General features: G+C 34.6%; 1 protein-coding gene and 6 pseudogenes across 1 annotated transcript; all 7 read left to right on the plus strand.

Moving 5' to 3' along the window:
• Positions 1 to 26,994: 26,994 nt before the first annotated feature.
• Positions 26,995 to 28,704, plus strand: LOC132044405 (phospholipase A1-IIgamma-like; annotated as a pseudogene).
• Positions 28,705 to 39,261: 10,557 nt separating this feature from the next.
• LOC132048183 (phospholipase A1-II 1-like) lies at positions 39,262 to 41,435 on the plus strand. The gene is made up of 2 exons (XM_059439093.1): positions 39,262 to 39,889; positions 40,767 to 41,435. Exons 1-2 carry the CDS (start codon positions 39,299 to 39,301, stop codon positions 41,385 to 41,387), a joined length of 1,212 nt encoding a protein of 403 aa, XP_059295076.1. The 5' UTR covers positions 39,262 to 39,298; the 3' UTR covers positions 41,388 to 41,435.
• Positions 41,436 to 59,311: 17,876 nt separating this feature from the next.
• Positions 59,312 to 61,139, plus strand: LOC132048184 (zingipain-2-like; annotated as a pseudogene).
• Positions 61,140 to 65,004: 3,865 nt separating this feature from the next.
• Positions 65,005 to 68,232, plus strand: LOC132047742 (senescence-specific cysteine protease SAG12-like; annotated as a pseudogene).
• Positions 68,233 to 88,719: 20,487 nt separating this feature from the next.
• LOC132044434 (zingipain-1-like) lies at positions 88,720 to 90,423 on the plus strand (annotated as a pseudogene).
• A 6,860-nt stretch (positions 90,424 to 97,283) lies between these two features.
• LOC132044424 (zingipain-1-like) lies at positions 97,284 to 98,981 on the plus strand (annotated as a pseudogene).
• Positions 98,982 to 130,849: 31,868 nt separating this feature from the next.
• On the plus strand, positions 130,850 to 132,695 carry LOC132044418 (zingipain-1-like; annotated as a pseudogene).
• Positions 132,696 to 141,289: the final 8,594 nt, after the last annotated feature.

Raw genomic sequence — 141,289 nt, forward strand, 5'->3', positions numbered from 1 at the left:
GTTCAACAAGAAGATGGATCTTGGCTTCTCTTGGATCGCGACGAGTATGACTTTTGAAAGAGCTAGAATGCTAGAGTTCCGAATGCGGTTTTATTTCCTTTCATGTAATGTTTGAATAAAGGTTTTCGTTAGCATGGGAAAACCAGTCATATATTATATATGTGCATTAGAGTTTAAGTTTTGTACACAATAGGTGTACAAGATTTTATACACTTACGTTGCACAAAAGTCTATGTATTATGGTTCCTCTTTATTACAGAGGATAAACTTGTATGTCTATCTATTGCTTTTACTCAATGTTTAAGATATCTGGCCATTAACTTGAATGCTCTATATCATTTAAAAGATGGACAATTTTCTTAGTCTATTAATTGCTGCAAAATATGGTGAAAGAATCACATGTATCTCTAGTTGATTAGGCGTGGTCTATATATGTAGAGTAGGGGTGTTCACGGTTTGGTTAAAAATTGATCCAAATCGAAAATTGAACCAAACCGATTAAATAAACCGATATTTACTTGGGTTGGGTTTGGTTTGGTTTGTAATTTTTAAAAATCGAGAATATTTGGTTTGGTTTGGTTTTGGTTTTACTACAAGCAAACGGAACCGAACCAACAAATTTTATAAATAATTTTTATAATTATATATATACAATATATTAATTTTATAAATACTTTTAAATATTTTGTATACTTTTTAAGCAAAATTTTATTTATCTCTAATAGGCTAGTGAACTTTATACATTTTTAAAAAGAGATCCATGAATGAGATTTACCTAGATTTAATTTTTGTATTTCTTAAAAACTTTATTCACTTAATTAAAACTTATAAATCCTAAGACATTTTTTCCATAATCCAAGGAAACTATAGCTACCACAATAAAAGGATAATAACGAATTAGTTATAAGTTGGAAAAGGATAGAAAATTCTCTCTTAATTGTAGGGAAAAATATGAAAGAGCGAAATACTATTAATTTTCTTAAAAATTGAAACAGCGATCCAAACCGACTCAATTGAACAAATGGATATTTATTATATTTGTTTTGATTTGGTTTTAATAATTTTAAAAACCGACTTAATTGGTTTGGTTTTGGTTTTAACCCAAAACCGACTTAAACCGACCCATGAACACCCCTAACACCCCTACTACTGTAGAGTATACTCAAAAGTATTTATATTGGTATATGCATCTGAATATCACACACATCATTCGAGGTAAGCTATTTCTTTCAATATCCTTATATATTGGATTATAAACGACCCTTAAAGTTGCCCAGCCCAATAACTTGAGCTTGTCACCCAAGTGGGCGCATCAAATGTGGTGGAATGTTGGGCTAATGTCTGGCCTGACTTGTCCAATCACAGAGTTGGGTCATGTGACCAATCGAAAGAATGGGCTGCTTGATCTCTAAATTGGGTCGGACCCCATGAGGCTTATGAACGAACAACATCTGTGGGCTGCTCCAAATGAAACCGCTCTTTTAATTTTCTTGCTTTAAATAAGAGACAACCATTAAAGCTTATAAACAAACTTATTTTCCCTTTTTATTAATCTTTATGTTTATTGCTAGCTAGTCAAGAGTGGCTCGACTATAAGGCCAATAGAGCAACGGCAAAGGCTCAAATATGCCCCCTACCTTTGCGAAATTGTACACATATGCCCGTCGTTAAAAGGTTGGCTCGAGTATGCCCCCAACGTTTTTTTATGCGCCATATCTACCCTTATGCTAACGGTGCCCACAAAAACTCGGATTCCCCTCTTTTTATGACCCGCACCGGCTGCCCTGCCCGAACCCAACAAATTTAATTCCCCCCCCCCCCCCCCCCCGTTATTATTTCTCTCATTTCACTCTCTCTCTTCACCTCTTCTTCAATGGAGTTTTTTTTCCAAAAAATTAGGGTTGTAAATTCCTCTTAGATTGAATGATATTTTAACTAGTTTAGCTCTATTGTTTGATTTTGCTCATTATTGCTCCTGCAATGTCTCAAAATTCGAGCTCGTCAACTAGCCATGGTCTGGTTTGTGGCTATGGAGTTGCTGCACTCCATTTGACTTCGTGGACTCCAAATAATCCCGGGAGACGCTTTTATCAGGTGCCATAATCCGATGTAAGCTAGCTCTTTTCTTTTTCATGGTGTGGCAAGCCGTCCTTCGGGATGTTGAAGCCCAGTCTTACTATGTAAGAAAACTATTGTGCTTGTAGTCTGGCTGTCTTGCTTGCTATTTACCCGCCTCTATCACACCTATGGTAATTTGTTTTGTGCTTGATTTTGATTTTTTTTTTTTTTTTTGCCGTTAATTTTCTGTTTGGTGAAGGCATTATCTTGTGGATACTGGGTATGGGAAGACCAAAAATTTTCAGCAAGAGCTATCCAAGTGATCAACAAATTGAAATGTGAAAAGGATGCTCTCATTAGTGAAAACAATATTTTGAGGAGTGAAAATGATGCGCTTATTAACGAAAACAAGTTTTTGAAGGATAAAGTTGAGTTTCTTCAACTTGAAGCTTTGAAGGAAATTGACGATGAACTTGAGGCGAACTCTTCAACAATTCATAATGATGATTTTAAGGAAATTGTTGATGAACTTGAGGCCAATTCTTCAACTATTGATAATGTGACTTTTAAGGACGTTGTGCATGAGCTTGAGGCTTCTTCTATCGATAATGAAGATTTTAAAGAAGTGGTGGATGTGGTTGATGCTTCTTGTATTGGTGGAAGTGTTTGGAATTTGTCGGTAAAAGTTTATCTTGTATTATTGTGTTGCTTTGTTTGGTTTGTGTTTAGTTACATGTTATGAGGGAAGATTTGAAAAATTGATCTAATGTAAGGGTTGGAACATTTGGTTTGTGGCTTTAGTAGTTCTGCTATTTAGATGCAATGCGATGTACTGGTTTCGTTGCTAGTGCTTTGATGTTAGCTAATGTTTTCGTTACAAGTGTTTTTGATGTTAGGTAATGTTATGTAATGGTTTCGTTGCAACTCTTTTGACGTTTGGAATGCAATGAAAGTTTGATCCCTAATGTTTTTGTGTCTTGTTCCTTTATGGTTTTGTTGCAAATTCTGATTGTAATTAGGATCTTTACTTCATATCAATGTCTAAAACACTTGCATCTTTACTTCATCTTTCAAATTTTGTTGCTAACATTTAAAGCGGAAAGAGATTACATAAATAAAACGGTTATTTAAATAGAAATACGGAGACCTAATCCTCTATTTCTATGATTTCCGTCTCAACATTAACCAAGAAGGTTATGCGCTCTTCAACTTCGCAAGCTTGAAAACGTAACACCATTCCTATTGTCAGGTCGTTAGCGTTGAATTTTTTTTCCAACCTTTACATAAGCACTTGTATCTGCAACCTTGTACTTCATGTAGTGCGGCACCACCGTCGTAAAGCACGACTGCTTCGCGGTTGTATCTTGGTAGAAATTGGAAAACATCAGGAGGAAAGATGAAATCATCATTTTCGACGTACGATTTAGTTAATTTTTTGTCAAACGTCACTAGAATGTCAGTCATTTTTGTTGGAGATAGGGTTGCCTAGAATAGGAGACAAGATGGATTTTGTGGGGTGTTTTAACAAATCTGAGCAAGGGCCACTAATTTATAGTGCATTGTGAGTTATTATCTTCATCAAATAAATGAGTAATTGCCAACCTCTAACCCCCCCCCCCCAAACCAACTATTTAATGGTTTGACCACATAAATGTCCCTATCTACACGGTCAAATACTTGAAACTGACAATGTTGAAACCAACATACATTCATAAAGGTTGAAACTACCAAGACGATAACACGTCTAAAACTGCTACTGAAATTCATATTCACATTCATAATCACATTCACATTCACACGTCAACAGTAACAGTCAATTGAAATTCATATTCACATTCACATTCACATTCAACCTGAAATTCATTATCACATTCACATGTCAACAGTCGACATGTCAAATGTGACAATGAATTCACAAAAAAACAATCTGCCCTCCACATCCATCATCTATAAATTCTAAGTTAAACTAAGATAAGCTAAGATAAGCTTAAAGGTTGTCCATCAACCATCATTAAACATTTGTCCAAAAAGGTAACCAAAAAGTTGCAACACATGTTATACTCCAGAATCTGCTACAGCAGCTTCATTCCCTTTTGATCCAATCTTCTTCCTTTTTCTTCCTGCTTGAGTTTCAAGCTGCCTGGGTGTAAGTACTGCATTGCCTCCCCAAGTTGTTTTAGTTGGTGAATAAGGCAAGTCTGTGGGCATTGACACTCCATCAGCACCTTCAGTAAACTGAATTCTTCTTGTACCAGTTGGTGGCCTCACTTGCAGCTTTCTTACCTTCAGTCTTGCCTGTGACTCAGAGATAATTAAGGGCCTCAACACTGGATCTTCCTCATGGCCAATATCTGGACCATAGCCTTATAATTGTTGTGTGGCGGCTTGAGAAAAATCTTGTGTTATATCTTCAGTTGCAGCATCAGTGTGGAGGAAATCTTCCAACCAGTCATCAAAGTCTTGAGCTTCAGGTTGTGTGGAGGATGATGCAATGTTTGAGGCACCCTTTTGCTTTCTTTTATCAACCTTCTGTTATTAACAAAGGATAAATGTTTAAGAATTTTACATGAATAAATTCTGAATGGAGAAATTAAAAGACTGTTTTACCTTGAAACAACCTCTAGCATTGTGGTTCTCTCCACCACATTTGCTACAGGTCATAACCATACCCCTTCTTGATAAACTCCACTCTCCCTTCCTTTTGCTTGCTTCATCAGGTTCTCTATTTCTTCTCTCTTTAGGCTTGCCCACAGTCTTGGCAACATCAGGTGGATCCATGGCTTGAGCTTCAGTAATCTTCCAGAACTGTTGTCCTCTAACAGGTTGCAACTTGTTCTTGTAAGTCAAGGAATATGCCTCCTTGCTGTAGAACCAGTGCATTTCATCCATAGGTTCACCCTTCAAAACAAATAAATACCACCAATTAGTTAACTAGATAAAACCTGTAAATCGAAAAAAAAAAAAAAAACTTGCATTACACTAATTTGATACCTTGTCATACATGATAGCTTTGATAGCATGGGGGCAAGGGATTCCAGATAATTGCCAAACTCTACATGTGCATCTTTTCTGTGAAAGATCAACAATATGCCTATCTTCACCTTCAGATATTTCATAGCCATAGTCACCATTATACTCAACCTTGCAGTAATGAGCAATTGCCCTGTAGTCATCATACAACTTCAGAGATTCTGGACTAAAGTCACCATCCCATTTCCTGTTAAAATAAAGTCAAATAATAGATTAATGTCGTAAACTCAATTCCCAGAAGGAATAACCTGATTTCATCTTCATTTTTAACCAACAACCTCATAACCTTTCTCCTAATTTCTTCCAGCATCCTGATGATTGGCATTTTTCTAGCTTGAAGAATCCATGAATTAAATGACTTAGTGAAATTATTGTCAACCATCATGTTTTTACACTTAGTGTCTAAATATGCTCTATACCAAGATTGTGGAGGATAGTGTAACAGATCCTTGGTAGCAGAAGAATTATCTTCCTTGGATAATTCACCCAACTTTTTGAGTTGGTCTGTGAGCTCTTCTTTATAAGTGCTCCAAGCACACCACCACATCAACTTCTTCATTTGTCCACTTCTCCACTTCTTCTGCCAATTGGCCTCAACGTGTCTCACACAGTATCTATGGTAAGAGTTAGGCAATGTATTCTTCACAGCATCAACCAATCCCTATGACAAAAACAGAAACACACAGTGAATAATTTGATACTAAATAAAAAAGAAAACACTCAAAAAATTGAAAATGTTACCTTTTGCATATCTGAGATGAAAGTCACCCCTAGTCCATCTTTTAGTTCCAAAGACATCTTCAAACACTCAAAAAACCAAGTCCAAGTCATGGTTGTTTCTTTGTCTACCACAGCCCAAGCAAGGGGGTAAAATTGGTTCATGGAGTCTTAAGCAAGGGCCACTAACATCTGAACCTTATATCTACCCTTCAGAAATGTACCATCAACTCCTATCAATGGTCTCAACCCACCTTTCCAACCCTTCTTTAATGCATTGAAGCATATGTACACCCTCAAAAAATTTCTTTTACCTTCTTCAAGAGCACTTCTTGATATATTTATCACAACATCAGTGCCAGGATTAGATTGTCTAACTTCTTGCCCATAAGCCTCAAGTTTCTTGTAATCATCAACAAAACGCCTTTCTCTAACTTCTGAAGAGCCAACACCTTGGCCCTTTTGAGCTTAGCCTTAGTCACATTTAAATCAAAATTATTCTCCAACTCCCCTCTCAAGTCTTTCACCTTGTACTTAGGATTGCATTGAACCTTTTTCTTAAACAACTGAGCTAAAGTATTCTGATCAGCCCTAGGATTCTTGAAAGCTGGTTGACATGTGTGTTTATCAATAAAGGTCTTGATGCTCAAGCAAGTACTATTCTTTTTGTTATCTGTTGAGATATACAACCTAAAGGGGCAACCCTCCTGACATTTGTAACTAGCCCTAGTTCTATCTGTTTTTTTTTTTTTAACCAACCCTCTCTTATTGACCAGTGCATAAAAGTTAACTGCAGATCTAGCTTCATAAACATCCTTGAAAGTCATACCTATCTCTAACTCTTGAAACTGTTCCAACTTATCAGTTACAACCCTCTTTTTTTCTTTCATTGACACTTCATTATCTGCAGAATCAGATTCAGAAGAATCATCTGATTTTTCTTCATCACATTCAGAGGCTACATCAAAGTCTATGGAAAAGGTTTCTATGTGGTGAGTGATATTTCGAGCAAAAACCTTTAGTTCAGATGCATCAACAGCAAAGAAGTTAATATCCTTGAATTCTTTAGAGAATAAGCATTGTAGAGTCCTTATACCATCATCATCAGTAACCAAGTAATACCTCCCGGAGGGGCCAATCACTAGAAGTTGTTTAACAACTCTAAACCCACAACGTTTTGTAAATTCTTCACAGATAGATTTATAAGTAATCATACAAGCTTCACAACCAGCCAAAGTGTGCATCAACTTCCTATTATAGACTATGTCATGTGAAAAGACCCAATTACCCCCATAGTGGAAGACCAAATCCACTTTCTCAATCATCTTCACGGACAACACATGAAAATAATAGAAAAAGTGGACACAAATGGGGGACCACATCAGTAAATAAAGCCATAAAACATCAAAACCGGACAAAGTGTTCCCAACTACCAAAACATCATCACTTTTAAAGGACTACAACAGCTAAGAAAACACACCTTTAATGACCAAATATTTGTTCTTTAGTATATAAAGGTACACAAACAACTAAAAGAGGAATACTTTACTTGATTATGAACCACAACAACCTAAAAAAATCAACTTTAATGACCAGATATGTGTCCTTTAGTATTTAAACGTACACAAACACCTATAAACAAGAATAAAATACTCGAATCTCACTTATTATATAAAACCCTAACTGAACCCACACACAAAACACTTGAAAAAAAAACACTAACGGGCATATTTAAATCAGAGATAGATGCCTAAAAACACAATAAAATACTGGAATCTCTCTTACTATATAAAACCCTAACTTAACCCACACACAAATAGTTCAAAAAAACTTTAACTAGCATACAAAATGATAAGTAGATGAAATAAAAACTCAGACCTTAGCTAATACGTCTGGAAAATGGCAAGACGACCCTTCTCCGATCAAAGTTAGCTGAAACAGTGCAAACCCTAATGAAATGGGTCGCCTAAACTAAGAGAAGAGAGAGAGAGTGAAATGAGAGAAATAATAACGCGCGGGGGGGGGGGGGGGGTGGTGGAAGGAATTAAATTTGTTGGGTTCGGGCGGGGCAGCGGGTATGGGTCATAAAAAGAGAGGGATCCGAGTTTTTGTGGGCACCGTTAGCATAAGGGCAGATATGGCGCATAAAAAAACTTTGGGGGCATACTCGAGCCAACCTTTTAACGACGGACATATGTGTACAATTTCGCAAAGGTTATAGGCATATTTGAGCCTTTGCCGCTTAAGCAATCGCTTGGGGCCCCAACTTTTTTGGGGCCCTATTTTTTCCTTAAAGATGTATTTTATATAGATAATAGTTGCCTTAGCCGAAAGAATTTTTTCAAAATTAAAATTGATAAAATCTTATCTAAGATCAACAATGTCTCAAGAGAGATTGAATGGATAAGCAATATTATCAATTGAAAAAAAATTGTTAGAACAAATCAATTATACAACAGTAATTAGTGACTTCGCATCTAAAAAAGCTAGAAAAGTAGCATTTAAATTTAAAAAAAAAAATAGGACGATCTTTCTTTTGAAAAAGAATAGGGTCTCTCTCTAAAGTTTGGCTTTAGGCCCCCAATATTGTTGAGACGGCCCTATAGCTAGTGTAATTATTTGATTACAAATCACAAGAAATTTGCCTGTTACTTTAGATTTAATTTCATGTGTTTAAGTACTTGTGTAATATAAGTTGCAACGAATTATCCGTTGTCACAAACTTTTTTCTTGAACTTAAAGTTTTCCAAAAATAGAATGTGATAAGTGACAAAAAATAATTTAATTACAGTACCACTAGGATTCAAACTGCCTTTAGTATATTTTAATTTCTAAATATAATTTTAAAAAAGATACTAATATGATTTTAAAAAAAGGTGATTACTTTTAAAATTTACCTGATGATGTAAAAAAGTCATACATTGACGATGCTGTACCAAACCTAAACTCTTAAAATAAAGAAGTCGTGAATTGATAGTGAGAGTTTGTATGCTAAGTTACCATTTGACACAAATACCTAGTGTATCTTAAAACAATTTTGACTTGATAACAACTAATTTGCCACAGAGAATCCGGATAATGAATTCTATAGATTGGAGGAAGATGTTACCCTGAGTTCTGTAATTCTAGTACGATCACTTTATTAATTTGTATTGACTTAAAATGAAACTCAATGAAATAAACTCAGAAATTTAAGCGTGCGCACAAAATAAGCTTAAGATTGTCCCTATTAATAAAGAAAAAAGAAAGATTGAAACTGCATTTATAATTCTATGCTCCTTCAATTGCTGTTCGTCTTGCTTTTTTACTAAAAGACAGCCCTATGCACAAAGTATTTGAGACACCCCAACAAAATCATTAGTATATGTTAAGGGACAACCTTTCACCTTTAAATCATACACAATTCAAGTGGAGCATAATTATTGTCTACCTTTCCTCAAGCCCCAAGAGCACATCCTCCCAAGTCCCACTTAACTGTGCGACGTCTTCTAGTGTATGGTTTAATCCACCATTTCCTTGTATTCCACTGTCAGATCGAAAAAATTTCTACATACAAAAGGAACATCAAATGCAAATATTTTTATATTTAATATGTTTTAATTATTATTGATAGTTTAATATGGTTATGACAAGCTGTAACTTTTTTTTCAAATAACTGACGTCGCTATGACTTGTCATTTTCATGTTTCTGAAATTGAACTTCCTTATAAGTTGTATTTTTTAATTAATTAACATAAAGTTCAGTAATTGTAATGATACAAGAAGTAATTTTGTGATTTCACTGACGCTATGAATGAAGTTCACAACTTTAATATTAAAAAAATATGGCATTAAACCCAACAAGGATCGTGGTGGGATAGATATGATCTATCCACTCTTAATCAGAAGTCTCGGGTATCTACTTTTGAAAAAAGCCATAATTATATTAATAAAAATAGATAAATTTTAACTTATGCTAATTGATATATGAGGATGAAGTCAGCCTTGGTTCTCTCGGTGCACGTTAGCTAAACTGCGCCATCCATGGGAAAGCGAACAAATCAGACGAATCCGCCGGAAAACAGTCAACAAAGGGACGGTATGAAGGGATCTACACAAAGCGAGAGTTCCATTAGTGGAACAGGACCGGTAACTACAAATATGAGAACGAGATCTATTTCTGAAGTCGCACAAGTAGGACCACTTAAGGGAGCAGATGCAAAGGGAATTCCGGTAGGGACTACAACGGAGAACACACCTAAGCAAGTAAACCCAGCAAAGAGTAAAGCTGTACAAATGAGGGAGCAAATTGGGGCTTGGATGACAGCAACACAGACTCCGGTGAGGGGGGGAAGCCAAACTTGGGCAGCAGAGGTGGAACAACACCACCAAGAAGAGAAGGAAGTCACAGATCTAGGCAAGATGACTGAGTGTAGGGCATCTGTATGGGATAATTTTGATATCTCAAAGGTTACCAATGCCGGATTCAAACTTGAGTATGTGAATCCGGAGACACAGGGAGACCAATTGATTGTCGAAATTGAGGAGGAGGACTTTGTTACTGAAATTGAGTTCTGGAAGCATGCGATTGCACTGCTATGTATTAGAGCCCACCCTCCATTTTCGTGCTCCATGGGTTTATCCGGAGAATGTGGGGAAACACGGCATTAACAAAGTGGTAATGATGCAAAATGGAATAATAATGGTGAGGTTTGATACGGCGAAGGAAAGAATGAAATTATTCAAGGGGTATCTACCACTTTGATAACAAGCCTCTAATTGTGAAGTCTCGGGAGTCCGGATATGGAATTCACCGGAGATGAATTATACTGTTCCAATTTGGATTAAAATGCCCGGATTAGACTTCAAATATTGGAGTGCGAAGGGCTTGAGCAAACTTGGGAGTTTGGTGGGGAAACCACTGATGGTTGATAGGAACACAGAACGGAAAATAGGGCTGAATTTCGCTAGATTCTTTGGTGGAAGTGCAGATTGATACCCCATTACCTGATGTGGTCTTGTTCAAAAACGAAAGAGGTAAGGTTATTGAGCAAAGAGTTACATACGACTGGAAACCATCAATATGCAAAGTGTGTCAAAAGTATGGACATACTGAGGATATATGTAGAAAGAATAAGAAAAATGTACCAGAAGGTAATGAGGGAAAAGTTCAAGAGGCAACACAAGTAGTAGAACAAGCACAAGACGAAGGGGGAAATAAGGTATAGGGGAAGATGTTACAGAAGAGGATCCTGCAGCAGGGAAGGGGGGTGGCTGGAGAAGATCATATAACCAAGGTGGAAGGGGTGGGGGCTGGAGACGACCACAGAATGGAGGTGCGTGGAAAGTTCAGAAATCAAATGCGGATGGCGGAGGGGGCCGTAGTACGTGTGGTAACGACGAAGTGCTACGGGGAAGCTAATATCCCAGTCACAAATACCTTCCAACCACTTGGGAGGGAGGGGGAAGTATCTAACAAGGAGCAAGATGAAGTTGGGAGGGGTAGTCAAGAGGCTCCTCCGGGGGATGGTTAAAATCATGAGCTGGAATGTGAGGGGCCTGAATGGCCTCAATAAGCAGAGGGAAGTCAAACTCCTCTGCAATGAATTAGAATTGGGAATAATGTGTTTTATTGAAACTAGAATAAAAGTACATAAGGTGGGATCGGTGGTGGAAGGCATGTTTAGAGGATGGGAGTACGGGAGCAACCGTCGCCCACTATAATGGGAGATTCTTTGTTAGTTTTGGAGGAAAGATTGGTTCGATGTGGTGATTGAGAGCGAAGCACCCTGTGCCATGACATGCCAAATTACATGTCTTTCAAGGCAACTTAGATTTAATGCAACTTTTGTATATGCTTTTAACCAAAAAAAAAGAAGAGAGGAAGGAATTGTGGAACTATATAATGCGATTCGAATCGAGGTCCGGCCCATGGGTGGTACTAGGGAATTTCAATGCGTGTTTGCGTCGAGAACGGAATTGGTGGTACCCTGTGTCACATATCCGAAATTGTGGATTTTCAACATTGCTTGATACTTGTGGACTAGTGGAGCTCCCAACTAATGGAGGCAAATACACATGGACGGATAACAAGATGAAAGAATTTTTCCCGAATCGATTGGGTGTTTGTAAACGGGGAGTGGATGGATGATATGCCGATTGTAGAGCAAATATCCTACCAGCAGGTGTAAGTGACCATTGTCCTATCGTGGTCCAAATGGTGAAGCAGATTAAAAAGAATAGAAGAGCGTTTAAGTTCTGTAATGTTTGGTGTCAACATCCAGATTTTCACAAGGTTGTTGAACATGGATGGTGCACAGATATTGCAAGTTATAAAATGTTTCAAGTCGTTCAAAAATTAAAGATGTTGAAATCGAATCTCAAACAGCTACATCGCCAACATTTCAGCAACATTGTTCAGGAGGCAAAAAATGATAGGATAGCCATGCTACAGTGCCAGGAGAGACTACTTCTAAGTCCTACTGATGCTAATCTACAGCAAGAGGAGACGAGCCTTCGACTGAAGTATAGGCAGTCTGCTAAACTTTCAGAAATGTTCTTGATCCAGAAGTAAAGCTACGATTAAGTTAGAGACGACAACACAAAATATTTTTTCGCAATAATCAAACAAAGGAAACTAGCACAATCAGTGTGCCAAATTCAAGATGAACAGAGCCAAGTCCAACATGAGCAAGACAAGATTGCAGCGGTATTTGTTAGATACTACCAGCAGCTACTAGGGAAGCATGGGGGGCCGAGAAAGAAAGCATATCCAGGTTTCTTTAATCAGGGGCCTAAGTTGTCTATGGAACAACAATGCAGGCTGCTGAGGGCTTTTACTGAGAAAGAGATAAAAGATGCTATGTTTAGCATTAATATTAATAAGAGCCCAGGCCCTGATGGCTATGGGAGTGGCTTTTTCAGAGCGTCATGGCATAAGGTGGGACATGATGTGTGTGATGCAGTATGGGAGTTTATGAGGACAGGTAAAATGCTAAAACAATTAAATACCACCTTGATCTCCCTCATTCCTAAGGTAAGCAATCCTGTCAATGCAAGCCAATTTCGACCCATATCCTGCTGTAATGTAATGTATAAATGCATCTCAAAATTATTATGTATGCGATCGTCGAGCGGTGTTACCAAATCTAGTAAATGCCACGACGGCTTTTGTTAAGGTAAGGTGTCAACGATACACAATGTGTTAATATGCCATGACTTACTCAGGCATTATAATAGGAAGACATCAGCCAGATGTTTGATGAAGATTGACCTGAGGAAAGTGTACGATATGGTGCAGTGGGAGTTTGTGCAGGAAATGCTGGAAGGGTATGGTTTCCCGCAAAAATTTACTCAACTAGTGATGTCTTGTGTCACTACGACTAGTTTTTCTGTGAAGGTAAATGGGAACAGTTGTGGGTATTTTGATGGGAAAAGGGGGTTGCGTCAAGGTGACCACTCTCACCTTTGTTATTTGTATTAGTCATGGAGTATCTGAGTCGAATTTTGAAACAAATGAGCCAGCTACCTGACTTTCGGTTCCATCCGATGTGTAAAGATATGAAGCTCACACATCTTACGTTTGCAGATGATCTCATGATCTTCTGTAAGGGTAATGAAGCATCAGTTCGAAGAATAATGGAGGCATTGCACCACTTCTCGGCTGTTACGGGTTTGAGCGCAAATTCTGACAAATCAAGTATCTACATGGCTGGTGTAGATGATGCGACAAGAACGAAGCTGCTGACAAGCACTGGTTTCAGGGAGGGGTCCTTCCCCATGAAGTACCTGGGCTTACCTCTGTCGCCAAAAAAGTGGACCAAACTTGATTGCCACCAACTTAGTGTGAAAGTTACTGAGAAAATCAGGTCTGTGGCATCACGGCATCTTTCTTATGCAGGAAAATTACAAGTTGTCAATTCAATTCTCTTTTCTCTTCACAACTTTTGGGCGAGTATTAAATCACCCCGCAGTGTGTTAAAGGATGTCGACAGGAAATGCCGAGAATATCTATGGGCGGTAAAGTTGAAAATGTTAAGAAAGTACCCCTGGTAGCATGGGAGAAGGTGTGTAAACCAAAGAAACATGGTGGGTTGAATATTAGAAGTTGTAGGAAGTGGAACTTGGCATCGGTTGGTAAGTTAATATGGCTACTTGTGACTGATAACGAGGCTCTGTGGGTTAAATGGGTTCATGGCATTTATATGAAATCTGATGTGGATTTTTGGAGTCATACTCCACCTAGTGATTGTAGCTGGTACCGGAAGAACCTAAACAAAATTAAACTAGGGATGCAACAATGGTTTAGTCAGAGAAGGTACATGCTCACTATGGAAGGTAAAACTACGTCACGATGAGCTACCTCAGAACTGGCTAATACGTAAAACACTTGAAACACATGATTTGATATGGAGTAAATTACTCCAACCTAGGCATAGGTTCGTACTAGTCGTTTAAAAGAAATTGCTAACAAAGGATAGGATGCTGGTAGGGCGTATGACGTGATAAAGCAACATGTGTACTGTGATCAAGATTTGAGGACCACACACATTTGTTTGTTGATTGCAAATGGTCTAAGGCAATATACATTGAAGGGTGGCCGGGGGTTGTGTGCCTCAATTAGAGATTAATATGGTGTTGCAGGTCATCCAAAACAAACACTGGTGCAGAATGAAGAAGGAAGTTATAGCTGCTATCCATGGTGCAAGAATATACTTCATTTGGCAAGCGAGGAATTGGAAGATATTCAAAGGAATTACTGTGAATACGAGCTCAATAGTGCAACAAATACAGTTTATAGTGCGAGGAAGAATAGAAATGTTTATAGACACAAAACAAATGGATATAGAGGCTCTATGTAATTGGTAGTATGAGACACGGTGGGCATAGGAATGTGATAAAGCAACATGTGTACAGTGGGACGGCCCGCAGCCCAGAGCCCACCGGCGGCCGAGGGTGATGGCCCTGATCAAGATCAAATTAAAAAAAAAAAAAAAAAAGAAGATAAGTACTACATTTATTACATAAGTATTTTAAAAACATTGTATCCCAATAAAATATTGCTATAATTGTGGTCTTAAAAGAAGCAAATATATGAAATATTTATTAATTATTCAAACCATAGTTAGAATCTTACTTTAGTTAATTAAAACTTAACCATTAAAACATGTAATGTGTCTCTTGGGGGTTGGGGAAAGTTTGTAAGCTTTAAAGTTTAAATTCGACTTTGCAATTATTGATTAATAAAACTGGTCACCGAGCCTTTGAATTTCTTTTCAAATTTGTGTTATAATTTTATTTATGATTTTATTTACAAGAATAATAATCCAATTAAAATAGAACTATAAATGTAATTGTGTAAAACTAATCTACACGCAAAAGAATCCAAGATAAATTTCTACAAGGAGGAGATCGGTGCCCAAAGGCAACAAGACATTATAATAGGCGACAAAATCGGTGAAATGACAAGCCTCTCCATGGATGCGTGAAATAAATCAAATACTTTTAAGTTACTATTTGTCATATTTACACAAGTTCAAAAATATTTCAATAGGTTATACGGATATAATAATATAAATTATTAGTTATATATATAATAATATATTAATAAAATCTTATTAGTTTCAAATATTTTATATATAATAATAATTAAATATTTTTTAGCTTATTGAAATGTCTCCGCCGATGATGGAGAGGTGACAATCGCACATGACATTAGGACTTAGGCTCGAGATAATTAATTAGTTTGGCAGTATCAAAGCTCATGTGCATTGTAACCATTTAGTTCCCATTTAGATGAGTAGGAAATTTAGAATAGAAATGATTTATAGACACAAATTGCTAAAATAAAGTTGACAAGGAAGATTTTGTATCAAACTTAATAAATTTTAGGATTTTTTTTTTAAAATAATTAGAGGCTCTATGTAATTGGTAGTGGCGTCGGGCCGGACATGGTGTTCTTGACAACCGCCCCGACCCGGCCCTTGTCTTGGCAAGGGCCCGGTTGACACCCTTAATCCAAGTGCTCTTTTTTAGTTGTTTTGTTGATTGTTGGTGGTAATAAAATGATTTACAGGTTATTACCAAAAAAAAAAAAAAATAGATAAATTTGGGACTTCAATAATTGTTGTATTGACGGTATCAAAGAGAAATGGCCGAGAAACAAGGTGGGGCAGAGGATACATTCTGGTTTTATTAGATTATTAAATTAGTTTAATGTTATACAGATAGTATAGAAATAATTTAAGATATCTACTATTTTGTACTCGTTGCGAAATTATATGAAGTCATGAATGTTGTGCTGCCAATTGCCCAAAATGATTGGAAAAGTGGTTGTGAAGCAATTAAAAGTGGTGACTATTCTAATTTGCTATGATTGGTAGGTTAGGTTCGAAATGGCTCAACTTTAGCAAAATGCACAATATTCTGACCTGCACTAATATCATTTTGTAATGGAAGAAGCTGAACAAGTTGGATCTATTTTAACTTTTATACAATCACTCCCTCATTGTAGAATTTATCTACAGCCGATAAGTTACTGAAATATTATAACTAATTATATTATTACAATTGATGAACCGGTTTTTAAAGTTATTACAGAAAATGATGCATCCCTTGCAACTAGACATATCTACAATGTTACTTGATTAATTAGGAGTAACATATTTCATAATCCAAAAAGGGAATATATGACATATAACGTGCCACGTATATGTCATTGACGTTGTAATGTTTCTATCTATAAAAGTATTCCAATGATCTTGCACGTGGTTAAACGGGGACAAGTTAATTTGGCATAATCAATAGTATGTGAATTCGTATGGATTTTTCTGAGGTACTGCCATGCAATTGGTGGGCTTAGTGGGTAGGTTGTTACTAGAAATGGGTTTGAATTTAATACACTAATAATTCAAATATCTTTTACAATATCATGATTCATGATAACTTGACAATCTGCTACATGATTGGGTTGCATGTTCCATGAAAGCGGAACGAGTATATACTTTATACTTTTCTCTATCCCCAAAAAAAATGTTATTTTCTTATACTCCCTCCGTCTCAAAAAAATTGTCTTGGTTTGACTTAGCACGGGGATTAAGAAATAAAGGAAGACTTTTGAAATGTGTGGTCCAAAACAAGCCTTGGATATTTGTGTGGTTGTAAATCATCTCATAAAGTTAAAATGTTTCTAAATATAGAAATGTGCCAATTTTTTTCGGACAAACTAATAAGTAAGACAATCTTTTTGAGACAAAGGGAGTATTTAACATAATTTTATTTTATTTTTTACATTTAATGAGATGATTTATCGTGTCACAAATGTATAAGGATTGTTTTAGTCAAATGTTCTCTTTCTTTCTTAACATCTGTCTCCAATCAAAAGGTGTCACAAATTGGGACGAATCTAAAGTTTTTATAATACACTCAATTTAATTACCACGAAGAAAAAAACTGCTATGTACATGTAATTTTGTATAGTAAGTATAGATTGGCAACTCAAGAAAAGTTACTTGCAGCAACTTAAATTATATCAACAATGACAAAATTTAGATTATTTGATTAAGTAATTACTTCTTAAACTGTAAATGAATAAGAATCTAAACCTTTTAGAAATACGGGAACGATTCTAACCTGTAGTCGATATGTTCATTTATAGAATTGTCTGATGGCGCTGAGATATGGAGACCTTGGTAACACTAAAAAAAGAAAAAAGCGTGTTTCACGCACAATCACTAAAAAAATGAAGTTGCTTCACTGTAAGGCATTTGGAGATGGACAAATGAATAACATATCGAATGGAATTAAGAAGCAACAAAGAGAAAAAAATAGTTGGCGAGTCTATCAGGTACTTTGGTTGTCTTCGCTAAAAGAGTACAAGTGAGCATATTATTTGGGCTGCCGGCTAGTGCTAAAAGTAGTGCATGTAGTCATCAAGTAATTAAAATGTTAATAAGCATGGTTAAATTGTAGGGCTGGCAAATGTAGATAATGAAAACATGATTCACGCCCAATCGTCTAAGTTTGGGCTGATTAATGACCTTTTCATTTATTAATTCATTTCAATTTGGGTCATTTGCACGATTATCCTTCAAAGACATTGGTCTTTAATTTTTGCCCCTCAAATTGGTGATCTTTAATTTTTGTCATTCGCCTAATACCATAAGGTTTGAGGTTCGAACCTTGGCTCAGTCAAAAAAACAAAAAACAAAAAATCGCAAGACAGAGTTTTGTAGCAAACTTAGGCCTATTCGGGCCAAAGTTAGGCCTCAGGCAGAATTTTGAATGCAAAACCCTACCTGCAGGCAGAGTTTTGCATGCGAGGTAGGGTTTTGCATGCAAAACTCTGCCTTGCGAAATTCCCTCCATTTTTTTTTTTTTTTTTTTTTTACTGAGCATGCAAGGTTCGAACCCAGAACCTTGGGGTATTTGGCGAAGGTCAAAAATTAAAGACCACCAATTTGAGGGACAAAAATTAAAGACCAATGCTTTTGAAGGGCAATTCTCACAAAAAAAAATGTTTCAATTTTATTCGTTCAAATCAGTCCATCTAAAAGACGGGCTGATTTGGGCTAAAATATATATAGCTCAGATTGACCCGTGCGCCTCTTGATTAAAGTATTTTTTTAAAAGTTTTTTTGGTTTGATATGTCACATATAGCCATAATAAGAAGAAAAAAAAATTTGTTAGTTTTGTTTGATAATTAAATAAATATTTATAAGAAACAAAACAAAAAATATTAAAACTTGGTAAGAGTTGGGTCAGTTGACTTGTGACTCATTATTTAGTCCATCTTGACCAAATTCATCTCAACTCAAGTAACATTTGAATGAGTAATTATATTAACTCATCTCATTTTGAGCCTCCCAATTCAATTCAATTTCATCAAACTCACTTGACACCCTAGAAATGTGATAGCTCTATGCTTTTCTGTCACGACCCAACCCTGTAGGCCGTGACTAGTGCCTTATCTGGGCACCCAAACACACTTATCCAACGCTATCTCAATTTATGTCAAACACATCCAAGTATATAACGAGCGACAAGGCTATGTTTCAAATTTATGTAATTTGCGTAAAAAAATTCGGCGAGTTTCCTTTGTTTTACGGTATCATCTAAAATAACCACTCGGCTATTAAAATACCAACAAAGGCCACACGGGGCCAACAAAACATATATATACATAGCGGACCGGCCGCGGCGGTAACGGGATCGCGCCAAACACAAATGCATACAAACACAACCGTACGGAAGTAGGCACAGACCACAAAAAAACGTCCACGGACACTTAAACGGACGAACGCAACTACATGACGGGACGGGGCCCGCCGTGCCCCGAGCAAACAAATATATACACCATGGACGAATATGTACCAAAGGTAGGTTCGGAATAAGAAGCACTCCAAGACCGCTCGATTTAAAATCCTAGGCCGGCGGATCACCAAATCTGTGCTGCGGGCATGAAACGCAAAGACACCAGATTTTAAAGGGGTCGGTACTTAATATGTGCGAGTATGCAAAGTAGAAATATACAATATGTCAAATCCGAGCCATAATCGAAGCGGAAATACGAAGAGAAGTAAGTACATATCCAAAATACCAAAAACGTTTACTTATTAATAATATTTTCTCAAGAAACGAACTATGCGTAGAGCTCGGTGTCACACCACATACCGCGGTCAAAATCCAAATGCACTATCACATCACGCAACATACCGCGGCCAAATGCCCGCCGGCAATATCGCGGGGCAGCATACGCGGCCAAATACCCGGCGGCAATATCATGACATACCGCGGCCAAATACCCGCGGCAATATCACAAAAGGACATAACATACATAATATAACATAACATAACATACCGCGGCCGAATACCCGGCAAATGGCAATATCATATAACGATATACAAATCATTATTACAAACCCAATAGAATAACCAAAGCGTACTACTATTTCCAACCCAAGGAAATAGTCAATTCAAATTTTCTCCGAATGTCCCTCGAAAGCATATCAATCCAAACTTCAGAAATCATAATCCCGTATCAAAATCACATGCATATGAGCAAATAAATAATTAAGCTACCTTTCAAAAATCCGGTGACCAAATATATTTACTAACATCGGAAAGTGCGGAAAACAAGTTTGATTTATCGAATTAGTACATCAAAGCTACAACCTTCCGAAATCATTCTTATGTCAAACTCGTATTATCAAACTCAATAAAGTAGTTAAAATAGTCATATTTGAAATCGGAATAATCATCACAACATTTTCTTCAAGAATTGTCTAAATTACATAAAGGTATCGCGGGACCCACGGACGGGTGTAGACCCGAGCCGGGCCCGCCCATGAAAAACATACTCAATATATATATCATACAAACTCCTACGAAAGTTTCAAAGCATTCCGAGCTTTTTCTGGGAAAAGTTATGAGCGTTTGTAGTTTTTGAATCGCTAATGAATAAGTTCTTAAAAAAAAAAATCAGCTTTTAAGTAGCCTTTGCAAATTATTAATTCCATGGGTATAAGGATCAACGTTATGGCATATTAGCACAAGGATACCAAGGAAACAAGTGCAAATCATATACAAGCTGGATGAGAATAGAGTTTCCTCGAAGGCTTGAATCATAAGCCTAATTAACTAAGACATGCCAAAAAGGAAGGTTACTTTACATACCTCAAACGCTCTCCAAAATGATCCGAACTCAAGCTAATCCAAACTATGATTCGGGCTGCCCACGATCTAAAAATAAGCCATAAAATGCCAAACATTAGCTAATGACTTTTAGGCCTTAAATTCCAATTTCGCCCTTAATTCTACAAAAATTTGGGCGGCAGATTTCCCGTAAAATAGGCTACCCCGAGAATTTAACTCGCTCAAAATCAACAACAACAACCACAATAACCAACCTAGCAACATCGATAATCAATTCGAAAGGCAAAGTAATAATAGTAGCTCTCTTTTACATCATTCAACAATCTTTCATAAATTCAATTCGATGGCTTAACTTCAAGCTAACATCGACGCTTATACATTCGCATACTAACCCGAACCCATACCAACAACATTTAAGGACATTCTAAGCAATTCATACAACATTTCCAATAATCCCAATTTTTCTCCAAATCGGCCGTGACTGCCCCAACCGAGACAGCCCTTAATTTTTTTTTCTTCATTTCCAAATCATGATTTGTATCCATAAATTTACATTCTAACAATGCTATCTCATCAATATACCAATTACATTAAATATACAATAACCTCCAAAAACAGCCCGCAACATTAACAACATCATTTTGAGTCAACAAACATTCATTTCCAACATAAGATTCATAGCGACGACGCATTAAAAACAATAAGCGATATTAATTCATCCTTTACCAAACATTTGAGGCTATACACGGCCACATTGTACATGAACATATAGTGATGGTTTTTATTCTCCTCTCCACTCCACAACAAGCAAACACGATACAAGAATTAATTCATCAATTCCATTTTTCAACACCCATTTACACGGGTAGCTCCTCAAGCACACAACTTGGCTTCCAACAACACACTTGGCAGGCTATTTCAAGATATTCATCCATATTAACACACTACAATAGGCATAAAACATTTATAACCCATAAAACAAGAGAAATTCTTACCTTTCTTCTTTATTCCTCAATAGGCTAGGGTTTCCAAAAGATGAGAAATAGTGGATTGATCGCTCCAACGACGGTTCCACGCTTACTTAGAGACCTCAAGATAATAGGTTTACATCAATGGAATAATTTTAGAAGGACAAGAAATGGGGGTGGATTTTCTTGAGCCTTGGCCAAAGAGCCTCCTTCAATGGAGAGGTCTTCAATTTTTTTTGTGCAAGTGTTGAAATGAGCTTAAGATGACTAGTAGTCATCTTTTAATCTTTATGAAAGTACAAAAACTTGGCCCACTTTAATGTGTTGTTCCACTCAAAAGTTGACACAAAAATTGTGTGGGGAGCCTCAATCCACTCACATACAACTATGGAAAATGGATGATTTTTGAACTTCCAATTTTATCACTTTTGGTCCCAAATTTTCCTAATTGTCCATACCAATCAATTCATGCACAACTTATGTCTTAAAAAAATCAAAGGTCAAAAATCCCGACTTTGTATCCCGAAATAGTTTTGTCCTTAACTTATCATAATTAATCTAGATTATTTCAATGCACAAAAATACGGGTTCTAACATCCTCACCCCCCTTTAGAACATTCGTCCTCATCAGCAAATTAACCTTACGGGTCATACAAACAAATTTTTGGGGGAGTTTCTTTTCAACAATCACAAACAACATACATCAATCAACATAACCAATTAAAGTGGTCCAAATTACCTGTGCCGTATCTCGTGGCGCTTCCGATCCTCGTCCACGGGTCGACGCGTATAGGCGGTTCGATGGACCGCCGGAACCGGGGGCTCCGCCACGGCCCCCGCCACGGCCTCGGGCCGGGAGTGGGCGTGCCCCGCCCCACGGCGCATAGATACGAAGGGAAGACGAGCCGTGATTGGACCCGTAGGGAGAGAGGCTGCCCCCCCCCGCCCCCGAGTGGACAATCTCTCGTATAGCGGGCCTGTGTCCACGCAGCGGGGCACCGGCAGCAAAACCCCCCAAGGCGTCCCCCCGGGGGCACGGGGGGGAGGCCCCCATTTTGGGGGAATTTTCCCTCCTTTTTGAGCCCGGGGGCCCGGGAAATGCCCCCCGCCCCCAAATACCCCGCACCACCCGGGGCCCCAAAGGAAACCGTGGGGGGGTAGTCCGGGGGGGGGAGGAAGGTCGCTCTTTTTTCCCCCCGGCCCAAAGGGCCCCCGCCCCCCAACCCCCCCAATACCCGGATGATCCGGGCCCCCTTGGGGGGACCCCCCCCTTCCCTTCGGGGTGCCCTCTGCCCCCCCTCCTGGCCCCCCGGCGGGGGGTATACGGCGATATCCCTACCCGGACCGCGAACCCAAACAACCCTCAAAGAAATCCCCTCCGCCCCCCCTTTTCTTAATTTGGGGGTCTGGTGGCCCCACGGGCCGGGCGGTATCGGGCCAAAGAATCAAACTCAAGGGCCCCACTCCCCGGGTCGCCCCGGGCCCCCCCAAAGCGGGGAAACGGTCTCCCCCGCGCCCCCCCCGGGGGGGCGGGAAAACGGGCCAGGAAAGGGCCCCGTAAACTCTCCCAGGCCAGGGGCGGGGCCCCACCCCGGACAAAAATCCCGGCTCGTCCCAAATTTGGGGCTCGTCGTTTTGGGGGGGACGCCAACTCAACTCGACTCGTATCGGGCACTAATCAACCGCAGGTACGCCGCATCCGTTCACGAACTCATGGGCAGGTCCTCTCGCGGTTGACCGGGGGCGAACTCCGGTGGGCCACAGTCGAAAATCCACGGCCCTCGAACCGCCGCGCCCGTCCGCGATCATCATGTCCGTAGCCCGCCCCGCCACCAATCGTGTCAACAACCGTACCGCTCTCGCGCGCCCACGTCCGCCCCCGGGCCGGGAACCGGAGGCATTGCACCGGTGCTCCGTACTCCTCCTCCGACGGCGAAGACGTAGTAGAAACCGTTGGTCGGGACGCAATATCACGCATCATCCGAGCAAGGGTCCGAGTCCTTTCGAGCCCGACTCGTCTCTCCGGCCGCTACTGACTTGCCCTTCTCGCGCCCCTCGTCGCCTCTTTCGAGGCATCGAAAGTTAACATTTCGTCGTAAAAGGATCATCCCGATAACACAAACTTAACGCACGATCTAAGATCGAAGAAAAGACAATATCCAAAATGTCCTGTAGCTCGCGTTTATAGAGGTGGTGCACAACACATCGATAAACAAGACTCTACTAGACACGATCCGTGGACACCGAGGACAAACGCTCGATACACATGCCTACGACCCAACCCAGCAGCCGTGACTAGTGCCTTATCCGGGCACCCAAAACACTAACATTATCCCGTTTATCTCAATTTATGTCAAACACATCCAAGTATATAAATGGCCGACAAGGCTATGTTTCAAATTTATGTAATTTGCGTAAAAAAAAATTCGGCGAGTTTTTGTTTTACGTACATCCAAAATAACCCCGCGCGTAAAATACAACAAAGGCCACGGGGCCAACAAAACATCATATATACATAAGCGGACCGGCCGCGGCGGCGTAATGGGATCGCCCAAACACAATGTATACAAACACAACCCAGGTACGGAAGTAGGCACAACCCACAAAACACGTCCACGTACCTCAAACGGACGGACAGAACCATATGACGGGACGGGGCCCGCCGTGCCCCCGAGCAAACAAATATATACACCATGGACGAATATGTACCAAAGGTAGGTTCGGAATAAGAAGCACTCCAAGGCCGCCGATGAAAATCTAGGCCTAGCGGATCACCAAAATACAGACTGCGGGCATGAAACGTTAGCACCCCGACGAAAGGGGGTCGTATTTTAATATGACCGAGTATGCAAAGTAGAAATATACAATATGTCAAATCCGAGCCATAATCGAAGGGAAATACAAAAGTAAGTACATATCCAAAATACCAAAACGTTTACTTATTAATAATATTTCTCAAGAAAACGAACTATGCATAGAGCTGTCTGTCACACCACATACCGCGGTCAAAATCCGGCGGCACTATCACATCACATAACATACCGTGCCAAATACCCGAAGCCGCAATATCGCGTAACATACCGCGGCCAAATACCCGCCGCAATATCACAGGACATCGCGGCCAAATACCCAGGCGGCAATATCACAGACATAACATACATAACATAACATAACACCAACATACACCGCGGCCGAATACCCAGCGGCAATATCATATAACGACATACAAATCATTATTACAAACCCAATAGAATAACCAAAGCGTCCACTAATTTCCAACCCAAGGAAATAGTCAATTCAAATTTTCTCCGAACGCCCTCGAAAAGCATATCAATCCAAACTTCTGTAAATCATAATCCGTATCAAAATCACATGCATATGAGCAAATAAATAATTAAGCTACCTTTCAAAAAATCCGGTGACCAAATATATTTACTAACATCGGAAGAGGTACGTTAAAACAAGTTTCGCATTTATCGAAATTAGTACATCAAAGCTACAACCTTCCGAAATCGTCCTTATGTGTCAAACTGTATTATCAAACTCAATAAAGTAGTTAAAATAGTCATATTTGAAATCGGAATAATCATCACAAATATTTTCTTCAAGAATTGTCTAAATTACATAAAAGTATCGCGGGACCACGGACGGGTGTAGACCCGAGCTGGGCCCGCCCCATGAAAAACATACTCAATATATATCATACAAACTCCTACGAAAGTTTCAAAGCATTCCGAGCTCGAAAAAGTTATATTAGCCGTTTGTAGTTTTTGGAATCGCTAATGAATAAGTTCTTAAAAAATCGACTTTTAAGTAGCCTTTGCAAATTATTAATTCCAAGGGTATAAGGATCAACGTTATGGCATATTAGCACAAGGATACCCAAGGAAACAAGTGCAAATCATATACAAGCTCGGATTGCGAGAATAGAGTTTCCTCGAGGCTTGAATCATAGCCTAATTTAACTAAGACATGCCAAAAAGGAAGGTTACTTTACATACCTCAAACGCTCTCCAAAATGATCCGAACTCAAGCTAATCCAAACTATGATTCGGGCTGCCCACGATCTAAAAATAAGCCATAAAATGCCAAACATTAGCTAATGACTTTTAGGCCTTAAATTCCAATTTCGCCCTTAATTCTACAAAAATTTGTGCGCATTTCCCCGTAAATAGGCTACCCCGAGAATTTAACTCGCTCAAAATCAACAACAACAACCACAATAACCAACCTAGCAACATCGATAATCAATTCGAAAGGCAAAGTAATAATAGTAGCTCTCTTACATCATTCAACAATCTTTCATAAATTCAATTCGATGGCTTAACTTCAAGCTAACATCGACGCTTATACATTCGCATACTAACCCGAACCCATACCAACAACATTTAAGGACATTCTAAGCAATTCATACAACATTTCCAATAATCCCCAATTTTTCTCCAAACTGGCCGAAAACAAATTTCAACCGAGTGCCCTTAATTTTTTTTTCTTCATTTCCAAATCATGATTTGTATCCACAATTACATCTAACAATGCTATCTCATCAATATACCAATTACATTAAATATACAATAACCTCCAAAAACAGCCCGCAACATTAACAACATCATTTTGAGTCAACAAACATTCATTTCCAACATAAGATTCAGCAACACGACGATTAAAACAATAAGCGATATTAATTCATCCTTTACCAAACATTTGAGGGCTATACACGGCCACATTGTACATGAACATATAGATGGTTTTTATTCTCCTCTCCACTCCACAACAAGCAAACACGATACAAGAATTAATTCATCAATTCCATTTTTCAACACCCATTTACACGCGTAGCTCCTCAAGCACACAACCCACTTCCAACACACTATATTTCAAGATATTCATCCATATTAACACACTACAATAGGCATAAAACATTTATAACCCATAAAACAAGAGAAATTCTTACCTTTCTTCTTTATTCCTCAATAGGCAGTGGTTTCCAAAAAGATGAGAAATAGTGGATTGATCGCTCCAACGATGGTTCCACGCTACTTAGAGACCTCAAGATAATAGGTTTACATCAATGGAATAATTTTAGAAGGACAAGAAATGGGGGTGGATTTTCTGAGCCTTGGCCAAGAGCCTCCTTCAATGGAGAGGTCTTCAATTTTTTTTTGTGCAAGTGTTGAAATGAGCTTAAGATGACTAGTAGTCATCTTTTAATCCCTTTATGAAGAGTACAAAACTTGGCCCACTTTAATGTGTTGTTCCACTCAAAAGTTGACACAAAAAATTGTGTGGGGCCTCAATCCACTCACATGGCCAACTATGGAAAATGGATGATTTTTGAACTTCCAATTTTATCACTTTTGGTCCCAAATTTTCCTAATTGTTCCATACCAATCAATTCATGCACAACTTATGTCTTAAAAAAATCAAAGGTCAAAATCCCGACTTTGTATCCCGAAATAGTTTTGTCCTTAACTTATCATAATTAATCCCATTATTTCAATGCACAAAAATACGGGTTCTAACATTTTCCGCGGCTATGTTTGAATTGGGGACAGAAGGGTATGGTAGTAGTTAGAAATAATGGAAATGATTATTAACTATCAGCACTGTTGCATGGCCATTTCAATTATTGTTGGGCATTGAGTGCATTAAAACCTTAGATAGAAATGAAGTTTTTTCACTATAAATTCATGGGTTTAACGTTGTTCACATACCAAAGAAGAAGAAAAAAGAGTGAAACAAGCATAAAAGATAAAGAAAAAGGATGTCTTGCATGGCTGAGAAATGGGAGGAACTTAGTGGGAAAAACAATTGGGATGGGCTACTAAACCCATTGGATCTTGATCTTCGTAAATATATCATTCAATACGGAGAATTGGCTCAAGCAACTTATGACACTTTCTTTCAAGGAGAGAGCGTCCAAATATGCGGGAGCTAGCAGACACTCGATGGAAAATTTCTTTACTAAGGTTGGACTTGACCCGCACAAGTATCGTGTAACAAAATTTTTCTATGCTACCTCCTCAATTCCACTTCCTGATGCTTTCATTACAAGATCATTCTCAAGGGAAGCATGGAGCAAGGAATCAAATTTTATGGGGTTTGTTGCTGTGGCTACTGATGAGGGTAAAGTTTCACTTGGAAGGAGGGATATTGTGGTTGCTTGGCGAGGAACACTTCAGGCACTGGAGTGGGTGAATGACCTTGAATTTCTACTTGTCCCAGCACCCAAAGTTTTCGGTCAAGGGGGCGGTTTGCTTCCTTTGTTTCAACCTTTGGTGCATCACGGCTTCTATAACATTTATACAACGGAAAATCCACGATCACAGTTTAATAAAACTTGTGTCAGGGATCAGGTGCATATTATTTACATACTTTATACTGTAGTATTTTCATGGTTTTTACAAAAATATGATTCTTTGCTTCTCATTTTCGTATATGGTTAATTTCAATGATAAGATGACCCATAATGAAGCTCAAAAGTCTAAAGAACTCATCAATTCCTTCCTTTTAGGTAATGGAAGAAGTGAAGAGATTGATTGAGGAATACAAGCATGAAGAGGTCAGCATAACAGTGACTGGCCACAGCCTAGGTGCATCACTTGCAACTCTAAATGCAGTTGACATAGCTTTCAATGGTATCAACAAAACAAGCACTGGAAAGGATTTCCCCGTGACGGCCTTTCCATTTGCAAGTCCTAAAGTTGGGGATCTCAATTTTCACAAGGCATTTTCCAAACTGAAACATCTTCACATCTTGAGGACTCATAACTTATTGGATGTTGTTCCGAAATACCCACCCATTGGCTATTTCGACGTTGGGCAGGAGCTAATGATTGACACCACAAAATCTCCTTATGTGAAGCCTCCCGGAGAAGTTGTAAGCTGGCATTTATTGGAGCCGTACTTGCATGGAGTTGCTGGCTTTCAAGGTTTAGGACTTTCAACAGGCTTTAAACTAGAGGTGAATCGCGATATCTCACTTGTCAACAAAGAGTGGGACATACTTAAAAACGAATATTGTGTTCCTCCGCTTTGGTGGATTGAGAAGAAAAAAGGGATGGTTCAACAAAAAGATGGATCTTGGCTTCTCTTGGATCGTGAAGAGTATGAATTCTGAGGGAGCTAAATGCAGCTTTATTTCCTTTCCTTTAATGTTTGAATAAAAGGTTTCTGAGAGCAGCTTGGAAAAACCACATCAGATATTATATTATAATGTATTATGGTTCCTCTTATCACAGAGGACAAATTTGTATTTCGAACTATTTCTTTCAATGTTTAATAAGAATACTTTTAATACGTTCATGTTGTAAAATCAAACTAAAAGAGTAACAATATTAAAGGATGAAAGCAACATAATTAGAGAGATAAAGAGAGACAAGAGATGAGAGTATTTCTTATTTCCTCCAAGTATCAAGTGTGTACAAGTGTTTTCAAGTGTGTCTTCATATCACATTATATACCTCTATTTATATTATTATATAGAGGTAGAGTTACAAAGAATGTCTTAAAGATGACATTTACCAATTGACATCAGGGGATAGTTATGGGGGAGATCATGGAGATGTGGGAGTAATAACCACATAATAGTGAGGAAGTAAGGGATGGAGGATTAACTATACATCATGGAGAAGAGTAGTGGGAGTTAATTCTTTAGGAGTTGGACATCCACCATATTATTCTAATATTTCATAACACTCCCCCTTTTATGTTTTAAATTATTTAAAAGATAGATAATGCTCTTAGTCTATCAATTCATGCAAAATATGGTCAAATAATCATACGTATCTCTAGAGTATTAGTAGGAGCCCGTTTGGATTGGCTTATAAGTTGCTTATAAGCTGTTTTCAGTTTTTTTGAGTGTTTGGCTGGCCAGCTTAAAGTCATTTTGTGCTTAAAATAAGCTAAAAAAAATAATTGAGCCCGTTTGACTTAGCTTATCTAAAGCAGCTTATAAGCTGAAAACAGCTTATAAGCCAAAAAAAATAAGCCCATCCAAACAGGCTCTAGGTCTACCAAGCAGAGTATACTCAAATGCATCAAAATATTAAATAACAAGTCTTTTTTTAATGAATCTTCCTGTTGAATGCTAGTGTAATTATCCGACTACAGAACATAAGAAAGTTGACTGTTACATACTTCATGCAATTAAGTAGTTGTATAATAAACTGCGAGGAATGGCCTGTACACTGCGTGCTCACTTCTAGTGTATCTGGTTTGTGTTAGCGTTGTCATCTCCTGCATTTTTGTATCTGTATCGTCAGTTTAGTGATGTCTGATGAGATAATTCAACTGAAAAATCTTGAGAGGGATAGTTGTTTGGGGAAATTAGCAGCATTTCCTAATAAACTCCGAAATTGGGAGGACACTAACCACCTACTGCCCAAATTAGCTCAACGCACACAGAGACACATTGTGTATATTAAATTATTTACGCACTAACAACAGGTTTTTATCCTCTTTTTTTTTTTTTCAGGCATGTTAAGTCCACTAAGAACACAATATTATTAAAAAGGAATTTTCACATTGTATGGATAACATATACTCCCTCCGTCCCGTTTTAAGTGTCTTAGTTTGACTGGGCACAGAATTTAAGAAATAAAGTGAGACTTTTGAATCTTGTGGTCTTAAATTAAAGATGTGTTTGTCATTTAAATCTTGTGGTCTAAAACTTGCCAAAACTTACTAAATATAGAAAGAGCCACTCTTTTTGGGACTGACAAAAAATGAAAGTAAAACACTTAAATTGGGACGGAGGGAGTAAGAGGTATTTAAGTATAATAATTACACTTCAAATAAATTACAACCGTAACTATATTTCGCTGTCCAATTACCGGTCATAGCTATATTGGGTATTCCAATTCCCATCTCTCCCTCCCTCTTCTCCCTTACCCCTCTCTTCTCCGTCCCTGCCGACAATATTCCAGTTCCCATCTCTCCCTCTCTCTTCTCTCTCATTCCTCTCTTCTCCGTCACTGCCGACAACATTCCAATTTCTATCTCTCCCTCTCTCTTTTCCCTCACCTCTCTCTCTCTCTCTCTCTCTCTCTCTCTCTCTCTCTCTCTCTTCTCTTCTCTCTCACTGTCGGCGAATGCTTCATTTATTCCACCTGATATGGTGCCGAGCTCTTTTCTTCTTTAAGAAAGCCGACACAGGCAAAGAGCTCGGCAGCTGCGAGGAGACAAAAGCCGATCCAGCACAAAAATCAACCTTCGTTATCTGCTTCGGCACCATATACGACTTTAGATCAAGCCGATTAGATTTGAAATTTTGTTATTTGTAGACAATTTTTTTGAGTAAATACAGTGTATTCTCAAATCTTATAATGGCTTAGATCTACCCAAATTTGAGTGTATTCTCCATATTTTTAAAGTGTAAATACAGTGTATTTTGTATATTCACCGAAGATCTTACCGGATTTGACTGTATTCTTCATTTTTTGAGTGTAAATACAGTGTAACTGAACTTGTAGAGGTTTTTAGAAATGAATTTTTGTTGTTTGTATGCAATTTTTTCGAGTAAATATAGGTATCTAAAATTTTTATCTGAAATTTTGTTGTTGTATACAAATTTTTCGAGTAAATCCAATGTATTCTCAATTACATGCAAATTTGCAAAATGAATAGAGGCGAATTTCCAAAATATCTAAGCTACGAATATAGGCGGATACAATTTTTTATTTGAAATTTTGTTGTTTGTATACAAATTTTTTGAGTAAATACAGTGTATTCCCAAATAAAGGCGAATTTGCAAAATGAATACAGGCGAATTTCCAAAATGATCATGAATACAACCAATTTGAATACAGCGGAATACATAGCTACGAATCGTAATTAGCTAAATTATAGCTATGACTTGTTAGAAGCCTATGAACTATAGCTATTTCTGTAAGTTAGTACCCGTTTGGCCATAAGAATTATTCACTTTTTTCCGGAAATTTTTCACTTTTTTCAAAAATTAGTGTTTGGCCATGAAAATTTCAAATACAACTTTTGTATTTGGAAAGAAAAACTTATTTTCCACTTTTTTCACAACCAAAATCTTGTTGAAAAAGTACATTTCAACAAAAAAATACTATTTGCAAAAATTATGGCCAACTCCAACTCCAACTCCAAAATTCCAAACAAAAGTAAAAAAGTTTTTTGTTTCTATGGCGAAACGCCTACTTAGTCTATTAAAAATGAGGCATGCAAGATGATAATGCAGTATCTTTTTTAAATTAATTAGCCATATCCACTCTGTTGGAGCATGACTTGAACTTTATTTATATCAGCAAAAAGATGCACAAAACGGGGGATAAATACCCTGCACCTACTATATATATGATGGAACGAGCTCCGTCTACATCAGAAGTAGAACTTCGAATAAGCTCACAAAAATTCAAGTTTGAGAGTGAGGATGTGACTCATATCCTCACTACTAAAACAAGAGAAAATCAAGGTATATCAAATAGGTAGTTTCTATACATTGATCTATGCAGCTTCTAGCCCCAGGAGGTGAAAGGATTAATTCAACTAGAGAAGATAGTAGGTTAGATGAAACAAAAAGGCAGCCATGGAGTTGTTCTTCGTCTGTTTTGTGTTTCTTTTCTCCTTTGTCTCCTAAATTATTTACAAGTGAAAAAAGGCAAAGAAAATTATGTTCTTATATGGATTCCCTGTTACGTTATGGTTTCTTGGTCTTTTCTTTTTTCTCATAGCTAATTTGGATTCAGACTTAAAATTACAAATATTAGAAAAGAAAAAAAAGCCTGAATTGCTTGAGCCTCAAACGGGTTCATTATTAAATTCCCTCCAATCAACCTGATTTTCGTAAGCAGCTCCAAGATGTCCTCTAAGACGTAAGCGCTGCAAAGAGAAAACAAGTGTCCGACAGGGAGTTGAAATTTGGCTAACAAAAAGAATAAAAATGGATGAACAATTGCAGATCTGAAAGATAAAATTTATGATATATAGTGAGGGCATTTTTGAAAGTGCATTTTTGAAAGAATGGGGAGGATGTCCATTTTTTGAATGATAAAAGATGAGAAATAATTTATAGATGTCCCTTTTTTTTTTTTAAGAGGAAATAAGATTTCTTGTCCTCTTACAATTGCAATAGAAGAAAATGTCTTTTTTAGATCTCTTATGTGTTTATTTCAAATCTCTTATGTAAACGTCTTACCCAATCAAAGTGCATCACATAAATTGAAACGGAGGAATTAATATATTTTCTTAATTTCTCAAAATTATTGGCTACTAACTAGTAACTATTAAGTAAGCGTTAGGATTTGGGATCTCAATTTCAAGTTTTGATTTGAAATTGGCGTTTATTTATGAAATCTGCACAAAACTTCAACTTCAATTTAAAATCATGAATTCAAATTCCAAATCATCCAAAAAGTAGGATTTCATATTCCAGGTTGTGATTTCAATTTTTTTTTAGTTGTAAAACTTGACCTATAAGTTTATATTTTGTAAAAAAAGACTCATCATTTTAAATTTAATAAAAAAAAGACCCATGCTCGATGTGAAAAAATTGGTCATACCATGTGAAAGAGTTACATTAAAGAATAGCTAGTTATTACTATTGCTGATTGTCAATCTCCCTGCTAGTGGATAATAGTGAAAAAGAACCTTGACAAAGCTTCCTTTAATCACTTCAGCAACATTCTCATTAACCTTTTCTTCTGATTTGAAACAGTAAATTGTTCGGACCGGCAAGGCGATGCAATAGTTTTTTTTTTTTCTTCTTCTTCTTAATCGGATGTCCCTGAAGGGACCCGATGCAATAATAGCTTTTAATTTATTTATTTTAGTAAAAAAAGTAGGTTATAAAGACCACGTAAGATTAGTGTTGAATTCTAAACAAAAACGTGACCAATAATGGTGAAGGGAAAGAAAATTTCAATGGTGGAAGAGCAAATAGAGGGGAAGAGTAAAATGGCATCCACCTCATCAAATGACAGTGTCACATAGGATTGGATGTCCACCTTGGATAACTTTAACGGACAAAGGATATATTTGAACCAATAGTATAACATTAGGGGGTATATTTGAACCTAAAGTATAATGAGGAGTATATTCAGGGCCGGCTCAACGTCCAGGGTGGCCTAAAGCCATATCTAGATGAGAGGCCCTGACTTTTATTTTAAAAAAACTTCATATATTTATGAAGTGTATTTTTCTAACCGGTACAATCAACACTGGTAACAAATATATTAGTTTTTCTTCCTCTTTTTAGTTAAAATCACACCTTTTACTTTTAAATACTACTCTCTCCGTTCCAATTTATATGATACTTTTCACTATTCAAGAGTCAACTTGACTAAATTTTGAAGCTAAATTTGATTAGATTAACTCAGAATTTTAAGATTAAAATTTATGTATTTGAAAACTACATGAAAAGTACTATAAGTTACAACTTTTTTCATATCAATTTGGTGAAAAATACATCTTAAAATGCTGATCAAAGTTCATACAATTTGGATTTCCGGAGTAAAAAGTATCACATAAACAGAGGGAGTAATTTTTTTTTTTTAAATAAATTATAAACCTATTATTAGTGAAAATGTGGTTGCCTTGCCCTTTAGTCGGCACTGAGTATATTTTATTTAACTTTATAAAAAATTTATAACAAATGGAAAAACATTTCTTACCCCCCGACCCCCCTACCCAACCTCCCTTAATTTTTTTTTTTTTTACAGCACCCAAACCCCCCCCCCCCCCCGCCCCCCCGCCCCCAACAAATATACCCCCCGTAACCCGTACCATCACCAAAGTTGCACGCTCGAATTTAAAACTTCAATCCTCTGCTGGTTTTGTTTTATATGCAAAGTTAAATATAACCTTCACTTCTTCCAAGTGAAAGCCATACCAAACACACCCTTAATGGAAAAATCCCGTTAGGAAAATGATAGATCGTCTTCTTTTTTTGAGAAAAAAGAGTGTCCACTTATCAAATTAAGAAAGAATTAACCTTATTTTTCCAAATTTGCCCCTTTAAGGGATGATCAAATTTCCTACTGAGGGGTGTTTAGTCAAATTACCTCCAATTTCAAAAAATTTTTTTTTTTTTAGGGAAAAGGGTCAAATATACCCCTCTACTTTGTTTTATTAGTTAAATATAACCTTCATTAGTGGCCCCGCCTTCAAAGTTCACACTTTACGCCTATTTGGATGGAAATCCTCTCAAATTACCTAATTTCAAAAAATTTACCCACTTTTTTTGTTGACCAGCCCCGCCCGACCCGCCTATCATCATCATCAAGCTCTAGATTCATCTTCTTCCATGGAGAAAAAAAGAAAAAAGCAAGAACGCACCCAAATGATAAAATCCCAAAACTCACCTCAAATTTCATCTTTAAATCAATGACTATTTGATACTACTACTAAAGGACATTTTGGTTCTGGTTGGTTTAATGACCAAAATTTTGATAAAGTTGTTGATATAGGTGCTCTGTCTCCGAGATTTTATGGTATGAATATTGATGATAAGGTTGGATTTAATGATCGGTTTTTCAATGGAACAGAAATTCTCATCACGGTTTTTGTGATTTTCAAGTGTCGAGGAGATAATTTTCGTGATTCAATTGGGGGGGGGGGGGGGGTGTGTTTGTACTAAAAAAAATCCTAGTTCTCTGTCTAGAGACCTGTTTTATCAGAAGGAACAAATTAATTATGAATATTTGTGTAACATGAACAGGCCTTGTAGTAACAATGAGGGTCTTCAATATGACGATGTTGTTGCTAGAACTTGTGAAAACATCTAGAACAATACATGGGTAAGCAAAATTTTGTTGATTAAAAAAAAAAAAAGGTTGCACCAAGATTTGGAGTTGGATTTAAAGATGAAATTTGAGGTGAGTTTTGGGATTTTATCATTTGGGTGTGTTTTTGCCATTTTTTTTTTCTCCATGGAAGAAGATGAAGCTAGAGCTTGATGATGATGATAGGCGGGGCGGGTCAACAAAAAAAGTGGGTAATTTTTTTGAAATTAGATAATTTGAGAGGATTTGGGAATTTCCATCCAAATAGGGGCATAAGTGTGAACTTTGAAGACGCTAGGGGTATTTTTATTAACTTTCACTAACGGAGGGTATATTTGACTAATAAAACAAAGTAGATGAGTATATTTGACCCTTATCCCTTTTTTTAATTCGGAGGGAGTATAGATTAGTATACTATTTAGTGGTCGTTGGGAAATTATACAAAGTCATGAGTGTTATGCTGCTAAATCATTGGAAAAAGTAGTTTCGAAACAATTAAAACAGGTGTGCATTATCATCTGTTATGATTGCTAGGTAATTCGAAAAGGTTAACTTTAACAAAGGGCACAATTTTGCACTAAAATCATTTTGAAATGGAGAAAGCTGTACAAGTTCGATCCATTTAAACTTTTATCCAATTAAACTAAGTTTAGTCAAATATTATCACTCCCTCATCGTACAATTGGCTGGGTTGACCCGCTTGGGTTGGAGCTTTACAAAGAGATTGCCAGCATTTTGGAACTTCATCTCTTCGTTGACTTAGATGGAGCATATCAATCGACAGCAAAGGGGGAAAAACTAAAATTTCGTATACGACAAATTTTATTCTAACAAGATATACAGAGAATCTATATATAATAAAGTTAGATATAGGCAATTGATGCGACTTACATGACTCCAAGACGCATTTATCTTTTTTGTGATTTTTTTGCCTTTTTTTCCTAATTTTCTATTCAACTTATTCTTAAAAATATATAAATGGCCAAATAAATATTAATTAATGAGCCAGTCGTTTTAAAGGTGACACATGAAAGAATTTAGTCCTCTAGGTTTCTTCCCATAAATTGTAACAGTATACTTCATGAAATAATTTGTAATAATGATCTCATCAATTACTTAGTAACTGAAGGGACGTTTAGAAAATGCAAAATGATAAGATTTTAGTCTTCTCCATTCTCTTTCCGAAATTGTAACGGCAGAAAGCTGTTATTTATACATGATATAATTTTCAAAACATCTCATCATATCAAATGACTTGATAAAGCAATTGCTTTAGGGGGATAAGGATAAGGTGTTATCAACCCAAGATCATGCTTATGGCAGTGGAAAAGGACAACGTGAGATCTAAGGAATATCATTTTACTTGCTAAGCATTTGGGCTATATATCTCTATCATTTTCATGGGCTTGCCAATTGCCACTCATATCTATTGATTCTTTTGGGCTTTGGCTGATTGATTTTGTTGTTTAAGCTTCATTATTTACGTTGTTGTTCTAGACTATTGAAAAGATTGTCTACAATTCGATTCACCAACGGGTACCTCTCTATTGCAGACAAAAGAGTACGTATTTCGTGAAGGTTATAGACAATTGAGGGGCCGGAAGAATTAGGAATATGATAATGCGTGCAAATATTGAATGGCTTTAGATGCCGCTCAACCAAAAGCATGCTATTAAGGAAGTTTTCTGGCACCTATCTTTGACGACCAAGGATTCTATTTATCTTTCTTTATTTTTCATTATTTTGGCTTTTTCTCCTTTTTTTGGTTTATTAGTATCTAAATATTTTTGTTAAACTTTCTCCTTTTCCTATAATAAATGTGATTAATTTGTATTAAATTTATTAGTAAAAGCAAATAAGTTTTCCTCACGTCTAAGATGAGTAGATCACTAACTCCTCTTTTATCCTTCCCTTCTAATGTGATTAATTTATAGTAAATTTATTAGTAAAAGCAAATAGCATTCCCTCTCCGGTCTCCCCCACGTCTTTATCAGTAAAAGCAAAGATCACTACTCATTCTTTTCAATAATTAAAAAAAAAAAAAAACTCAAAATTCATTATTAAAGGGAAACAATCGCATACTGAAATGCTACAACTATTACTGAAATTCGTTATTAAATGATAAATCATAATGATTGATTAACGTGGGTTTTCAGTTACTAAACTCTCTGAAAGAATCAAGCTTACTTTGTGCATTCTCACATCTATATAAAGGTTTTCACATTATCATCAGCTGATTAACAAGATATGGTTTGAAACTTTTTTGCAAGAAAAAATGATTGATAATGGAATAAAAAGAAAGTTTTGCAAGGTTCGATGAATGAAACATGAAATAAAGCAAGAGTGCAGATGGTGGAAGGTTAAGAGGCGTTGGAGGATGGTGGAGAGGAGTTTGGACGATTGCGGTGACGAAGACCCGTTAGTTTGATTCTATTGAGGTTTTTACAATTGAAGAAGAAACTACTCAAGGAAGAACCGAATCTGCAAAAAAGTGTAAACAGAGAATCAAAATCAGATCTAGCGAAGAATGAAGGTAGATGAACAAATAATGAAAAAGTGAAACCTGAATCAGAATCGAAGTGGAGGATCTGAAGAAATTTTCAAAAATGAATAGTATATATGTGTTGAGGCTCAGACAACGTATTTCCTCCCTTGTCAAAGTTTGTTACTTTTTTTTTTCCTTTAACTAAAGAAGTGATTCACTTTCTGTAATATTCAAAATCATAATAATGTGCACTCAGATTTCATGCTAACCAAGTTTTTTTTTTTTTTTTTTTTTGGGGGGGGGGGGGGGGGGTGGTTTGTTTAATATGCTCATACAAATATTAAATTTACAAGATTACTTAATTCCCAAAAAGAATGTTTTTTGTGTAACTTACAAGTTTTACTTTCAAGGAACTATAAGAAGACAAACAAAAAAGTAACTAAAGAAAACCAAAAAAAAAAAAAAAAACAAGGAAAAGGCACACTACATCGCTAAAACACATGAATAAATTGGAAAAAATAAAAAGGAAATGAAAAGGAAAAAAATGAAAAATATTGTGAAGAAAAGAGGAATGCATGGCCAGATTTATTTGTTTCGTATTTTCTTTTTCTTTGTATATCACATTTCTTCTTTGTTATTTTTTTCAAAATATGGTAAACATCATAAAATACTTTAGAAAGTAAAATGCATAAATGCATATATAATTTTTATAGATACATATAAAAGATGTAGTTTATCTTTTCTACCTAATATTTTTTTTTTTTTATAACCGTGCAAAACACGGACAAATTTACTAGTTAATCAAAAAGAGAGAAAACAAGAGAGGTACGGTAACAAAAAAAAGTACCCAGAACCAGTAATGTACTAAATTTATTATTGGCATTCGCAAGAAAATAATGTACTCCTACTTAACAGCTTCCTGAAGCAATAAAGTTGACTTTTCACTGGGATCTCCACTTTGCAAAAGCTAACAATAAATTTTTGACATATATATTAAAATAAAACGTGTGCTCATCGATCTTTGTTTTTTTTTTTGTTGTTTTTTTTTGTTTTTTTTTTTTTTTTGGATCGATTCCACTATAAGACGTGAATAAGTATGCAATTTATTCAAATTTATTTACATGTGCTTTAGATTACTTATGAGGTTTCCACATGCTGACAACATGCCTTTGCGCTCACAACAATCTCGGAGCCATGTGAGCGGCAAGCTTGAACATTGATAATTACTTTGCATCAATCTCAAGTTAATTAGATTCCGTCAAATAAGTCCTCACTGCTTATGTCGAATCATTAGATGGATCTTAACAAATTCAATAATTCAGGAAGTATAAGCATTTTATGACCTGAACACCAAAAAGATTCCTTGACTTTTCGTTAGTTTACTTTTTCTTGGTCAGAAATGTGCACATTTTATAATAGTTACCTGAACATGGATCAAAGCTCATTTTAATTAATTCATCTGACACATATCACGATCTTCTTTAGACTGAAATATTAACAGCACGTTTCAAGAGAAACATTAGAAAAAAGTGATCTCTTCCCTATAAATCGTGGTTTCTAATGCTTAAGTAAAAACATATCTAGACGAAAGTAGTAAGAAAAATAGAGAGAAAAAGGCAGAAAGAGAGAAAAGCAAGTGTGAGAGAAGAATTGAAGAAGCATGAGTAGCATAGCTGAAAAATGGGAGCAGCTTAGCGGCAAAGAAAATTGGAAAGGGTTATTAAACCCCCTGGATCTTGATCTTCGAAAATACATCATTCAATATGGAGAATTAGCTGAAGCTACTTATGACGCTTTCATTTCAGAACAAGTGTCAAAATATGCTGGAAGTTGCAGGTACTCGAAAGAACACCTCTTTGCTAAAGTTGGACTAGATCCAGAAATGTATCACATAACTAAATTTTTTTACGCGACATCATCCTTTCCACTTCCCGAGGCCTTTATGATAAAATCATGGTCAAGGGAAGCATGGAGTAAGGAATCAAATTTCATGGGGTATGTTGCTGTGGCAACAGATAAAGGGAAGGCAGTGTTAGGAAGAAGGGACATTGTTATTGCATGGAGAGGAACAATTAGAACATTGGAATGGGTTAATGATCTTCAATTTTTACTAGTCCCTGCACCTAAAGTTTTTGGTGGTGGGAGTTCTATATTACCTTTGTTAAAACCATTGGTGCATCAAGGATGGAACAGCATATATACATCTGATGATCCAAAATCACCATTTAATAAGACCAGTGCTCGAGACCAGGTACAAATTTTGTCTTCACTTATTGGTAGTTTATATAGTTTTAGTTAGTCTGTTGTTGTATGTATGTTTGACTTTTCCCATAATGTTATATGACTTCCATTTGGATTAATTTTTTTTTTCCCCACAAAACTGATATTGCATAATTCAAACACTAGTCTGTTGTACAGAGCAGTAGGAAGCCTCATTGACAATTCAAACTGGAAAATTTTCACGCCAATAGACTTCATGGAGTAGCGATAAAGATATTTGAATTAATATCTTACCCACAAACTTATGTGTTTTCGGGGCATAGTAAAAGTATGATTTATCCAATCCGACCAAGTTATGTATATTATTCAACCCTCTTGATTGCTAAATTTAGCTCATCTAAAATTGGGTTGATTTGGTCGACATGGCTCAAAATAACCCATGAGAAATCATGTCCAAATATTTAAATTAACTTTTTTTTTGTTTCGTATGTTATATATTGATTTATTGGTTTGTTTGGTAACTAAATAAATTACAAGAAAATAAACAAACAAAATTAAAATTTGGTAAGAGTTAGATGTGTTGGGCTATAACCCATTTAGCCCATTTTGACTCAACTCATTGCAACTCAACTAACTTCCGGACAGGGTGGGCCAATGACTAATTTTCTTTTCAAGATACTAAGATTAACGAAACTTTTTAAAGAAACAAACCCTCGAGAACCAAGGAAATTTAAGATTACTAGGGAGTTCCATCTTTTTATTTATCATGGCTTGCTTTTTAAAAAGAAAAAAAAAATCTCTTAACCAAAAAAATAGTAAGTGGGAATTAATGATATCCTTTATCTTTCTTGAATTTTCTCCTTTTTTTCTTCATCATAAATCTATATTATGCTAATTCTTCATTGTAGGTCCTAGAAGAAGTGAAAAGATTAATCGAGAAGTACATGAATGAACAAGTTAGCATCACAGTGACAGGTCACAGCCTAGGTGCAGCACTTGCAACCTTAAATGCAGTTGATATAGTTTACAATGGATTCAACAAAACAAGCAAAGGCAAGGAGTTCCCGGTGACAGCTTTTGCATTCGCAAGCCCAAATGTTGGAGATCTCAATTTCAGGGCAGCATTTTCCAAACTGAAAAATCTCCATATTTTAAGAGTTGAAAACGTGTTAGATATTGTTCCAAAATATCCACCCATTGGCTATATAGATGTTGGCGATGTACTAATAATTGACACTGCCAAATCCGATTATTTGAAATCTCCAGGAAACTTGGGTACTCGGCATAATTTGGAGGCTTATTTGCATGGAGTAGCAGGCACTCAAGGTGTAGGAATAATAGTAGGAGAAATTTTGGGTGATTTTAAATTAGAGGTGAATCGTGATGTCGCTCTTGTTAATAAATCTACAGATGCGTTGAAGGGAGAATATGGTGTGCCTGCTAATTGGTGGGTTGAAAAGAACAAAGGGATGGTTCAGAAGGAAGATAAATCTTGGGTTCTCTTGGATCGAGAGGAGTATGAAATTTGAGAGCATTCAAATGTTATGTTTATTTTCAATTTGGTTTAATTTGTTTTCATGTATGAGTTAATTTCCCTTTTATTAGATGTCCTCGAAGGGACAGGTATTAAGTTGCATCCATCTATCTTGTGCTATGTCGTCTCCGACTTGAAGTTTGGTTCGTTATGCCAGTGTAATGTTAGATAAAAATTTATTTGCGTTTGATGTTTACAGCAAAGTATACCATTTTACTATAGTAAAGTGATAAATTAAGATGAGAGTGTTTTTAATTAACTATGATCTGGTAAAAATAATTTATGTTGAGAAACATATTTCATATATTTATTGAGTTGGTGTAAACATTATTTGCAGTAAGTTCAATTCTTGTCAAACAACAACATTATTATGCCAGGAAACGCTTTTCTCCTCTTTCTTTTCTCAGTTTCCTTATCTCCTGCTATATATGAAATCCAACTGAAGGAAGTACTAACCACTTTCTTAATAGGTGAAAATAATTTATATTTCTCAACTTTGCTTTAAAAATTAAGTTCCGCCCCCAACTTTCAATAATAGATAGTCTTCCACCCTTATTCTATGTAATGTCTATTTTACTCTTACATTATCAACCTTAGTCTTTATTTTATACTTTTTTAAAATTCATGATATTTTTCATTTTCTTAATTGATATGAATGTTTTTTTTTTATAGAAAAAAGTAACAATTATTTTTTAGAAGAAAAAAGAGCAAGAAAATACTAATTGAGTATATAAGTTTAAGACATTTATAATGAAATATGCAGAATAAAAATAATAATTTTATTAATAGTAATCAAAACTCCAATATCAATTTATACAATCGAAAAAATAGGTAACAATATCTTTAAAAATATATTTTAATGCAATTAATATAAAAATAATTAATAAAAATAGAGGTATATTTTATAACATTCCTAAAAGATTATCTATTTATATTGTAAATGAGTTTAAGGTTATAATTTAGAAAATATTGGAGTAATGACAACCAAAATTCATATATCTTTGTAAACAATGGAAACAATAAAGAATAAGAGAGGAATGAAACTTAAATATATACATATACACACATGCACATAAATACATATATACATACTTAATGCATGCAATATTAAAATAACATTAACTCTTTGAGCAGGATTGCTAGCAACCTAGGAGTGCCACTATGTGCAAATGAATGTACTCCAAAAAAGCAGATAATATCTTATGTCCGAGTGCTGGTTGAGATGGATGTAACTAGACCACCTCCTGAGAGTGTGAAAGTCACGGATGCTCATGGCAAACTCTTTGATCAGTATGTCAGCTATGAGTGGTGGCCCTAATATTACCCCTTATGCTGCCAAATTGGTCATATATACCCTGATAAACAGACAAAATAACCTCAGAAACAACCAAAGCCTAAAGAGAAGAATAGGAACAATAAGGGGGACCCTAAGAAGGATAAGCAGGCATGGCAGAACAAAGGGGGATAGCCTAAAGTTCCTCAACCAGTTCAGGAACCTGTGCAGGGGACTAATAATGATGAAGAATGGCAATCAGTGAAGGGCAAAGGGGTGAATAAAGGAGCAAGTGCAAATCAGGAGCAGCTAGTAGAAACTGCAAATGGTTTTACACCACTATAGGAAACTACTTTCCAACAAATTTTTCAAGCTGCATTGACTATGCAAAGGGGTGGTCGGGGCAGTACAGGAAATGGGAGTAAACCTCCTAATCCTCCATCAACCTCTCAATGATTATAGCCACCTGGAATGTAAGGGGCTTCAATAAGCTTTTTAAGCACAAGGAGTTTAGTAGAGTAATGAATAAAGAGAATATAGTAATTATAGCTATTACAGAAGATAGAGTAGCTAAACAACATGCATCAAAAATCATGAAAAAGGTATTTCCAGCATGGAGCTGGCATGATAACTATAATCAAACCAATAGAGGAAGGATCTGGCTAGCACGAGATCATAACGAAGTGGACCTCACAGTCTTAAGCGCTCACAATCAATTTATACATTGTTTACTGAGGGATATCAACACTGATAAGCAGATGGAGTTTACTGCAGTGTATGGTTTACACACCATTGTAGATAGGAAACCTATGTGGCAAGCTCTAGAGAATATAGAAGCAAATATAGTTAATCCATGGCTCATCATGGGTGACTTTAATGCAGTGCTTAATGGAGAAGATAGGATAGGAGGAAGTCAGATTCAGGATGCTGAAATTAAAGATTTTGCTGAGTGATAGACAATACAGGGCTTACTATAATGAAGTCCACTGGTCGATTCTACACTTGGACAAATTCACATATACATAGCAGGATTGACAGGGCCTTGGTCAACTCTGCTTGGATGAACATCTGGCCCCAGGTGGAGATGGAAGTGAAGGATCCTCAATTCTCAGATCATGCTCTACTTTGTGTCACAATTGGCAACATTCCATATATAGGAGCTAAGCCTTTTAGATTCCTGAACCACTTATGCAAGCATAAAGATTTCTTAGGGATTGTTCAAGAGAGTTGGGAGAAACCAGTATATGGCAATGGTATGGCACAGATATGGAACAAGCCTAAGAGTATGAATGAGGCAATGAAACACTTGAATACCACAAAATTCTTAAAGGTAGAAAATAGAATTCATGATACAAGGCAACAACTCCAGGACATCCAAGAGAAACGCAGGCTGATATTTCATGATCCTATGTTGTTTGAACAAGAAAGGATGCTGAAACAAGATTTGGAGAAATGGGTAATGGTTGAAGAGAATATTCTAGGGAGCAGAAGTCAAGAGTGCAATGGTTGAACTTAGGAGATACAAACTCAGAATATTTCCATGCCAAAGATAAAAAGCGGAAGGAGATTTTGCAGTGCAGTAATCATATAAATAGGCTAATGGCAAAGAATGAGAGAGGTCTTAATAACAGAACATTCTAAAGGGATAAGATATGAAGAATAGGGTTTTACAAAGGGTTACTGGGGACTTGTGCTACACAATTACCTGCCATTGATCCTAGTGTAATGAATTCTGAGAAAATTTTGCATAGAGACCAGCAAATGCAAGTAATTGCCCCAGTTACAAAGGAAGAGGTGTACATGGCACTCAAAGACATATCTGAGTTGAAAGCTCCAGGCTGTGATGGCTTTAATGCCTGTTTCTTCAAGAAAATATGGACAATCATAGGAGAGGATATATCTAATGCAGTATTACATTTTTTTCAAGATTCTAAAATGTTCAAAACAATCAACTGCACAACAGTGACCATTATTCCCAAGGTACAAAATTCCTCCTCCATTAAAGAATTTAGACTAATTTCATGTTGCACTGTGCTTTACAAATTAATCTCAAAAGTGTTGACTAAGAGAATGCAAAGTGTGATGGAATACTTGGTGTACAGTAGTCAGGCAGGATTTGTTCCTGGGAGAGTCATAACTGATAATATCCTACTCAGTCATGAGTTAGTGAGGGGTATGGGAGGAAAGGGATGTTCCCCAGGTATATGCTTAAAATAGATATGCAAAAGGCCTATGACTCAGTAGAGTGGCCCTTCCTTGAACAAGTACTGCATAGTCTAAATTTCCCTAGTTATTTGTGGTATGGATTATGAGCATGTGTAGCTTAAGTAGTCTCGCAAAAGTTTTACGATTATTGTATGAACGATATACATAGTCTATAATTCGATTATGAATGGGAAACCAAGTGAGTACGCGCGCACTTTGATGCCAAAAAAGGACAAAGGCAAGGGACCATATGTCCTCTTTCCTGTTTGTGCTAGCCATGGAATAATTGAGCAGGCTATTAAAATAACTACAACATATACCAGACTTCAATTTCCATCCCAAGTTTGCAAAGCTGAACTTAGTTCAGTTAGCCTTTGGAGATGACTTGATACTCTTCTGCAGAGGGGATACTAGTTCAGTACAGCTGCTATATCTCTCGGACTTCTGGACTTATTGCCAATCTCTCGGACTTCTGGACTTATTGCCAACCCTACAAAAAGCTCTGTATATTGTTGTGGAATTACCAGAGATGCGGAAGCGGAAATATTAGAAATTCTGGGATTTAGGAGAGGTGAACTTCCATTTAGATACTTAGGGGTCCCCCTAAGTATAAAGAGAGTCTCAATAGTGTAATGCAAACTTTGATAGATAAGATCCTGGGTAGGATTAAATCTTGGACTACTAAGTTCCTAACCTATGCTGGCAGGGCCTAACTAGTCAAATCTGTTTTGTTTTCTATACAAGTGTTTTGGGCTCAAATATTTGTGTTGCCAAAGAAGGTGATGAAGATCATAGAAGCTACATGTAGGAGCTTTTTGTGGATAGGAGGGGCAGAGATATCAAAAAAAGCTCTGATATCTTGGGAAAAAGTTCGCCAACCTGAAACAGTAGGAAGTTTAAATGTCTTGGATATCAAAATGTGGAACAAAGCTGCCATTGTCAAGCTATTGTGGAGCCTCAGTCATAAGAAAGATAAATTATGGGTGAGGTGGATTCATATTTATTATGGGAAGATCAAAGATTTCTTGAAGACATTCCTAAACAAGCATCATGGATAGTTCAAAGAATCTTGAAGGCAAAAAAGTATGTATAGGAGGCAGGTTATACCAGGGAAGAAATGCAACAGATGCAACAGTTTACTAGTAAAACTGTTTATATGAAACTTAGAGGAGATTTTTCCAAAGTTGGATGGAGAAGGTTGATTTGTAACAACATGGGATTACCCAAATGGATCTTCATACTGAGAATAGTTGTGCAATCAAGGTTATATACAAGAGACATGCTGGTGAAATGGGAAATTACTACATGTACTGACTGTCCCTTGTGTGAACAAACAGAAGCAAGTCATTCCCATTTATTCTTCACATGTCTATTCTCCTCACAGGTCTAGACAAAGTTGTTACAATGGTAGGGTATAAACAAGTCTGTAAGTGGTTGAGACACTGAGGTGCACTGGGCTAATAGCTTTGCCAAAGGAAAGGGTGCTACAGCTGAAGTATATAGAATGATTCTTGCAGCAGGGGTATATCACTTGTGGAATGAAAGAAACAAGAGAGTTTTCCAAGGGGAGAAACAAACAGTGGATTACATAGTAAAAGAGATTGTGAGAGAAGTTCACTTTAGAGGAGTCATAGTAGTGAAGGCGACAAGATGGCTGGAAAAGCATAATTTTTACCCAGCATAGTCGATAATGTTTGTACTTGTAATGAATGATGATGCATATATTGTTGTTAACATATATTGTTGTTAACTAGATATAGGTGAGGAGGAGGTCTGAAGCACTGGGGCTCATATGTCCAGTGGCTCAGATGGATCGTATCTGTACTTCAAATCTTACTTTGGTAATATAAAGTTATTTACCAAAACAAAATACATATTAAAATAACAATCATAAAAATAGCATCATATTTTGTGACAAATTAATATAAGAATTATTCTAATTATAATGTTAATGAAATTAAATAAAAACTTATAAATACATAGGTAAAAAGTTAATATTATAATTATAATATAACATGATATTACATAGATGGAGGATTAAAAATCTCAAGGATAAAATAGACATAGGATAAGGGGGGAAGAATGTCTATTGTTCATAGTTGGAGGGGGGGGGGGGGGGGGGAGTTTAATTTTTAAAGTAAAGTTGGGGGTGTAAATGATTTGCATGTCCGTTATAAATAGGTTGTCTATTTTTTACACTTTTATTTTGGAATTTTTAGTGGATATAATTTTAAAGCGTTTAGTTTGTGCTTCTCATTTTATATCGTCTTTTTGGAAATACACAAAAAAGAAAAGGGGAACAAAAAACTAGCTAGGGATTTTTGCCTTGTGAGTTTGCCTTCCAGATTAATTGTGACGTATTTACATTTTTCTTGAGTCCGATAATATTGAGTTTCTGTTATAACTTTTTCACTAAGAAGAATTGGAAAAAATATGATGAAGAAAATCTCTTAGTTTAACCAAGATTGATTCTCTGACAGATGAACAGGGAGGTAACTAATACAAACAGAAAGAAAGAAATAATGGAGTATTATGATAGCCTGCTAACTTGGTTAAAATAAGTAGTCAATGACTTAATGTGGTGTAAATTAGGGAGCAAGTGTTACAATTGTACGTAATTATGCTGGATTGTTGGTACATACAACTGGATTAAGATAATACTTTTTAATAAATATATTAAGACATGTTATATAACTGTTCTAATTTAAATTTTCTTCTTTATCCATCTTCCAAACAAGTAGCCTTTAAAGGACAATATATGATTGATATGCTCTTTATTTGATAACCAGTACTAAAATAAGATGCAAAAATGTCATGTAGGAGGGAGAGGTAAAATGGGTTAGGGATCTTTGAGGTGGCATGCCACGTAGCATCCACCTCATCAAATGTTAGTGTTACATAGGATTGGATGTCCACCTTGGACAACTTTAATGGAGTAAGGATATATTTGAACCAATAGTATAACGGCAGGGATATGTTTGGACCCAACGTATAATGAAGAGTATATTTGCCCCTTTTCCGATAGTATAGGGGTATATTCTGCCCTTTCCCATATTTTTTTTGGGATTTTTACACTCTATGCCAATTAGGGCAAAATAATTACCCGTTTTAGACCATGTTTATCTTATTACTCGAGCTAGTCCCCCATATCAAATTCCCAAATGCTATTTTTTACCAGAGTTCATTGGCGTTACTTCTTTATCTTTTCAGATTTCTCTTCTTCTTTCTTCTTTTTTTTTTTTTTTTTTTTTTTTTTTTTTTACTTTTTATCTTTTGTTGTTTGAAACAATATTATGCACATTACGTTTTTGTTTCTTGTATTTGTTTCTAATTTTGGATTGCAACGGCTACCGGTAGCTTTTGTTTGCTTGTTTTCCTCAGGGGTTCAATTGAATCTCGTTCATCCCAAAAGTACAATATGCAAAAAAAGCTTGTACAATTTTGTATAACAATGTAAAATTGTGTATAAACACTTCTTATAAACTATTATACACTTTTATGCGGGATAGAAGTGTGTATAAACATCTCTTATACATTATTATACATTTTTATACAAGGTGGATAAAGTTGTATATTGCTGTATAATGTTGTATATCGTAAAAATATGGCTATGCGGATGTAAATTAAAAATATGGGTACGTGAATGTAATTTCTTGTCTTTGGATTGTACATTATTGAAATTTTCCCTATTTTTTTACCAAAAGAGCAGCAGTAATAACAACAGGTTCCCAATTGCTTCTTGTGTATTTATTTGTAAATTAGTGTACATTAAATTCAAGATCAAAGCAAGAAGCTACTCAATAAATCATGTTCTCTCCGGTAATCCCCCTCAATGAAAGAAGCAAGGAAAATAACATTTACTATTTCATTGGAGATCAAGCTAAAAACGGAATGTGAAGAGATTTTCATGCGGATCAAAGTTTCAATATTTTAATACAGTTTTTAAAAATGTTAAAAAGGAAAACAAAAATAGTTGGAAGCGTAGGCATCTGAAAAATTTAAAATGTAAGTCCTATAAAGTTGTACTAAATTCATAAATTTAAGAAATATTGAATGCAAATTAGGATTAGTTATTTCGGACGTATATTCATATGACTAGTTACATGAGGTCCGTACTAAGCCTAGGCCCAAACTCAAGACATAAAAGTATGAGCAACTTACATAAATAACTACCTTTTAATGCTTGCTTTTAATCCATAGCTACCTTTTTGCTATTTACAATTCGTAGCTAAATTTAGGCATTTTCGCTGTATTTGACTGTATTACAGTGTATCTAACTACACTTTTTATTATATCCAACCTTATCTGATGTCACATGTATTTGTTAATTTCTTTGAACACATGTGTATTCAAAATGATGTATTTAAGTGCACTTAAATACACGACCGGGGCTGTGTATTTTAGTGTGTTTATATGTTGATGTATCCTTTTGTTTTGGGTGTAATTGAATGTATTCGATTGTATTTGAATGTATTTCAACAAAATTTCATATATAAAATTTCAAATACACTGTATTTACTCGAAAAATTGTACCAACACATACAGTCAAATACATCTTGTTTGCCCCCCCCCCCCCCAAAAAAAATACAATAAGCAAACGACTGTATTTGATTGTATTTCAACAAAATTTCATATGCAAAATTGCAAATACACTCAGATCTACGATACAAGAAGGAGAAGAAGCTATGAATTCCGATATCCATCAGATCTGAGAAGCGTAATGGCAGTGGAGGATACAGTGTCATTTCTTAGGTCTGGTGGAGTCGCCGTGGAGGAGGAAGAGGCGGAGGGGGCGATGTGGCCACCATTGAAGCAACAATACGTGAGAAAGCTTACTTAGCCGGAGATTTGGTATTTGGCCGCAGAGACGGAGGAGAAGGCGACGGCCGAGGGAGAAGAGAGAGGGGAAAAAGAGAGAGGCACCAGAGTGAGGGAAAGGTATTTGGCCGGAGAGAGAGAGAGAGAGAGAGAGAGAGAGAGAGAGAGAGAGAGAGAGAGAGAGAGAGGAATGATGGAGAATTACAAGCCATAAATCTAATGTATTTTGGTATAGCTATGAATGGTAATTTGCAAAATTACTGTAGCTACTAAATATAAATAAATTAAAAAGGTAGTTATTATCAATAATCACCTCTTCGAGGTAGCTATGTCAAGTAATTATTCCTAAAAGTAATAATATTTTAGTTAACGAACTATAATTTGTATCATATTTCTTACTGCATAATTAATATAATTCAGTGGCATATTTAAAACGTATTGTTGATAAGTCTTCTGAATCATTAAAGTTTTTTAATCGCTTAATTTGACAATTTTTAAACAAAAAATCATTTATGAGGAAGGAAGTTTGGCAGGAGAATTACCAAATATCAAAGAGAAGGAAACAACTCGACATTTTGTAAAGTAACATGATTTTAAATTATATAAGATAATTACAATTCGGTGAAAATCATCAATTGAATTTTTTTGACATTTTTATGAATTTGTGTGCATATTATTTCCTTATCTAGAGATTGAAATAGATTTTTGGTATTTATAAGGTTTAATTTCACTCATCATATTTCATGCTACACGAGTTTATGTTAGTTAAATGTGGTGATTTTGAGCTTAGTTTTAGACGAAATTAAGGAAAAAATTAAATTCATTAAATGAACCTCAAGAATAAATTTAGTTCTTCATATATAGTTTATGCTTAAAACATTAATCACCAGTTAAAATTGTAATTTATAGTTCTTTTTGTATAGTTTTTAAAGTCTAGTCAAATTAACTCTTGAAAATAAAAAGTCCCACATAAATTGAAATGAAGAGAGAATAATTAGTAAGATCTAATAATGCTCCTGTTTGAAACGGAAATGTGGTTCTGCAGTTGCCTAAATTTTACCAAAATGTATAATAACAAATAATGTAAGAGTGATCTAATACTCCATTCAATTCATATGATGGTGTTTTTAGCTAGAACACACCTCTTAAATAGTTACGTACCCCTAGAGAGTTGGAAACAATTTCACTGGATTATCCTTAATTAAATAGTACTAATTTAATATAATTTCTTGATTATGTTAAAACTATTTGTCTTGAGCTAAATATAACAGTTAAAATATGACATAATATTCTATTATATATAAGTGTCATATGAGGATTGACACAGCATTAAAAAGTTGTACCATAAGCATTACAAATTGTACACTTTACCACAGCAATGAATACTTATACCAAAAGTTACATAAATTGTACACTTTAATCAATTACTTCTTTATTTCATGTGGACATATGTCATAGTACTGAATATGTATTCTCTTCTCATGTATACAAAAGTTGTACCATAAGCATTACAAATTGTACACTTTAACACAACAATGAATACTTGTACCAAAAGTTACATAAATCTATTATTTCTATTATATATAAGAGTGGTGGAGGGACGAACACCGCTGTCCCTCCTTGTACCAACCGCTTCAAAAATTGTACTCTTAATGAATTCTTATACTAAAAGCTATATAACTTGTACTCTTTAACCAACTACTTTTTTATCTCACATAGACATATGTCATAGTATTTAACATTTATTTTCTTTTTATGTATACACGTATGCACTTATTTATTTCCTCGTGCACATTTACTTGTTCACTTTTGACTTTTCACGTTCTTTAGGAATTAATAAATCCCACATAGACATATGTTATAGTACTGAATAGTTATTCTCTTCTCATGTATAGATGTATGCACTTCAATTTTAATTTTTCGACACATATTTATTTCCTCCATGCACTTTTACTTGTTCACTTTTGACTTTTCACGTTTTTGCTGAATATTTATTTTCTTCTCATGTATACATGCATGCACTTCAATTTTAATTTTTTGACACATATTTATTTTCTCCATGCACTTTTACTTGTTTAATTTAGACTTTTCACGGTCTTTAAGAATTAATAAATGAAGTACTCCGTCCGTCCCATATTACTTGGCCAATTTACTTGACTTTTCACGTTCTTTAAGAATTAATAAATGAAGTACTTCCTTCGTCCCATATTACTTGACCATATTACTATACTCGACTTTTCACATTCTTTAAGAATTAATAAATGAAGTACTCTCTTCGTCCCATATTACTTGGCTACATTAATAAAAATATATGTCTATTTTTCTATTCTATATTTTTCTTTTTTTCTATCTATTATATATAAGTGTGGTGAGTGGACGAAAATAGCATAAAATGCTTGTACCACAAGCTTTACAAATTGTACATGCAATGAATGCTTGTATCAAGAGCTATATAAATTGTACACATCAATCAACTACTTTTAATTCCATGTGGACAATAAATTGTACACTTAACATCAATTAAACAAATACGCATAATTCTTGAATGGACTATGAATTCGGATACACAATTTCTAAATTTTATGAAAAGTAATTTATATATATAAAAAAACATAAAAAATAATATAATATAAATTATAATAATTGAGAATTTAAAAAAAAAAAACAAATAGGTAGCGGTAAAAAAAAACATAAAAAATAATATAATATAAATTATAATAATTGAGAATTTAAAAAAAAAAACAAATAGATAGCGGTCAAAAAAATTCTTGCTTGACTCTCAAAATTCAAACTGTATCACATAAATCGAATAAAGAAAGTATTAATTAATATAGTACATATTTTCAGCGTATTAAATTATTTAATTAATATATTGAGTTAATTTAGTGTAAATATGCAGATAAATATTTACTCATGTGACCCCTTATAGGATGTACTTTTCCAGAAAATACGAGCGTCCCCTAATTAGGATTAGTTAGGACGATAAGAGCAATAGGTAAACACATATCACACGCTGAGTATTTAAACTAAATCAATGTACTGCCTCTCTTCTCCCTCTTATTACGTTCTTTAAGAATTAATAAATGAAGTAAAATCAGTAATTAATGTGAAGGGTAAAATAAGAAGAAGAAAAATTTCTTTGTCTTGATATGTTAACATGGACAATTACTTTTATCCTCATTTTCCTTCTTTGTCAATACTTTACTTATCTTACTCTTCTTTGTATTCTCTGATTATTGTTTCTTTACATTAATAAAAATGTATTATTTCATATTTTCATTTCGAAATTAAAATTTGGTGATTTACGATATATATCTTTCTAATTTTGATTTCTCTGTAACAATTCATTTTATCTGTAATTGTTAATATAAAAAATTATAATGTAACTAATTTTTTTGATTAATTTAATAAAAATATTTTATTAGTTTTGCTTTTAAAAATTCAATATATACAACACAATGGTTCTTATGTTTGGATCTGAACAGTTAATTAATTGAGATAGATATTAACTTCTCGGTATACATATAACATATTAAACAATTTAAAAGAAAAAACCTAGAATCAAAATATTAATTAATCAAAATATTAATTTTCCCTCACCTTCATACTAATTTTATTTTTCACATCAACGAACAACTTTCATTGTCATGACAATGAGAAATTTTTAAAAATTATTTACAAAATACAAACCTTAAAGACTGGTTAATTAAAATGAATGGACATGTTCGGCCCGTGCATCGCATAGGCATATATGGCTAGTAAATTAATAAAGGGCATAAGGGGCGGTTGACAAATATTGCAGGGGCCCACGCCATATGGGCTGAAGAAAAACAATTGAGTTTTAAAGGTGGGATATGCAAAGAAATATTTTTTTGCGCGGATGTCCTTCTTTTGCGGTGGTCTTTAATTTTTGGCCCTCAAATTGGTGGTCTTTAATTTTTTCCCTTCGCCTAATACTCCGAGATTCTGGGTTAGAATCCTAGCTCAGTAAAAAAAAATAAAGAATTTTGCAATGTAGAGGTTTGGATTTGCAAGGCAGCATTGTGCCTGAAGGCAGAGTTTTGCCCAAAACTCTACTTTAAGACAGAGTTTGAAACTCTGCCTGAAGCAGGCAGGTAGTTTTGCATGAAAAACTCTGCCTTGGAAATTCAAACTCTATCTTTCAATTTTTTTAAAATTTTTGATTGAGAGAGGGTTCGAACTCGAAATCAAGAGATTTTTAGCGAAGGATAAAAATAAAAGACTACCAATTTGAGGGGCAAAAGTTAAAGCCAAGGCAATCCTGCAAATTGCCAGCAAAGAAAAGGCAGTAGCAGCCATGTGTAAGTAACCAATCAATCAAAATTCTTCTTTTGTAATGTGAGAGGACGACAAAAAAATCGAGAATGACTCATATATATAGTAGTTGCTAGATGACGCACGGGCCCAACACAAAAAATAGTATCACATTTTTTTTTAGTCTGTCTAAAAAAGAATGATATATTTTTATGTTTAGAAATCATTTAACTTGAAACTTTCCCTTTTATATTTAATGAAATGATTTAAATCCACACAAATATCTATGACTTGTTTTAGACCACAAGTTTCAAAGATCTTTCCTTTCTTTTTTAAACTTAAGTGCCTAGTCAAACGATGTCACATAAATTATTACAGTAAAAATATCAATAAATTATTTTACTTAGTCCGCTTCTCGGTTTGGTTCTCCAATTGAAAGATTTGAAATACGCCTTCTCCTACCGAGTTTCATGCCATCATCTCTTTCTACTCAACAACACTGAAAAAGCGCTTTCATGTGTTAGCATCTGTTGTAATCTTAAATTTTTAAGTATAGACCAAATTCATCAATTTAAGAACATATGTTTATACGTTTCTTGACCGTTTATATTTCGTCTTCTTGATGTTATTCCTCATTATTTGTGTGAGACGTATGTGTCTAAAATTAGTGTATTTTTATCCTTACCCAAAGGTATAAGTTTTAAATCTTTTGGTTTTATGACTTCTTTAGTGGTTTTTGTGTTCAATTTAAATCGTTATTTCTTTTTTCCTGAATTTCTCTTCTTTAAATTTTATCTAAGCGTACCTTTACCATTTTCTGAACTTATTATCATTATTTAAATGTCCTTTTTTTTTGGCAATTGTCTCCTACTTCTTCACGTGGATCCCACCTTAATTTTTTTTTTTTCAATTATCTCTTACTTCTTCATGTGAACCCAACCTTAATTTTTTTTTACTCTATTATAGAAGAGTGGGTTGACGACCAAACCCACTATTCTATAATAGTTACTAGTAAGGAATTTCCCATGCACGGCACGGGCCCAACTTCAAAGTTTTCTAAGGATCTGTTTGGCCACTAGAATTTTTCACTTTTTTCCGAAAAATTATTTCACTTTATTTGGAAATCTACGTTTGGCCATGAAAATTCCAAATACAACTCGAAGTTGTATTTGAAATTTGAAAAACACCTAAAACCTTGTTTTCACTTTTAATACATTCAAATAACCAAATATTCTTTGCAAAAACTATAACCAAACACAACTCCATCTTCAAAATTCCAAATAAAATGAAAAACATTTGATTTTCATGGCTAAATGCCTACTAAGCTGTATATTATTTATTTATAATTAAAAGTCTTTGTTTTTTCAATTTGTAACCTTTAAACATAAAATTAAATCTCATCTATGTTTTAAAATTTAGAATATATTAATACAATTTTTACAGTATTAACTCAAAGTGATTTGATTTTGCCAAAAAATAAATTAAAAGTCTTTGTTTTTTCAATTCGTAACCTTTAAACATACAATTAAATATCATCTATGTTTTAAAATTTAGAATATATTAATACAATTTTTACAGTATTAACTCAAAGTGATTTGATTTTACCAAAAAATAAATTAAAAGTCTTTGTTTTTTCAATCCGTAACCTTTAAACATAAAATTAAATCTCATCTATGTTTTAAAATTTAGAATATATTAATACAATTCTTACAGTATTAACTAAAAGTGATTTGATTTTGCCAAAAAATAAAATACATATTAATGTAATGGCTAATTCATACATTCTCTAAATTTCCTGAAATTTAGCTTATAGTATTTCGTCTTAAAAGAGTACTAAACATAGGAAGTCCAATAATATCTCTGATTTTCTTAAGAATAAAATTTAATAATGATTTTGAAAAGAGTGAAAAGTAGCTCATTCATCTTTTGATCGAGTTCAGCCAGAGGAGGAGAGATGGAAGGGATTGCAAGGGAGATGGGCACGTATGGGAAAGTCTACCGGTCTGGGAGACCCCATAGATAGCTGCAATTGGTACTGAGATTACATGTATAGAGTCTACTAGAGACTTATGTATGAGTCTACTAGAGACTTAATGAGTTACATCCGAGTTACATGCCCGTAGTTGGTGTGAGATTACATGTATAGAGTCTACTAGAGAGACTTAATGAGACAGCAGAACTGAGTTACATCTGCTGTAGTTTTTGTAATTATCTACTTGGTGATTAATAAAATCCTCTAATTACCAAAAAAAAAGAAGAAAAGTAGCTCATTATTTTTAATAAATAAAAAAGACATCCTTTTTTTTTGCGCTATCGTTTTGAAAATGCATGCATGTGGGCCCCACGTAGCACCATGATGAGATAAGCAAAAGTGTAATTTGGTCAATGCATACAAATATTTATATGGCAGCTACAGTAAGATTCCTTTCCAGCCATCTACAATGCTCCAATTTTAACACATTTACGTCAATACCCTCCTGGGCCCATACTGCAAAAGGTGGGACGCACAAGGCATTTGAGTGAAAGCTTCTGGGTTTTTTCGTCACTTTGGATCCATAAAAAACAACTATGCACTTTGTACAAGCACAAGCAGCGCTAAGTACTATGCAAGATGATCAAATTGACCCCCACGCAAATTAGAATTCCATGAACTGTCCATGTTGACGGAGAGGAGCTTAACTCCCTCTTATAAGATAAGAGAAAAAAAGTTAAATCAAAATGGAATCCAATTTGGGCTAGTTTGTTTTGTGCGCTTCACAAACTGACGCACAAGCCCATGGTCCAATAGGATGTTACGTCATAGCTCGTACGTCATCGTGACAAGTAACATGACGTGTCAAATTAAAATAGAATAATTAACCTGCATAGCCAATGAGAGCGTGATATGTGGCAAGTGATATCACATGTCAATCAAATGATCACCAATACAATTATTCGTACCAAGTGTGTAAATAAATACTTCCTCCGAATAAAATAAAAAGAGTCCACTTAATCATTTACACATCCTTTAAGAAAATATTAACTTTTAGATAAAAATAGGTAATTTTACTAAACTACTCCTAATTAAATAAGCGTTGTGATTTGATCATATACACTTAATAGGGACAAATCTGAAAAAACAAAGTTAATTCTTTCTTGATTTGATAAGTAAATACTTTTTTTGATTAAAAAAAAAAGGCTAAGTGGATACTTTTTTGATTCGAAAGGAGTATATTCTACTAATCAATGTGAGTTCAATTCGTTGCATGATTAATGTGATTGATCCAAATGGTTCGACATCCAAAGGTAATAATTAATCAATTTAAAGACTTCATCTACAAGACTCTATCTATCGGAAAGTTAAAGTGTGGTCTGTGGTAATTATAATTTATAGGTCCAACATCAATTCATACATTGCCTTTTATTTGCAGTATATTTGTTTTTTCCTGTTTTATATGGATATTCGCTCAAAGATTTATGGAATTTCCATAATTTTTGTTGCAAATCTTTTTCAAATCATGTGTAGATTAATCAGAATAAAAAAAAAATTTCAGTAGTCCGGTAGGCCTTTAGTTACAGCTGAAAAGTGTGGTATAAATTATCAAAAAATATAGTATTTGATCAAGTGTCACACTTTTTAATTTTAGACTAACACTTTTTTAAGGGTGAGCTACACTAGCGCAACCTTTATCCCTAGGCTACACTTTTCAAGTGGCCTATAAAGTACAAAGGTCACGCTTGTAGTTGCTCATGTGACAAAACTTTTCATATCATAAAACTACATTTTCAAGGAATTAATTAAATTGTTCTTCCCTCCACAAATTCAACACCTTATCTTCAAAAATTTGTATAAGCCCTACATCAATTCAATATTTTAAGAGTATTCTCATAAGTTAAACTCCATGAGTTAATGGGGACACCTAAAGGGTCTATAGCAGGAGGTAACTTACCTGCATGGCAGCACCTGAAAGGTTTCTATGTATATAGTGTGAGGGCCGTTTGGACATGGATATTTTCCTTTAAAAAAAAAAAAAAAAAAAAAAAAACCTGTTTGATTATATATTAGATTGATTTTTTGATTTTTTTTGAAAATAAGTTTCAAGTTTGAGAAAGTGTTGTTAACCAGTTTTTGGAGTGTGTAATTGTGCGTTCTACCACTACCCGTATGTAGTTGCTAATAATTACTTCCTCCATTCCAAAAAGACTATTTTGATTCGGATTACGAAGGTCAAACTAACTAATATATGGCGTGAATTTGGACATAGAATCTTTTTTTTTTATTTTTAAATAAAAATTACATATATAGAAACTAGGTAAAAAGTACTATAAGTTACAATAGTAATAATTCGAAATATTTAAAAAATATTTGAAAAAAATATGGTCAAAGAAAATGTCTTTGACTGTCCAAATATATTTTAACTAAGACAATTTTTTTAGGATGAAGGGAGTAGTAATAAACGTCTTAAAGTCAATTTAGTGCTTTTCTTGAGTAAATTATAGATGTAAATTCATGCAATAGTTAAAAGTTCTGGAGAAAAGAAAAGATATTGTTTTCCAATCAACTCATTGGGCAAATCCTTACTTAAACGAATATGACTTCCACATTATACCACAGCAAGTCTTGGTCTAGTATAAATTAGCTGATGTAAACGCGCAAAAGAATTCCAAGAGAAGCAAAGATTCCTACGCAACATATAGACCCCCAGATTTTTGGAATCATCAATAGCGTCTTCGTTGGTGCATTAATACTTCTTTTAACCAAGTCATCAGTTCCTTCAGGAACGTACGATAAAATTGTAACGAGACAGATTAACATGACTCTTGCCCAAGATACACGGCTCGACAAATTAAATGGTCTACAATTTATTTAGATTCTAAATATATTAGACCTTTATGCAATTGTCCACATAGTTTCCGTTTATTGGTTTCTTCCTTTTTAGTTTAGTGGTCGAGATATCACGGCAATGAGCTATATTCTATTTCCTGTAACAAGAATTTTAAAGAAAAATGTGTTTCTTAATTAATTATAGCCTAAGTAATATAAATACCTTCTCTACAGTATGCTTTATTTGACAAAAAAAAAAAAAAAAAAAAAAAAAAAAAGGAAAGAAAGAAAGAATTACGCTGTTTTGTATTGTTTAAACTGATGGACTTGAAGTCGTCCTAGTCTCCTAAAAAGTTATTAGGTCGATTTGTGGATTCCCACTTTTCTTGTTCACTTTTGACTTTTCACTTTGCCGAAAAATGATAGACATTTAGTCTAATGTTGAAGTGGGAACAAGAATTGGAAATTTTTGTTGGGGAAAATAATCAATATTGCGCCTATATAAACGCTGTTAAGATGTGTGCTTATTCACTACAGCCTCTCTTTTTAAGTTTTAAGATATATTTCCCATATCATTACCATTTTAAAATGGCTTTCAATCTTTGCTTCAAAATTTTTCTTGTTCTTTTTTCCATTCTCAATCTGTATGCTCGTTTAGCAACTTCCCGTGACTTACAAGAACTATCCATGCTTGAAAGGCATGAAAAATGGATGGCTCGTCATGGACGTGTATACAAAGATGAGATAGAAAAGGAACATCGCTTCAAAACGTTTAAGGAAAACGTTGAGTTCATCGAATCGTTCAACCAGAATGGAACTCAACGTTATAAGCTGGCCATCAATAAGTATACTGATCTCACCACCTTCTTACTAATTTTCTTTTTCACATTGAGGAATTTTTGGCATCATTTACAGGGGCTTGACACTTCATTATCCAGCAAGAATCAACACCTTCTCTACAGTAGCAACAACGTCCTTTAAATATGGTAGCGTGGACTTGAAGTTCCACTTAGCATGGACTGGAGAAAGAGTGGCATGTTGTCACAGAAATCAAGAATCAAGGTGTATGTGGTAAGAGTTTTAAGATATATTTCCACTATTATTCCTTTGTTCTAATTTAATTGATATTTTTTCCTTTTTAGTGGGAGCGTGTATATAAAGATGAGATAGAAAAAAATCACACATTTCTATATTAAATACTCATTTACTCATAATGAGATAGTTTATAGTAATACAAATATTTATAACTCATTTTAGACAAGTTCCAACGAAGAAAAGTATTAGTTTCATACTTGAATTTTTCCTATACCCCTCAATTTTGTCCATTACGCATGATTTCACACTAGCTATGTCACCTTTTATATATATATATATATATATATATATATATATATATATATATATATATATATATATATATTATTTTTAAGCTTTATTTCGTCTATCAATTTGATATTTACTTTTTATTCCCTCTATTATAATTTGATATTATATTTGTGTGGTTATAAGACTCTATAAGATATGTGGTCTGTAAAATGTCAAATAACTATAAAAACTTGTCATTAAGGCTAAAATAACTTGTCATTAAGGCTAAAATAGGAAGCTCAAATTTACAAAGGTATTATTATTTTTAAATGAACAAACACAAGTGGCTTGAATATCATCCCAGGATCTTGTTGGGCATTTGCTGCTGTCGCGGCTATAGAAGGAGCATATCAGTTAGCAAACAATGAACTGATGTCACTTTCAGAGCAACAGCTAGTGGATTGCAACACCGAGAATAGGGGTTGTGAGGGTGGACGAGCGACTCTAGCCTACGAATACTTACTACGAAACGGCGGTGGCATCACCACGGAGACTAATTATCCTTACCAACAAGCTCAAAGTATTTGCAGCACTCAACAATTATCCCCAACTGCAGCAGTAACAATCAGTGGCTATGAAGTAGTACCACAAGGCGAATCATCATTGTTGCAAGCTGTAGCTAATCAACCAATATCTGTTTGTATTGCTGCTAACCAGGAATTTCATTTGTACGGAAGTGGGATATATGATGGAAGTTGCTACCCTAAGCTGAACCATGAAGTCACAGTGATAGGTTATGGGACAAGTGAATATGGTACAAAATATTGGCTAGTGAAGAATTCATGGGGGACTAGCTGGGGTGAGGATGGATATATGAGAATTGCTAGAGATATTGGAGTTGATGGTGGCCATTGTGGCATTGCCAGTGCGGCTTCTTTCCCAACTGTTTGAATTGTTTTACAAAAGGCAGGCATTGTTATTAATATTATGTTGAAGAAATTTCGAAGACTATAACTAGTAATTCGTGATACCAGAATAAATTAATTAGCCCAAGAAGCTTTTTTCTTTTTCTTTTTTTTAATTATAGCGTCAAATACTGCTTGTTACTTATACCATATGTATCCGCAGCAAATTGTTTTTTCTAATTATACGATTGACGACATTGCCAAGTTGTACAATTTTTTTTTTTTCTAATTTGGTTACGTTTCAACTCTTTCAATCTTAATTACCTTGTCTTAAATTTTGATGTTTGTAAAACTTAAATAGCAAAGTTTGTATCGCGCCCCTATTTCTATTCGAGTCGTGACCAATATTCAGCGTGTTAATCTGACCAAGCGAACCTTTTGGCTATTCTAGATCTATTCTATTCTAACTATATCATGTTTATACAGCAATGCAATGCTCTTCAAAAATACAAAATATGTGCTCAAAACTTATCATTATTTTAAAGTTTTATCTTAGAGTTTCTGAAACATTGCCAAATAAATATGCGTAATATGACACCATAGCCTAATTGACATTTCTATAAAGCCTCTACTCACAGAACTAATGAACTGCTCAAGAAATATTTTTCTGGCTAGTTCTCAAAATACCATAAGAATTAAATAAATACTCCAACTGATATGGAAGATAGACTTTATATACAAGAATGATTTAGTTTTATATACAAGAATTTGAATTAATTATAGTTTTATATACAAGAATGATACAGTTTATATACATATGCTGGAATTAATCATAAATTTATTATACATAAATTATACGTTAATTATACATTTATTATACACATATTATACAATAATGATATGATATATTTTTTTTACCTATACAATAGTGATACATATTATATATCACAATGATACGGTTTTTATGATACATTTTTTATACGTATGATACACTTTTTATACAAATCGTTATTTTATATACACATGTTGGAATTATATATATAATCCGTACAAAAATGATACATATTATATATAAAAACGATACAATTTTCTATTCTATAATACACTTTATATACACAAATGATACATACCTTAGTGATTTATATTTTATACAGTTTTTATACATTAGAGATAGGTACTGATACATATTTTTATACACAAATGATACATATTATATACAAAAATCGCCTTAGAGTTTTTTTGGGATATTTCTCACTAAATATATACATATTATACATGTTTTTGGATGTTTAACCTTTAGTGGGAACTTTTTTATTATCACTAAAAAAAAAAGTGGCGAGTAAAACGCTTTTTAGTCACCACAAAAAAATTTTTTTTTTTTTTTAAACGGGCTTTTAGTGGCTTAAGCGGATGGAAATAGTTTATGGGATAATTTTTTGGGTTTGGGAAAGATTGTGAGGATTATTTACATTTTTTTGCGCGGATTGCCCTAATGGGGTGGTCTTTAAATTTTGCAAAATTAAATTAATAATTGGTCTTTAAATTATCTTTATTATGGTATTAATTTTTGCCCTTCGCATATAAATTTTCATAAATGTGAGGTATATAAGTATCGGTTTGGCTCGGCATAAATTAAAAAAAAAAAATTGCAAAGCAAAGTTTTTCGCGTGTATAACCCGACAAACTATTATTAAGGAATTATCAAATTTAACCAAACCGCAAACCAAACCAAACCTTATGGGCGGTTTTTTTAGTATGCCGGGTTCGGCATAACTTTAGTAATTCCTTAACAAGTTTATGCCCGTGGGGGCATACTTTTAATGGCCAAATGAGCTAGAATGAGGGTTACAAAACATGCTATATGCATACTTATGGAAGTCGCCCATAAGGCATAAATAGGGTCCGCATAACTTAAAAAATTCCTTCACAAGTTCTGCAATAAAGATAGTTCTAAAATATAAGTTCTGCTAGTTTTTTTTTTTTTTTTTTTTTTCCGTTTTGTGTAGTACCATTCAACTCGGAACCCATGGGTTTTGATTTTTCACAATTTACAATTTCAAATATGAGGGAAAAATTCAAAAAAGACCACCCCAAAGAAAGCATTAAAATTGCCCATTCAAATTTATGTTTTTAGCGGCCGTTTGTGTCCTTTCCCCTATTTTTTTTGCTTGGATTGTCCTTCTTTTGAGGTGGTCTTTAATTTTTGTCCCTTAAATTAGTGGTCATTAATTTTTTCCCTTCGCTTAATATTTCGAGATTCTGGGTTGAAATCCCAGCTCAATAAAAAAAATAAAGAATTTCGCAATGCAGAGGTTTGGATTCGCAAGGGAAAATTTTGCCTGAAGGTAGAGTTTTGCCCAAAACTCTACTTTAAGGTAGAGTTTGAAACTCTACCTGAAATTGCAAAAGTAGTTTTGCATGTTATATCTTGAAAATTTAAAACTCTACCTTATAATTTTTTTAAAATTTTTAATGGATGATACGAAATCAAAATTTTTTTTTCTCGAAAGATAAAGATTAGACTACCAATTTGAGCGGCAAATTAGTTAAAGAATCCCAGCCTTGGCAATCCTGCAAATTGCCTGTGCAAAGAATTCAAGATTTTAGTATATGTGCTACCAATCAATCAATATTTTTCAAAATTATTGTAATATGAAGCATATACTAAAAATCGAGATTGACTCTTATTTATAGTATTGTATTTGTTGAACCATTTTATTCCCTCCGTTAGATTTTATGGTTGTGAATATGTTTAATTGAGCACGTAATTTAACAAAAGCTTTTTGAGATTGTGTGTCTTAAATGTAAATTATCTCATAGTAATATTTTTCTAAATATAAAAAATGATATGTCCATTAAGAGCAAAATGAGATTAAAAAAAAACTAAATTATTTTAAATATATAAGAAAGTATTTATTCTTTTATTAAAAATTAAAGGAGAGGGGGTATGTTTTTTCCCTAGTATGATAAGGACGCACAAGCCCATGGTCCAATAGGATGTTACGTCATCCAAAATAGAATAATTAACCTGTATAGCCAATGAGAGCGTGATGTGTGGCAAGTGATATCACATGTCAATCAAATGATCACCAATACAATTATTCGTACCAAGTGTGTAAATAAATACTTCCTCCGAATAAAATAAAAAGAGTCCACTTAATCATTTACACATCCTTTAAGAAAATATTAACTTTTAGATAAAAAGGTGAGAGAGAGAGAGAGAACTTAATTAAATGTTGGATTTGATCATATACACTTAAACTCCTATTTATAAAAAAATAAGGCTTAATTCTTTCTTGGATACACATACTTTTTGATTAAAAAAAAAAGGCTAAGTGGATACTTTTTTGATTCGAAAGGAGTATATTCTACTAATCAATGTGAGTTCAATTCGTTGCATGATTAATCCGATTGATCCAAATGGTTCGACATCCAAAGGTAATAATTAATCAATTTAAAGACTTCATCTACAAGACTCTATCTATCGGAAAGTTAAAGTGTGGTCTGTGGTAATTATAGGTCCAACATCAATTCATACATTGCCTTTTATTTGCAGTATATTTGTTTTTCCCTGTTTTATATGGATTTTCGCTCAAAGATTTATGAGAATTTCCATAATTTTTGTTGCAAATCTTTTTCAAATCATGTGTAGATTAATCAGAATAAAAAAAAAATTTCAGTAGTCCGGTAGGCCTTTAGTTACAGCTGAAAAGTGTGGTATAAATTATCAAAAAATATAGTATTTGATCTATATCACATTTAATTTTAGACTAACACTTTTTTAAGGGTGAGCTACAAGCGACCTTTATCCCTGGCTACACTTTTCAAGTGGCCTATAAAGTACAAAGGTCACGCTTGTAGTTGCTCATGTGACAAAACTTTTCATATCATAAAACTACATTTTCAAGGAATTAATTAAATTGTTCTTCCCTCGGCAAATTCAACACCTTATCTTCAAAAATTTGTATAAGCCCTCCATCATTTCAATATTTTAAGAGTATTCTCATAAGTTAAACTCCATGAGTTAATGGGGACACCTAAAGCTATAGCAGGAAAAAGGTAACTTACCTGCATGGCAGCACCTGAAAGGTTTCTATGTATATAGTGTACCGTTTGGACATGGATATTTTGTTAAAAAAAAAAAAAAAAAAAAAACCTGTTTGATTATCTATTAGATTGATTTTTTCAATTTTTTTGAAAATAAGTTTCAAGTTTGAGAAAGTGTTGTTAACCATTTGGAGTGTGTAATTGTGCGTTACCACTACCCGTATGTAGGTGTCTAATAATTACTTCCTCCATTCCAAAAAGACTATTTTGATGATTAAAGTTTCAAAGAACTAATATATGGCGTGAATTCAGACATAGTCTTTATTTTTATTTTTTTAAAATAAAATTTACATATATAGAAACTACGTAAAAAGTACTATAAGTCACGTTTAGTATTTAAATATTTAAAAAATATTTGAAAAAATATGGTCAAAGAAAATGTTTTGCATCATATTACCAAATATATTTTAACTAAGACAATTTTTTTAGGATGAGGAGTAGTAATAAACGTCTTAAAGTCAATTTAGTGCTTATCTTGAGTAAATTATAGATGTAAATTCATGCATTTATTAAAAGTTCTGGAGAAAAGAAAAGATATTGTTTTAATCAACTCACAAATCCTTACTTAAACGAATATTTTTAATTAATTTAACAAAAATATTTTATTAGTTTAGCTTTTAAAAAAACCAATATATAAAACCATGGTTCTTATGTTTAGATCCGAAACGTTAATTGATAGATGGATGTCAACTGCATTTTTGGAATCATCAATAAGATATTAAACAATTTACTTCTTTTAAAAAAATCTAAAATCTAAATATTAATTTTCCCTCACCTTCTTATAAATTTTCTTTTTCACATTGATAAATTAAATGGTCTACAATTTATTTAGACAAATTTTAAAAATTATTTACAAAATACATAGTTTCCGTTAAAAATGGTTTCTTCCTTTTTAATTAAAGTGAATATGCAAAGCTATATTCTATTTCTGTAACAAGAATTTTAAAGAAAAATGTGTTTCTTAATTAATTATAGCCTAAGTAATATAAATACCTTCTCTACAGTATGCTTTATTTGACAAAAAAAAAAAAAAAAAAAAAAAAAAAAAAAAGGAAAGAAAGAAAGAATTACGCTGTTTTGTATTGTTTAAACTGATGGACTTGAAGTCGTCCTAGTCTCCTAAAAAGTTATTAGGTCGATTTGTGGAAAAAGAAATGATAGACATTTAGTCTAATGTTGAAGTGGGAACAAGAATTGGAAATTTTTGTTGGGGAAAATAATCAATATTGCGCCTATATAAACGCTGTTAAGATGTGTGCTTATTCACTACAGCCTCTCTTTTTTAAGTTTTAAGATATATTTCCCATATCATTACCATTTTAAAATGGCTTTCAATCTTTGCTTCTGAAAATTTTTCTTGTTCTTTTTCCATTCTCAATCTGTATGCTCGTTTAGCAACTTCCGTGACTCACAAGAACTATCCATGCTTGAAAGGCATGAAAAATGGATGGCTCGTCATGGACGTGTATATAAAGATGAGATAGAAAAGGAACATCGCTTCAAAACGTTTAAGGAAAACATTGAGTTCATCGAATCGTTCAACCGAATGGAACTCAACGTTATAAGCTGGCCATCAATAAGTATACTGATCTCACCGGTGAGGAATTTTTGGCATCATTTACGGGGGCTTCGACACTTCATTATCCTGCAAGAATCAACATTAAGAACAACGTCCTTTAAATATGGTAGCGTGATCGAAGTTCCACTTAGCATGGACTGGAGAAAGAGTGGCGTGTCACGAAATCAAGAATCAAGGTGTATGTGGTAAGACCAGTTCCACTATTATTCCTTTGTTCTAATTTAATTGATATTTTTTCCTTTTTAGTGGGAGCAGAAAAAAATCACACATTTCTATATTAAATACTCATTTACTCATAATGAGATAGTTTATAGTAATACAAATATTTATAACTCATTTTAGACAAGTTCCAACGAAGAAAAGTATTAGTTTCATACTTGAATTTTTCCTATACCCTCAATTTTGTCCATTACGCATGATTTCACACTAGCTATATATATATATATATATATATATATATATATATATATATATATATATATATATATATATATATATATTATTTTTAAGCTTTAATTCGTCTATCAATTTGATATTTACTTTTTATTCCCTCTATTATAATTTGATATTATATTTGCGTGGTTACAAGACTCTATAAGATATGTGGTCCGTAAAATGTCAAATAACTATAAAAACTTGTCATTAAGGCTAAAATAGTCATTAAGCTAAAATAATATTTTCAAATTTACAAAGGTATTATTTTTTTTAAATGAACTAACACAAGTGGCTTGACTACCATCCCAGGATGTTGTTGGGCATTTTCTGCTGTCGCGGCTATAGAAGGAGCATATCAGTTAGGAAACAATGAACTGATGTCACTTTCAGAGCAACAGCTATTGGATTGCAACACCGAGAATAGGGGTTGTGAGGGTGGACTAATGACTCGAGCCTACGAATACTTACTACAAAACGGGGGTGGCGTCACCACGGAGACTAATTATCCTTACCAACAAGCTCAAAGTATTTGCAGCACTCAACAATTATCCTCAACTGCAGCAGTAACAATCAATGGCTATGAAGTAGTACCACAAGGCGAATCATCATTGTTGCAAGCTGTAGCTAATCAACCAATATCTGTTGGTATTGCTGCTAACCAGGAATTTCAATTGTACGGAAGTGGGATATATGATGGAAGTTGCTACCCTAAGCTGAACCACGCAGTAACACTGATAGGTTATGGGACAAGTGAAGATGATACAAAATATTGGCTAGTGAAGAATTCATGGGGGACTAGTTGGGGTGAGGACGGATATATGAGAACTGCTAGATATTGGAGTTGATGGTGGCCATTGTGGCATTGCCAGTGCGGCTTCTTTCCCAACTGTTTGAATTGTTTTACAAAAGGCAGGCATTGTTATTAATATTATGTTGAAGAAATTTCGAAGACTATAACTAGTAATTCGTGATACCAGAATAAATTAATTAGCCCAAGAAGCTTTTTTTTTTTTTTTTTTTTTTTAATTATAGCGTCAAATACTGCTTGTTACTTATACCATATGTATCCGCAGCAAATTGTTTTTTCTAATTATACGATTGACGACATTGCCAAGTTGTACAATTTTTTTTTTCTAATTTGGTTACGTTTCAACTCTTTCAATCTTAATTACCTTGTCTTAAATTTTGATGTTTGTAAAACTTAAATAGCAAAGTTTGTATCGCGCCCCTATTTCTATTCGAGTCATGGCCAATATTCAGCGTGTTAATCTGACCAAGCGAACCTTTTGGCTATTCTAGATCTATTCTATTCTAACTATATCATGTTTATGCAGCAATGCAATGCTCTTCAAAAATACAAAATATGTGCTCAAAACTTATCATTATTTTAAAGTTTTATCTTAGAGTTTCTGAAACATTGCCAAATAAATATGCGTAATATGACACCATAGCCTAATTGACATTTCTATAAAGCCTCTACTCACAGAACTAATGAACTGCTCAAGAAATATTTTTCTGGCTAGTTCTCAAAATACCATAAGAATTAAATAAATACTCCAACTGATATGGAAGATAGAAGGAAAGACTCAACTAAACAAGACCGAGCTAACCAATAGTTGTTGGAGTGAGGGAATGTCTTAGTTTGTGACTTGCTTGTCTGAAACTCTCGCACATACATTTGACATAAGTCATTGTAGATCCCAAGTAAATGGAACGTCAGTCCGCCAAGTACAGGCTCCGACCCGTAGGCCGAAGTCACCTGACTTAACCGTTACTTGGACTTCACGTGCCAGAACTCAAAGAATATTTGCTCGCGGAAAGGAAAGGCAACATAGAAAAATACTTAATAATTCAACACACATGTACGTAAGTGACCGGCAAGGTCGCTACACATAAAGTATATAATTAAGCCGACAAGGCTATCGGAAACATATCAAGAAGCCAAAACAAGGCCGACAAGGCCACACATAATAATTACATATCCCACAATGTCCATGAGCCTCTAAGAGCATACTTATATACATATATTAAACTAACAGAAAGTACCCAAAAGAATAAGTCTTGAGTAGTGGCACTTGTTAACACCGGACCGGAGAGTCTCTGCGGGGTCTCCTCGATAAATACCGAGCAACGACGACGAAATTTTGCATCGTCCGTGCAATGGGACGTCGGGATAAAAGTACCGAGTATGTAAGGCGAGAGGAAACAACATAAGTAAGATAAAATGTGACATTAACATAGGCAAAAGAAAACCGAACATCTGGAATGGCACAAAATGCAATGCATGATAAAATCATTTGTATGCTCATATATATGTATTTATATACATATCTGTACGTAATAGATAGTATCCATGCCCGGCCGTAAGGCTCGGTGTCATATATGTAAAATCGTGCCGCCATTAAGGCTCGGTGTTATCATCATTAGCCGCGTCCGGGGCTAATATCATAACATGCCCATCGCAAGGCGTGTGCGCACTACGCGCATGCCGGCCGACTATAGCGCGACACGGTGTAGTAAAATAGTGCAATACATATATATATACGTATATACCATTATTGGACCCGAGCCGAAAACAAACACCATCCACTTCTTCGCTGGCGATGCGGAAAAAGCACAAGGTCTGAAGGCTTCGCTTTTCTTCGCGATGCGGAAGGAAGCGCATTTTCAAGCTTTCGCCCAATCTTTGTTTTCCTTCCGACAACGTTACGAGGCTAGTTTTGAGTGAGAAATCAAGGATCTGATTCTTGGCCTTTCGGGGTGACATAAGGTCGTTAACCCTCAAATAGTTTATGGATTTCATATCGAGTTCAAAGGATTAATCAATGACGACGAGTGAAATAATGTCTTAAAACCAATCAAACGACAAAACCTTAAGATTGAAAATACAAAGCATAAGAATGAAATGGAATTTGTAACGGAACGCTCGTGTTTATGTACTTTGGATTCGTGCTAAGGGAAGAGGAAACGAAGACCTTACATACCTTATCCGTCGAGCCACCACTTAAAGAATTCCTTATATCGAGGCTTGCCCTTCACCGACATATATATATCGAGAAGTATATCATTAATCATATTTTCATCGTCTTTCCATCAACTCATAAGTAATAATTATGGAAGACTAAATTTAGGTTACGAAATTTGGCGGCCCTCCCCTATATCGTCGACTTCCTCCAAATGCTCAAACAACTTCCAAACAATACCAACAACATTAACAACAACATCCTCAACATTCCACGAGACAATTATATATATTTTTCATACAAATTTCTCTTCAAACTTCATCCATGAGCAACAAACCTCAACACAACAAACTATGACCTTTATTCTTACAACTATTCCTTGATCAAGGTTAATAAAGGAAGAAATTCAAGGATTCATACCTTATATTTACTAAAGTGGCAAGATCTTCAATAACACTTATTCCCAAGCTAACTCTAGCACAAAATGATATGATAATCGCGACTACAAGTTGTCCGGTCTTCGATTAGTACTCCGGAGCTTGAATTTTGCTCAAAATCCTCACTTCTATGTAATATTTGAGAGCTCTTCACTTGCTGAATTTTCTGGAAATTTTTAGAAGTTTTTGGATGAAAAAGTGAGGTTTTAACCCTTATATAGGGGCCTAAGCGGCATCACGTACAGGTATTGTAGCGATGAAAACGATCTTGAAAGGGCGATTGTTTTCGCTTTACCCATTTTCGGTTGTAACGTCTATAATTCTCTACTCCGATATCGTATCGACGAGCGGTTTGTTGCATTATAATTTAGACTGGACGAACTTTATTTTAGGATTTTGAAACACTTTAAAACTCCTAACACACATGGAGATATGCCCCTCCAAAGTTGACTCAAAATCCTGTTTCAAATTTTTCGACAAACTTAATTTCCTTGACTTGCTTGGTCCCCAAGTCTTCCATAGATTATTATATGAATTCAAACCCTCGTAACTATGAGATGAATTAGCCACGTCTAGACTTAACCAACTACTGTCCAATAGATTTCATGTACATGACTATGAGGTGTAACATCCTCCCCCCCTTTTTAAAACATTCGTCCTCGAATGTTGGAGTACCCGAGGGTTAATAATTTGTACGGAACGTTAGTAAGGTATCTCTCCTACAAGTCACAAGTCCTAGCCACCGGTCTTCACGACGATCGTAATTAATGACGCGCGATCGCACGATGATTAGAATAATACTTCTCATCCCGTTAAGTTTCAAGGGGGTTTAAGTATAATTAACTTACCTTGTAAGTGATTTGCGGATGCGCCCGAACCTTGCAAGAATTCTTTCGGAGTAGTATCATCGACGACGGGGAATAAATGGGGATACTTGGACTTCATTTCATTTTAGCTTCCCATGTCATCTTCCCTATCTTTACTCCTCCATAGAACCTTCACCGAAGCCACGTCTTTATTTCGGAGTCTACGAACACGTGCCATCAAGAATAGCAATTGGCTCTTCCTCATATATCGATTTTGCACGTAACTTGTATATCGTCGACGAGCATGATTACCGGATGGGTCTCCTATCTACTTCCTAAGCATGGACACGTGGAAAAGCTGATGAACCGCTTGTAACTACGGTGGTAGCTCCGATTCATAGGCCACACACCTTCGCCGGATGATCTTATAAGGTCCGATATATATCGGGGATTAAGTTTCCTTTCTTACCAAACCGCATCACGCCTTTCATAGGTGATATCTTGAAAACACCCCAATCACCTTGAAATTTTAATTCTCGTCGTCGTACATCCGCATAAGATTTTTGACAACTCAGCCGTACGCAATCGTTCATGAATAGATTTACCTTTTCGATAACACGATGAACAAAATATCGGTCCAAATAAGTTTGCTTCTCGGAAGCTTCGAACCAGCCGTGGGGATCTACACTTCCTACCATATAGGCTTAAATAGGTGCCATTTTTTGACGGCATGATAACTATTATTATAAGCAAACTCTATCAAAGGCAAATGATCATCCAAGCTTCCTTGGAAATTAAGTACACAAGCTCGTAACATATTTTCTAGGGTTTGAATAGTCAGTTCAAACTTGCCGTCATTGCGGATGGAAAGCCGTACTAAGATTTACTTGTACCAAGACTTTCCTGAAAAGATTTCCCGAACTTGCCAAACATTAAAGTCGCCTTGTTCGAAATAATTGACGACGGAATTACCGAAGGCGCACAATCTCTTTAAGATATAGCTTAGCATAGTCTTGACAGTATAGGTGGTTCTTGCGGCAAGAAAGAGATTTAGTTAACCTATCAACAATCACCCAAATAGAATCGAATTTTTGGCGAGAACGGGCCGATCCGTGACAAAATCCATATTAATCACTTCCCACTTCCATGCGGGATCTCCATTTCTTGTAATAAACGGATTTCGATGTTCGATCTTTACTGTTGGCAAGTGGGGCATTGAGCTACAAAGTTAGCAATATCTTTCTTCATATCATTCCACCGGTAAAAGCCCTTGAGGTCATGATACATCTTGGTGGATCGGGATGAATTGAATACGGGAGTAATGAAATTCTGACATGATCCTGTCCCGAAGGGGTTACATTTGGAACGCATAAACGACCTCGATATTTGAGAAACCCATTTGAATCTATTTCAAAGGCTGAGATCCGCTTTTGCTGCACTCCCTCCTTAATATTAACTAAAGAGCGGATCGTTAATATTGGTCTTTACATCCGAGGCAAGAGTCGATTGGGATATATTGGAGCAATTGGTGTCTTCCGAATCTAGTAACAGAACTCCCAAATTTTCTAAGCGATGAAGTTCTCTAGTCATTTTCGATTTTTCATGGCACATGCAATAGGCTTCCCATTGATTTGCGACTTAGGGCATATACTAACGTTACTTTTCAGGTGATATAAAATCTCGATCATAATCCTTTGCTATTCGAGCCATCTTTTTGCCTCAAATTCAATTCCTTTTGCCTAAATATATATTGAAGGCTTTTATGGTCCGTATAGATATCGACATGAACTCCATATAAATAATGTCGCCATATCTTTAGCGCGTGAATCACCGCCGGCCTTTCTAGATCATGGGTTGGATAATTTTGCTCATGTTTCCGTAGTTGTCGGGAGGCATCAATCACCTTACCATTTTGCATCAACACGCGTCCCGGCCGGTGCGTGACGATCACAAGTATACGGTGTAACCCTCGGTGCCCTACTAGAAAGGTGAGGACAGAACCGATGATATCAACTTATAAATTATTGAAACTCCGGCTGCAAGCCGTTCAAACTTGGCCCCACCGAGTTAATTTTGTAAGAGGGGCTGCTATAGAATAAAATCCCTCTAAAATCTTCGATAATATCAAACAAGACCCAAGAAACTTCGGACTTCGAAGCGGTTGTTGGTCGGGACAATTTAACGGCCAATCTTCCGATCATCAACTTTAATACCTTCGTTTCGGACACAATATGGCCAGAAAAGCCGAAGTTAGCCAAAATTCACATTTGGAAAATTTGGCACAAAACTTTGATCTCGCAATGTTTGCAATGCCTTTTGGAGGTGATCAGCATGTTCCCTCTCCGAACGAGAATATACCAAGATATCGTCAATGAATACAATAACGAAAATATCCAAGAAGGGTCGGAATATGGTACTCATTAGCGCCATAAATGCAGCAGGAGCATTCGTCAGTCCAAGGACATAACTAAGAACTCAAAATGCCCATATCTCATTCGAAAAACTGTCTTCGGAATGTCTTCCCCTTTTACCCGTACTATGGATACACGACCTTAAGTCGATCTTCGAAAGCATTTAGCGCCCGCAGCTGGTCAAACAAATCATCAATTCTAGGCAATGGATATTTGTTCTTGATAGTCACCTTATTCAATTGCCGGTAGTCAATACACATTCTTAGTGAGCCATCCTTTTTGCGCACAAATAATACGGTAGGAATATCGGGCTAATGAAGCCCTTGTCTAACAAATCGCATTGCACCTTCAATTCGCGCAACTCGGCGCGGGACATACGATAAGGGGGAATAGAGATGGGTTGAGTGTCCCAGGATACACATCAATCGCAAATTCAATTTCCCTTTCGGGAGGAGGCCTCGGTAATTCATCGGGAATACATCGAAATTTATTAACTACGGTGAAATTGCAAAGTTGGCGGTTCGAAGCCTGCTCCCTAACTCGAACCAAATGATAAATATAACCTTTGGAAATCATTTTTCGTGCCTTAAGGTAGGAAACAAACCTACCCTTTGGTGCCGGGGTATTGCCCATCCATTTAAGAACTGGTTCACCCAAAAACTGAAATTTCACAATTTTGGACCGACATTCCACATTGGCATAGCAAGAGGCTAGCCAATCCATTCCCATGATAGCGTCAAAGTCTACCATTTCTAACTCCACTAGATCAACAACTGTTTCACGACCACATATTGTAACCACACACCTACGATAAATTCGTCTTGCAATAATAAGTTCCCCGACCGAAGTAGAAACTAAGAAAGGCTTGGACAAAGATTCGGGCTTTATACCGAATTTATCAGCAATATAAGGTGTGATATAAGATAGCGTAGAACCGGTCGATCAATGCATGTACGTCGTAAGAACAACCGGATACAATACACGTCACAATATCCGGAGACGACTCAAGATCCCGCCGTCTCTGCAAGTGCATAAATACGATTCGGTTGCCACCGGGAACGGATGCTTGACCCCTTCCCCTACCTCATTCGCTGGGGTCGAAGAAGAACCTTGTCCGTGAGGCGGACGTAAGATGAAGAACTCCGTGATCGAACTCCGTTTCGCCGAGTCGGGCCTCTTCTACCACGAGACTCGACAATTTAACATACGTGCCCACAAGAGTAACACACCCCCATTCGGCACCGGCCGGAGTGGCCTTTACCGCACCGGTCACAACGGGGCAACGGAGGCCCGGCTTGGCTAGCTTCTCTGCAGAAAGGAACCGACGCTTTCGAGCCTCGACTTGGTCCGGTAAGTGGGTCTATCCCGACGCCGCCCGGAACCCGGGACCGGAACCCGGGAGGGCACTAGTCGCCGAAGGATGATCTTCTCTAAGGGGTGGGGCCTATAATCTTCCTGATAAGCACCTGAATAACCCGCGGATCTGGCCCGCTTATGACTGCCCCTTCTCGATTCTTGCTCGATCCGCTGTTGGCGTTCAAGGTCCTCTAAATTTTGGGCATACGCCTGAATACGAGCAATATCCATACCACTCTGTAATGAAGCCGTCATGCAATCCTTAATCAAGTGAGGCCCAAGTCCCGTCACAAAACGATGTACCCTGTCTTCCATCTCAGCTACCATCGCCGGGGCGTATCTGGCCAAGGAGTTGAACTTCAAACTATAATCCCGAACGCTCATATTGTCTCTGCGCGAAGTAATAGAAATTCATACTCTAGCTCTACGAACTTCGGTCACCGGCAATAATAATCAAAAGGCCGGTAAATTCCGACCACACCGCCGGAGGTGCGTTCGGCCCCTCTCGATTAATCAAGACTCATACCATATTAAAGCCCACGTCCCACATCTGAGCGACTAACTCCACCGATTTTGTGTCAAAGCATGCATTACCCTCAAAGCGCGGCCCATTCGATCTATGTTCCGAGGTCGTCGGTTTGTCCCCGTGAACACCGAGGGTCCAAAGTATAAAAATCACGTACACGGGAACTAACAGCCCTATTCGGAATGCCAGCCTGCCGCTGAGTCATAGCAGCCACCAATCTAGTCAATAATTGGACTGCGACTCGCGAGGCGTCAAGTAGCCAATGGGGGTGAGCTGAGGCTGAGGAGCGGAGGACCGGATCCCTCTCTGCTCTCGCACCCGATGGGGTGAGGTAGCGTGCATAGGAGTAGTGCTGCGAGCCTCGCTATGCCCTAACTCAGGTGGCGGTACTCTGCTCGGGCCTTCCCCCGCAGTGCCCAATATTCTGCTGACTTTCTTCTTTCTCGGAGGCATTGCTGAAAATTAAACACGGAAAGATTAGATAGTTGCATTCTTAACTTGGCTCTATCGCACGATCTAGATCATGAAGAAAAGTATCTTCCTAAATGCCCTGTAACCTATTGGCTATAGATATGGTGCACGACATATTGATAACCAGGACTCTACTGGACACGGCTCATGGACATCCCTAGGACTAGAACTGCTCTGATACCAATTTGTCACACCCCCGATGAGGAGTATGACGGGGCTCGACCCGTAGGCCGAAGTCACCTCGACTTAACCGTTACTTGGACTTCACGTGTGAACTCAAAGAATATTTGCTTGCGGAAAGGAAAGGCAACATAGAAAAATACTTAATAATTCAACACACGTACGTAAGCGACCGGCAAGGTCGCTACACATAAAAGTATATCATTAAGCCGACAACAAGGCTATCGGAAACATATCAAGAAGCCAAAACAAGGCCGACAAGGCCACACATAATAATTTCATATCGCACAATGTCCATGAGCCTCTAAGAGCATACTTATATACATATATTAAAGGCCAAACCCATCGACAGACACCTGTGGTCGTCCACTTCTTTCACTTGAACACCTAAAGTGACTGTTGTTCCATTTAAACACTTCAGATGGGTCATTCCTATTCCACTTAGACACTTTTTGGACCGTTATCGGAGCAAAACCAACACCAAAGGGGGCCCCACCTCATGCACATCCAACCCCCAAAAGCTATAATTTTTAATGGTCAAAACTCCACGAATTTACAAATTAGTGAATTTACAATTAAAATGAGTTGGCACCATTTAATGAGTTGGCACAATTTAAATGAGTTACAAATTCAATTGGCCACTTAATACAAGGAGAGATTAGGTGTTGGTTTTGCTCCGATAACGATACAAAAATTATCTAAGTGGAATAGAAATGGCCCACCCGAAGTGTCTAAACGGAGCAAGGGCCCTTTGGGTGTTGAAAGAAGTGGATGACTACGAGTGTTTTGTCGATGGGTTTAGCTATGTTTAAACTAACAAAGTACCCAAAAGAAAGCAAGCCGGAGTAGTGGCACTTGTTACACCTTTCCGGATCCGGAGAGTCCCTCTTTGGGGTTGCTCCTCGATAAATGTTCTTAACGAAATTTCGTGCAATGGACGTCATTGATACGGATAAAATCCGAGTATGTAAGACGGGGAGGGAAACAACATAATTAAGATAAAATGTGACATTAACATAGGCAAAAGAAAACCGAACATCTGGAATGGCACAAAATGCAATGCATGATAAAATCATTTGTATGCTCATATATATGTATTTATATATGCATATCTGTACGTAATAGATAGTATCCATGCCCGGCCGTAAGGCTCGGTGTCATATATGTAAAATCATGACCGACCATTAAGGCTATGTTAACACATTGCATACGGCCACACACACGGGCAATATCATAACATGCCCACACGGTGGTGTGCGCATCTACGCGCCATGCCCGGCCGACTATAGCGCGACACGGTGTAGTAAAATAGTGCAATACATATATATATACGTATATACCATTATTGGACTAAACTGAAAATAAGGGACAACGCCAGTTCGCTTCCTTCCGCAAGGTTCTAAAGGCTTCCGTTTTTCTTCGCGTGCGAAAGCGCGGTGTTCGAAGCCGCGTAACTCCGTTTTTCCTTCCGCGAGCGAACGTTCGAGGCTAGTTTTGAGTGAGAAATCAAGGAATTTTACCTTTTGACATAAGGTCGTTAACCCCGAATAGTTTATGGATTTCATATCGAGTTCAAAGGATTAATCGATGACGACTTTGAAATAATGTCTTAAAACCAAAACGACAAAACCTTAAGATTGAAAATACAAAGCATAAGAATGAAATGGAATTTGTAATGGAACGCTCGTGTTTATGTACTAACGGATTCGTGCCAAGGGAAGAGGGAAACGAAGACCTTACATACCTTATCCGTCGAGCCACCACTTAAAGAATTCCTTATATCGAGGCTTGCCCTTCACCCGAGCCTATATATATATCGAGAAGTATATCATTAATCATATTTTCATCGTCTTTCCATCAACTCATAAGTACTAATTATAGAAGACTAAATTTAGGTTACGAAAATTTGGGCAGCCCCTCCCCTATATTGTCGACTTCCTCCAAATGCTCAAACAACTTCCAAACAATACCAACAACATTAACAACAACATCCTCAACATTCCACGAGACAATTATATATATTTTTCATACAAATTTCTCTTGATACTTCATCCATGAGCCAACAACCTCAACACAATAAATATGACCTTTATTCTTACAATATTCTTGATCAAGGTTAATAAAGGAAGAAATTCAAGGATTCATACCTTATATTTACTAAAGTGGCAAGATCTTCAATAATCACTTATTCCCAAGCTAACTCTAAAAAAAAATGATATGATAATCGCGACTACAAGTTGTCCGAGGTCTTCGATTAGTACCGAGCTGAATTTTGCTCAAAATCCTTTATGTAATATTTGAGAGCTCTTCACTTGCTGAATTTTCTGGAAATTTTTAGAAGTTTTTGGATGAAAAAGTGAGGTTTTAACCCTTTATATAGGGCTGTAGGCGGCATCATCAACCCCCCCTCCCCCACTTTCGCCAGTTTGTAACGTCTATAATTCTATATAATATCCTATCGGCGAGCGGTTTGTTGCATTATAATCTAGACTCGTCGAACTTCATTTTAGGATTTTGAAACACCTTAAAACTCCTAACACACATGGAGATATGCCCCTCCAAAGTTGACTCAAAATCCTGTTTCAAATTTTTCGACAAACTTAATTTCCTTGACTTGCTTGGTCCCGAGTCTTATATATATATATGAATTCAAACCCTCGTAACCATGAGATGAATGCGCCACGTCTAGACTTAACTAACCACCGTCCAATAGATTTCACGTACACGACTATGAGGTGTAATGATGCCATCGGCGGTCCGATTTTACGCTTACCGAAATGATCATTTACTTGGTAATTATTTCTACATCACGTACTCTAAGAGTAAATTCGAGATCTTCACAACCTTATACAATATTGTGCGCTATATTGTATCAAAAATATCGTCGACGACTTATCATTTTATATTGGTTCGCAATTTGACATAACTTATTGAGATCACATCTCATTATTTTCAGGTACCTGAACCTCTCATAAGGTTTCATGAAGTGTTATGTCGTAGGCTCGTCAAGAGCACATTGCCTCCTTGTTATGATCATTTTGATCATTTGCTCCTCTCCTTTTTCAAGGATTATTACAGTTGGAACCGATTTATCTACCATGCTCCATGCATGTTGTAGACTCTATCCTTCAGGGACATTAGAAGCATTTTGCAGAGGAAATATGAAATAGTTGGGTCAGCAAATGCTTCTACAGTTTGAGTTGAATTATTTGAGGAAGGATAATTCACAACATATTTTCTTATTGTCTCCCCTTATGTTAGATAAACTAACATATATCCCCATATCATTTGGGAAAATCCATCTTTGTGCACATGGTAGTTTCATTAATCATATACCACACATCAATAGCTATTAGATAGAAATATTTGATTCCTGACCCTGAATCAATTGATAGGGAGAATTTATCATAAATTTATTGATCAAAAGCATATAGGTGCCTTTGTATGCAATATATCATATCTCAGACCATCAGACCAATCTGAAGCTCTATTCTCATAAGCAATAGTTTAGCTATATTATGAAGGCATCTAATGCCAAACCAGCTTAGATATAAACCAGCACTATCAAGATGAATTATCTTGATTACATATTCTGAAAATTGTAACTTCCAACTCAATTTTGAGCAAATAACTTCGTAAATGTCAAACTTCCAGTTGACAATAAACATATATGTGACCATCTCATAGATACATCTATTTAAGACATCACGTTGTAGGTAAAGGGGCCCACATTCACCTTTTATATTTTTCAGAATTTCGGAGTGAAGATTAAAATTTTACTACTTTAGGAGTGAAGATTAAAATTTTACTACTTCAGGAGTAAAGTTAAAAGGTTTACTACTCAAGGTCTTACTACTTCAAGAATAAATTTCAAAATTTTACTACTTCAAGAGTAAAATTTCAGAATTCTACTACATCGGGAGTAGATTTCAGAGTTGTACTACTATAGAAGTAGAATTAATCAACAGTATAAAATTCATAGTCATACAACCTAGCCAAACTAACAACTATTTCGTGAAGGGCTCAAAACCAACAATCATAATACAAGCTTGCTACTCGATAGGTAAATTTATGAGGTATTCAAGTAAACATCCAATATTCGAAATCTTCCTCAATTATTCTAACAATAACAACAGAATCATGATATTTTCCAATTCATAATGCACATTTACATTTAACATTTACTATATGTTAGCGGGAATGGATCTATATTTATCAATATCAAAGTTCTCATTAACTTCAAAATTCACAATCATCCGCAACGTCAGCCATACAAACAAATTGTGATAACCTCAATTTCTTTTAAGACCATTTCAGGAGCAAATACGCTTTTCATCACATGGAGATCTCGACACACTTCAATTGTAGCTACAAACGTTACATAGTGAATATTGTTCATCCTTTCCTGATCATAAACAGCTTACAAACTCTCGTTTAGCCATTGAGGGATGTGAAATTAACATCATAATCCCTCGTAATAATATTGTTCTTCAATGAACATTGACATGAATGGTCCAACACAAGTTTCACAAGATCAAAGTAAAATTAATTCATACTATTATTAGTCAAACTCGTGATAGCCATATCTTCCTTGTGCCACTACTTACACAACCATATGTTCATAGAACAAACTCTTGTAATTCACTATACACACTGGATAAAACCGTGTCCACAACCATCCAAATATAGATGTGCAAGAAGAGGGCTTGGATTACTTTCACTTATCTCACCTTGACATACCGTCTTCATGAGAAAGTTTAAACCAAATACTAGATCCAATTGCTCCAACAACTCTCAAGACCACATCAATTCTTTTAAGAACCAAAATTTGCTTCTTTTAAAAATGAGCCAGTAAATATATATATATGAAGAAATTGGCACGCAATCATAAGCACCTATTAGCTTGGTAACAAAGCTCTTCAATAAGGAATCCGTTGTTCTCTAAGGAAAATAATATTGCTCACCTTTGCCGACAGTAATAAGATAAATCAAAGTCTCTAAATAGAATTTTCTTAAAAGATGATAAATATACCTGATGTGGCGAGGTTCACAATTATTTTATGGATATATATATCAGGTTCGTCTAATCATTGAGACCAGAGGACGTTCCTCTCTTCAAATTAAATATTTAAAATTTTTCCTTTAATGTTTTATGAAATAATATTAAAAAGTATTCATAAAAGAGATATAGCTGGAAGTTGGGAGAGAGAGAGATTTTTTTGTCTTTATAATATATAATTAACTCCCATTACATAGGAGGAAATAATGTGGACACACCCCAGGCATGCCACACGGGCAAGTATCCTTGGTGTCCAAGTTCATGTGATGGGCATCCATTTTACAACATCAAATACTTTTTCCTCCTCCTTTTTAATTGATTTTGTTATCATTTTTTCGCAGAATTTTTTTCAAAATTTATGTATATTTATTATTCAATTCGTTACTATTTTGGCAGTTTGTCCTTGATATTTCATCCACAAATGAAGAGGAATCATAAATTAGGTCCTCATGGACCACCCAAACTATCCACTTAAAATTTCCAAAGAAAAATCAGATTGCTGACGTGGCTACGGTATTTGTATCCACAGATAAATTCACAAGAATTTGTTGTAGGAAGAATATTTCACATAAAAAGACATTGTATCATCGAGAACTCAAGTAATAACGTACCTAAAAAGAGAAAGACCGTAACTGGCCAATGTGCCTACCACTGACTTGACTGTTGACTCAGGTATACGCTATAATTAGGGGTGTACATGGATGATTGATTGTAAGTTTTTTTATATTTGTTATTATTTTTAAATTATAAACCAAACCAAACCAACAAAATCGGTTTTTCTTTTTTTTAAGTTGCTCGGGTTTTTAAGTTTTTTTATTAAAGTCTTTTATACAAAACATATAATTTGACTTCAAATATTTTTTAGTCCAACTAAGATACGCATCATTCAATTAAGATATTTATTAAGAAAATAACACAAAACGTGATGAATGATGACATTGTCTAAAATATTCAACAAAAAAACTAATGAAATTGCATAAAATAAAATGATCATAATCTAAAGTACTAAGTCATGCTAAAAGACTAGTTAGATTAATTACATGACTAGATATTAAATAAAAATAAAATTAAGTTATGTATTTTCGCTTTCTAAACTAATATAAATCTAAAGAATAGATATCAAAATTATTGTCATTCCAGAGTTAGATATGAATTTCTTTTGTTAGCATTAGTATTGATTTGATTTTTGTTGAGTTTTATTTGAGTTACTAATATTATTGGGCTATAAAATTTATTGGACGATTCAAAATTCTAATTCCCAGCTTGAAATAATATGTTAAAAGACCAAAAAACTATGAAAAAGTTAAAGAAACATTTATAAATACATATTTTTATGTATAAAATATGTTTGAAATATTATAAATGTAAAATGGTTTGATTCGGTTTAACTTTTTAGTTAAAACCAAACCAAATAAGTGTTCGGGTTTTTTTTTAAAACCAAAACCAAGTCAAACCAAATACCGATTTTTCCATTTGATTTGAATTATCGATTGGGTGCGATTTGTCAAAACTTATGAACACAACAACAATACAAAAGGCTATACTCCTATTATCTTTTCACGCAGAGCTTCTTTCTTTCTTATCTTTTTCGTTTTCTTTTGGTCTTTTTATTTTTTTCTTTCAAAATTCCTAAGTCCACATATTTGCGGAGCAACTATATAGAGTAATTTTCGTTAGTAGAATCAAAATCTCATTATTTTTTTAGCTAATACTCAAAAATAGAATGTCTTTTTTTTTTTCTATTAAAATGGGTATTTTGTTGGTTATCCAACGAAATACCCATGATTATTGTTCGGTCCGTAGGGAAAGTTACATTTCTCTACACTTGTAGCGAAATGTAAAAATAATTTTTTTTTTTTTTTTGTATTTCGTTGACTACCAACGAAATAGGCAAAAAATATATATATTTTTTTATATTTCGCGGTAGTCAACGAAATCAAAATTTTTTTTTTTTTTTGTAATTTGTTTATAAAAAAAAACGAAATAATTTTTTTTTTATTTCGTTGGTATATGAGACCAAATAGGATAAAACATTTTCTTACAAAATATTTTTCTCCCCAATGTTTTAAAGCATATATTTTGAAATAAATATTTTAACACATGCAATAATTAATAAATCAATAAATCTTTTCTTTGCATAACCAACACTAAGTTTTTTCCATACTTTGACCAATGATTAGTCGTGTGTCAAGACTCAAACGTCAATATTTTATATAGACAATAAACTTTTTTCGCGTATTGTAATGTAGGCTCAATACATCAAGGAAATAAACGAGAAATCTACCGTTTTAGTGGTTGAAAAACCTCAGTAAGTTTTGTTTGGAAACTTTAGGGTGTTTTATTTTTAAGATTTTGATTTAAGCGTGTTTTTTTAATCAAGACATAACTTTATTTTGAATATAAATCTAATTCTAAAAAATATAAGGTGAAAAACTAGTTGTAAAGTGGTCAAACTTTAGATGGTCATAATTTTGCGCTCGGACGTCCATTTTACGCTTTTTTTTTTTTTGAACTTGCGTATTTTTTCGAGATCTATGCGGGCAAATGCCACAAGGCGGTTTGGCTCCAAACGATTTTTAAAAAAGCACTTTTTTTATCTCATTCAATTTCAATTTTTCCCCAAATTGACCGAAATTTTCGCTTTTATTTACTTATAAGATGATGATATGCAATAGATTTAAATGTAAAAAACCCGGGGTAATGTAGGCGTGAATGTCAATTTCTCTTATGTGGTTTCAATTTTTGAAAATAAAAAGTACAGATTAATTTTTCTCGACATATAAAGTTGATTAAAAATTATTTTCTTATTTCGTTTTTATATAAATGAAATATAAAAAAAAATATTTATCCTATATCATTGGTATATGAATGAAATACAAAATATATATATATATATATATATATATATATATATATATATATATGAGAAAGTTATGACCATCTAAAGTTTGACCACTTTACAACTAGTTTTTCACCTTATATTTTTTAGAATTAGATTTATATTCAAAATAAAGTTATGTCTTGATTAAAAATAACACGTTTTTAAATAAAAATCTTAAAAATAAAACACCCCTAAAGTTTCCAAACAAAACTTACTACCTTTTTTTAACCCTAAAACGACGATCCGAATGTTTATGTATCCTTGATGGTATTGAGCCTACATTACAAAAAAAAATATCGAAGTTCTATACAAAATATTGATATTTAGTCTTGACAATAATCGTTGGTCAAAGTATGGAAAAAACACTAAGTGTTGGTTGCAAAGAAAAGATTTATTGATTTATTAATTATTGCATGTGTTAAAATATTTATTTCAAAATATATGCTTTAAAACATTGGGGAGAAAAATATTTTGTAAGAAAAATGTTTTATCCTATTTCGTTCATATACCAACAAAATTAAAAAATATTTATTTCGTTTTTTTATAAATGAATTACAAAAAAAAAAAAAAAAAATTATCCCATTTCGTTGGACTACCAACTTAAAATACAAAAAAAAATATATATTTTTTATCCTATTTCGTAAATTAGTCCAACGAAATAAAAAAAAAAAATTATATTTTCATATTTCGTTTTTGTATGAACGAAATAAAAAAAAAAAAATTAAATTCGTTTTTTACCAACGAAATACAAAAAAAAAAAAAAATTATCCTATTTCGTTGGTAGTCCAACGAAATACAAAAAAAAAAAATTATATTTTCGTATTTCGTTCGAAATAAAAAAAAAACATTAAATTCGTTTTTTACCAACGAAATACAAAAAAAAAATAAAAAAAAATATTATCCTATTCGTTGGTAGTCCAACGAAATACAAAAAAAAAAATATATTATTTGTTACATTTCGCTACAAGCGTAGCGAAATGTAACTTTCCCTACCGGGAACAGTAATCATGGGTATTTCGTTGGATAACCAACGAAATACCCATTTTGGTATTAAAAAAAAAAAAAAAAGACATTCTATTTTGAGCTATTAGCTCAAAAAATATCATTTTGGAGACTCTAATTTTCACTACATAACATAGTGTTGAAAAAGCTGTATTTCACAATTAGGACATATTATATTATTAGGCAGATTTATTGGTTGTGGCCAATCAGGACATTCTGTCCAACGTAACTACCAAAATACAATTTATTTTATTATGTGCACAGTATCTCTTAACTTCAATAAGATGATCTTTGTGTGCAGAGTTTTTTGAAAAATCTGTTGCATTTTATACGATTATTGTAGCACATCTCCCAGTAATTATATTATTTAATGCGGTGTATTTTCATATATTTGTGCTAAATATTCTTATTTTAGAGCAATTATAATTCATACATGCTTTCCTTCCACGAGAATTCCTTTTATTCTAGATACGTACCTACATGTTACCTCATTATTATTTGACATAACGCAAGCTTAAATAGTAAAAAAGTCAGAATTTAAAAACCCAATAAAAAAAAAAAGTTTGTACCTTTCTTAAATTAGTATAAGGATATACCGCAAATATATAAGTACACACACACACAGTGTGCAATAGGGGTTGTATTTTTTATTTTGTTTTTAATAATTTTAAAGTTTTGAAATTTCACGTTTTTTCCATACTTTGACTAAAGATTAGTCATGTTTCAAAACTTCATGTTTCAAAACGCCGGAATATCAATATTTTATATAAAACCTGATATCTTTTTCTGCGAACAATAATGTAGGCTCAATACATCATGTATACGTAAACGTTTGGATCATCATTTTAGGGGTTGTAAAGTGTCACGAAGTAAGTTTTTTTGTTTGGAAACTTGTAATCTTTAGGTTTAAGTGTTTTATTTATAATTTGTTTATGTTTAAGTGTTTTATTTATAATTAATTTAGGATGTCATGCGAGTTAGCTATATACGATAAGATAACAAAGAATAAAATAATATTTATCATTAAGAAATAGATACGCAAAAAGTATACTTAATTTTTACTTAAACCATGCATCATGCACCTCTCAATGCTCCCACCTAGGTTTGATTGAGTTGGCATAAAAAAGGGATGGCTAAACCACCAAGCCAAGTTGGTTAAACTAGAATAGAAACACTTTTTATTTTTTTTATAATGTTCACTAATGCCATCTAACTTGTTTTCATAAATTGAATTTGGAACCTTGAAATTGACATTCAAAACATCACTACCACGGGATTACCATCTTCAAATATATTTTTTATCACTAGATTTTTACTAAAGATGAATGAAAATTGTGCAACAATTTGGGACAAAATTCAAATTGAATGGGAAATTAAAGAGGTAAGTTTTCTAAAAATTTCTCTTGACCTTTCAACATTTGCCGGCTAGATCTCGGAAAAATACGTAAAAAAAAAAAATTGCATTAATCGAACGTCCCAGCGGAAAGTTATGGCCGTTTAAAGTTTCACCAATTTACAACTACTTTTTCTCCCTATACTCATTATTTGATAATTTATCTTATCAATTTATATAACTACTTAAGTCTACTGGATAAAAATTTTATGGGACTTGCATAACGCATTAATTTACTGCGTTATTCAAACAATTTTTTTTTAATAACGTTTAAATCAAAACTGCGCTATAAAATAAAACACTTAAACCTAAAGATAACAAGTTTCCAAACAAGCAAAACGTACTTCGGGGCATTTTACAACCCGTAAAACGATAATCCAAACGTTTAAGTGTACTTGATGTATTGAGCCTACATTATTGTTCGTAGAAAAATATATTAGGTTTTATATAAAATATTGATATTCCGGCGTTTTGAAACATGACTAATCTTTGGTCAAAGTATGAAAAAAACGTAAAATTTCAAAACTTAAAAAAAAAAAAAAAAAAAAAAAAAAAAAAAAAAACCCATATTGCGCACTAATTTAGTACACAAAATTTACAGTTTGGTCCTATTGCGCACTAATTTAGTGTGCAAAGGTTACTTTGGTAACTTTTTTTTTTATTAGGTTATTTTACTTCCTACAGGCACTTTTTGGGTCATTTAAATTGCGGACTCTTATTACATAATTACAGTCCAATGTCTTTCGACAATCTAATTTACAAAATAGCCAACAAATATATAGATTTGTATTCTTAAGTATAAATATACTTACAATATATATATATATAGACACACACACACATCATCAGTGTATAAATTTTGTATATTTTAACTAGCGCCTGTAATTAATTTGGGAGCGGGTGAAAAATGAAAGAAGCCCTTATAATTTTGAAATTCATCCGTTTGAGAATAGTGAGGAGATTGGGTCATCAGAAATTATCGGCGGAGTTTGCGTCGCAGGCTTTTTCTACGAAGCTGTTTCATTTTAGTGAATATTTCAACCAGATTTTTAGGGAGGGAGGCACTTGCGAGGCTAGCAGTATCCAGTATGAGAAGAAAAAACAACCAGAGTACTACTGTTTCAACAATTTGGACATAAGAAAAATATTTCTGATCTTAACAAAAAATTAGCAATCGCATTTAAAAAAAAAAATGAAATAATAAAAACCTCACTGCTAATTCCTTTTTCAAAATGGAAATTATTTTCTCCTTCATTATTATGAAGAAAAGATATGCTGATTTTTGCAACGTGAATGTCCATGTCAGAATTTAGAACTTTAGTACCTTGTCTACATTATCATGACTTCCAAGTTCCAAGTCAAGGATACTGATCAATCCTTTCCCGATTCGGAGGCAACTTCAATTAGCAGAAGTAAGAAGAAATTTAAGAAAGAGACATGCTCAAGATGAAAAGTTTGTAACTTCCTTTCTCAAAACTCCGATCCTTTGGGAATAGTCGTTGCTCATATATTCTTAAGACGAAGATAAATACATGATTTATTGAAAATAAAGTGGGAGTGTTTGGATTAATGACTAAACTCTACTAATTAAGGAACACTATTAAACAATGGAATATGTAACCTAATAATTTGTCATGTACTTAACATAGAGTACTTTTCAAGGGAAAATTGCCATTAAGCTTTTGGGTAAGTTAACAGATAACTTTAAACATTTGATGTTTGAGTTAGGAAACAGTTAAGAGGCAATGGGGCATGCCTGAAACAGCAATATTCTTCGATACAACAAAACATAATTAGTATATGTAGCATTGATAGTATAACTTTCTTAGGCTAGATTGGATCTTAATATATAACTTGCAAGTTTAGTACTAGCAACTAATCTAATGTAACTATCGTCAAGGTAGAAAACTTTACTACTTGTGCGAAAGCCTCTTTATTTCTTACTAGTTCGAGTATAACCATACATACACAGCCCACAAAAAGGCTGCAAACAGGAAGGTGGACCCTTATAGAAAATGTACTGATAAGAGAACTTGCTCCATCAATGTTTTAGATCATCATAATGGGAACGAGTATCACATATGGTGGAAAAATCTATAGAAAATAATTAAACTTTACTCCTTTATATGCCTTGTTCATATGGTGTTAGTTTCATGAACTCTGCTATACCTCATCTCTTATTTTTGTATTAACATATTTTAAGATTTTAACAATGGCATTGAAATTTTGCAGGTTAAGCCTCGTTACACTTTTGCTAGTGATCGGAAATCTTAGGTTCCGAGCCACTGCCTGTGACTTGCAAGTGTATTCCATGCTCGAAAGACATGAAAAATGGATGAGTCGCCATGGGCGCGTATGCAAAGATGATGTTGAAAAGGCGGAGCGATTTAAGATATTTAAAGAGAATGTCGACTTTATTGAGTCTTTCAACAATGATGCTACTCATTCTTACCAGTTTGGCCTCAATAAATTTGCAGATCTAACAAACGAAGAGTTCCAATCTATGGTTGGTAGATATAATCAATCTTCCCTTCCAAAGACATCAAATTTGCAGCCATTTAGTTAACAAAGTGAAATTTCCAGTCCTGATAGTTGGAATTGGAGAGAGCAAGGAGCTGTGACTGCTGTCAAGGACCAGGGTAGATGCGGTAAGTCTTATATCAAAGTACATCCTCTGATTTAATTTATATGCAAGTATTTGATTAAATAACTATTTTAAGAGAGAAATAAAGACAGACTTTTAGGACGTGTGTTATTAATCATGTACCATAATAGTTGGTTATAAAGAGGTGTCATTAAAGGTGCAAGTGGAAATTTGAGGTTAATTGTTTTAATATATTGAAAGAAGACATATTTTTTTTTTTTTTGGGAATAAATTACTCCAGTAAGAAAATAATGTCACGTAAACTGAACAGATAGGGTATTACTTAAGATAAGACAGGACAATAACAGCCAATGATTTTACTTGTACAGCACAAATCAAAATTCGTCTTTCGTTTGAAATTCAAATTGATAAAATAGAATTGGCTAAAGGAAAGAATATTATAGATAGTTATGCATCATATCAAAATACAGGTTAACAGCGAATGATTTAAGTGTTCAGGTTTGGATTTTGGGGCATGAACTAGGTTCCTAGTACTAGTCTATACTTTCCTAACAAACATAATTCCCAATTTATTTATCCATAGTGCATTCTACTGCTACTAAATTGATAATTACCACTTACTACTATAATCCTTTTGACTTGAGAAAAAATTGCAGGGTCATGTTGGGCATTTGCAGCAGTACCAGCAGTTGAAGGACTGAACCAGCTAAAAACTGGAAACTTGGTTTCACTATCCGAACAACAACTTCTTGATGGTGAGGCAACAAATAACAATGGTTGTGGTGGTGGCATCAGGACTGAAGCATTTGAATACATAGCCGAAGAGGGGGGCCTCACAACAGAATCAAATTACCCTTACACTGGAATTCCAGGAACCTGCGATAGCCAAAAGGCAGAATCAACAGTAGTAACAATATCCAGCTACAAAATAGTGGATCAAACTGAATCAGCACTGTTGCAAGCTGTAGCAAATCAGCCTGTCTCTGCAGGTATCACTATTGGGAGTGACGAATTTCGGTTTTACAAAAGGTACTGGAATATTTCATGGGGAGTGTGGGGAGAGTTCACATCATGCAGTGACAGTGGTAGGGTATGGAAATGGTACTAAATATTGGTTGTTGAAGAATTCATGGGGAGAGACTTGGGGTGAAGGAGGATATATGAGAATGGCTAGAGATATTGTGGACGGTGGAGTTTGTGGCCTTGCAACTCGTGCTTCTTTTCCTACTGCTTAATTAATTAAGGGTCGAAATATGAGGCAACAGATTTGAGAACTCTGTTTTATATGTCGTGATGATCATGAAGTGTTTTACGTAGGTGCTTATGTAGTCCTAATTAAGGTTTTCGATCGACACTTATGTTATTTTGAGTGATCTCTTTAATTAAAAGAATGTTACTAGTATTAGTTATGACGAACACATGCAAATTACGGATCTTGTGCAGTCAAAGTCTAAACCTTGTATTGCACTTTGAAAAATCTAATACACGAAAAATATTTTCACATTTAACCTTGTATTTTTAATTATTTTCATCCACTACAACACAAGGCATATATTGCTACAAAATACGTTGTAGCTAAATATAAAAATTTTCGTGGCTAAACACTTTAGCTACAAATTTTTTTTCCGTAGCATTCGTAGCAAAGTGTAGCGTAGCTAAAAGTTAGCTACAAACTTTACATGGTCCGTGACTAAGGACTTATGCTTATTGCCACAAAATATTTGTGTTGTAGCTGCAATGGTAGAAAATTTCTGCCACGAAAAATTCACTTATAGCAAGTGATATTAGTCTTTTGCCACGAAGAAAAAAATTTGTAGCTATCTTCGTATTGTAACCACAAATTGTTATATTGTAGCAAAAGCTTAAACATGTTTGCCACGCAAACTCAAATTTTATGGCTATTTCTATAGCTCAGTCTCATGGCAATAGTACTCATATTTAGTTACGAATTAAAAAATTCATAGCCGTGAATTATAGTTGCCACAAATATTTTCATATTGTAGCTAAGAATCTGTGCATTTAGCCATGAAAATAACTAGCATTATAGCTAAAAAGAGTCTTCATTTGCTACAAAAGGTGAAACTTTATAGCCATGTTCTTAATACGTGGCAATTATAGGAGTATATGTTTAGCTACGAATTCAAAAACTCATAGCTATAATTCCATGTTTTTTTGTCATGAGGGTTAAACTTGTAGCAAGAGAGCTTTTTAATTTGCTATGGAAATAAAAATGTGTATTCATGTTCTAATTTGTGTGGCAATTATATGTGTGTTTAGCTACAAATTCAAAAATTGCATAGCTACAAAAATTGTTAGCCATATAATGTAGCTGAGAAATCATTTTCGACATGAGATATAGGCAATCATATAAGAATATTATCTTCAATTTTGGAAGAAAAAAGACTTAATAAATGTCCAACAACTTCAAAATAGTGAAACCTCACTTTATTCAAACATATCAATATATTTCTACAAGAGAAAAAATAATTATCCATTTCCCTGTCGATTTTGATGCTTCAGTCACTCCTCCACAAGCTGCAATAACAATAAAAACAAATTAGAAAATGATACAATAAAGTGTTCGTTTTAAAAAGTAATTGTATTTGTTAATATGAATATTTTTTTAAGGAAATCACATATTTACTGGATTAGTAATATAAAAAGATATAACAGCTACTTACAATTAGAGTTGCATCATTTGATTGTCGAACTTGAGCTGCAAGCATCATTTGAAATTTTTCTTCCCATCGCTTGCTCAACTCTGCTATCTTGTTATCCGTTTCTTTCTTCATTTCTTCAATTCTCTCATTGCATTTTTACGCACCTTGTAGGTCCTCTGGTTTTTCTTTTCACAACATTCAAACCTAAAATTGAAGATTAAATAGATAACATCAAGTAAAAATGATGATAGAATTAAAAAAGATCAATAAAAAAATACCTGTTGAATTTGCTGATTCGTGTTCTTCCATAACTGCTTCGTTCATCTCTTCTGATTCATTTTCGCTATAACTATTTTCTTCGAGAAAAGTATTCATAAAAATATCACAATTTTTCGGGAGCATATAAATCTGGATAGGCTTCTCCTTATGTGTCTTATAACTAACAAGCATTTTCCTAACATCTGAATCATCACGGCATTCTAATAACCCATCGTAATCACTAATAACTCTATCACCTCTCAAGTAAAAGAACTTATCTCCCTCAAAAATATCGAACTTACAGTATTTCTTTAAATCATCCAATAAATCAAAGTAACTAATAAAATCAATGTCCATGTTTGTTTTCATCAAATCCCCACTTACATATTTTCTAGAAGGCGAGAACATAAAATAACCACCATAATGGTAGCTAATTTCAATGTCACTTAGTGTGTCCATGCTTTACGCAAAATTTTGAATATTAGTTAGCTATATATGATTTAGCAAATACACAAATCTCTCTAATTGAAAATAATAATAATAATAATAATAATAATAATAATGAATTCAATATTGCGTAAAAATAATAGTACCCGAATAAACTAATTCTTCTACACGTTGTGTGAGCAAATTTTCTTTAACCGGTGCTGTCTTAGAACTCTTATAAGCTTCCATATCGCGATTATCAGTCAAACGATTAGTTTTTTTGCGAAAACCATTCCTAGCCATGCTTGATTGCAAACAAGCATTTGTGAGGCGCAACGTCAAGATGTAAGTTTTATCAGGCCACAATTATTTATAAGGGAAAGCTTTTTTGAGATACATAAGATTTATAAATAAATAAAAAAATATACATACAATTCAGAACCAAAAATTGATACTTTTTTTTTTTTTGTTTTTTTTTTTTTTTTTAAAAAAAAAACAAAATTGCAGTAAGCACCTTGATTAGAAAAATTCTTTTTAAAAAATGTGACTGAGATAGACTCTTTAATAAACTTCAATAAATTACAATAAAAAATCACACACCAAAAAAAGAAGTTATATACTACAAACCAATACAGCAGAAAAATAATGCTTTGTCGAACAACCAAAACTTATAACAAAAATGGAGCCTCACCTAATTCAACAGCAAAAGGTACTATATTCAATATTTTTAGTGATTCTAACGCATTGATTAGAAAACTCTTTAAACAAATTGTGAATGAGACAAGAAATAAAGAAATAATAAGGAAAATAATATAAAATTTACCTCTTAACTATGTCTTGAAAATATCAGTTGAAACTAGGGATATTAGAGATGAAAAGTGACAGCACTCTTTTTTCTTTCTTAAGTGATTAGTCTTTTAGGGTTTTAGACTCTTTAATAGGAAAGAAAGCTATGATTTAGGGATAAAATATTTAGAGGGAAATAATTTGGAGGGAACTTTTTTTGTTTTTATTGTTGTTTTCAAATTTCAGCACAACTCTTTCTTTTTAATTTAGTAAATTAGAGGGAACTTATTGTGAATTCATCACGTTTCCCTCCTAATAGTCTAAACAATAAAAAAACGTTAGCTAAGAATTTTCATTATGAGAATACATTGCAATTTGATATAAAGTAATTAGATTCATCCAGTTTAGTTGATAACTTATTAATTATTGGACATTGTTTGAAGTTAATACTTATTTGATATAAATTGTGATATAGATTCACTTCTATATTAGCTATATTAAATTATTAATATTAAGACAACAAATTATAATTAAATTGTAATAATCATTAAGTAATTGAATTAGTAGTGCATCATAAAGGTATTGTCCCGATAGATCAAGTCCAAGTCAAATAACAATTCTCGAAGCACTAGATCTCGATGAAGCTAGAGTTGGAGTTAGATATTTAGACACAATTATCTATTTATTTAAATAATATTTTAAACTTATAGTTACAAGTAAAATCTCGTATAATCAAGTCAAATCGAACTAAATGTGAACATCTAATTTTTAAATTAGATCGATAAACGTATTGTTTCAATAGTAGAGGTCCCAGTGAAATGACAATTCTTGAAAGCACTTGTACATTGAGGATGAAACATGAGCGAGCCTTAATGAAGTTTTGTTTAAATCAAAAGTAAATTGTCATTAAATTTAGTTAGATATAATTTAACTATTTAATTTATTTAAATTATATTTAAAACTTACAATTAAGACCATGTTAAATTGAATTAAATAGAATGATCAACACCTAATTAAACTAGATCGATAAAATCTTGTCTCGATCGAATATGTCCGGCTCAAATAATAATTCTCGAAACACTTGATCAAGATGAACTTGAGTGAAATTTGGTAACAATTTGTACTTTAAATTCGATATAATTACTTAATCAAAGGTAATTAGACATAATCACAACTTATTAAATTTGATATGAAACTTACAAGTATGCCTGTAAAATTTGAATCATATCGAACGATAAACATCTCTAATTACACAAAAATGTATTATATCGATAGAATAAGTTCAAGTCAAATAACAATTCTTGAAGTGCTAGATATGTATGAAACTTGAGTTGGGCTTAAATTATATTTAGATGTTACCTATTTATTTTAATTATATTTAAAACTTACAATTACAAGTAAGATCACGTAAAGTTAAACTGAATGGAACTATATGAACATCTAATAACATTAGATCGATAATCTAACTGTTTATTTAAATTATATTTAAAGATTACATGTAAAACATGTAAAATTGAATTAAATAGAACGATCAACAACTAATTACACTAAATCGATAAAGGTACATTGTCCAGGTCGAACGAGTCGGAGTCAAATAAGAATTCTCGAAGCACTTGATGAAGATGCACTTGAGCAAGACTTAGGGTGTGTTTGGTATGACGGAAAATGTTTTCCTCAAAATAGGAGAAAATGTTTCCATAAAAATTTGAGAAAACATTTTTCGGATTAATAAAAATACACAAACGCATTCCCCAACCCCCCCTCCCCCCTACCCCAACACCCATAAACCTCAACCACCATCCCCTCCCCCCCCCCCGACCCACCCCCACCATCCTTTTTAAAATAAAGTTTTTAAAAGTTTTTTTACACCACCCACCCCCCGGCGTGCACCCCCTCCCTCTCACAAAATTTTCTATTTTATTTATTTTTAGAAAAAAAATAATTTTTTTCTTACCCCCAACACCCATCCCCCCCCCCCCCCCCCCCCCGACTCACCCCCACCATCCTTTAAAAAAAAAAAAAAAAAATCACCACGCACCCCCCCCCCTTCCCCCACCCACATAATTTTCTACTTTTTTTTTTTTTTTTTAAATTTTATACAAAAGAAATTCTTTCTCACCCGCAACCATTCCCACTCCCCCCCCCCCCCCCCGCCCCAAATTTTTTTCCACCCTTTGGCCGTGACCCTCTCCCACAAAATTTTCAATTTTATTTATTTTATAAAAAGGAGCTATTGCTACGACAAATTTCAATTCGTGTTAAAAAATACTAATTATTACCTATGAAATTTTATCACAACAATAATCTGTGGCTATATGATTTCGTCATGACAAGTAACTATATCTATTAAGCCAACTATTGCCACGACTTTTTAGTACTCGAAGTAAAAATATTTATTTAGCAGTAATATTTTATTTTAAGTATTGTAATATTTTATTTTAAGTAGCTTTTTATGGCTAAAAGGTTACTATTGCTACAATAAGTTTCAACACGTGGCAAAAATTAATAATTAGCTACGAAATTTTATTATCGCAAAAATTCTATAGCTATATCATGTAACTATTGCCACAATCTTTTATAACTTGAAGCAAATATATTTATTTAGCTACAACATTTTGTTTCAAATAATTTATTGTGGCTAAAAGGTTACTATTACCACAGTAAGTTTCAACCCGTGGCAAAAACTCATAATTAGCTACAAATTATTATTTTTTTGCAAACCATTCGTGGCTATATCATTTAATTATTGCCACAATTTTTATAACTTGAAGCAAAAATATCTATTTAGCTACGATATTTTGTTTCAAATAACTTATTGTGGCTAAAAGGTTACTATTACTACAGTAACTTTTATCGCGTGGCAAAAACTTGTGATTAGCTATAAAAGTTTATCGTAGCAATAAAGTTGTAGCTATTTAGGTATATATTGCCACGATTGTTAGCAATTATAGCAAAAATGAGAAATTAGCTTTGTCAATTTGATTTTCGTGGCTAAGAAATTTTACGAATTTGCAGATAGCTACAGAATTCAAATTTTTGTGGCTATTACTAGGCAATAGCTACACTTTTTAAATTCATAGCTTAAATTTCGTAGCTATAGCTTAATATCTATCCATGCCAGAATTTAGAACTTTAGTACCTTCTCTACATTCTCATGACTTCCAAGTTCCAAGTCAAGGATAGTGATCAATCCTTCCCCGATTCGTAGGCAACTTCAATTAGCAGAAGTAAGAAGAAATTTAAGAAAGAGACATGCTCAAGATGAAAAGTTTGTAACTTCCTTTCTCAAAACTCCGATCCTTTGGGAATAGTCGTTGCTCATATATTCTTAAGACGAAGATAAATACATGATTTATTGAAAATAAAGTGGGAGTGTTTGGATTAATGACTAAACTCTACTACTCAAGGAACACTATTAAACAATGGAATATGTAACCTAATAATTTGTCATGTACGTAACGCAGAGTACTTTTCAAGGGAAAACTGCCATTAAGCTTTTGGGTAAGTTAATAGATAACATTAAACATTTGATGTTTGAATTAGGAAACTGTCAGAGGCAATGAGGCATGCCTGAAACAGCAATATTCCTCGATAAAACAAAACAGAACTAGTATATGTAGCATTGATATATTATAACTTTCTTAGGCTAGATTAAATCTTAATATATAAATTGCAAGTTTAGTACTAGCTACTAATCTAACGTAAACTATCGTCAAGGAAGAAAACCTTGCTAATTGTGTGAAAGCCTCTTTATTTCTTACTAGTTCGAGTATAACCATCCATACACAGCCCACAAAAAGGCTGCAAACAGGAAGGTGGACCCTTATAGAAAATGTACTGATAAGAGAACTTGCTCCATCAATGTTTTAGATCATCATAATGGGAACGCGTATCACATATGGTGGAAAAATCTATAGAAAATAATTAACCTTTACTCCTTTATATGCCTTGTTCATATGGTGTTAGTTTCATGAACTCTGCTATACCTCATCTCTTATTTTTGTATTAACATAGTTTAAGATTTTAACAATGGCATTGAAATTTTGCAGGTTAAGCCTCGTTACACTTTTGCCAGTGATCGGAAATCTCAGGTTCCGAGCCACTGCCCCTGACTTGCAAGTGTATTCCATGCTTGAAAGACATGAAAAATGGATGAGTCGCCATGGGCGCGTATACAAAGATGATTTGAAAAGGCGGAGCGATTTAAGATATTTAAAGAGTATGTCGACTTTATTGAGTCTTTCAACAATGATGCTACTCGTTCTTACCAGCTTGGCCTCAATAAATTTGCAGATCTAACAAACGAAGAGTTCCAATCTATGGTTGGTAGATATAATCAATCTTCCCTTCCAAAGACATCAAATTTGCAGCCATTTAGTTACCAAAGTGAAATTTCCAGTCCAGATAGTTGGAATTGGAGAGAGCAAGGTACTGTGACTGCTGTCAAGGACCAGGGTAGATGCGGTAAGTCTTATATCAAAGTACATCCTCTGATTCAATGTCTAAGCAAGCATTTGATTAAATAACTATTTTAAGAGGAAAATAAAGACAAACTTTTAGGACGTGTGTTATTAATTGCACCATAATAGTTAGTTGGTTATAAAGAGGTGTCATTAAAGGTAGAAGTGGAAATTTGAGGCTAATTGTTTTAATATATTGAAAGAAGAGATCTTTTTTTATGGAATAAACTACTCCAGTAAGAAAATAATGTCACGTAAACTGAACAGATAGCGTATTACTTAAGATAAGACATGACAATAATAGCCAAAGATTTTACTTGTACGGCACATATCAAATTCATCTTTCCTTTGAAATTCAATTTGATAAAATGGAGTTGGCTAAAGGAGAGAATATTATAGATAGTTATGCATCATAACAAAATACAGGTTAACAACGAGCGATTAAGGTTCCTAGTATTAGCCTATACTTTCCTAACAAACATAATTCCTAATTTATTTATCCATAGTGCATTCTACTTCTACTAAATTTATAATTACTACTACTACGAGTACTATATTCTTTTGACTTGAGAAAAAATTGCAGGGTCATGTTGGGCATTTGCAGCAGTAGCAGCAGTTGAAGGACTGAACCAGCTAAAGACTGGAAACTTGGTTTCACTATCCGAACAACAACTTCTTGATGGTGAGGCAACAAATAACAATGGTTGTGGTGGTGGCATCAGGACTGAAGCATTTGAATACATAGCCGAAGAGGGGGGCCTCACAACAGAATCAAATTACCCTTACACTGGAATTCCAGGAACCTGCGATAGCCAAAAGGCAGAATCAACAGTAGTAACAATATCCAGCTACAAAATAGTGGATCAAACTGAATCAGCACTGTTGCAAGCTGTAGCAAATCAGCCTGTCTCTGCAGGTATCACTATTGGGAGTGACGAATTTCGGTTTTACAAAGGTACTGGAATATTTCATGGGGAGGGTGGGGAGAGTTCACATCATGCAGTGACAGTGGTAGGGTATGGAAATGGTACTAGATATTGGTTGTTGAAGAATTCATGGGGAGAGACTTGGGGTGAAGGAGGATATATGAGAATGGCTAGAGATATTGTGGACGGTGGAGTTTGTGGCCTTGCAACTCGCGCTTCTTTTCCTACTGCTTAATTAATTAAGGGTCCAAATATGAGGCAACAGATTTGAGAACTCTGTTTTATATGTCGTGATGATCATGAAGTGTCTTACGTACGTGCTTATGTAGTCCTAATTAAGGTTTTCGATCGACACTTATGTTATTTTGAGTGATCTCTTTAATTAAAGAATGTTACTAGTATTAGTTATGACGAACACATGCAAATTACGGATCTTGTGCAGTCAAAGTCTAGACCTTGTATTGCACTTTGAAAAATCTAATACACGAAAAATATTTTCACATTTAACCTTGTATTTTTAATTATTTTCATCGGAAAGAGTTTCAAGTTTCTGGTGACACAAATTTTATGAATTCTTATATCGATTTCAAATAAATACGCAATAAATAACTTGATTCGCCATTAAATTTTCATAGATATTTAACGAATCTATCTATATAAATCTAGAAAAGCAGGCCATAGGCCCGCTGACGAGACGCACGGGATTTATATTTATCTATTTTTACAGATTTTTGCCACTTTCTCTGACTTTCATCCTCATTTAAAAAAAAAAAAAAAAAGGGAACCACAAAAACACCTTTTCGGCCCAAAAGCCACCGCTTCGGCCATTAAAGATGTTTAAACCTCTTTCTTCCACTTACCCTTCTCCATTCAAGCGGTTTAAAACCTTTTTCCTCCAAATTCCGTCATGCCTATTCCTCTTATATTGGACTCTCTCACTTTCCCGGTTGTATTCAGCGGCTAAATCTCCAAGTATTCCCCGAGTTTGGACGCCCTCGCTTTCCCGGGTGTTAGGTATCGTTTTTTTACTTTGCACTCACTGCCGCCGCTCATCAGGTTGGTTCTACTTGTAATTCACTTAGCCAGACTTATCTTCGACAATGGCATTTTTCCTATTTAATGATGTATGAAGTGCTTCTGTTTTGTTCTTATAAAAATATGCTTCGTCAATTGACTAATGAAAAATATCATTCTTGTAATGGTTTGTCGGACCAATATTATCGAATAGTTAAAAGAGGGTGTCCTAATTACTTTTCAAGTTATCAACTTAGAATTTTGGTTTTTCAGGGCACGATCAAAATTCGGAAGAATACTTGCTGTGTATTTATTAACATTACTCATGCTGAGCCATAGTCTTTTCGATTAGTAATAAGAGATGTTGAGCCATGTTCTCCTTTAAAAAATTATTTGAGAAATCCCATTTGCTAGAATGCAGTTTGTTTTGCTAGGATTGAATTTCTCATTTTCTTCCTTTGATCTTTGGTTTGAATGTGATCAAGAATAATTCTTTTTGCTAATAAACACAGAGTTTGGTTGCCCAACGTCTTGCAGTAGTAGTATTTTAATATTTGAAGTTTGAATGCAATAGCAATATCTTTATCTCTTTGAGAATTACTAAGTTTATACTTTATGAAAACTTGGATTTGAATTGATTTTCTTTCGTTCAAACAGAATGGGTTAGATAGCCTGCAAGTTGCTTATTATTTCTAATAATTGAATACCTACTGAATCTAATATGACACTGTTTCTTCACCTTTTTTTTGTTTTATAGGCACTTTATTTGATTTTAGGAAGAAAATTTTGACGGATATAGATTCTTTTATGTGTAGATTTTTCTAATGATATTTAAATCAGTTTTGTACAGTTAGATAAATCATGTGATAGGCCAAAATATACAATCTCCTGTCGATTCTATTATATCTCTCCAAAATGAAACAGTGCTAAGACTAAGGCCCCTTTTGTCAATAAATACCAAAAAAAATTCACTTTTTTTTTTTTTGGAAATTTGGAGCTAGAGTTGAAGTTGGAGTTGTGTTTGGCCATAGTTTTTGAAATTGTAATTTTTGGTGAAATGTAGTTGTAAAAAAGTGAAAAAGCGAAATCTTTTTGAAAAATAAGTTTTTTGAGTTTTTGGTATTCGAATACAACAGTTGTATTTGGAATTTTCGCTAAACACCGATTGATTAGAAAAAAAAGTTAAAAAAATTCGGAATAAAGTGAATAATTCTTATAACCAAACGGGCTAAGTGATAGTTGCATAACTTTGTTCTTCTGTTTTTTATTTTCTGTTCATGTCTCAAGTTAAAAAAGGTCGTAGATATTCAATATATATTGCTTCTTGGAACTGCTAAATCAAATAGACTAAGATGTAGGCACACATTAGCAAACTTCTGGTAATAGGAGATGTCTCATCCGGTTGAATTGTCGCTATCAGTTCTATGTCTGCACGCTCAACCACACGTTTTTGTACTAAATTTATACGAAAATTATTTCTAAATTTACTCATTTTTATAGCAGAAAAGACAAGAAAAGTTTTGAGGGAAAGAAAGAGTTTTAGTAAATGAGGATAACAAAGAGTTGCGGTATAAAAGCCCAAAATTGTATTATGCCCTCTTTTTTATCTCTCCTTCATATCTGTTCTAATTTTGATCTCAGCTTTTCCTTTTTCTATCAAAGGAATAGTTTTGTTTGATACATAATGAAAATAACCATTGCTTTATCTTTAAGAATTCATTTGCTACTTAATGGAAATCAGATTGGAAGAGTAACAACAACAACAACAAAAAAAACCAAAAAATAAAAATAAAAAAATAAAAAAAAAACCTTTCTCGTGCCATTCAGATGTGACGATCAGATTTGAAGAGTAATGAGTTTAATATTAAGCTTAAGCCTTCTCCTCAATTGAACTACTAATGACTATGAGTTCAAACGTCATCGCTAATTTTCTGGTGCTATCTGAGTTATCATATTCCTGTGTATCTGATTATATCTTAAAAAACTGCACATAGCCACTCTTTTCTATGCTTAATATTTTTTAAGGTGGAATGTAATTGTTGTTATCTTTGTCTTAAAATAGATTTGCAGCCATCTCAACCGATTGGCTCCAGTTTTGTTTTATTTGGATAAGGGGACTCTTGATTTCCAGCTGATTTGGTCCCATTGTTTTTGGATCAATTCAAGTCATTATCTCTGGTGTCTACTAATGAAAGCAAGGTAATCTTATTTATCTGTTGTGCTCTTTGTTTTTGCAATTTGTCTTGTTTTCTTGATGTCTCTCTTTTTAGAGGAAGAGAATGAAGCCTCCACGGCTCCTTTTTCATTACTTCTTTTCTTCTAGCCTATGTTGTTCGAACTCTTCAAAATGCCGACGGGTGCATGTCAATAGTCTATTAGCTATTGACAAGCTAGACTAAATATAATCCTAGGCATAACAAAGCTGATGTGGCATCTCTACCTTTGACAGGATTTTTACTTATCAATTTTCTCAGAATTTTCAGAGAAAGCAGTGCCTTTTCCTAGTTACTCCTCTTAAATATGGCTGCTTGTAAACAATGTCTTTAAAAAAATTAAGCAACTAGCACTCACGCATTGAAGTTACCATCAATTCGGCGAATGGCTTGGATAAATCCAAAAAATCGGTGAGTAAGTGTGATAAATTGGTAAATGAATAGCCATCGCCAAGATCTCTGTTTTCCAATTACGGTGGCTCGAATTCTTATATTGGTTATTCTGCTTTGGTCAGCAGTTTGTCGCCCTTCAATATGAAATAGAAAATTTTCTTTCTTTGTTTGCATAAAAAATACCGTATACTACAGATTGTATTTTTGAATTTTTTCAATTTGTATTTGTTTTAGTGAAAATAATGTCATCAAAAAAAGAGTAATGCATTGTTTTGCATATTGCTCTACTGTGGTAAGTACTAACTGAAGTAGGTATATAGGGACCTAGATTAATTTGCAATTGGAATAAGGGAGCTGTTTCGATAGCGAGGAAGGAGGCGAAGCTGGCGGTTTCGATGGCAAAAACGGCGACTTTTGAACGCCTTTATGCTGAACTAGAGAAAAAAGGCGGGGATAAGAAATTGTTCAGGCTAGCCAAGGCGAGGGAGAGGAGGGCACGTGATGTGGATCAAGTGAAGTGCATCAAGGACGAGCATGTCAAAGTATTGGTAGAGGAGGCTCACATTAGACGGAGATGGTAGTGATACTTCCACAAACTCTTGAATGAAGAAGGGGACAGGGACATTATGTTGGGAGATTTAGAACATACGAGGAGGCGTTGCAATTTTGGATATTGCAGGAGTATTAAGGTTGAGGAGGTTAAGGGTGTTGTTCGTAGGATGCGCAAGGGAAAGCGCGGACCGACGAGATTCTGGGGAATTTTGGAAGATTGCGGGCTCGGCGAGTTTGGAGTGGTCGACTAGGTTCTTTAATGTCATCTTTAAGATGGCAATGATGATTGAAGAATGGAGGTCGAGTGTAATGATCCCTCTATACAAGAACAAGGGCGATATGCAGAGTTGTAACAACTATAGAGGTATCAAGCTGCTAAGCCATACTATGAAAGTGTGGGAAAGGGTGGTGGAGGTGAGGATGAGGAGAGGCATATCTATTTCAGAGAACCAGTTCGGATTCATATCGGGACGCTCAACTACAGAAGCCATCCATCTTGTAAGGAGACTGGTGGAGCAGATCAGGGAGAGGAAGAGGGACTTACACATAGTATTCATCGACCTAGAAAAGGCTTACGACAAAAGGTGTACCTGTGGCGTACATTAGGGTGATCAAGGACATGTATGATAGAGCCGAAGACCGAGGTAAGGACGAAGAGAGGAGACTCGTAGCACTTCTCGGTTGTGATGGGTTGCATCAGATCGCTCTTAGTCCGTTTTTATTCGCTTTGGTGATGGATGAATTGGCGCGGCAAATTCAAGGTGAGGTGCCACGGTGTATGCTTTTCGCGGATGACATAGTCCTGATCGATGAGACTTGTAGCGGAGTTAACGCTAAGCTGGAGGGTTGGAGACGACTACGGAGTCTAAAGGGTTGCCGAGCAGACGAACGCAGTACTTGGAGTGCAAGTTCGGTGAAGTACCTCGAAGGTGGCGTGGAAGTGCCGAGGCGGTACCCTGGTCATCGGAGAAAAAGTAGTTTCAAGTATCTTGGGTCTATTATACAAGGCGGTGGGGAGATTGACGATGATGTCACGCGTCGTATTGGGGCGGGGTGAATGAAATGAGAGCTCGCTTCCGAGTGCTATGTTATAAGAAGGTGCCACCACAACTTAAGGGCAAGTTCTACAAAGTGGTGGTTAGACCGACTATGTTGTATGGGGGCGGAGTGTTGGACGATTAAAATCTCTCAATTCGAAAAGATGAAAGTTCGAGATGAGAATGTTGAGATGAATGTGTGGGCACACCGGGAGTGGCAGGGAATAGGAATGAGGCTATGCGGGACGGTGGGGGAGTGGCCTCGGTGGAAGACAAGATGCGGGAAGCGAGGCGAGATGGTTTGGATATGTGAAGAGGAGAGACACGGATGCCCCGGTGCGGAGGTATGAGGAGGTTGTCCATGGATGGTTTCGGAAGAGGTAGGGGTAGGCGAAGAAGTATTGGGGAGAGGTGATTAGACGGGACATGGCGCGATTCTGACTTACAAGGACATGACCTTAGATAGGAGGGTATGGAGGACTCAGATTAGGGTAGAAGGCTAGTAGATAGTATCGTTTATCCTTTCATATTAGTAGTCGCACTATCGCGATATAAGTTCTTGTGCTTTGATGTCTGCTACTATCTGTTATTTTCTGTACTTTGATTATCTTATTTTATCTGTGATAGCTACTGTCCCTTTGCAAACTGCTTCATCATGGCTTAATCGCTTTCGGTATTTTCATTTCCATATCGCTTTGAATTTCTTAGCCTTATCTGACCTCTTTTTATTCTTTCTATTGAGCCGAGGGTCCTTCGGAAACAGCCGTCCTACCTTGGTAAGAGTAAGGTCTGCGTACACTCTACCCTCCCCAGACCCCACGTTGTGGGATTCCACTGGGTTGTTGTTGTTGTAATAAGGGAGCTGTTTAGAGTTAACCGCACACTGCTATTTTGTTTAAGTTGGACATAGTATAACGTGCCTTAATCACTGTTAGATGTGATAGTCATACCAAATTCCAGTTCACGAACCAATTTCAATGGCATGCGGACTTCTGCCTCATTTAAATTAAATCCTTGAAGCATCTGATGTTGATTGTGTATGTTATTAATCCTTGCCTCTTTAAAGTGCTTAATTTTATGCAACATTTTGATGCCAGGTGTGTTAGAATAAATTTTGTTGGACCAACTCATGATAAACAAGGGTTTGCATGTTCGTAAGTTCTTTCGACTCGAAACACGATAAAGAATTGATGCAAAAAACATACTGGTGTGTTCATTTTGTCTCTGTGTTGTGCTTTCCAAAGTTCCTATATTTGGTAGTATCGTAACTTCTTTTCCACGTCTACTTATTGTAACAAATTTCATTATGTGTGCAGTTAAGGGCTGGGTGTAAAAGAAGTCAATTCCAGCACAGTAAAGAGAAGCCTGCAAATCGTGAGGGAAGTAATGATCCACCAGAATTTGCGCCAACTTAAACTAGCGGTGGGAGCTCACATACTGAAAAATGAAGCCTTTTGATACTCGAGTAAACAATGATGCGCCTAAAAATTTGAGTGACTCGAATTCAACTATAGTCATTATGGAATTGGAAAGTGGAGTGTGAAAGTTTGAAAGCGAACAAACAACAATCATGATACAAAGTTAGTGTATTGAGGAAATGACTAACTCTGTTATTGTGAGATATATTTTTCTCCTTTCACAATAAGATATAAAAACTCCACTTACATAGCTAAAATTTTCAAAATCAAGTAATATTGTGGCACTTCATATGTGGTTTACGATACATCAATATCTACAAGGATTTGGCAACGATGACATGTAATTAATCATTTTTGCAACACATTTCTTTGGACTTCCGACCAATTACTGTATGAATGAACGTGGTCTAAATTAAGGGAATGTTGTTGTCTTTATGTATATCTTCTTGGATAGATCATAATTATGCATTAGTACCAAATCAATCTTTTGAGGTTTTTGCTTTTCCACATGGTGTGTAAGAGGTTGTAGAGTCTGTAAGATGTGCATCCATGTCAATTTAGCTTATTGCGATTACGCTATCTGCGCGGCATATGCTTAGCAAATTTCAGTTTACAAGCTCTGAAATTCATAGTTGCTTCAGTTCAAGCCTTATAAGATTGCACCATATCGATAAAGAAATTCCAATATGTTACAGCCAATTTAGGAAAAGAACATATTTTATATTCACTATCTTCTTTTATGACAGCGCGAAGCGTGAATAAATTGACTGGTACATATATAAAAGAGACACATATGCCCGATGATATGACGCTCTCATATTTCAGTATTCTTATTTATTTATTTTCTCATTTTTTTTTGCTAATTTCCTTAATTAAAACAAAGACCTTCGCTTTATTCACGAAATTGCATCTCTTCGTTACAAGTTTGCAACGCCTCCTCCGATCCTCCTCAACGCTTCTTCCTATTCTTTCTTCCACTCCCTCAAAAGGATACCAATAATGCAATATCTATCCCATATAGGACAATAGCGACACCTGTTCAAAAAATGGATTCCACATAAGCCATATTGGGCTCGCAAAATTTGATAAAATTTAGAGCAAGTCATTCCACTCAATTATTTCAAGACAGTGACGAAGAAATTAAACTGCAAAATTTTTAATTTTGATGTTCCTTTCGGCCGCTCAATGTAAATTGCCTCTCTCTGTTTTTAGATTTTTAAGTGGTCTTTCAGGTTTGGCTGGTGTTTAGTCTATCTTTCAATTATATACTCTCGATTTCCTACTTGATTTTTAGGTTTATTGTAGCAATTCAATTTGCATCAAGAAATACTAGAACCTGTGTCTTAAAATTCATGCACATCGAGGGGATATCAATCAGTTTAAAGCCAAAGTATTCATAGATTTTCCGCTTCCATTCCTCCGTTTGTTCTACCAAAAGCAAAGAGAAAAAAAGAGAGTAGAAGATGGGGAAAAGTTGTAACAATTTGTTGCCGGAGATGAAAACAAAAGTGTGAAATGTTAGGTATTTGTGGATGAATTTCTTTTTCACTAGAAAGGAAAATTAAGTGTACCAATTGATAGTCATGAAATGAAACAATCTCAGAAAGTTTGTTGTTTAATTTGTCCATGAATTTCTTTGACCTATTCATTCTCTTGTAAGTGCGAAAATTTTCATATGGCTAGATATAATTGGAAACTTTTTGATTATAAAAGACTTCACATTTCTTTTTAAACTAGATTTTTACAAAGCTCATACTTTTGTTTTAGGAGTAGTTGATTGATAACATGTCCCAGTATTTATAGATGTTTGCGTTTCTTGGTACTTCTTCATTGATGGAATTACAATTTACATTAGCTTATTAAAAATAAAAAAGTTGTATGTTACTTCCCCAACACCACTAAGTTATTAAATAAATAAAAATTCTCACAGGTATAATCCTTTCAATTAGGAAAGCTTACATATCCTGTGATGGTCACCGGTTTATGGACAATGAGCTCAATTCATTAAACGTTTTGCTTAAGCATTTTTAGTAACTGTGTAAATTTATTCTTCCTGTTTCAACTCTCCTTTATCTGTAGCTTTTCACCTTACCGACTTGGATGGAAACAAGTAAGTAGACAAAAGTGTCATTAGTTACATTGGACAACGATTCTACTTTATCAACTTTTCTTGCTGTCTAATTCTTTAGTAGTATTTTATGAATATACATTTTCTCAAATTTGTCATAATTTATCTCAGCATTTCATAGGCATACTGATGGAACCCCAATTAGTTCAGACACTGAAAAGAAATGTGTAGTTAATTCTATGCATACAAGCTGCAATCGAAGGAAGAGCATCTGATCGGTAATCTCACTGTTTGAGAAAAAACATTCAATTAGACATCTCAGTGTGTGTTTAGAATTAGAGGTGAAAGAACAACCAAACTTTTATGAGACAGAAATTGACAATGAGACAGTTCTACAGCTTCACGATACAACATAGACTTGATGAGGGGCACACTTTTACAAGCTGGTACTTTGTGAACTGTTACATGGGGACATAAGACGAAAGACTTCGTTATGTCCTGGATAATTAAAAAAAAAAAAAACTCAAGACTGACCTTTTTTGCTAAATTGATTATATTATTCTCCGACGTGATTCTGAGTATTAAATGGCAGGAAGAAACATTAACCTCGGTATAGGGTACAAGATTTCCAGGCTGCAATGACAATTTATTGAGATTGAAGTTTTTAACCGTACGATATGTTTGTCTTCCTTTTTGTTTTTGTTGTTTTCTGTTTTCATTCTGTACTTAACCTTCTGTAGTGTTTAAATTGCCCAAGTATAGTTTCTCAGTTGAATATGTTGTTGAGATTTTGAAGAAATTCTTGGAGAATATATCACAGTTTAGTGTATGAAATCTAATTGATTTTCTTTTGGTGATCTGCCTTTATATTTTGCATTCTTATCTTCTACTTATTTTTTTCCCCTTTTTGTGTTACTTCATTAACCAGAGAACTAAGGCTACAATTCCAATGATGATCCGGAGGGCCAAGATTGTTGGAAGACCATTGTGCTGGGAAATTTTGAATGAAGATTATTATTCACTTAAATTTTGTTTAATTTTCTTTTTGTGTTATTTATTAACGGGTCCAATTTATTTGAACTCACCGTTGATCTTAAAACGGTGATGATTTTACGAAACCTTCACATCATGAAGTTCTTGAGAATGAGTATAGGGCATGAAGCTAAAAGGTTTAGGCATCTTTTGAGCATGTTCAACTTCCAAAATTTCCGAAGCCGTGAAATAGAGTATTCTTTAATTTTTATGTGCATCAAAATAAAGAAAATTGGTGCATCCCTATTTCATGAAAGATCATTCAATAATGAAAAGTTATTCTTATATCGAGGAACAAATGTTAATGTACGGAGAATATGAAGATAAAATTGATCAAAGTGAAAAGCTTTTGCAATCATTCATTTGAGGTTTTTGAGATATATCACAATGTTGAATCTTCTAATTTATGTTAGAAAATTCTTAATATTTTGATTCTTACATGAATTTACCTTTTCGTTATTCTTAATACTAGTGTCATTTGGCCCGAGCTACATTAAATTTTATATTTGCAACATTTTTAGAGTGTTTTTCGGCTACTCTTGCTTTTTATTTTATTTTTGTAGCACTATATTAATTGTAAAGGTAGTTCGATAATTTCTCAATCTTTCTAAAATATTGAATCATATAAAAGTTTTTGTAAGTTAGAAAACAATATTTTTCTTAGAGTATATTTAGACTTCCTTTTTATTTTCAAACAAATGCATGCACCAAAGTTCTCCTTCTTTTTTATTATACCGTGGGGTTAAAATCTTTAATGATTCAAATTGAGTTTTGCCTTATGTTGGATTTTTTTTTCTCAATTAAACTTATATTGGCTAACCCACTTTTGGAAAAATAAAATATTTACGGTATTCAAATAATATAAAAATATTTGATGCTATAAATTGTTGTATGATGACATCAATGAAGTTAACTTATAGTAAAAATAGCATTTAAAAGTAAATGAGTAAAATTCTTGATATGAAGAAATACTTTTGTAGATGTTCCTTCAAATTATACCATACAAAATGAACTGAAAAGTTAATGAAATTATTTATTTTTCTTACTTTAATCTTTCTTTTCCTTAAAAAAAGCATGTTAAGAAATGATGTGTTTTTTTTAATTTTTTCTTAATTTAATTTATGTTTTAAAGAAATTACATATTGTAATTTCGTAAACGTGTATGTAATTACTTTTTTCAAATATTTTACGCGATATATAAAAAATAATTTTTATATATAATAATTAAGTATGTACTAAGGTAGAAAGAGAATGTCACGATAAATTTTTTAATTGTCTATAAAAAAATTATAGAAAAAAAATAACTTGAAACAAGTTTAATAATCATTTCCACATAAAAGAAAGACAACAAACTTTTTGTTCAATTTTAAATCTGGTTGAATAAATAGATTTTTTGTAGTGTCACCATCACCTTTTCCACATCATCACTCCTTGTAGCATTAAAAAAAGTCCATATAGTTATTTAAATTTATCCAAAATAGATTTTTGTAGTGTCACTATTACCTTTTACACATCATCACTTTTTGTAGTATTAAAAAGTCCATATAGTTATTCAAATTTACCAAAATAAGTGATAACTTTTAAGGTAATTAAAGCTTCAATTGAGGGTAAAATGGGCAAAAAAAAATTATGTGAAGACTATAAAAGTTGAGATTCTCCCTTATATATAGTAGTAATTTCAGTTTTAGGAAAGAATCATTCGTAAGCTTAATTACGTCATTCATAATCATGCGGTTAGCATTTTTAAAAAGTACCTAATTTTTTTTTATACATATGTAGATTTGAGCAAAAATTATTCAGTCCACGTGAATCTGTACATAACTTCTGAGTTAGATCCTCCCCATTGTGACATAAGCCTATTAAAAGTATATTCAAATTTTGGTTTCTTCTTTACCATCCTCTTAATACAACTGGACTTACAATGAAAGTTCGGTCGAAAGTCAAGCTTGGAACACCAAGAGGACACAAACTAGTACTGAATTCACATGACAATCTTAAAGCCTGTCAAATTAATCTAGTTTGTGACTTCGTAGTGTAAATACACCATTAATTTCGGAGAAAGTCGATCCATTATGACTCAAAAGCAGTATTATTAGTTAGATATCACTGCGCGACATCAGGGTACGACCACGTTGTTTGGTTTAGTACATGATGTTTCTTCTACGTAATTTTCTAAAGTTGATCTTAAAAAGAAGCAAAGTGCTGATGTATACCGAATGATGTGTCATAACTATGCATCAGATATTTGACCTATTGGTCATTTATAATTTTTGAACAACTCATAGGGAAATAGTTTTATTATTTTAATATGATAAATAATAATTTTGTAAGTTTACTTTTATATAGAAGGTAATGTCAATGACAATACGTGAAATTGGCTGGTAACTTGGAATACAATAAGTCATACTAATAAATTTCTCCCTAACAATAAAATAGCCGATACAATTAGAGATCGTTTGATTTAGAGGTAATTTATTATGTAGGAAATAATAGCGTAAAAAGTAATAATATATGGTTTGTTTATGTGGTAATTAATAATAAAAAAATTCTGTTATGGTCATTAATAATGAGTGCATTTTTATGCGGTAATTAATACTCCATTATATAAGAATCTCATATATGAATTAATTACTGTAGAAGGGTATTTTGTCTTTTAATAAGCTAATCCCTACAATAGCAACATAATTAAGTACTTCTATTCCACATTTTATCTCGCATAAATAATTCATAGATTATCACATATTTTAATGTGAATATTATTTAGTTCGCGCCAACCAAATACTATATTATCTTGTGTAATTAACAACATATTTACATACCTCAACAAAATATTATTTTATCTTATATGCAATTTTGTGCTGAGATAAATTGTTTCTATATCTAAACCAAACGATCCCTTACATTTATTACAGTTTCCACTCTTCCAACCTTTCTTCCTCATATCACCAATTATAAATAAAAGGGAAAAGAACACCAATACCCACTATCACACAAAATAATTATCCTTTCATGTCCTTTTTACTTTCATACCCCCAAAACTATTTACCCTTAATATCCATTGTAGCTTTTGTAGGTAATTGTCTCTTTTTTCTTTTTTATTTCTCTACTTCTTATCTTCTTTTCTTTCTTTTCTTCTTTTCTTTTTTCTCCTTTTTCGTTCATTTATTTTTTTTCCCAAATCAAACTATATTTTATTTTCTTTTTCACCATAATCTGATTCCATATTTAATCCTAGCTTCTTTCTTTTCAACTTTTTTTCTATTTTTTAAATTTCTTTATTTTTATTCCTTTTTAATTTCATTTATTTCTTTTCTTTTTTATCTCCATAATCTAATTTCATTTACTTTTTTTGCTATTTTTATTTATTCTTCTTTTTTAATTTCTAGTGATTTTCATTTACTCTTTTTTTATCCTTTTCTAATTTCAATTTTTCAACATTACTTTTTTCTTTATTTCCTTTTTTTTTAATAATCTAACTCTACACACCTTTTGGCTCCTTTATTTTTACTTTTCTTATATCAATAAAAAGGATAACTGATTTTTTTTTTTTCATATCTCAAACATAATTTATTCTAGCTTATAGTATATCAAATCAATAGCAGTTGAAATATGCTGTTGCAGTATACTATGATATCCATATGGTATATTTCATATACTATTAGGGTATCATACAAAGATCGATTTTGCTCATTCTTTCAAGAAAAACACTCATTCCTCTATGATACCGACTTGGTATATATCATATATTGATAGAGTATCATATAGGACTAATTCATCCCTTCAATAAAAACACAACTCAATCCTTTATGATACCCATATGGTATATATCATATATTGAGACTAAAGATCATAGAAGATTGATTCATTCCTTTAAAAAATACTACTCAGCGCTCTATGATACCCACATAGTATATCATATATTGACATGTATCATAGAGGACTAACAGTTCATTCCTTTAAGAAAAACACTTAGCTCTTCGTGATACCAACCTAATATATATCATATACTGATATGATATCATAGATGGCAGATTCATTCTAACACTGCTCAGTCCTTTATGATGCCCACATCATATATATCATATACTAACAGTGTATCATAGAGGAATAGTTCGTTTCTTCAAGAAAAACACTGCTAAGTCCTTTATGATACCCTCATGGGATATATCATATACTGATAGGGTATCATAGAGGACAGGTTCGCTTTTTTAAGAAAAACACTCCACAGTCCTCTATGATATCCCGATGGTATATATCATATACTGATTCATTCCTTCAAGAAAAACACAACTCAATCTTATATGATACCCATATGGTTTATATCACATACTCATAAGGTATCATGGATGAATGACTCACATGATATGTCATATACTGACATGATATCATAGAGGACCGACTCATTCTTTAAAAAAAAAAAAAAAAAAAGCCCTAATCGTCTATGTACTCATATTGCATATATCATATACTTATAGGGTATCATAGAGATTGATTCACTCGTTCAAGAAAAACACAAACTCAATCCTCTATGATACCCACATAGTATATATCTATACTAATAGGGTATCAATGTAATATATTCATTCCTTCAAGAAAAACACAACTCAATCCTCTATGATACTCGTATAGTATATATCATATACTTACAGGGTATCATAAAGACTAATTCATTCCTTATCAAATATACAAAAATAGTTATCAGTCTGATAAATATCATATACTGACAGAGTATCATAGATGGCTAATTTATCCCTTCAAGAAAACGACAACTCAATCTCCTATGATACTCACATGGTATATCATATACTGATTGGGTATCATAGAAGATTGATTCATTCCTTCAAAAGATATTGATTCATTCCTTCAAAAGATACTAATCAGTCCACTATGATATCCACATGGTATATCATATATGACAGTATCATAGTAGGATCGGCAGCTCATAAAGCTAGCCCCTTCATGATGTCAACCCGATGTATATCATATACCGACAGGTATTATCGATGCGTATTCATTCCAACAGTACTAGTCATTTATGATGCCTACATGGTATATATCATATACTGACAGAGTATCATAGAGGAATGATTTGTTTCTTCAAGAAAACACTCCTCAGTCTCTATGATATCAACCTGATATATATATATATCATATATTGACAGGGTATCAGAGATGACTAATTCACCTGTTCAAGAAAAACACAACTCAACCCACTATGATACCCACATGGTATATATCATATACTATAGGGTATCATAGAAGATTGATTCATTCCTTAAAAAAAAAAAATACTACTGAGTCCTCTATGATGCCCACATGGTATATCATATACTGATAGAGTATCATAGAGGACTGACAATTCATTCCTTCAAGAAAACACTCAGTCCTCTATGATACCATCATGGTATATATCATATATTGAAAGACCATCGGAGATGATAGATTCATCACAATATTACTCAGTCCACTATGATATACGAATAGGGTATCATAAAGGACTAGTTCATTTCTTAAAAAAAAAAAAAAAAAAAAAACACTCATCAATCCTCTATGATACCCACATGGTGTGTGTGTGTGTGTGTGTGTAATATAATATACTGACAAGGTATCATAGAGGACTTGTCCAATCCTTCAAGAAAAACCTAACTCAATCATCTATAATACCCATATGACATATACCATATATTGACAAGGTATCATGGATGACTGATCCACAAGATATATCATATACTCGCAAGACATCATAGACGACTGATTCATTCCATAAAATAAAAATAAAAATCAGTCATAAATGATAACCATATAGTATATATGATATACTGATGGGGTATCATAAACACTAATTCATTCCTTAAAATAAAAAATAAAAAATAAAAACACTTCTCAGTCCTCAATAATACTCACATGGTATATATCATACACTGACAAAGTATCATAGAGGACTTGTTCATTCATTCAAAAAAGAGTTCCGCCCTCTATGATACCAACCTGACATACCATAGAGGCAAAAAAGGGCTCAACCCTTTTTGATACCAACCTGGTATATATTATGAAAAAGTTCAATTTTTATAACCACGAATTTGGTGGTTTTTGTGTGGTTACGTATTTTTTTCTCCATTATACCCCCACCCTCCACCACCCTACCACCCCACCCCACCCCCACCCTACCCTACCACCCACCCCCACCCTCACCCCAACTACTCCACCCCTCTGCCACCCACCACCCCAACCACCACCCACTACCCCTTACCACCACCCAACCTCACCCCACAGCCACTCACTTCCACTCTACCAACCACTACCCCCACTCTCATCCCACGACCACCCACCCTCTCCACTACTCACTACCCCTCACCACCACCCAACCCTACCCCACAACCACTCACCCCAACCTACCACCTACTACCCCCACTCTCATCCCACAACCACCCACCTCACACCACCCACCCAATGACCACCCCCATATAGTACATGGGTATATTTGGCCCTTTCCGTATTTTTTTTTTTTTTACCAAAAGAGTTGCAGTAATAACAACAGCTTCCAATTGCTTCTTGTGTATTTATTTGTAAATTAGTGTACATTAAATTCAAGATCAAAGTAAGAAGCTACTCAATAAATCATGTTCTCTCCTTTAATCCCCCTCAATGAAAGAAGCACTGGAAATAACATATACTATTTCATTGGAGATCAAGCTAAAAACGGAATGAGCAGAGATTTTCATGCGGGTCAAAGTTTAAATATATTAATACAGGTTTTAGAAATGTTAAAAAGGAAAAATATAGTTAGAAGCGTAGGCATCTGAAAAATTTAAAATGTAAGTCCTATAAAGTTGTACTAAATTCATAAATTTAAGAAATATTGGATGCAAATTAGGATTATTTATTTCGGTATATTCAAATGAAGTTAAATCAAAATAGAATCTAATTTGGGCTAAGTCTATTTTGTCGGCTTCACAAAGTGACCCGCAAACCCATGGTCCAATAGGATGTTACGTCATCCAAAGCTCAAGCTCGTATGTCATGCTTCGTGACAAGTAAGATGGTGTGTCAAACTAAATAGAATAATTAACCCGCATAGCCAATGAGAGCGTGATGTGTGACAAGTGATATAACATGTCAATCAAATGATCACCAACACAATTATTCGTACCAAGTCTGTAAATAAAATATTTTCTCTAATCAATGTGAGTTCAATTTGTTGCATGATTAATGTGATTGATCCAATCCAATGGTTCATGATTCAAATGAACCACTTAAATCAATTTAAAGACTTCATCTACAGGACCCTATCTATCGGGGTGTGGAACCCTCCTATAGTAAGTATGGTCTATAGTGATTAAAGGTCCAACATCAATTCGTACATAGCCTTTTTATTTGCCAGTATATGTTTTTCCTGTTTTATGTGGATTTTCACTCAAAGATTTATGGGAATTTCCATAATTTTTGTTGCAAATCTTTTTCAAATCATGTGTAGATTAATCAAAGTAAAAATTTCAGTGGTTTGATAGGCCTTTAGCTACCCCTGAAATAAACTATCAAAAAGTATGGTATTTGATCACGTGTTTCACTTTTCAATTTTAGATAACGCTTTTTTTAGGGTGGTCTAAACTTAGCGCCAACATTTATCTTAAAGCTACACTTTTCAAGTAGCCTATAAGGTACAAACATCACACTTGTAGTTCCTCATGTCACAACACTTTTCATATCATAAAACTGTTGGTAAAACTGTGTTCAGAACCGCAGGAAACAACAACCAGAAAAAGGAAAAAACTAGAAAGTAGGAAAAACCAGAAACTTTGTAAAGTTGGAAAAAATTTCAGAAAGTAAGAAATATCTGAGACCACAGAATTCACTGTGTGTCCTTAAGGAATTTAATCCCCTTATTGTACCTGAGGTTATGGATTATTTCCTCCCAGGATAAAACGGATATACCTGTCACAGGAGTGGTGGTACCTCAAACGCCTACGACTTCGACGAACTCAAATCGGGCAACGAAACACACTAAGGCTCGATAGTTTTATTTTTGGAAAAAGAATGCAGAATTTGCAATGCAGGGAAAAATTTTCAGTAGTTGAAAAATGAGGCATTGCCTCAGTTTATATAGCCTTGAAAATGCCTATTCAGAATAGGCTTGGTGGCTGTTCGGAAAAGCCTTGCCAATTAATATTTTCCCGCAGAAATAAAAAATAATTTCAGAAAATGAAGATTGAAGTTAAATAAATTTGGTCCAAAAAGATTATCAATCAATCAGATCATTTGACTAAATCCGAATCCGAGCCGAGCGACGACGACGGCGCGAGGGGAGTCCCTCTTCTCAACCCTTTACGAGCTAGAAGAAGTGCTTTCTAATATAAGCACATCACTTTCCCTTTCTACCACCAATGTGGTACAAAGCTCCTTTTCAAAGGAACTTTGCTTTAAACTTCATTTTCCTTCCATTGTCTTTTTTCTTCCATTTCTCATTCACACCAACTTAGCTAGCTTCAATCATTAACCATCTTTAACAATCCTCCACATGAATGGGGAATGGCTATATGATGAAAAACATGCATGACAAAAAACTGTGTGATTCGTAAGAAAGGATTAATCGCATCTAGATAAGTAGATTTCTCTTTGAACTTTCCGTAGTGAACATATGTCGGATATACTCGGTCAATTGGTAGATTTGATATCTTTGAACCGTCAAGCTTTGGTGTATACCAAGACAACCACATATCACACAATTAACCCTTTAACCGTCTTTGGTTCTCATTATTTTGTTCGTTTCAGCCATGAACAACTCTGCTTTGGTTCATAAGTGCGTAGAGAATTGGTCTTATAGAATTCTCCTTGAAGCGCTTACACTTCACACTTACATGGTGATTCCTAAATGTGTCATCCTGTAGATACACTATTTGATATACCCTGTATCAAACTTAGAAACCATTAAAAAACCTTAATGCTTTATCTTGGTACTGAACATTGTCTCATCATGAGAATGGACCAAAAAGGTTTTTTTTTTTACAATGTTGAACCGTCATCAATGACTTTGTTTGATCTCTTTGAACCTAGATCTTGGGATCTCCGGTCTTCTAGGTGAGTTACCGCCACGATGACTTGTCATCGGCCATAGTCCGTTCCCTCGATGATCTTTCAACCACCTCTCTAGTTAGGCCTTTAGTTAGTAGATCCGACACACTATCTCTTGACTTAACATAGTCAATTGTGATAATTCCACTAGAGAGTAGTTGTCTAACGGTATTATGTCTTCGTCGCATGTGACGAGACTTTCCGTTGTACATAACACTTTCGGCTCTTCCTATAGCCGCTTGGCTATCGCAATGTATGCATATAGGAGCCAACGGTTTCGGCCAAAATGGAATATCTTCTAAGAAATTTCGGAGTTATTCAGCTTCTTCACCGGCTTTGTCTAGAGCTATGAACTCAGATTCCATTGTAGAACGGGCGATACATGTACATTCGGATGACTTCAAGACACTGCTCCTCCACCTATGGTAAAAACGTATCCACTTGTGGATTTAGTTTCGATTGAGCCGGTGATCAATTTGCATCCTTTGTATCCTTCAATAAGCTCCAGGATATCTCGTTATAATGCAAAGCAAAGTTTTGAGTATGTTTCAAATATCTCAAAACTCGTTTCATTGCCAGCCAATTATTTTGGTCGGGATTACTAGTGTAGCGACTTAGTTTACTTATAGCACACGCAATATCAGGTCGCGTACAGTTCATGATATACATCAAACTTTCCAACACTCTGGCATAATCCAATTGAGAATGACTTTCACCTTTATTCTTTGCAGGAGCAAGGTTCATATCAATTGGCGTCTTTGCAACTTTAAAGTCCAAATACTTGAACTTTTCAAGTACATTTTCAATATAATGAGATTGAGACAATGCTAGACCTTGAGGAGTTGAGACAATGCTAGACCTTGAGGAGTCTTATGGATTTTAATTCCCAGAATTAAATCGGCAACTCCTAAGTCTTTCATATCAAACTTACTAGCAAGCATGCGCTTAGTGGCATTTATGTTAGCAATGTTGTTACCCATTATCAACATATCATCCACGTACAAACAAACAATGACGACGTGGTTTGGAGTGTTCTTAATGTAGATATATTTATCACACTCATTTATCTTGAATCCATTTGACAGCATCGTATGGTCAAATTTTGCATGCCACTGTTTGGGTGTTTGTTTTAGTCCGTAAAGAGACTTAACAAGTCGACACACCTTCTTCTCTTTCCACGGAACTATAAACCCTTCGGGTTGTTCCATGTAAATTTCTTCCTCCAACTCTCCATTTAAGAATGTTGTTTTCACATCCATTTGATGGATTTCAAGACCGTACACGGCGGCTAACGCTACTAACACCGAATAGATGTAATCCTCATTCTTAGGCGAGTATGTATCAAAGTAATCAAGACCTCTCGTTGTCTAAACCCTTTAACAACTAGTTTTGCCTTATATTTATCAATAGTACCATCAGCTCTCATTTTCCGCTTAAAAATCCATTTGGAACCTAAAGGTTTGTTCCCTAGAGGAAGATCAACCAATTTCCAAGTATGATTGTTCAATATGGATTCTATCTCACTATTGATTGCCTCTTTCCAAAATTGATCTTCCGTTGAAGACATAGCTTCGTTGAAAGTTCGAGGCTCATTTTCCAACAAAAATGTTAGAAATTCTGGTCCAATGGAAGTAGATGTCCTTTGACGTTTGCTGTGTCTTGGATTTTCCTCATTAGGAACATTTTCCTTTGTTTCTTCCCGAGGTCGTTTAGATTCTTTGCTAGACGACTCACATTCCTTTTTATATGAATATATGGTTTCAAAGAAGTCAGCATTATCTGATTCAATTACCGTATTCACCTGAATGTCGGGATTTTCTAATTTGTGAACCAGAAATTGATATGCCTTACTATTTGTGGCATATCCTATGAAAACACAATCAACAGTTTTAGGTCCTATTTTTACCCTTTTGAGTTTAAGAACTTGCACCTTGGCCAAACACCCCTACACTTTGAAGTATTCCAAATTGGGCTTCCTTCCTTTCCACTTTTCGTATAGAATAGATTGTGTTTTGGGGCACTCAATTGAGTATTCGGCTAGCTGTTAGGATAGCTTCCCCCCATAAGTTCCGCGGTAAACCAAAACTTATTAACGGGGCATTCATCATTTATTTTAGTGTTCTATTTTTTCTTTCCGCAATTCCGTTCGATTGTGGCGAGTAAAGGGCAATTGTTTGATGAATAATGCCATATTCCAAACATATTTGTTCAAAAGGAGATTCATATTCACCGCCCCTATCACTCCTTATCATTTTAATCTTTTTATTAAGTTGAGTCTCAACTTTAGTTTTGTACTGCCTGAATGCTTCAATTGCTTCATCTTTACTATTAAGTAAATAAACGTAGCAATACCGTGTACTATCATCAATAAAAGTTATGAAATACTTCTTTCCACCACGAGATGGGATTGACTTCATGTCAAAAATATATGTATGAATTAAATCTAAAGGACTTGAATTCCTTTCAACTGACTTATAAGGATGTTTAACATACTTAGATTCAACACAGATCTGACATTTTGATTGATTGCATTCAAACTTAGGCAATACTTCCAAACTAATCATTTTTTCGCAAGGTCCTATAATTGACATGTCATAAACGTGAATGCCATAAATCATTTGACTCAAGCAAGTAAGACGAAGCAGAAACTTTATTATTATTATTAATGACCATTACATTCAGTTTGAAAAGGCTCTCTGTGAGGTAACCTTTTTCCTATGTACATCTCGTTCTTACTACCTTTTCCTATGTACATCTCGTTCTTACTTATTACAACCTTGTCAGAAACATAAACACACTTAAACCCTTTCTTCACTAGAAGTCCGGTAGATACTAAATTTTTCCTAATTTCAGGAACATGACAGACGTTGTTAAAAGTCACCACCTTGCCAGAGGTCATCTTCAGCAGTATCTTTCCATAACCTTCAATCTTGGCCGTTGCAGAATTTCCTATATATATGGTCTCACCGGGCTCGGCGGGAGCATATGAAGCAAAGGCTTCTCTAACAGCACAAATGTGGCGAGTGGCGCCAGAGTCAATCCACCACTCTCTTGGATTTCCCACTAGGTTTCACTCAGACAACATAGTGCACAAGTCATCAACTTCCTCGTTTGTTTCAACCATATTAGCGACCCTTCTTCTTTTCCTTTTTCGGAGCACGACGATCTGTGACTTTGTGTCCGATTTTTCCACAATTGTGGAAGTTTCCCTTAAATTTCTTCTTATTGGGATAGTTCCTTGGTCCCGATTCCTTTTTCCTCTTTTTCAGATTCGTTGGAGTAGTTTCAACAATATGTGCTTCCCCTATGGTTGATCTCCCATTAGCCTTTTTCTCCGCTGCCTTGTTATCTTCCTCGATTCTCAACCGGACGATGAGATATTCCAGTGTCATCTCCTTTCGCTTGTGTTTCCAGTAATTTTTGAAGTCCTTCCATGAAGGAGGCAACTTCTCTATCACTGCCGCAACTTGAAACGCCCCACTAATTACCAAACCTACAACAAACAATATGTAAGTAATGGTGCACTGAATACTTTCGACAAAAGTATTAATTAGATTTGTACATAAGCGAGGAGATCGTGGATGATAACCTGCAACTCTTGAACTTGAGTAACAACAGACTTGCCATCTACCATTTTGTAGTCCGGGAACTTGACAAACGATAAACTTCTTTAATCCAAAGATCTTCGTTTTATATTTCTTTTCCAACGCATCCCATAGTTCTTTTGATGTTCCCACATTACTATAGACGTTGTAAAGATCATCCTCCGATCCGCTAAGAATATAATTCTTGCACAAAAAATACGAGTGCTTCCACGCCTCGATTCAACAAAACGTTCATTCTCGGTGTTGATTAAAAAACCGGAACGACCTCCTTAATAAACTTTTGGAGGCTTAATGTAGTTAAATAGAAGAACATCTTTTGTTGCCATCGTTTGAAATCAATCCCGGTGAATTCTCTGGGCTTTTCTGCCGGAGCGTCTTTGGTGCAATACGACTGGAGGACGCAGCATTGCTCGTAGAACCAACCACGAGGGCTAGTGTGGCAGTAGCAGTACCATTCAAATTTGGAGTCATGTCTCCCATTTCTATCGCAAACGAAACAACAAAAAACTTTAATAAACGGTGAAGTTTTTAAATCTTCGAACCCAATCAGTTTTGACAGTAACAAATATAATACACAACGGTGACGATTTTATTTCTTCAAACCGAATCATGTTTACGCAAACAGAATTTAAAAAAACTTGAAACAGAATGCAGTAAATTGTATATTGTATACTTGATGAAGTTTTTATATCTTCAAATCAAGTGCCCAAATGAGTAGAAAATTATTAAAACTTTAATCTCAACCGGAGTAGAAAATCCGAAGATTTTAGTCTCCAAACAACATACAAGTTCGTTATATCCAAACAGCAAACATACACGTTTCCTTTTTATTTTCTGGAAAGCACTGTTTTATGTTAAAGAAAAACACTTTTTTTTCCTTTTCCTGATAACGTTCTGTAATCGTTAAACAAGAACAAATGAACACAGAAATAATTGTTAAATTCCTTAAGCTTGTTGGTAAAATTGTGTTCAGAACCGTAGGAAACAACAACCGAAAAAGGAAAAAATCCATAAAAGTAGGAAAAACAAGAAACTGTGTAAAGTTGGAAAAAATTTCAGAAAGTAAGAAATATCCGAAACCACAGAATTCACTGTGTGTCCTTAAGGAATTTAATCCCCTCACTGTACTCGAGGTTATGAATTATTTCCTCTCAGGATAAAACGGATATACCTGTCGCAGGAGTGGCGGTACCTCAAACGCCTACGACTTCGACGAACTCAAATTCGGGAACGAAACACACTAAGACTCGATAGTTTTTATTTCTGGAAAAAGAATGCAGAATTTGCAATGCAGGAAAAATTTCAGTAGTTGAAAAATGAGGCATTGCCTCAGTTTATATAGCCTCGAAAATGCCTGTTCAGAATAGGCTTGGTGGCTGTTCGGAAAGGCCTTGCCTTTTCCGAAAAAATAAGAACGTTGGGATTTAAATTTAATTAATTACCAATTAACCAATTAATATTTTCCCGCGGAAATAAAAAATAATTTCAGAAAATGAAGATTGAAGTTAAATAAATTTGGTCCAAAAAGATTATCAATCAATCAGATCATTTGACCGAATCCGAATCCGAAGCCGAGCGACAACGACGGCGCGAAGGGAGTCCCTCTTTTCAACCCTTTAAGAGCTAGAAGAAGTGCTTTCTAATATAAGTACATCACTTTCCCTTTCTACCACCAATGTGGTACAAAGCTCCTTTTCAAAGGAACTTTGCTTTAAACTTCATTTTTCTTCCATTGTCTTTTTCCCTCCATTTCTCATTCACACCAACTTAGCTAGCTTCACTCATTAACTAGCTTTAACAAAAACTACATTTTCAAGGAATTAAATTGTTCTTCCCTCCGCAAATTCAACACCTTAACTTCAAAAATTGGTATAAGCCCTCCATCATTTCAATAATTTAGGAGTATTCTAATAAGTTAAATTCCATGAGTTAATGGGGACACCTAAAGGGTCTATGGCAGGAGGTAATTACATGCATGGGAACATCTGAAAGGTTTCTATGTATTAATAGTGTAAGGGCCCATTTGGACATGGATATGACCTTTTTTTTTTTTAAAAAAAAAAAAAAAAATCGTGTTTGATTATATATTAGATTGATTTTTTGAATTTTTTTTTTAAAATAAGCTTCAAGTTTGAGAAAGTGTTGTTGATCAGTTTTTGAAGTGTGTAATTGTGCGTTCTACCACTACTATCAGTATGTAGTTGCTAATAATTAGTAATAAACGTCTGAAGTCAATTTAATTAGTGCTTTTCTTGAGTAAATTATAGATGTAAATTCATGCAATAGTTAAAGTTCTGGAGAAAAGACTCGAAGATATTATTTTCCAATCAACTCATTGGGTAAATTACTCCAACGAAGATGACTTCCACATTATACCACATCAAGTCTTGGTCTACTATCAATTAGATGATGTAAACGCGCAGAAGAAATTCCAAGAGAGGCAAAGATTCCTACGCAACATAAGACCCCCGATTTTTGGAATCATCAATAATGTCTTTGCTGGTGCATTAATACTTCTTTTAACCAAGTCATCGGTTCTACGGACGCACGATGAAATTATAACGATGATTAACATGACCTTGCGCAAGATGACACACAACTCAATAAATGGTCTAATCATATTTATTTATTTAGATTCTAAATATATTAGACCTTTATGCAATTGTCCACATAGTTTCCGTTTATTGAATTCTTCCTTTTTAGTTTAGTCGTCGAGTTATCACGGCGATGAGCTATATTCTGTTTCCTGTTGTATACGGTAAAAATTGAGGTAATTCGCATACGGTGAAAAAATGAAGTAAATGTCGCGGCTATTCGGTACGAGGTCGAAGTAGAACGAGATTATTAGCCTCGGCTAAGATCGAAGGGGTCGAGGGCCAAGGAGTTGAGAATTTTCCGATTAAATGTCAGAAACCGAGGGTATGTTAATAGCCACGGAGGCCCCGAGCCCAAGGGGGAGACACTCGATACAGGGTCGGAGTATCTGTTGCGAGCTGAGTCACACATCACCAAACTGCTCTGTGATTTGTGTTGACATCCGTACGGAATCTCTGACATCCGTACGCGCGCCATTTTATGTATTTTATGGTTTTCTTAAAGGGCCTTTTTTAAGTTTGTACAAGGGCACGTATACCATTTGCTATAAATAGGGGTGAACCCCCTTTATTTTAGCGTTGGTCTTTCACATATACTCACACTTGTAATTAGAAAATCGTATATAGAATCTTTCATCGATTGGCTAAGACAAAGGCATTTTCTTTCAAGCGGACCAAATCCCAGAGACAAATATCTTGTCTTCATGAGTTATTTTCTTTCTTAATCATTAATTTATAGCTTTACTGTTGCGTATTATTAAACATAAATCATTAATCAAACCACATATCCTATAAACCACGTATAAATTTAATTGTTACCATTTTTAAGGGAAAACACCTGCAACAAGAATTTTAAAGAAAAATGTGTTTCTTAATTAATTATAGCCTAAGTAATATAAATACCTTCTCTACCGTATGCTTTATTTGATAAAATAATAATAATAATAATAATAATAAGAAGAAGAACTCTGTTTTGTATTGTTTAAGCTTAAGGACTTGAAGTCGTCCTAGTCTCCTAGAAAGTTATAATATATAGGTCGATTATTGTAGGTCACAAGCTTTACCGGTCTCCTTACATTGTGACTTATAGGCGGTAATTGGGATTGCTAAGAACAGTGTATACAATGGAAAAAGAAGACATATCCGCATCAGACATAGTGCAATTAAACAGTTGTTGAAACATGGTGTTATCTCCTTGGAATACGTAAGGTCCGAAAGAAATTTGACGGATCCTTTAAAGAAGGGTTTAGCAAGGAAAATGATCCTTGAAACGTCGAGGGGATAGGGCTAAAGCCTATGGATTGAGGTAAGATGGTGGATACCTGTTTGTGGTCAAACGGAGCCATATAGGCCATCAATAAACACTAATTTCCTATCCTTATGGCGTGTAGTAGTGTTTATAAGGTTGAGATTTTTTGCTCTTAATGATTCCATAGCCTTAAGGTGGTCTATGAGATAGATTTGATGGAATCACCTACGTGAGTGTAAAGGTGTGGTTGCCTTTTATGAAAGACTTAGGCGCTTCTTTCTAAAGCACTCATTAGACCCAAGGCGTGTGCATGACCACAAAAGCACTTTTGTGAGTATCGCGGAGTTTGCATAAAACTAAGGATATAGTATGTGTTGTGGGGGTCTTAACTCATGTCCATGTAGTTCAAGAGTACTTCGCTTTTTGTATATTTCAAATCGAAAGATATTGACACTTAAGTACATGTTCCTTCTTTTGCCCAGAAACTATTCCTATTTTTTATCTTTGCATTAGTGGGGGATTATAAGAGTTATGTATTGCTATTCTAGTCAATTCTGTGTTAGTAATGCAAAGCTAAAATTTCATTGTGGTTCCTTTTTCCTTACTTATCTTTTCTCCCACATGAAGTGCAAATGTCCTACATAGGTGGAGGAACGTCTTTCCTTCCTCCTTATATTGAATTATATGTTGTTGGGTTAGTAAATGGGCTAGAACAAGAGATGGGCCTAACGCATATGAGAATTGGGCTCCGTAGGCAAAAGTGATGAATTTGCCCACCTAACCCCTGCGCGCGAGGTAGACGTGAGGCCCAAATCAAATCGGGTTTTGCAACATTTATTTTATTTTTTTTATATTTTGGCTTTACCAAAATTGTCCAAATTTACTAGAAACTAACCAAATTTATCCTCACCAGAAACTTTGAAGAATCTAATGTCTGCACTCCGTCGTACCACAATTCTCTCAACTCTTGGATAAGAGGTTGTAAGTACACATCGATGTCATTGCCTGGAATTTGCTTTCCTGGAATGAACATTGAGAGAATAAATGAAGTTTGTATCATGCACTTCCAAGGAGAACGGTTGTATGGGATACCTAGTATACTAATCAAAAAGAAAAGAAAAAAAAAGGTTCATTTATTCCCAAACACCCCTAAGACCAATGACGTGAAGGATGATGGGCTTGACCCACTTCTTTTACCATTTAATAACCAAACAATTGCACTTTAGTCCACCAATCCATTAGCATATTCGGCCAAAAAAATAAAAATAAATACTCTCACCTCATGCCTTATATACATGTGCAAATAATATTCCCATTAATAAATATATGCACACATTAAATAAATATTTCTAAAATTACCCATCAATTAGATCATCTTGCCATCAATTCCTGCAAGTCAAGAATACCATTTAAAGCTACGGAAAGAGATTTTAGAGAAAAGGGTCCAAAAGTGCTAAAACGACCAAACGGGTTGTTACACCCTTAGTCTAAATGCAAAATAAAGATAAACAGATAGGATCCATAGAATGGTTCACTGAAACCATTGACAAAATACCTAATGATAAACAGCCTCATTTCTCAGCCAATCAAGAAATAGAAACGTGTACTAAATGCTAAATGTTAAATGCAACACAATCCATAGCTTCGCGATTTTTCAGAAATGAGCAAAATTTAAATCTACACAATAGCTGGTGAGCCAATAGTGCACTACCTCATTTCCTCGGCCAAACAAGAAACAAGAACATGTACTAAATGCTAAATGCAACACAATCCATAGCGAGCAACATTTAAATCTACACAAGAGTTGGTGAACTAATATTGTACTACCTCATTTCCTCAACCAAAAGAGAAACAGAAACATAAACAAAATACATAGCTTAATTACAAGCTATGGTTCTTATATTCAATAGTGAACACAGATTTGATACCTATGAAACGGTTTACAGTCGACGTCGATCCCAATAGCTTCACCAGAAGTTTTTGATCCCTTGGCTACCTATATGATATTTAGGTTAATATTAGCTAAAAATTAATTGCATACAATCCAAATAATTAAAACATATATCAAACCAATTGGACTGAAAAATAACAAATAGTAGAGTGAAAACTAAAAGAAAGAACAAATGAAAGCATTAGAGCACCAAAAAGAGAAACAAATTGGGGAAAATCGCTAGATGAACCCTAACAAAGAGAAATTGGTGAAATCGACTGCTAATTGATTACCAGAAAGTGAAATCGATTGCTAATCACCAAAAAGAGCACCAAATTCACACTTAGAATTGAAAGCTAAAGAGGAATTCCCGATTTCCATCACTACACAGAAACTGAAATTTCAAAATTCCTTTCATGCATGAACCCTAAAAATCAATTTAGAAGAGGAATTCCAGCTAGGGATTGAGAAATTCACTGCTTAGTTGCGAAATTCTAGCTAACAATCCCAACAATAGCAAAATTACACTAAAAACTGAAAATGGAAATAATTAGTGAAAATAGCAATCCTCTTCTAAATCGATTTCGTTTTGAAAAGAGATCTAAGAATGGAAATAACTTGTAGAGTTTTTAAAGAGTGGAGAGAGAGCGCACGAGAATTGTAGGCTGTTTTTTTTTTTTTCTTAAAAAAAAAGAATAAACTATAGCGGCGGTTTGAACCGCAGTAATATTAACGAAAACGCCATTATTTAAAAATTTATTATGACGTCACCGAAACCGCAATATTATATTACATTTTACGGCGGTTTTAAGACCTCCGTTTATTTGTAGTGTTAACGAGTCTCAATTATCCCCCCCACTAAAGCTAGAATGAGGGTTACAAAACATGCTATATGAAATAATATTCTGAAAGTCATGTAAAGCATGAAAACATTTAAAACAAGTTCTGCCATAAAACTAGTTCTAAAATATAAGTTCTGCTTAATTTTTTTTTTTTTGTGTGTAGTATCATTCAACTCTGACTAATTCTAGTTTTGATTTTTCACCATATAATAAGTGTAGCGAGCGATCTTAGCTAGATCGCCTAGACCATATTCCTGTGATACATTCAAGATTCCAGTATATTCACATTCTATGCCTTACCAAGATATTTTTCACAATTATTTGACTATGAAGCATATATCTAGAGATTATTCTTGAGGTGAGATATGATTAACCCTCTGTTTTGTATTGTTGAAAAGAGCAATAGTGAGATAAAGGGAATTAAAGTAAACATGAACCATTTTATTGTTGTGAATATGTTTAATTGAGCACGTAGCTTTTTTTTTTTTTTAAATGTCTTAAATATGTCATAATATTTTTGTATCTATAAAATCATGTCATTAAGAGCAGAATGAGAAGTTTCAAATTAAATAATTTTAAATAACTAAGAAATTATTTATTCTGTTATTAAAAATTAAAGGGGAGAGAGTATGTTTTTTTCCCTAGTATGATAAAGACCAAAAAGTGAAGAACTAAATTTGTCAAATTCTCTCTTTTTATCATTTTCTTTACATTTTGGTTAAGGTAAAGACTTGTAAAAACACCTTAGAGTCAAGCTTAAAGTCTGAGATATTTTTTTCCTCCTCCTTTTTAATTGATTTTGTTATCATTTTTGCGCTGAATGTTTTTTCAAAATTTATGTATATTTATTATCCATTTCGTTATTATTTTTGCACTTTATATTTGATATATTTCATCCACAAATGAAGAGGAAGCATAAATTAGGGCCTTATGGACCACGCAAACTGTCCGCTTAAGATTTCCAAAGAAAACTCAATGGCTGCGGGATTTGTTTCCACTGATAAATTCACAAGAATTTATTGTAGGGAGAATATTCCACAGATAAAAACACTTTTTATAATCGAGAATTTAGGTAATGTAAATAGGAAGAGAAAGACCGCAACTTGCTTGGCCAATGGCCTACCATTGAATTGACGTGTTGACTCAGGTATACGCTACACTACAAAATAATACTATACTCTTACTATCTTTTCACGCGGAGCTTCTTCTTTTTTCGTTTTCTTTTGGTCTTTTTTTTTTTTTTTTCTTTCTTTTCAAAATTCCCCTAGAGTAATTTTCACTATGTAGCAACTATATGGAGTAATTTGCACTATATAACATAGTGTTGAAAAAGTTGTATGTCATAATTAGGACATATTATATTATTAGGAAGATTTATTGGTTACGGCCAATTAGGACATTCTGTCCAACGTAACTACCAAAATACAATTTATTTTATTATGTGCACAGTATCACTTATCTTTATGTGCAGAGTCTTTTGAAGATCTGTTGCATTTTATACAATTATTGTAGCATATCTCCTAGTAATTCATTATTTAATATGGTGTATTTTCATATATTTGTGCAAAATATTCTAATTTTAGAGCAATTATAATTTATACATGCTTTCCTTCACCGAGAATTCTTTTTATTCTAGATACGTACCAACATGTTACCTCATTATTATTTGACATAATTACAGTCCAATGTCTTTCGACGATATAATTTATAAAATAGCCAACAAATATATAGGTTTGTATTTTTAAGTATAAATATACTTACAATATACATAAATATACATAATCAATGTATAAATTTTATATATTTTAACTAGCGCCTGTAATCAATTTAGCGGACGGGTGAAAAAATGAAAGAAGCCCTTATAATTTTGAAATTCATCCGTTTGAGAAATGAGAATAGTGAGGAGACAGGGTCATCAGAAATTATCGGCGAAGTTTGCGTCGCAGGCTTTTTCCACAAAGCTGTTTCATTTTAGTGAATATTTCAACCAGATTTTTAGGGAGGGAGGCACTTGCGAGGCTAGTAGTATGAGAAGAAAAAACAAACAGAGTGCTACTGTTTCATCAATTTGGACATAAGAAAAATATTTCTGATTTTAACAAAAAATTAGCAATCGCATTTTAAAAAAAATGAAATAATAAAAACATCACTGCTAATTCCTTTTTCAAAATGGAAATTATTTTCTCCTTCATTATTATGAAGAAAAGAAATGCTGATTTTTTTCAACGTGAATGTCTATGTCGGAATTTAGAACTTAAGTGCCTTGTCTACATCTCTGACTTCCAAGTCAAGGATAGTGATCAATCCTTGCCCGATTCGTAGGCAACTTCAATAAGCAGAAGTAAGAAGCAATTTAAGAGAGACATGCTCAAGACGAAAAGTTTGTAACTTCCTTTCTCAAAACTCCGATCCTTTGGGAATAGTCATTGCTCCTATATTCTTAAGATGAAGATAAATACATGATTTATCGAAAATAAAGTGGGAGTGTTTGGATTAATGACTAAACTCTACTAATTAAGGAACAATATTAAACAATGGAATATGTAACCTAATAATTTGTCATGTACGTAACATAGAGTACTTTTCAAGGGAAAATTGCCATTAAGCTTTTGGGTAAGTTGATAGATAACATAAACATTTGATGTTTGAGTTAGGAAACAGTTAAGAGGCAATGAGACATGCCTGAAACAGCAATATTCTTCGATAAAACAACACAGAATTAGTATATGTAGCATTGAAATATTATAACTTTCTTAGGCTAGATTAAATCTTAATGTATAACTTGCAAGTTTAGTACTAGCTACTAATCTAATGGAAACTATCGTCAAGGAAGAAAACTTTACTAACTGTGTGAAAGCCTCTTTATTTCTTACTAGTTTTAGTATAACCATACATACATAGCCCACAAAAAGGCTGCAAACAGGAAGGTGGACCCTTATAGAAAATGTATTGACACGAGAACTTGCTCCATCAATGTTTTAGATCAACATCATAATGGGAACGCGTATCACATATGGTGGAAAAATCTATAGAAAATAATTAACCTTTACTCCTTTATATACCTTGTTCATATGGTGTTAGTTTCATGAACTCTGCTATACCTCATCTCTTATTTTTGTATTAACATAGTTTAAGATTTTAACAATGGCATTGAAATTTTGCAGGTTAAGCCTCGTTACACTTGCTAGTGATCGGAAATCTCAGGTTCCGAGCCACTGCCCGTGACTTGCAAGTGTATTCCATGCTCGAAAGACATGAAAAATGGATGAGTCGCCATGGGCGCGTATACAAAGATGATGTTGAAAAGGCGGAGCGATTTAAGATATTTAAAGAAAATGTTGACTTTATTGAGTCTTTCAACAATGATGCTACTCATTCTTACCAGCTTGGCCTCAATAAATTTGCAGATCTAACAAACGAAGAGTTCCAATCTATGGTTGGTAGATATAATCAATCTTCCCTTCCAAAGACATCAAATTTGCAGCCATTTAGTTACCAAAGTGAAATTTCCAGTCCTGATAGTTGGAATTGGAGAGAGCAAGGTGCTGTGACTGCTGTCAAGGACCAGGGTAGATGCGGTAAGTCTTATATCAAAGTACATCCTCTGATTCAATTTATATGCAAGTATTTGATTAAATAACTATTTTAAGAGAGAAATAAAGACAGACTTTTAGGATGTGTGTTATTATCGTGTACCATAATAGTTGGTTATAAAGAGGTGTCATTAAAGGTACAAGTGGAAATTTGAGGTTAATTGTTTTAATATATTGAAAGAAGACATCTTTTTTTTTTATGGAATAAATTACTCCAGTAAGAAAATAATGTCACGTAAACTGAACAGATAGGGTATTACTTAAGATAAAACAGGACAATAATAGCCAATGATTTTACTTGTACGGCACAGATCAAATTCATCTTTCGTTTGAAATTCAAATTGATAAAATAGAATTGGCTAAAGGAAAGAATATTATAGATAGTTATGCATCATAACAAAATACAGATTAATAGCAAATGATTTAAGTGTTCAGGTTTGGATTTTGGAGCATGAACTAGGTTCCTAGTACTAATCTATACTTTCCTAACAAACATAATTCCCAATTTATTTATCCATAGTGCATTCTACTGCTACTAAATTGATAATTATCACTTACTACTATAATCCTTTTGACTTGAGAAAAAATTGCAGGGTCATGTTGGGCATTTGCAGCAGTAGCAGCAGTTGAAGGACTGAACCAGCTAAAAACTGGAAACTTGGTTTCACTATCCGAACAACAACTTCTTGATTGTGAGGCAACAAATAACAATGGTTGTGGTGGTGGCATCAGGACTGAAGCATTTCAATACATAGCCGAAAAGGGGGGCCTCACAACAGAATCAAATTACCCTTACACTGGAATTCCAGGAACCTGCGATAGCCAAAAGGCAGAATCAACAGTAGTAACAATATCCGGCTACAAAATAGTGGATCAAACTGAATCAGCACTGTTGCAAGCTGTGGCAAATCAGCCTGTCTCTGCAGGTATCACTATTGGGAGTGACGAATTTCGGTTTTACAAAGGTACTGGAATATTTCATGGGGAGTGTGGGGAGAGTTCACATCATGCAGTGACAGTGGTAGGGTACGGAACAACTGAGGATGGAACTAAATATTGGTTGTTGAAGAATTCATGGGGAGAGGATTGGGGTGAAGGAGGATATATGAGAATGGCTAGAGATATTGTGGACGGTGGAGTTTGTGGCCTTGCTACTCGTGCTTCTTTCCCCACTGCTTAATTAAGGCTCATATAGTGAGGCAACAGATTTGAGAACTCTGTTTTTTATGTCATGATCGTCAAGTGTTTTACGTGCTTATGTAGTCCTAATTAAGGGTGGTGATTGAGGTTTTCGATCGACACTTGTGTTGTTTTAAGTAATCTCTTTAATTATCAAAGAATGTTATTTGTCAAGTATTAAGAACACATGAATATTTTATGCAGTCAAACTCTAAATAGTGCCGTTTGTTTTAATATTTCTTAGCTGTTATAGCGAAATGTTGTTATAGAGGATGGTTATGACATAAGCCTCTGAATAGTATATTCCAAATGTGACATAAGCTTCTGAATGGTATATTCAAAATTTTGGTATCTTCTTTCCCATCCTCTTAATACAACTGGACTTACAATGAAAGTTGGGTCGAAAGTCTAAGCTTGGAACACCTGGAGTCCTAGAGGACACAAATCTAGTACTTAGTTCGCATGACAATCTTAAAGCCTGCCAAACTAATCTAGTTTGCAACTTCGTAGTGGAAATACACGATTAATTTGGTAAAAATTCTGCTAGGAAATTGATCTATTATGACTCAAAAGCAATATTAGTAAGATATCACTGATCGATATCAGGGTACGGCCACGTTGTTCGGTTAAGAGAGAATTATATACATGATGTTTCTTCTATGTAATTTTCTAATGTTGAACTTAAAAAGAAGCAACGTGCTGATGTATACCGAATGATGTGTCATAACTATGCATCAGAAATTTGACCTATTGGTCATTTATAATTTTTGAACAACTCACATGGAAATAGCTTTATTATTTTAATATGATAAATAATAATTTTGTAAGTTTACTTTTATATAGAAGGTAATGTCAATGACTATACGTGAAATTGGCTCATAACTTGGAATACAATAAGTCATACTAATAAATTTCTCCCTAACAATAAAATAGCCAATACAATTAGAGACCGTTTGATTTAGAGGTAAGTTATTATGTAGGAAATAATAGCGTAAAAAGTAATAATATAAGGTTTGTTTATGTGGTAATTAAAAATTAAAAAATTCTGGTATGGTCATTAATAATGAATGCATTTTTATGCGGTAATTAATACTCCATTACATAAGAATCTCAGATATGAATTAATTGCTCTAGAAGGGCATTTTGTCTTTTAATAAGATAATCCCTACAATAGCAACATAATTAAGTACTTCTATTCCACATTTTATCTCGCATAAATAATTCATAGATCATCACATATTTTAATGTGGATATTATTTAGTTCGCGCCAACCAAGTACTGTATTATCTCGTGTAATTAACAACATATTTACATTTACATACCTCAACAAAGTATTATTTTATCTTATATGCAATTTTGTGCTGAGATTAATTGTTTCTATATCTAAACCAAATGACCCCTTACATTTATTACAGCTTCCACTCTTCCAACCTTTCTTCGTCATATCAGCAACCATAAATGAAAGGGGAAAGAACACCAAAATCCACTACCACACAAAATAATTACCTTTTGATGTCCCCCTTACTTTTCATACCCCCAAAACGATTTACCCTTAATACCCATTATAGCTTTTGTAGGAAATTGTCTCTTTTTTCTTTTTTATTTCTCTACTTCTTATTTTCTTTTCTTCTTTTATTTTTTCTCCTTTTTTGTTCATTTATTTTTTGCCCAAATCAAACTATATTTTATTTTCTTTTTCACCATAATCTGATTCCATATTTAATTCTAGCTTCTTTCTTTTCATTTTTTTCTATTTTTAAATGTCTTTATTTTTTTTCCTTTTTAATTTCATTTATTTCTTTTCTTTTTTATCTCCATAATCTAATTTCATTCTCTTTTTTTTTTCTATTTTTATTTATTCTTCTTTTTTAATTTCTGGTGATTTTTATTTACTACTTTTTTCTCCTTTTCTAATTTCAAATTTTCAATTTTTTTTTTCTTTATTCCCTTTTTTTTCATAATCTAACTGTACACACCTTTTGGCTCCTTTATTATATCAATAAAAAGGATAACTGGTATTTTATTTTTTTCATATCTCAAAAAATAATTTATTCTAGCATATAGTATATCAAATCAGTAGCAGTTGAAGTATACTGTTGCTACTCATATGGTATATTTCATATACTATCAGGGCATCATATAGGACTGACAGTTTTTTCAAGAAAAACACTCAGTCCTCTATGATACTAACTTGGTATATATCATATATTGACAGAGTATCATATAGGACTAATTCATCCCTTCAATAAAAACACAACTCAATCATCTATGATACTCACATGGTATATATCATATACTAAGACGGTATCATAGAAGATTGATGCATTCCTTCAAAAAATACTACTCAGCACTCTATGATACACACATAGTATATCATATGCTGACAGGTATCATAGAGGACCAACAGTTCATTCCTTCAATAAAAACACTTAGCTCTTTTTGATACCAACCTAATATATATCATATACTGATAGGATATCATATATGGAAGATTCATTCCAACACTACTCAGTCCTTTGTGATGCCCACATGATACATATCATATACTAACAGGGTATCATAGAGGAATGGTTCATTCTTCAAGAAAAACACTGCTAAGTCCTTTATGATACCCCTACGGGATATATCATATATTGACAAGACGCTGTGTTCGTCAAGAAAATCATCACAATTAATAGTAGGTATGTGTTCGCTTTTTAAGAAAAACACTCTTATATGATACCCATATGGTATATATCCTCTATGATATCCCGATGGTATATATCATATACTGATTCATTCCTTCAAGAAAAACACAACTCAATCCTATATGATACCCATATGGTATATATCACATAATCATAAGGTATCATGGATGAATGACTCACATGATATGTCATATACTAACAAGATATCATAGAGGACCGACTCATTCTTAAAAAAAAAAAAAAAAATCTTAATCATCTATGATACTCATATGGTATATATCATATACTTATAGGGTATCATAGAGATTGATTCACTTGTTCAAGAAAAACACAGCTCAATCCTCTATGATACCTACTAGTATATATCTCATATTGATAGGGTATCATTGTAATATATTCATTCCTTCAAAAATAACACAACTCAATCCTCTATGATACTCGTATGTTATATATTATATACTTATAGGGTATCATAGAGACTAATTCATTCCTTATCAAATATAAAAAATATTTCTCAGTATGGTACATATCATATACTGACAGAGTATCATAGATGACTGATTTTTTCCCTTTAAGAAAATGACAACTCAATCCACTATGATACCCACATGGTGTATCATATATTGATTGGGTATTATAGAAGATTGATTCATTCCTTCAAAAGGTACTAATCAATCCACTATGATATTCACATGGTATATCATATACTGACAGGGTATCATACAGGACTGGTAGTTCATAAATCAGTCCTCTATGATGCCAACCTGATGTATATCATATATAGATGGCAGATTCATTCCAACAGTACTAGTCATTTATGATGCCTACATGGTATATATCATATATTGACAGAGTATCATCATAGAAGAATGATTTGTTTCTTCAAGAAAAACACTCCTCAGTCTTTATGATATCAACCTGATATATATCATATATTGACATGAAGTATCATAGATGACTAATTCGAAGCAAGTTATCGTTCAAGAGAAAAAATAACTCAATTCTCTATATACCCCGCGTCTTTTCGGTATATATCATATATTGTCGTGGGTAACATAGAAGATTGATTCATTCCTTCAAAAAAAGTTATCTACCAAAACGTATCCTCTATGATACAGGTCGCATGGTATATCATATCGCCACCCAAGGACAGTATGCAACTTTTATCGATCTAAACCCCTCATTGCAGAACCGACAATTCATTCCTTCAAGAAAAACACTCTGGCTATGATCTATGATACCATCCATTCGGGTATATATCTTATATTAATACCGTATCATGTAGATGACGAGAAAGAATTATTCATCACAATATTATTCGTGGCGAAGCCCACTACGATATACAAATAGGGTATCATAGAGGACTAGTTCATTTAAAAAAATTTAAAAAAAAACACTCATCAATCCTCTATGATACCCACATGGTATATATCATATATTATATACTGACAAGGTATCATAGAGGACTTGTTCAATCCTTCAAGAAAAACATAACTCAATCATCTATGATACCCACATGGCATATATCATATATTGACAAGGTATTTGTTATAGCCCGTATTTCGTGCGCTCGGACATTTCGAAGAAGTCGTGGAATGTGGAAGGTAAGATCGTTTTTCAAAACTATTTTAATGCGCAAGTGGGTTATTAATATTATTTAGGAATATTGTTGATATGGAATACCGAGAAAGGTCGAGGGCAAAAAAGGAAAATTCGCAAAATAGTTCATGGAAATGTTTAAAAAGGCTGTGGTAAAATGGTCATTTCATAAGAAATTCAAGAAAGTTCCAAAAAGGGGCCATATTAGCCATGTGAAGACAAAAGAATGAAAAAGGATGACCAAAATGAGTCATCTTATTTTAGAAAGATTCAAGAAAAAGAAAAGAAAAATCTAGAAAAGAAAAGTGGAGGAGTCGGGCATGTGCCCCTCACATGCTCATGGGGGCTATATATATATGTGTGTGTTCATATTTTAATTTGATGCCCCAAGAGTGGAGAGAAAAGAAAGAAAGAAAGAAAGAGAGAGGAAAAAAAAAAAAAGCATTAGCAAAGTTATTGCCTAGTCCCGTAACTTGGGTTTTTATTTTTAAAATTTGGAAGCAAGAAATTGTCCAAGAAAAATTTATTTCTTCTAGCCTATCTACTAAAAGGAAGGACTTTCTCTACAATTCACATGGAGGGGTTGTTGGAGTAAGAAAAGTATTGGTACGTCGCCCTTCCAAGAAGTTAGAAATTCTTGTTAAGTGATATATTATAGGATCAAGGAAGGATTCTTATTTTTAATCCATTTTCTTCATTATATGTTATGAATGTTTCGTTCAAGTGCATGTTGTATATATATAAAAATGATATGAAACTCAATGAAGTTATATATTATATACTTAGTGAGGGTGTAGAGACTAATTCATTCCTTATCAAATATGTAGTACATATGTGTATGTGGTGTTTGATTATACATGTAATGTATTGTATATAAAGATCTATTCCTTCAAAAGGACGGATTCCACTATGATATTCACATGGTATATCATGACAGGTATTGTCGGTAGTGTTGTAATATAAAGAAACGGATCATTTAAGAGTTCTTGAAAATTTCGTATGATGTTGTTGTGGCCGTGTGTGCATGATTGGCCGTGTGTGTGTGTGCAGCGCATTGTGTGAGGAAGAAGATTGATTCATTCCTTCAAAAAAAATATGCTCCTCTATGATACCCACATGGTATTTTACAGTATTAGTCTTATGATTCTCTAACATACCATCGGTATATATCTTATACTAATAGCGTATCATAGATGGACGTAAATGCATGAAAATATGGCATGGAGTGACGATACCCACATTTCGTATATATCATATATTATACCGACAAAATAGATGTTCCTTCAAGAAAAACATAACTCAATCATCTATGATACCCACATGGCATATATCATATGATTCATATACCTAGCTCTGAGTTTATACGGATCATCGTTTTTCAAAAATATTTTAATGCAAGTGGGTTATTAATATTATTTAGGAATATTGTTGATATGGAATACCGAGAAAGGTTAATGCATATAGGTAAAATGATTTATAAGAATTCAAGAAAGTTGTGGGCCATATTAGCCATGTGAAGTCAAAAAAGGTGAAAAGGATTTCTGGAGCTCATCAAAGTAGTAGGTTGATCGTAAGTATGTGCCCCCACATGCCTGGGGGCTATATATATATGTGTTCATATTTGAATTGAGATGGAGAGAAAGAAAGAAAGAAAGAGAGAGAATTGAATTAAATTGGAAGCAAGAAGTTGGATTTCAACTTGGTTATCGTTGTCGATGAATACTTGTTAGAAATTCTTGCATTGTTGATAGTTTGTAAGAATCCATTTTCTTTTATATGTTATGAATTCCTGATTGAATTGTTAATTAAAAAAAAATTGGTCGTAGATGACTCCCTGTTTGATTATACATGTAATGTTCAGACAGAAGGATGGATTTACGATGGTAAAGGGTTGAGAATATGTCAGCAGTTCTTGAAAAATTCCCAATTGACAAGTAAACGTACAAGGATTAAATAAGTACTTAGTCTTACATTTAGTAAAGGCTAAGACAAGTACGCGGTAATGAATCTAATGAATCGTCGTTGGCTATGGATCGCTGGTCGAATGCTGCAAGTGCAACAAGTTTGGACGAATGTTTCATGATATAAAGCTAGTAAGGCAGAAGATTACGGAATTGAATTGAATTGAATTGTTGTGAATGTTAATTGGTTATCAAGTGTTTCTTTTTCTTTTCTATGTTGTTGATTATCTCTCGTGATGTAAGATTTTATAAATGCTTGTCAATAACGTTCTCATTTCCAAAAGTTAGAAGTAAATGGTTCCAAACGTTCTCATAACTTCCTTCTTTAAAAGTTTATAAATGTTTCCCACAATATTCATTTTTCTCCAAAATCCAAGTTTTACGATTTTTGAAAGTTTTTATGATTAAAACAACGACTATGATTCTATGATGACAATGATGATGCCGGATATGAGAAAACGTCTATGATGAATATGTCAAGGATATGTTCTTACCATGAATACGACGATATGAAATGTTAAGCTATTTTTGGATAATGACTATTTTAAAGATTCCAAATTATACGAACGATGTCTTATGATCCTGTTTTATGTTTCCTCACGATGTTACTCTCCATTGATAGTCTCGCCTTATGTTGATAGTCCCTTCAAGGTGAGACAAAGTCATGATGATTAATCCATAATGTAATCGGAGGTTTCCGACCTTACGTCACTCCGATAAAGTTATTTTTTTGGATCGGGGCTCCAATGCATGCTTACGACGGAGGTTACACTAGCCTAGAGGGTCGGGACGACCACCACTACGCAAGGAATGTGGCGGCACATGACTACAATCGGCCTGTAGGTGGGTGACACGACCACCACTACTTGCAGTTAGGGCGGGCGGCATATGATTACACCGGCCTATTCTGCCGGCACGATCCCCACTGCGCCGCACGAGATGATTACCCCGGACGCGGGAGGCCCGACGCGGCTAATGATGTTACGTGATTCGTAATGCTATGGATATAAAGAGTAACAAAGAAGGCGCATGACTCCGCCTTAAGAGGCACTCGTATGTACGTACTACTTTTACAAAGACACGACGACTCATGAGTACAAGCTTTTACTATGTTGCTACTCATAGCTATATCTCCTATTATGTTACTATTCATGCCTTACATACTCGATAACGCTCGTATCGACCCCTCTTCTTCGGGCCGCGTTTCATGCCGCGCAGTACATTCCGTATGATCGTGGCCACATAAGATGTTCACGGAGCTGGCATCTCCATTCGTCTGAGACTCGTCGGCCGCAGTCCTATGCTAGGATGTCATGTTCGAGCTGGGATGCATTCTCGAGCGTAGCCGTGTATAGCAGGCCGCCTTGAAAACGGTTCTACTAGCCGATGTGTTTTTATTATACATTATGTTACATAGCCCTTATGTTTGCAAGCCGTATCGTGTTTAATTGGAAACGACAAAAGATTTTTGAAAATTTTACTATGTATTTTACCTTCAATCGATTTAAGAATCTAAAGAGATTAGGTATGTAATAAGAGATAATGGTTCGCTCTCTGGCCCGAACGCGAAACGGCGCCCATCACACCCTAGTAAGGCCGGGGACAAAGATATGGATGATCGATCTGCATGATATATCATATACTCGCAAGACATCATAGAGGATTGATTTATTCCTTTAAAAAAAAGAGCTCAGTCATCTATGATAGCTATATGGTATATATGATATACTGATGGGGTATCATAAACAATAATTCATTCCTCAAAAATAAAAAATAAAAACAAAAGAAAAAAAATCCTTTATAATATTCACATGGTATATATCATATACTGACAAAGTATCATAGAGGACTTGTTCATTCTTTCAAAAAAGAGTTCCGCCCTTTATGATACCAACCTGATATACCATAGATGACTTGTTCATTCCTTCAAAAAAGGGCGCAACCCTTTTTGATACCAACCTGGTATCTATCATATACTGACAAGATATCATAGAGAACTGGTTCATTTTGATATTTTAATTTTTATATTATTTTTAACAAATTTTACTTGAGAAACGATTATAGAAAAATAGACGCATATTTTAGATATAAATTTTCTTTGCATATGCAAAAAAAAAATTTAAAAATATGTTTGTTAATTTAGATTTAATAAATAAGCTAGTGACTTTAGTATTTCTTAATTACTTCTTGTTGTAGTTAAATTTATTAATTTTTTACACCTTTTATTAGTCTAAAAATAAGTATAGTATTTTTATCTTAAAAAAAAAAAAAAAGAAGAAGAAGAAGAAGAAGAAGAGGAGAAAGTAACCAAAAAAAGACAAAAAGAAATTAAGAGAAAGAGAAACAAAAAATAAAGAAAACAGAGGTGAGAAAGGAGTCAAGGACCTGTTTCAAGTCGCAATTCCCGGCTTAGTCCGTGGAAGGGGTGATCGGGTAAATATTTTATGCAAAAAAGGTATTGGCAGTGATTAGTTTAAGTGGGAGCATAAACAGGTAATTAGTTTAGGTTCTAGGGGTGTTTTGTGTTGTTTCCCCAAATAAAAAAAAAGA

Source organism: Lycium ferocissimum, chromosome 2 (genome assembly GCF_029784015.1).
Source record: "Lycium ferocissimum isolate CSIRO_LF1 chromosome 2, AGI_CSIRO_Lferr_CH_V1, whole genome shotgun sequence".
NCBI lineage: Eukaryota > Viridiplantae > Streptophyta > Magnoliopsida > Solanales > Solanaceae > Lycium > Lycium ferocissimum.

Coding starts and splice junctions, on each gene's coding strand:
- LOC132048183 (XM_059439093.1), top strand. CDS start 39,299: ATGAGTAGCATAGCTGAAAAATGGGAGCAGCTTAGCGGCAAAGAAAAT. Junction 39,890..40,766: donor AGACCAGTGCTCGAGACCAG/GTACAAATTTTG, acceptor TCTTCATTGTAG/GTCCTAGAAGAAGTGAAAAG.